The sequence below is a fragment of the Trachemys scripta genome, chromosome 18 (genome assembly GCF_013100865.1).
Source record: "Trachemys scripta elegans isolate TJP31775 chromosome 18, CAS_Tse_1.0, whole genome shotgun sequence".
In the NCBI taxonomy this organism is placed as follows: domain Eukaryota; kingdom Metazoa; phylum Chordata; order Testudines; family Emydidae; genus Trachemys; species Trachemys scripta.
In genome coordinates this window covers 17,218,095-17,345,810 of record NC_048315.1, presented here as the reverse complement: position 1 = coordinate 17,345,810, position 127,716 = coordinate 17,218,095, and the positions used below count along the sequence as shown (strand labels likewise).

The 127,716-nt window shown below is 43.7% G+C and overlaps 1 protein-coding gene across 3 annotated transcripts; it reads right to left on the bottom strand.

Moving 5' to 3' along the window:
• Positions 1-8,630: 8,630 nt before the first annotated feature.
• ATP2A3 (ATPase sarcoplasmic/endoplasmic reticulum Ca2+ transporting 3) lies at positions 8,631-98,400 on the bottom strand. Of its 3 annotated transcripts, none has more exons than XM_034752417.1 (21): positions 98,376-98,400; positions 96,554-96,636; positions 87,571-87,675; positions 85,481-85,619; positions 74,097-74,177; positions 71,332-71,417; positions 68,690-69,154; positions 47,775-47,863; positions 41,614-41,716; positions 40,562-40,693; positions 37,024-37,149; positions 34,795-35,013; positions 33,129-33,464; positions 31,728-31,948; positions 30,537-30,739; positions 29,152-29,237; positions 27,958-28,091; positions 27,035-27,152; positions 26,426-26,543; positions 23,214-23,301; positions 8,631-14,747 (listed from the first exon to the last, which is right to left on the bottom strand). In XM_034752417.1, exons 3-21 carry the CDS (start codon positions 87,610-87,612, stop codon positions 14,669-14,671), a joined length of 2,865 nt encoding a protein of 954 aa, XP_034608308.1. In that variant the 5' UTR covers positions 87,613-87,675; positions 96,554-96,636; positions 98,376-98,400; the 3' UTR covers positions 8,631-14,668. The 3 variants fall into 3 exon arrangements, with proteins under 3 accessions (XP_034608308.1, XP_034608309.1, XP_034608307.1); XM_034752418.1 differs by having other exon boundaries at positions 23,226-23,301; XM_034752416.1 differs by lacking the exons at positions 23,214-23,301; positions 98,376-98,400 and having other exon boundaries at positions 96,554-96,630.
• Between the last annotated feature and the right edge of the window lie 29,316 nt (positions 98,401-127,716).

Below are 127,716 nucleotides of genomic sequence, written 5' to 3'. Positions count from 1 at the left end.
GACACCTCTCTAGTATGAAAGCTGTAGGTACAATGTAGAAATCCCACTGCAAGAGACCCACCGAGGTTACCTTGCAACTTTTCAAATGGTGCGATTCTGCCATGACACGTGTATGTATGGGAGGGGGGGAAGACATAGCTTCAAGAGGCTCCATAATTATTGCCTCAAAGATTTCTGCACTACAAGTGCTTAGTTGACGAGGGTTTTCCCCCCAACCTCAACAGCCAGCCCTGCAAATTCAGCCTGGCCTCAGAGTCAAGCTGGGCTCTTCCTGATGTATGCAACATCACCAGTAACCAAGGAGTTTTTCACAATTGTGTTGAATGATATAGGAACCAGGCTAGACTCCAACTCCCCCTTCCTCTGGTTATTGTGGCTATACCAGGCTAAGGAGAGTAAAACATGCTTTTTAAAATATACGTGTACTGTGAGCAGTTAGGGCTCTGAATACAAGCAGGGAGCAGACCTGTTGAGACCTGGCAATATTTTCACCTAGTCACTTTTCACTTTCTACTGGCTTTAGCCTGGCAACCCTTTGACATACGGGCTCAATAATTTGAAGGCTTGACAAACAAGAAAAGAGCTGAACCAATTGATTATAACAAGATCCTTTCACAAGACTACAAGGAGCCACTTGGTGCATTTAAAATAGACTGCATGGAAACACAGATGAACTTTCATAGTAACCTTTTGGGCATACCATGCGGCTTAGAAATCTAAATCAGATGGCACTGCTTTGCTTACTTCTAAGTGACGTGATGTAATCCAGGCTCCTAAGCCCTAGAGGATGTGGAAAACCATCAGATGAGAAGCCAAGAGCAAACATAAATTGCTGATGATAACCATTTAAGAGCGAAGCCCGATATTGCCACTGAGAAGAGCAGACAGACCTTATAAGCTTAGACATCTGTTGGGGGGGGAGGGGCGGAGGGCGGGGGAGAAGAGAATAAATCATAACCTACTGTACGAAAGAAGGCCTTTTAGGGAAGGCTGCACACCCTTGCCAGAGAAATGGGAATAAGGAAAATAGGACATCTAAATTTAACAGCAAACTCTATTGTAAAAGAGGAACTTGTAACCCTCTCCAGGACTTGGATTCAATAGAATGGCTAATCTTTCAGCTAAAGTAGTTTCCTTGGGAGACCAGATTCATCTCCGATTTTAAAATTTCTTCAGGCAGCTGTTGGATTGGCTGCCCTGAGTGACTGAACTCCTCTAGTGACTCATGAGTTTTATTTTTGGGCGCCAAACTTGAGAGAACTTAACGGGGCCTGATCTTCAAAAAGGGTTGAGCAGCTGCGCTCTCAGAATTGGGCTTCATTAAGGTGGCGGCGCTGGAAACCCAAAAAGCTTATGAAAGCTTAGGCCTAAACTCTTCCCCCACATCCCGGGATGTATCTTCAGCCTTGCTATAGGCCTTACGCTCATTCACTTCCCAGAGAGGCTTTACCCACCTGCTTGTGCATCACTCGTACCTTTGCTACCCAGTCAAGTCCCAACCTACTCCAGACTGTCTTGAGAGAGTCCCAACCTCACCCCATCCTCGTTCAACACCATGCACCCATTAAAGCAGGTACCCTACTGTCTTAATTACTTTATTACCAGTAAGCAACTAGCCTTGAAAGTATATTGCTAAGTTACCTGGTGCCAAAACAGCAGAGCAAGTACAGCTGGATAATACACTGTGTTATTTATCTTGGGCAGGGAGAATAAACTCTGCCCCTAGATCTTTAGCACAGATGATTGTGGTAGTTTGTATCCCTTCCTAAACTGCAACATTTACAACACTTCCCTAATTAAAGCTTTGGTACCCTGTTCATAAAACACCTGAGCTTATGATAGAGATCATCTCATCTACCATCTGGTGGCGGTATAAAAATGCTTAGTTTGGGGGTTTAAAATTAAGTCATGTTTGCCAGTACTATGCTAAGCTGCTGCGTTGCAGGTAAAATACTTAATTTAGGGACCCCATAGGCCAGATCCTCAGCTGCTGTAAACCATCATAGATCCATCGCAGCTCATAATTGGGAGAAGGTGCCTTAGCTGAAGTCACTGGGGCTCTGCTGATCTACACCAGCCAGAGCTCTGATTCTGTGTGGCCTAAATGTAGGCTTTGCTTAATATATATTGACTTTATAAACTCTGATATTTTATGAAATATCTAAACTAATATTTCAGTGCAAACAGGATTTTAAAAACTAATTGATGCAGCATATGCAGCTGAAACAGTGTGTAAGGCCTGGTCTATACTCCGTTTCATCACGGGATAACTGTTGGTGGGGGAGGGCATGATTATTATTATTATTTTTTTTTAAGACTGATTGAGTTATGCAGGTATAAGTCCTAGCGTGGATGCAGTTATTCTGGTACAAAGGTGCCTTATACTAGTATAGTTTATTCCCCTTCCCGAAAGGGAATAAGCTATACCATTATCAGCACCTTTATGTCAATACTAAAGGGAGGTTTATACTTTAACTATACAGATATAAAATGGCAGAATTTTCCAGTGTAGCGTACTCCTAAGAACCAAAAACTGAAACCAACTACAAACAAAAGAGGCATGAAGTTGAAAACAGCAGCAACAGTGATCAGCATATTAGCATGTAAAGATTAAATACACTCAGGTGGTATTAGTAACATAGGTTACTAATGAGTAGGGAATGAGTCCTTTCGAAACACTATCTTTAACTGGCCTGGAGTGCCAGTACAAAATGCTCCTGCAGCATGCGGTTCCATCCATCATCTTTGCCCTACCTCCGCCTCGGGCTAGCCTTCAGTAGTGACTCTTTATAGCGTGTGAACTAGAGGTTTCAAATCTGAAGTCAGTGGGCCTATTTGCAGGCTTAAGTGCTTTTCTGGATCAGAGCCAGAGGGCTCGGCCCACAGGAGGATTGAGCCCCATGCTGCTGAACATTACTCGTCATTGTCTACCAGTCAGTCATGCTCAACATCACAACTTCTCGCACTCCAATTTAGTCACACTAAGATTTCAAAAGGACGGAGGATAGGGTGACCAGATGTCCCAATTTTTGGGTCTCTTTCTTATATAGGCTCCTATTACCTCCCACCCCATCCTGATTTTTCACATTTGCTGTCTGGTCACCCTGACGGAGGAGTCCTGTGGACTTTCACACTGCAGCGTGATGGTCTGGGAGTGGATATCAGAAATGCTGCACTACCACCACACTAAGAAAACAAAATAAAATCCAAACACCCTTAATAAACACTCCAAACTCACACAGCTTAATATTGTTATATTGTTGGCTTCTTCTAATGGTAACCTACAGATTTTTAAAGCAAACAACACTGATAACCAGAAGCCCTAAGTATATTTACATTTTAAAGACAGAAGAGACTGAATCCTCTCACGCAGGGGTTGGCTCCCTCTTATGGAAAATTAACTTGTGGTTAACGCAAAATAAGATATGTTTGCATTTAAACTTGTATTTGTTTGGTCACAAATAAAGGCAGGACCCTGCAAACACTGCGGGATGGGTCTTACTTCCACATGTCAGGCCATAAAAGTTATTACCATCTGTTAATGACTCATGATAATAAGTACTGAAAGCCTGATCCTATTTACACTGAAGTCAGTGGCAAAATTCACATTCCTTTCAATGCTGCAGAACTAGGCACATAATCAGTGTTTGCTGGATTGAGCCAATATTACTTAAAAGCTTGAGCTAGACAAAGGCAGGAGAGGAACTCTGAAGTCATCACAAAAGGGAGGAGCTGTGACCGGAAGCTGGCAGATGCTGCACTTAGGATGTGTGATATCAGGGTTGTTTGTTTTTGAAAGATTAGTCACCAATTGTTCTGGAGGAATGAAAGGGCCAAGTAGCAGTTTGACAATCCAAGGGCACATCTTCACTACTGAGTTAACTCACCTGAACGGCACCTGAACTAGCCTAGCCCCAGTGTGAGCAGCCCCACTGCAAAGCCCGGCGCCTTGGTTACTGTGTCCTTGCTGGTGCTGCGCTCACCTGTGCGTGTTGCTGGGACTTCTGGGGGCACATCCCATGGTTCTTAGTGCTGCAGCGGGCTGAGCTGCTCTGATGGTTTCCCAGTGAAATGTGGGAGAACTCATCTGTCCTGCAGAGCACATAGGGGGTTGTGGGAAGGCAATGGAGGACTATCAGCACTCATGGTTTAGCCTGTGTCCTTATTGCAAAGTGGACAGGTTACCCGAGGAAAAACTTCACTCAGGTTTTAGTCTGTAGCCCCAGCTGGGTCAAGTAGCCCAGGCTGAACACACCACTGAACTCAGGTGAAAGGGTTTTGTGTGGGAACATGAAAGGGATTAGGGCATCACACAGGCAAGCATCCAGGTTGTCACTTAGGGTCTGAATACATTGCAGTGAAAGTCCAGGGTTCAAACTCAGGTTCAAGCCTAGCCCCCCCTTCCACCTACACACAAGTTGCATCAACCCAGGGCTCAGATCCAGGGTCCCAGGCCCCTATGGGGGTGCAGGGTCCAGCCTGAGTCAAGCCAGGACCCAGAGTTCAAGCCCTATTGCTTTGCAGTGTCACTGGACTCATGCTTTGGGAGTCCACCAAAAGTATCCCAAAATCCCACAGGCCGACTTTCTTTGTCCTCTGGACAGTCAAGTTTGGTGGACACTCAGGTTTTCCCAAACAGCACCACGAACAAAGGGATAGAGCAGCCACATTTTGGGAGGACACTGTGAAGTCTGGGATATGGATGGTTGGACTCAGGTCCGCGTAAGGCAGCGTAGCTGCTGGAGCCCCAGGGTGAGACCCAGGTTCAACAGTTCCTAACCTGGGGTTACAAATGAGTGTAGACACTCAAGCCCTAGATTAACAAATCCAGGGTCTGCTAACTCAAGTTCTCTTTATCTTGGGCTTACATTGGACCGTAGACAAACCCATAGAGTATTGCATAGGGACTAGAGCAGGGAAGGAAGAGTTAATTCCTGGTTGCTATTCAACATCTTCCCTGCTGATTCATTAGGTGAATTGAACTGCTCTCTCTATTTTTCCATCTGTAAAATATAGCCAATGTATTTTTAAAAATAGAAGCTGTGGAGATGACCTTCAGAATAAACCGAATGGCAGTGGTGCTTAAGTCTGGAGGGTCTATTTATCTTGTCTAGGAAATATAGCCTAGATAAACCTACTGAAAGGTGGGTGCACAAGTAGTTGGAAAACCATATAGTTATCAATAGATCACAATCAAGCTGGAAAGGCATATAGAAGGGAAAGGGGTCCTTCAGGGATCTGTTCAATATCTTCATAAATGATTTGGATAATTGCACAGAAAGAACACTTACAAAGTTTGTGGACAATACCAAGCTGGGAGGGATTGCAAGTGCTTTGCAGGACAGGATTAGAATTCAAAATTATCTGGGTAAACTGGAGAAATGGTCTGAAATAAATAGGATGAAATTCAATAAGGAGAAACGCAAAGTGCTCCACTTAGGAAGGAATAATCAATTGCACATATGGGAAGTGATTGCTTAGGAAGGAGTAGGCTGTGGGGGGTACAGTGGATGACAAACTAAATATGAGTCAACAATGTAATATTGTTGCCAGAAAAAGTGAACATCATTCTGGCATATATTAGCAGGAGTGTTGTAAAGCAAGACATAAGTAGTAATTGTTCCACTAAACTCAGTGCTGATAAGGCCTCAACTGGAGTATTGTGTCCAGTTCTGAGCATCACACTTTGGGAAATAATTAGAGGTCTAGAAAACATGGCCTACAAGGAAAGATTGAAAAAACTGGGTTTGTTTACTCTGGAGAGGAGAAGACTGAGGTGGGACCTAAGTCTTCTAGTACATAAAAGGTTGTTATAAAAAGGAGGGTGATAAATTGTTCTCCTTAACCACTGAGGAGAGGACAAGAAATAATGGGCTTAAATTGTAGCAAGGGAAATCTTTAATTATTAGGAAAAGTTTCCTACTGTCAAGGTAGTTAAGCACTGGAACAAATTGCCTAGTGAGGTTGTGGAATCATTTTGACTGGAAGTTTTTAAGAACAGGTTAGACCAGGGATAGGCAACCTATGGCACATGTGCCAAAAGTGGCACGCGAGCTGATTTTCAGTGGCACTCACACTGCCTGGGTCCTGGCCAGTGGTCCAGGGGGCTCTGCATTTTAAATGTAATTTTAAATGAAGCTTCTTAAACATTTTAAAAACCTTATTTACTTTACATACAACAGTAGTTTAGTTATATAATATAAACTTAGAGAGACCATCTAAAAATGTTAAAATGTATGACTGGCACGCGAAACCTTAAATTAGAGTGAATAAATGAAGACTCAGCACACCACTTCTGAAAGGTTGTGGATCCTGACAGGTGTTTGTCTAACCCAGGGGACTGTCTAGATAATGCAGTGGAACTGGGTTAGATGCAGGATTGGCAGGAACCTCAAGATGGCCTTTCTGTGAGTCAGGCTGGGATTTTCAATAGAACCAAAGGAAGTCTGTCACCCAACTCCCTTTAAAGTTCAATCTCCCTTTGGTTCTGTTGAAAATCCCAGGCTCAGATTGTAAGGAACATCTCACTGTGTGTGTACAGCACCTAACACAATGGGACCCTGATCCCAGCTGGAGCTGGGGTCATGGATATGCAATGGTGAGAGCGATAGGGGGAAAATATTTGCAGATAAGTCTACATAATGTCTATGCAAAACAACATGTTCAGTTTTATTTCCAATTTTGACTTGTCCTTTACCTCCTAAGCTTCTTCCCTGTGGTTTCAGCTTTATTCGGTGTATATGCTTTCCTGCCCTACAGCGTGCACTCTGACAAATAGTTCTGACGGCATTAACTAAACTATGTGGGGAAAATAAATGGCATTGCATTCCTTAGCTGCCATGGCAACACATCCAATCTTACAAATAACTTGGCAACGACTTAGCCAACTCTAAAATAAACACTTAGGAATCCTGAAAATGTCACCCTAAGGGAGTCAGATGTACCATTCCCATTAAAACTAATAGGAAATCAGTTTGGGCAGCTATGAAAAAAAATAATAAAAAAATCTCAGTCTTAGTATCCAGCAGGGAGGGCCAGCTGTAAATACACCCTGATGTTTCTTTCCCCCAAAGAGATGTCTTATGAATTGTGCAGAGAGAGGAAACAGAATAAACCTTCATTGGAAAATTCAGCTGGAGGCTGGATAAAACACTAGGATGAGGATGTTGTACTTATCACCAGCACAACCAGCTACCCATGCAGCCTTAGGGCATTGTCCAAAGTGACAAGTCTCTTGTATAGCAGCATGGAACCAATCAGGCAGATACACCCCCAAGTTAAACTTTACTTCTGAATAAAAATGTTAGTGCCCTTATGATCAGCCATTGGAGAGTTAGGGGCAGGGCAGGGGGCTTCACTTTGCTCAAACATCAGGTAGAGGCAGGATTTGAGATTTTGGTCTAAATTTAGGAAGATCATGAAGAGGATGCCCAGGCAACTTCCCCCTCCTTCTCAGCCCTACCCCTTTCACTTTGCTATCCCCTCTTCTCCCCCAGCAAATCCCCCCTTGCTCCCCGGATTTAATCCCAGGCAGAAACATCTCCCAGTGGTTGGCCTGCAGCATGCATTGGTCAGGCTGCTCGTTGATTTTGGTGCAGTAGAGCTTATACAGATTCAGGATTATTCTGCAATGGATAATGAGGGAATGAAGTGTCCTTTTCTGCAGCAGTGTTGCAGGCCAGCTCTTCCGGCACTGGTCTGCACTTGTGCTCTATTTCCAAAAGAAAGCCTATATATTTTATTAGAGCAGGATTCTTATTAGAAAGATGCTGAGTGTGTTCCCCTGGCCAGTGCCCAACCATGTTATAAACAAGCTGTTTATAAAGCCTGCCTAGGCTCCAACTCTCAGGGTCAGCATGTTGCTAACAAGCATGAGCTCTCTAGAAAGGGAGGACAACACATGCTTGGGCCGGACCCTCAGCTGGTGTATAGGTCAGTGGAGTCTGATCGCAGTGGACCATTGATTTATAGTAAGCTGTGAACGTAGCTCTTTAAAGTACAACCCTCAATCATTTCACATTCCTAAATGGCAGTGAAAACACAAAGCATTTTTGGTGACCACCGCACATGCAGAACACTTTCAAAACACACATGCTGAGGGTCGGGGAACTACTTTGGATACATGAGGAAATAATTTTTGTATTGCCATACCCTCAAATTGAATTTGCACTCTCTAAAACTTCTCCACAACCATCCATAGCCACGTTTCTAATTCCCAGTTTCAACCAGAATTGGAAGCAGATGTACTACCTGCAGCCAGGGATTGCAGTCATGTTATATTTCTATCTTGGCTGCTACCAGAATCCACAGGAAATTGTGATCTAGTGACATTAAGACCCCTTATTTTCTTTTTTAATCCCTCAATTATATAAACAGTATGCAGTGAAATCAATGATTCAACAGACTTTGGATCAACCACCTCCTTTGGGACATGCTGTTAATATGCTCCACCGAAAATCTCAAGTTAAGAATCTGAACAAATTTTAAGGAACTGTTACTATTTAGAAATAAACCCTGGTTGGCCTAAAAAGTTGAGTCCACATGCCAAGATCTTTTATGCCCCAGATTAAGGGCTAAATAATGGCCACAAAATGAATAATGAATAGGAAAGAAAAGCAGAATCGGAGTCATCCAGTAAAATTGCTTTTATTTCCGTAATTTCGTAAGTATAAAACAAATCAGCTCAATATTGTGCGAACAGAGTGGATCATACATATGTGACTACAATGACCCTTCTTAAGTCTTCACGCTACACCTGGCTATTTACATCAGACAAAGTACACCATTTAGGAATCAGTAATTTAGTGGAAAAATATCTCTCATAATAAAATAGGAAACCTTGTTTGTTTCAATTCTACCCCCACACAACTCTTTTAAAAAGATGTAACAATTTATCTTTCACTAGGAAGTGCAAACTCAACAAGGTTTCTAGATTCGGCTGCTCAGGCATCGTAGCAAAATTGCTACGTTCAGAGATTCAAGCCATGACACTAATGACACCTGTAAACAAGTCAGTGTTTTCTCTCTTCATGGTCTCGAGTACAGACAAAACACAGCACAGACTCCACATAGCATGGGCATGAGTCTGCTATACAGATATCCCTAAGGTAGGGTACACCTACCTGTCTAGGCTCTTGTATATACAGAGCACAGAGATCTATTCTAGACTCATTTCGTTTTCCATTCTTGCATTACCAAAAGCTGAATGGCACCAAAAGGAGAGGATGCAAGGGACACTTGTATCTCCCCCCATATCTGTCTTTTCACTAATTTTGTTCCTGCATACCCTAAACCCAGGATCATCCCAATCTATGCCCAGCAGAAACCATTGTTACCAGCCTCATGGGGTCTAGAGGTCTTTATTTTGGCAGCATAAAACCACCTCCACTGCTCTTCTCTTGCTAAGCTGAATGAACAGGCTGACATGCAATTCAAGGTAGCAGTGGAGGGTTGGTAGGATAATCAAAAGCTGGTGGGAGAAAGTGGCAGTGAAAATCTGAGTATTAAAAATACTTTGGGAATCAGTGGGTAGGGGATTGCTGAGACAGGTAGATTGATGGTAGGAGGGGATAAGTGAAGATAAAACCTTTGAAAACATCTAGATTGTTATAAAAATACATATCACAGCATAGAGAAAATACAGGTTGCATGTATGCAACTCTTTAGAGAAGCATTATGCAGGTCTGAAGTGTTTTTCATCCATGCCAGGACCATGCTCAACCTAGAAAATGAAGTGGGGGTGGGAGAAAAAAGGGAGGAGATTCCTAAGGATGATGGATAAATTGCCAAATGGTCCATAAAGATATTAAATCCCGGTGCAGACCCTTTGTATGCATTGTAAGACCTTTCAATCAATGCTCGGCTTCTTTTCTTTAATCAGGACCATGGCCAGTGCCCAAGGCAACCCACTTGGAGACTACTTCTTAAAAGGTTTCCCCATTGGATATTTGTTTGGTGGGTCTTACGTAGTCTGTGTCTACAGTGGTTCAGAATGTGAAGTATTAATAGTGGGATGGGACGATCCTGTGATTTTCTGCAGCTCTTCCACCCATTAATTTTTCAGTCAGGAATCTCATGCAGTATTCTATTTAAGACCGTGGCTATTCCACGATACAAAAAACAAATCTAGGCCTTAATCTTGCAAACATTTGTCTGTTAAAATTTAAATGGGATGGACTCATCAGTCTGACCCAAAGCTCATTGAAGTCAGTGAAACAACACCCATTGACTACCATGGTGGTTAGATTGAGCTCCGTAACCGGAGTGTTGGCAGGACTAGGGCTTTAAGTTCTAATCAGCATAGTAAATGTGAAGTGTACAACAGGAACTGAAACTTGCCACCTCAGGATCCTTCTGTTGATCTGGCTTTTCACACCCCACCCATCTACTGTACTGTGCACCTAGATAGGATGGGGCTTCCCAAAAGCTCCATTTATAAACCCTTTTCTCCAGCCCCACGTTTGTTGCATGAATTAAGGGTCCCTTTAAAGTTACCCACCAATTCTTCCCATAAAGGCCAAACCTCCAATTTCTAACTATTAGGACACCTTATGGTACCACCCTGGTCTTGGATTGGCCAAGTATTAGAAACGTAAATAAGACAATATCATCATGACAGTGCCAGATTCTTGTGAAAGGCACCATGCCAATCAAACAGACAATGTATGGAATCAGAATCAAGAACTTTGGCCATATTTTGGCCAATAGAGGAATTAGGGGAGAAAATACATTTCAGATGTGATACTAGTAATCTCTCCCCGCCCCCTCCCCCTCCACACACCCTGCTGTTTCAAGCAACAGCTGTCTTTTCACATACATAATGCACCCTTCCCAGATGATGGATGTTCCATGGGAGAGTTCTTGGTAGGAGAGAATTTATCCAGTCATCGGCCACAAGGATATTCAAGTCCTCAAACAGCATAATGTGGACTTCATAGCCATTGCCCAATGCTCACACTTGGTGCTCTTCCAAGAGAGGAGAGCCTCTTCCTTGCCTTCCATGTTTATTTTACAGGTGTGATCCAACATGTTGAATGGCCCCTGAGAAATTAATTTAAAGTGCTCATGGACAACCACACAGGCTACTTTTCTGGTGCTCAGGCTGTGATGCATGATGAATGATTTGCTCCTGTTTAGGAGGATCTATTGTAATGGCCCAGGCTGGCTCGAAGTATTGTTGGAAAGAGACTAAACTATTATAAAGAATCTGAATACACCAGAAGGCAATGATTGTGATTCCTAGATCCTGGTTTCCAACGGAAGTGAGACTAGGCAGCTTTTCCTCACAGGCTTCCTTTTGCAACATGCAATCAGGGAAAAAAAAAAAAAGAAGCCACTCCAGTGCACATCTCCATTCTATTGCACACAATCAAATGTTTCAGTAAGATGCAATTCAGACCCGATCCAAACCATATTGAAATCAATGGGATTAGGTCTTTAACCACCTTCAAGTTCGCAGAAGAACCACTACAGCATGTTAAAGCAATCAGCACACTGCTGGTGACATACAAATAATAAACAACTTCTATGCGATTTATCCTGACCCTTCACCAAAGCGTAAAGGAAAAATAATTTTGATCTAAGGACATTTTTCTATTTCATTAAAATATTTGAACTATAACCCTCCACAACCCCAAAATGTCTATCGGGAAACCAGTCTTAAAGCAGGCAGCCACGTGACAAGCAACAAAAGAAAAAATGAGACACGGTTCTTCAATGAGGGATCATACTAGAAAATGGGGATACTTTAAAATAGGTCACCCTTAGTAGAGTGAATACCTGTTGAAGGTGTCCTTAGTGCAGGTTCCACTGATTTGACCCAGAAGCTTACAGTGAGAAAAGGGCAAACAGAATTTTAAGACAAAACCTGCTGCTACTGGGAAGAGTAAGCCTTTGGCATGGAACATGGCTGAGAGTTGTTGCACTCCATCTGCTGAATTTCATATCCTGTAATTTCACAATTTCAATCCAACATCAGGCACAGTGAACCACCATAGTGCATTTTAGCTGTGTTGAGCGTAAATTAAAACCAATCCAATAAAACCTAATATTTCCCCTGCCTCTTCCTCACAATGTACAATCACAATGCCTTAACATAATTGTCCCCACCTTCTTGGCATCAGATGAGGCAAAGCAAAATGACCAAAAGGAATTTAATAGAGGACTTAAAAGTTACTGACGTCATATCTTTGCCTGTCTCGTGCTTGCCCAAGACACACGTTTTGTAAATATTTTAAACCCTCTTTGTTACAGATTTTAAAATAATATCCAAAGCTTTAGAAAATACACACATTTGGGTACCAAAAAAGTCACAAGTCAGATCTTCAGCTGGTGTAAATCAATGTAATTCCAGTAGAGCAACAGAGATTCACAAGAGCTGCAGATCTGGCCGGGACTCCCCATAATCCAATATGGATCTCTGGTGGATATGAACATTTACCAACAGGGATAACTTACAGACCAAGTACTCTGCAGCTCTGGTTGCACTACATTCCATGGACACCCCCTCCACCACCACCAATAGGGTGGGCAGGATGTTGAGGATCAATCTCAACCCTGGAATAAGCAGAAACAGTTCTCCTAAAGGCAATGGAGTTGCTCTGGTTACATGAGGGCTGAATGTGGCCCTTAAATATTTGATTAAATTCCCACCAGTTATTTCCCAGGCTGTTCAGAAAGCCATGGAGTGGTGGGGATCTTTGTAATAAAACACGGTGGAATTCACCTCTGTACAGAAGCATGGATGGCCCACACACCACTTAAGTCCCACTTAAACCCTCTTTAGAGAGCTTAAGAGGTGTATGGATCATCTACTGACCCTCTGCTCAAGGGTAAGTTCCACCCACATTGAAAATGGTCTCTAAAAAGGAATCAGTCAGCCTGTGTAATCAGCTCAATTAAATCAGCTCTAAAAACTGAAACATACAAAACATGTTGGACAAAGAAAAATTCTCAAAGAAAGCAAATAGTGATTTTTCGGTGAACGATTTTCCTGTAATCACACAGTATCTATAAAGATGTTTGTTTTTTAAAAGCTCCATATTAAAATTCCTTGAGTACATTCTATATTAAATACAGTAACAACATTTCATGCAAGGTTTTCTGTACAATTAAATCAGCTCAGTAGTATAACAAGTCTGTACATTCCCATTGGTCTGGGGGCGCGACCCATCTTTTTCAATGCTGGTGATGGAGAGAAAGGAAAGGATGGTGTTTGGCACGTACTGTACCTACGGTAGCCAGCTTGTCAAAGTTCAGCCAGCTGGCCTGCACGGAAGAGAAAGAAAAAGCACTGGGGGTTTTAAGACACTTAAATAAAATAGAAACTGATCCAGATAGGAATGGAGCAAAATAATAGCAAAGCAAAGCAATAACCGACTCCGGTGCTCCGGCATACACCCGGGTGAAGTTTAGAAGGAAGAAAAACTGTAGGCATCTTTTTCCCTTCATCAAGAACTTTGGATCCTACCACATCTACTGCCCATTCCTGGTCAAATGGTCTACGTGAGTTTCAAAAATAAGATTATATAGGTGGTAGAATAAAAGTCTTAACCTCAATTTTTGGGAGACAACCTTTGCTCCCATGTGATCCCTCTCCCTTTTTCATCATCATATTGGGAGCATAGATTGTCTCCCAAAACTGACATTAACTAATGGACAACTGCCTTTTAAGTCTTTTATTCTACTTTCTATGTAGTCATATTTTAAAAACTAGGTAGTCTAGATTTACCTAGTCAGAAAATTTGACCAGGAATGAGCACTAGATGTGATGGGATCCAGAGTTCTCCATTAACATGTTTTGTTTTAAGCTGTTTAGGTGGAGATGCTTAGCACAGGAAGGGAGCTAACAAGGTGTTCTACAGAAGAGAAAGGACAAGAGGACTGGGTCATGCTTTGGTGTCAGATGAGCCTGAGAAGGTGCAAGATTTTCACAAGAGGAAAATAGAATAGAGAATAATATGATAAATAGAGGAAGTTTCAACTTCCACCACAAAAATCTTTGCAAGTAAATACATGTCCACAATTTCTACAACACTGGTAATTATACCAGGATACAGGTACACTGAAACCACCAAAGCTGGACATCTAGGCAATGTGGCTACCAGAGCACTAGCATTGCCACCTAGGTATTATACTTTAGTGGATATCACTCTACTAAATTGGAAGTCAATTGGAATACACCTGTTGCATCCCATGCACCTTTCTTTGCTTACCTCTCCTGCCCACACACACACAGATAAGCTTTTCCTTGGTACTGAGATGCTGTCTGTTGTGCCACATCGCAGCTCTGGAATGCACCTCTGTCATCATTGCTCATGCACAGATACTGTGCACCACTGTGAAAGCATGACCTCCCACCTACCACATTTTTACAAAACAAAAGATGCCTTACTGAGCTCACACATTGGGGCTATTTTTTTAAGGGGTCTCAAACTTTTCAGGAGCGGACCCCCAAGGAGCTGTGTTACAATGACTCAGTTACATATAGTTTCATCCCCAAAACTATAATTTAGCTGTCCAGTAATTGCACCATTACATACAGGGAAAAAAAGCTACGAAACAAAAACAAAATCAGTATTTTTCTTTTCGACGATTCACCCGCATTAGTCTGATAGTCGGACACATGCATGTCCTGCTGGCTTCTAGTGATGGTCAAACATGCAAGACTTCAGTCCGAGTTACAGCTTAGGGTTTCTTTATTTAGAAAGTGAGTTTCCTTTATGTCATTCATTTCTTGCCCTTGTCTCCTGCAAAACAAAGGAAATTGGCTATGGTTAAAAAACAAGCCAAGCACCTATTATGTTATCAAGACAGACATTTCACTGAGTCGTACAGCTGGGTAGGACCCTGTATAACCTGATGGCTTATGAAAAGGCCAATCTAGGGTTTGTCTATGCACATCTATCCAATCCAGTGAGTATGGAGTAGTAGAATCTGCTGCTTTTGCTCTTAATGCTTGACTTCACTTTTGAAATGGCTACCTCACAATACATCATGCGGGGATACACGAACCCCAGTACAACCAACATGGAACAGTACTACTACATGGGAATTCTACAGCACTTTTCAACTGAGCATTCCCAAGCACTTTATAAACACGAAAGAATTTAGCCTTATAACATCACTGTGAGGTATGTACTAACTTAATTTTACCAATTGGGAAACTGAGGCACAGAGCTTAAATGACTTGCCCTGGGTCTCTCAGTAAGTCATGGCCATGCAGGAAATAGAACACAGGTTTCCTGACTCAGTCCTGTGCTTGAGCCACAAGACCAGCCTTTTCCTCCAATTTCTTCACCCTGTCAATGGCAGAACCAGATGCTTGCTGGGATGCATTAGGTGATTTATGGCTTAAAGGAAAGCTAGAGTATTTAGAAACAGTGCCTTAGAGAGCTAAAATTATTTTTAAATGGGAACGGGTGTCCAAATCCCCATGGCAGCTTTGAAAAAAATCTCATCTTAACTATGTAGGTCCAGATTCTGCCACATTTTGAGCCCACAAGCAGTCATAGTGACTTCTAGAAGCAAGGTACTATAAAACACAAGGGAGGATGGCAGAATCTAGCCTATAGGCAATAAGAATGTGCACTGAAAAGAGTTAATTACAAATACTTGATGGTATTTCAGTTTCTTTCTTCATTGAGTGGGACTGCTGCATCTCTCTTAGGTGGCCGTTGTTTTAATGTTCCTGAGTCACAAGGACCCCATTTGATGACACAAAGCAGCAGGGCCGGCTCCAGGCACCAGTGAAGGAAGCAGGTGCTTGGGGCGGCTAATAGAAAGGAGCGCCATGTCCGGGTCTTTGGAGGCGATTCGGCGGCGGGTCCGTCAGTCCCTCTTGGAGGGAAGGACCCGCCGCTGAATTGCCACAGAAGAATGAAGCAGCATGGTAGAGCTGCCGCTGATTGCGGCTTTATCTCCCCCCCCCCCCCCGCTTCGGGCAGCAAAACAGCTGGAGCCGGCCCTGCAAAGCAGTATGGAATGATAGAGATCCAGCTTCACCTCTGGAAAATCAAGTTACTGTAAGGTAAGTTCTGTTTTGAAGAGAGAACTTTTATTTTGCAAAATGTTTATGTTTACTGCTTACTGATGAGAAAGCCATCTCTTTCAGGCCCACTTTAGACTTAATTGTTAAGATGGCAGTTTCTCATTAGGCTAATTATTCATATTATATTTTAGACATTTTTAACTCGTTCACTTTTCTTTGCATTAGCTGGATTTTCGAGAACCTATGGGAGGGAGGTGCCCAAATCCCACTGGGATGCAACCAGAGTTGGGCACTTAACTCCTTTGAAATTTCCAGCCATAATGTCTGGAATACCTAAATTACATTATCGTTTGCCATCATTTCCAGTTCCCCTGGAAATTAAATACAAGTACACCCACTTCCTCAGTTTACACAGCACATTTTCACCAGTGTGCAAAGGGAAGTTTCATCCACTGCACAGCCATACACATCAAAATCTCAGGCTAAATGAGCAATGCCTCCTAGAGTGATACGGAAAGTGCACAGTCAGCGGTCTGTGTATTTATATTGCATTCATAACTGTATCATCTGAGCACCCAAGTGGTGCTTAGCAGTACAAATGGGTAAAAAAAAAACAAAAACAAAAAAAAACCCAGAGTTTTAAGGATCTTTGTAAAGTTCAGAGCTGACACGTCAGAGTTTGGTAACAAGTGTCAGTTTAAAAAAAAAAAAAAGATAGTGTAACATTTTCAAAAGAACCCTAGTTACTTAGGAGTCCAAGTCCTAGGATTTAGGCTCTTAAACTCTTTAGATGCTTTTGAAAAGTTTATCTAGAAGCTTTTAATAGAATCACCGTAGATGTGAAGGGTTGTCATACCCTGCACTAAGCCTGGCATTTTCAAAGGAGCCCAAAGGAGTCAGGTGCCAAACTCCCCCGAATTTTAATGGGACTTGGGCATCTAACTGCATTATGCTGCTTTGAAAATCCCAGCCTAACATTTCTGATCATCAGTCAAAGAACGACAGCAGAAACAGCCAGTTGAGAGGCAGAGCCACTTCACCAGCTCCAATTTCATTCCTGCCTCACAATGCAGAAGCCTTTGATGTAGTCACTGCTTTGAACGCTTGTAAATTTTGGCCAAAGGATGTGTACTGGGCTCACGCAAGATCATGGACACCTGCCTTTTCGGTGTGTTTTATTACCACTCTCCTAGCGACCGAAGGCACTGGAGGAATTCAGATGTTTGGACACAGCACTCTCCCCCCCCAACCTATATGGCAGCAAACAAAAAGCAATATAATCTGTGCCTCTGGAAATAAATGCCAAATACTGCTGGCACCCTTGCTGGCAGTGTTAGCTGAGACCGAGAGCCTGAAAAGGGATGGAAACTGAAATAACCTCTTGTGCCTTGAGATGCTCCCTCTGGAACCGCTGAGGCACATTTTTGAGGAAGTTTGTGCTGCCCCTGTTCTTTGGCTAAATACAGGACTTCAGTTTCTAAGGGTCTCAGTCTACTGTGGCTCCTTTCATGAGCACCGACTCCCTGAAATGGAGCCACCCCAGACCTGTGTATCTGATTATATGAAGCAGGGGTAGTCAATAGGCCAACTGCGGGCCAAATCTGGACCACCAGACGCTACTGAACGGACCCCAGTATCTTTTTTATTGACTTACTATTATCATTATTGTTATTATTTTCCTCTGGAGTCTGGACCTTGACTATACCTTGACCAAGAAATTCGGACTTGACAAAAATATAATTGACCACCCCTGAAAAGTTCTTTTCTTCCTGCATTCCCCAAAGCATGACAAGAGGGCCTTCAAAAAGCCAGCAGGGCATTAAGGTGGATGTTGACATATTCCAAAGGAGCAGCAATACTCTCCTGAGTAACTCCTCTCAGCTCAAACAACCTGACTTATATCTGGAAACATTCTTTTCCTTTCCACATGACAGTTTGGCTAAGGTAACAAGAGAGAAATTAACGTACAATGACACTCAATAGACTTGGAAACATAACACCATCTTCCCTGCTGCTCTCAGACTCCATTAGAGACAATAACTGTTTAGTCCACATTGTTAATGCATCGCTATGGAGATTCACATGTGCTTTTGAATGCCTTTTATGGTCGGTTATTGTTTCAATGTGAAGGTATTTTTGTGAGATATGAGGGGGGGGGGGGGGGGAGAGAAGGTGTTTCCTAAACGTTGTGGCTTATTTACGATCAGTAGAATTTATATCCCCACTATTTAGCAAAACCTTCTCTTTATGTTGGGTTTAAGAACCTGTAGCCCCAATGCTGATCTGCCACAGATGTAATTTCATTGACAGAGTTATTCCTGATTTACAGCTGTGTAAGCAAGATCTGAATCAGGCCCTACATATGTCCACTATCTCCACACCCATTTGTCATAGCACTAGAACAGTCAGAGGGTTTTAAAGTGTGGAGGTGAAATAGAATTGACCTCATGTGCAGATAATGGGGCAAATTATTCTCAGGGGCTGAGCTGCTAACAAATATGCAACCTTTAGTTAAAATCAACTGTTGCAGCACAGGACTAGAGGATAGCAAGAGCACCTACACAAAGGCTCTAGAGCTGTTCTTGGGAATTGCACACCGGTTAGGGCTTACCCTTCACTCCAAAGTGAAATTGGTTGAAACTATAATTAAAGAGAATTATTAAAAAAAAAAAAAACTAAATAAAGGTGATATAAGGATAAACCAGCCCAGTTCTTGTAAAGGGAAATCATGCCTCTCCAATCTACTAGAACTATTTGTGTCAACAGATTAGGGGAATAAAGGAGAGATGATTGACAACATATTTGGCGTTTCCAAAAGCCTCATTGACATGGGGAATAAAATTCAGTCATGGGTTCTAAATTGACCCAAAAGACAGAACAAGAAGGTGGGGAACTGGCCAATTTTCAACAAGGCAAAAAGGTCATCAGTGCAGTGGCCCAAAGTTCCATTCTAGGAGTAGTGTCCAATATAGCGATTAATGATCTGGAAGAGGCATTGAACACAACAACGTGACAACATTTCAGATAAGAAAAGAATATTTAAAGATAGTCAAGAGAAAGATGTGAGAAACAAGACTGAGTTTGATACGTTTATGGAGGGAATGGTATGATGACACATCCTACAATGACATGTAGCCCATCTGCGACTGCTAGCAGCAAATATCTCCTATGGCCAGTGATGGGACACTAGATGGGGAGGGCTCTGAGTTACTACAGAGATTTCTTTCCCAGGTGTCTGGCTCGGGGGGTTATGTCCACATGCTCAGGGTCTAACGGACTGCCGTATTTGGGGTCGGGAGGGAATTTTCCCCCTGCTCAGAATGGCAGAGACCCTGAGGGTTTTTTGCCTTCCTCTGCAAGGGCCACGGATCACTTGCAGGTTTAAACTACTGTAAATGGTGGATTCTCTGTCACTTGAAATCTTTAAAGCATGATTTGAGGACTTCAGTAACTCAGCCAGAGGTTAGGGACCTATTTCAGGAGTGGCTGGGTGAGGTTCTGTGCCCTGCAATGTGCAGGAGGTCAGACTAGATCAGTGGCTCCAAACTACTGTACCCCTTTTAGGAGTCTGATTTGTCTTGTGTACCCCCAAGTTTCACCTCACTAAAAAACTATTTGCTTCCAAAATCAGACATAAAAATACAAATGTGTCACAGCATACTTGTGACGCATGGCTAGAAAGGGTTAAACTCCTGCAAAATAAATAACCCTCAAAAGCCATGTGGAGAGATAGTGTTTTTGTGTATTTACATATGTATGAATAGGGTCAATGATGTAACCAACAGTCCCTGTCTATGCTGTACTCTGATAATTCAGAGGTCAAAAGAACATTCTATCATTTAAATGAATTGTAAACACAGGATATCTCAGTATTCATCTCTCTTTGAAATGTACTGCGAATGGTGGAGGAACAAGCAAATAGTCTTATGTTAATTCATATAGCTAAGTACCGGTGATAGACCTCCTTCAAAGTCATCCTAATTATCTTTTATTCTCTGAGAAACTCCAACTTATCAAAAGACATGAAATTGTATAAAAGATTGTTGGGTCCTGATTGTATCATCTCAGATCTGCTTCGGCTTCATCAGGGGAAGTTTGAGTTGCAAGACTGAGGTCCCAGTTATGCTGGTATGCCCTGAATATGAGATTTGAACATTGGACTATAACCCAGGAACTATTTCTGAAAGAACTCTTTGCAGCTACAAAACTCACCATCTCTGCTATGAATCTGAACCTCAATGAATTGAACTCATGTCTGTATGTATATTGATCTTTTAACCATACTCTCTCTCTTTCTCTCTCTCGTTTTTTAATACATTTTAGTTTAATTAATAAGAATTGGCTGTAGCATGTATTTGGGTAAGATCTGAAACATTCACTAACCTGGGAGGTAATGTGTTCGATCCTTTGGGATTGGTAGAGCCTTTTCTTTTATATGATGAAATAAGATTTACAGAAATTTTCATTATATTTGATGTGGGTACCTGGATGGAGGCCTGAGGCTGGATCACTTTAAGGGAACTGTGCTGTTTGGACTTCTGAGTAACCAGTAAGATAATAAAGAAGCTGTTTTATGCTGACTTGGTAAATCTAAGTATTGGAATATCCACCAGTTTTATGAGGATTGTCTGCCCCATTCTTTGCAGTTCACCCTAATTGAGTGACCATAGTCTGCTCCCCACTAGGACTCCGGTCACAACACTATTACTGAAAAATTGCTTACTTTCTCATTTTACCATACAATTATAAAAAATCAATTGGAATATAAATATTATACTTTCATTTCAGCGTATAAGTATATAGAGCAGTATAAGCAAGTCATTGTCTGTATGAAATTTTAGTTTAGATTTCACTAGTGCTTTTTATGTAGCCAATTATAAAACTAGGCAAGTATCTAAATGAGTTGATGTACCCCCTGGAAGACCTCTGTGTGCCCCCAGGGGTATGCATACACCTGGTTGAGAACCACTGGATTAGATGATCATGATGGTCCAATCTGGCCTTAAAGTCTATGAGTCTAAACTAGGCAAGGAAATAGAGCTGGATGAAAGGGCAGCATGAAGGCAAATGGAATTTCGAGATGACAAATGAAAGGTAAAGAGCATTGGAAGGATTAATTTCAACTACTCCTCCAAACTTTAAATTAACTGAAATGACTCAGGAAAAAGATCTGGGCATTGTTTTGGGCAGCTCTGTGCAATATAAATCCAACAATGCACTCTTACTGGTCATACCAGGCTAAGTTCTGGTCACCCTACCTCAAATAAAATAGTTAGAACAGAAATATAGAAGGGGTCCAGAGATGGGTGATGAAAATTATTCTAGGCATGAAAAAACTGCCATGTGAAGAGAGACTGAAAAGATCAGGACTGCTTAGTTTAGAGGGGAGATGAGTAAGAGGAGACATAATAGAGATATATAAAATAATGAGGGTTAGAGAGACGACACGGTAAATTGGAATGTCCAAGCCGTCTCCCAGTCTGAGAATGAGGAGACATTCAATCAAACAGAAAGCCAACAAATGTAAAACTGATAAAAGAAAGCACTTTTTTCACACAAAGCATATATCAGTGGAACTCATTGCCACAAGATACAATTAATCCATGAGTTTAGCAGGATTGGACTGGACATTTATGTGGATAATGAGAGGAGCCTCACTTACATTATATAGAGTGAAAAATATGAGTGGCATTTTCAAAAATTCTCAACTCCCATTGATCTTCCATGGGAACTGGGGGCCCAACTCTTAAGTGTTTTTGAAAATCCCACCTTATAAAAGAGATAAAAACCCTTATGCTTGAAACCATACATTAACCACAACCTCACAGAAGTTAAAAAGCAGCTTCCCCTATCGGCCAATGATTCCATAATTGTCCACTCCTCCTGAAGCATCTGGTGCTGGTCACTATCAGAGAAAGGGTATTGGACTAGATCAGGGGTCGGCAACCTTTCAGAAGTGGGGTGCCGAGTCTTCATTTATTCAGGCTAATTTAAGGTTTCGCGTGCCAGTCATACATTTTAACGTTTTTAGAAGGTCTCTTTCTATAAGTCTATAATATATAACTACACTATTGTTATATGTAAAGTAAATAAGGTTTTTAAAACGTTTAAGAAGCTTCCTTTAAAATTAAATTAAAATGCAGAGCCCCCTGGACCGGTGGCCAGGACCCAGGCAGCGTGAATGCCACTGAAAGTCAGCTCGTGTGCCGCCTTCGGCACACGTACCATAGGTTGCCTACCCCTGGACTAGATGGACCATTGCACCGATCTGGTCTGTCAGTTCCTACATTCTCAGAAGTGATTTTCTAGCTGTAAAGCATGAGGTTGAGCCTTTGGGACGACACTTTTTCAGCCTCCAGAGTTTGCATCAATGTATTTGTTCCAACCTGACACCTGCACTTCTGCCTCTAATGTTTTTTAGCAGAGAAAGCCACTCAAGAGACTTATTGACACTTGAAAAAGGGAAAATATGGTCAAATATTAAACAAGTAGTGAGTGGAATCTCCCCTTTACGAGAGCATTATCAGAAGTAACAGCCTTATGGAGCAAAGTCCAGTAAAGTCCTTCCTTGTGCAGTTCTCTATGGCTGGAAGAGCCTCCTCCTTCCCATGCACTAAGCCTCCTTTGGCAAGCGAACACTTGCTAGCCACCACTCTACTCTGTAGAATTTCAGTTGTGTAGCACCCACAACTGAGGCCACTTGGACTAGAAAGCTCAGCTCTCATGGCACCAAAATAATGACCAGATTACGAGAAGAGCTCAACACCCAGTGCGTTGACGTCATCTGAAAATGTGGCCCTGGTTGCAGGTGCTGAGTCCTTCTGAAAATTCTGACCTTGAGGCCAGATCATGAGCGGATGTAAACTGATGTCAGTGGAGCTAAGCCATTGCATAACATCTGACCTTTCGGGGCTATGTAATATAATATTTTAGTTGTGAGAACATCTCTGATAACGTACCACCCCTCCTACGCAAACACACATGCTTTTCTTATTTAGAACACAGTGTAGGTCTGTGATTGACAAAGGAACTGGAGATGCTGTTTGATCTTGTTGTCCTACTACTATTGAATAATAATCACAGACTAAACAATTGCAGGACATTTTTCAGAGTGGGGCCTGTGCTGTTCAGCGTTTCCACCAAGATGCTGTACAACCAGGTCACCACAGCACATGAGAGAGTCTGGCACAGGTGCAGGAACATGATGGACAAGGACAATACACACAACAGAGCCAACCCTGTTTGATCTGGACTCCTGCAGGTTTTCAGCTGGTGCTCCCCACTCCACGTGTGTCTGACTGTCCTGAGAATTCCTGGTGAAAAATGACAATGCTAGATTTAAGGATTGGTTTTTAAAATGTTTTCAGAGGAATTAGGTGGAGTAAATACAGGAGTTTGGGGTTTTTCAATGTGACAATTGAAGCACAGGCTGGTATGATTTTGTTCTCTTGCTGCAATTAAATAGTGGCAAGAGATTGTGACGCAGTGTTCAGACAAAGGCCAGTCACAGAAATCAGCATTAGCATGATGCAGCTGCATGGCAAACAGTGCAGACAAACGGGTGGGTTGGAAGCATGGCAGATGGGACCCAGTAGCTAGAATCCTCAATAGCTGGTGCAATCACTTCTGGAAATTCTTGTTTGTATTACAGTGGCAGCCAAAGCCCCCTTGGGAGATGATGGTCATAGAAGGAGTCTGTGGGAGAGCCTGGGAAATGAACCCAGGTCTCCCAAGCCCTTAACCCACAAGACTATCATTACACTTGGTTATTGGGAGTTGAGGGTAAGGTAGAGAGAAGCAAGAGTCTGACTAACTTTCTGAAAGACCTTACAGTTAAATCAATAGAGAGGCAACACCTGAAGAAGCCTATTAGGAGGACTGGATAGAGGTGTGAGAGGCTGTTGTAGAAGGACACACAACTAGGGTACACCAATGAAATTGTAACCCCATGATCCTTTCTGGCCAATACAGCAGTGCCAGAGGAGAGTCTCATTCCAGTCATCAGACTGCGCATCTTTGTGAACAAGAGAGGAAGAGGACTGTCGCAGCATTCTGCCCACAAAGGATCGGAAGCATTTGCCTGGAACAAGGCCAAGTGCTGAACAGGAAACCATAGGGCCTGATCTTATCCAAAGCTGGTGCTGCATTATCTTTTGTAACAGCTCCAGATGGCTTCATAGTTACACCATATGTGATGACCTCCCAGAGACTACATGGTGATATCTAGAGAGAACTTTTGCTCTGAAAGCACAGGCCTTTAACACATTAGCTGAATCTCCTTAGCAGAGGCAGGTCTTACTAATGACGTATCCTTGAGCAAATCGGACATGCCGTTGGCATATACACCCTCTCCAGTGAATTACATCACCTTTCACCTTCTGACACAGTCCAGCTGGAGGAGGCAAGAAAGCAAGGGCACCTTTGAAAGTGCCAGCACATTTCAGGAAGCGAGGCAATGCAGGGATGCTCATGCTTTGGGTGGCAGAGCGCACCTAATCTTCATCTTCAGATTTGCCATTGCACCTACACAGGACTGGTGTCACTGTACAATGGCTGCACAACTGTCCAAGAGTCACAGAAAGATTGCTTGTTCAGTACTTGTGGCTCTTGGCAATCTTAAAGGGTGGTTCTGCCCTAAAAAGTAACTCTAAAAATAGCACAGTGCGGTTCCCTATTCAATATTTCCATATAAAAATATACACAGTTTGTAAGTCAAGAAGATTGTTTATGAAACAAAGCTCAGAGCTCAGGTGAGTTTGCAGGCTGAAGAGAAACAAGCTGGAGTCTGTCTGTCTTGTGGATCATCCCCAGTAATGGAAGAGTTCTGTGGGCCAAAGTAGGTCCTCAAGGACATCTGTGCAGCCCCACTGATCAGGTGTTAGTGTATAATATGAAAGCAATGGGGCTGCACAGGTGTTCTTGAAGAAGCCACGCAAACTATATGGTAGCAAAGCATTTGAAAAGATAGCTTTTCATAAGCACTATCTCAGAAGGCACATGCTTGTCCTCACCAGTGACCAAGCTGTCCCCTAATGATTACAATCCTAAGGAATCCCTCCTCAACATGGCAGAAGAGACCTGTCTTCAGAAGTGAAAAGGAAGAAGTACTAAGAAAGGCATCCTGGACACATGCTGCCTGTAATGGAATGATTATTAATATGGTCAAAGTATCTACCCAAGGTGAAGAAAAAACACAGTTAAAGTACTCTGCCAGGTCATCCACTACTCACCCGTGATAAGAGGAGCAACATTCCAGCAAGCTAAAAATGAGGAGGAGCAACAAAAGTAACCTGGGATTGGCCATCTAGGCTCCCTTCTTTTGCAAGGTGACAGCCAGAACCCCTTAAGCCTTCTTCCTGTCATGGGAATTCTGAAAAGAAGGATCGGCGGGACAGCTTCCCATCTTGATGTCTATGTTCTTTCTGGCAACATTGCTGGGTTGGGTAAACTCCCTTTAAAAAGCAGTCTCCATTCATCTACTACAATCCCAGTCACTTTAAATGTCAGACCCCAGATTCTGATTTAGTGCCAAGTTCTGGAGAATATGAGTTAACTAATGAAGGAACAAATACCAGAGGTCGGCTTAGGAGGATGGCAGGAAAGTAGTGGGGCAGAGTTTTGAAGGCCACTGGTTGAATTATTGAAAGACTACAGTGTTTGTCAAAAAAAAGAAAAGAAAGGGAAGATTTAACTTAGGATGTTGAGATTGCTCACTGCGATATTTCATTACAACAAGAAGAAAATATTAGCATATTAAATATCATTCACAGAGCTCTGTAAATATCCACTGTACTTTAGAGCACCGGGCTCAAACCCACTGCCATTGAAGACATTGGTAAACCTTCAATTGACATAAACGGTGCAGGCCTAGACCTATACAATATTTCCTGTATACAACATGAGGGCCATATTCGGAGAGGTGATGAGCATCTGCAACTCCCACTGAAGTCAATCAAAGTTCCAGGTGCTCAGCACCTTTTGGTCATACAGTAGAGAGAGCAAACAGGACAGAACCATCATTTGGAGGAGAAAGAGTCAAAAGAACAAGGCAAGAAGAATTCTTGGAAGAAATAGATTTTTAAAGAGGGCTGATCCAATTCCCACTGAAGTCAATGGAAACATTCAATGGGAGTTGAATCGGGGGGGGCGGTTTGGATAGACAATGGAGGAGGCTGTTCCAATTTATTGTGGTCAAGTCCATAATGCACTACAAGATTTTAGTGTCAACCATTGTAAGTGATTAAGAAAAAAAATAGGGAAGGACAGATCCTGTGTAATACACCACACTGGGGGAAAAGTAAGTATGACTGCGTGTGCATGGACCAATTTTTACTTCAGCAGAGACGCTAATGGCACGTGCCTGAAAGCACAAAGCAGCACAAAGCAAGCGCCATGGTACAGAAATCAGTCAGCAGTTACTTTGCAGAGTGTGCTCACCCTCTAGGTGGTTGCGGGAAAGGTACTTGAGTCCTTCATCGAGCAGGATAACAGGCAGGGAAATTTTCAACACGACCACCCATTGCGGCCAGCTCAGGGGAGTCACCTGGAAGATCAGCTGCAAGGCAGGAAGAATTCAATATATTTATTAACAGGGAAGGGGGAAGAGAGACAAAAATCAGACCCATTTTTGTTCATATGGATGTGGACTGAGGTAAGAGATGTGCAAGGGACCAGGCCTTCTGGATCGGATCATATATGTGCAAAGAGAGGGACTTCATTAAGGCTTGAACAGATAAGGAACTTGGCAAGGGACTGTAAGTATCATTTACATTCACTTTACAGATGGAGAAAGTGAGGCACAAACAGGGGAAGTAATTGCTGAAGGTCGCACCGCAATTCCGTTGCCAACCTGAGACTAGAACCCAAGACTCCTAACTCCCAGTCCTGTATCCTTCTGAATCCCAAGGCTCGATTGTGGAAACCCTTTGGGCAGGGAAGTCCCATTGAAAAATCAGCAAAAGACTTGGGAAGTAAAACGTACAACGGAGTTTTTTTGTCAAAAGAACAGCCCTACAAGCTGCGTGTTGTGCTAGCTGCATCACTTACAGGCATAGGCTTCACGTGGAGAATCACGAAGTGCAGCGCCATGGACATGACAATTGTCCCCAGCAGCCAGATGTTGAGCCATGGTGGCATCCTCAGCAGTGACTGGTTTTCAGACACACTGCAAGAGCGAGAGGGCAGAGGTTAGATCAAATGACCCATTAAATACCCCGTCCTCAAGTATAATTTGGATCAATCAATATATCCCTAAGCCCTCTTAATCAGTAGAAATATGTTGCTAGATCTCTGCATAAAAGCCTTCTTCAAGAAAAAGGATTACTTAACCATTACCATACATTATTCTCCTTCCAAACTTATTAGGCTCTGGAAATAAATATTCTGAAGTGAATTTCATTCAATATATCACTATTCAGATGGAGAGACAAGGTGGGTGAGGTAATATCTTTTATTGGACCAACTATTGTTGGTGAGAGGGACAAGCTTTCAAGCTTATGCAGAGCTCTTCTTCGGGTCAGCCTGAGGAATAGCTGATGTCATGCTATTCCTTCAGTACCAGATTCCCAGACTCATTGGACAGGTACACATACAGCAACAAAATATTACTCATTGTGACAGCCAATACCAGAACCTCCAGCGTGAAGCCCTGATCCATCCGTGGGTCAGAGCAAAAATTGCAAAGGGAACTACTTGCTGGTTCTGGCTCCAGATTTTACCAGAAGAGTTAGTGAGAATTCAGCATTGGGAGATCCAAGCCTGACCCTTAGCCCGGAGTGGTTTTGAATCTGAACACCAAACCCAAAATGGATCTGGATCCAGATATTACTGGCTTGCTAATATGGCCAAAGTGTCCGCTAAGAGATCCAAATGTATTTACATTAACATCTCCAATGACAGTAACATGTTTGCTTGGTTCAAATGTTATTCAGGGCAGAATGCTTTATCAGATATTCCCATACGTACTGTACCTGTTGAGAGCATTGCACATCTCAATCGTCACTAGCACCGACAGAGCCATAGTGGTTGGGTAACGAGACTCGAAGATTTCACAGTCAATGCCTTCAAAGATGGGGTTGTCCTCTGTGCATCTCATGAAGTTCCTCTGGCAGAAGAAAGAGTAACAGGCATGAAGCAGGCAGAAGTGGCAGATTACTGGTGGGATCTGAACCCCAGTTATCAGTGGTTCTACTAAATATTTCTTGGCTCGGGGGAATTGATAAGAGGATATGAAGCCATTCATCTTCAGGTTTGAATCCAGCCCATCTAGTAGGTCAACAGTAATCATAGGACAGCTTCTAGGTAGTCTATGTGAACTTGATTCATTAGTTGTTTCAGTTTATTTCCAAGTGAACAAGTGTCTCCGTTAAAAAAAACAAATCTACCTCTGCAACTGGCATTAATCATACCTGAAGTCAGGAAACATGGCTTCTATTCCTTGCTCTACACCAGTTATCACACACTTGGCAAGGCCATTTCCCTCCCAGTGCCTCTGCTTTCCCTCCCACTCTTTGCATGTCTTGTCTATACAGAAAGAAAGATCCTTAGGGCAAGGAATGACTCTTCCTGTTTGTACTGCACCTAGCACAATGAGGCCCTAACCTTGGTTGGAGCTCTTAGGAGTTATTGCAATGCAAACAACAATAATCAGTCTCCAGGGTAGCCAATCTGGCACTAGATGCACTAGAAACATACCAAATAATAAGAGATTTGCTTATTTAAGGGGCATAAAACTGATGCCTTAAAGCAGCGATGGGGAAGTTTTCCACCTGATCAGAGTGGCAGCGATCAAGTGGAATAACTGCAATTCCTGCTGCACTCCCTACGAATGTCTCTCTGACTCCTCACAGTGACATGGGTGGAGTGCACACCTACAGGCCATCAGGTCTGGGGATACACGAGGGATGTTTCTTTAGGTAAAGTCACCACTGTGCTGACCAGCTGATGGGAGATGGGATCTCACCCGGGAGGGAGCTTTTGCAGTTGTTTCAGCTGACACATTTTCTTTTAATGACTTGGGAACTTTTCGAAATTTAATTTTTAAAAGAGGGGGACAGGCAGGAAAACAAATCCTCTGGTGATCCTGCTGGGGAGCCTAGATATTAGGGTTTGCAGTGGTGTTCGAATGAAACAGTCTTCCCTTCCCCCTCCCTGCCACAACTTACCAACTGGTAGAAGGTAACTTGCGGCCCTTCAGCATCGTACAAGAACCACCAGGTAGCTGCCCCCACCGTTGCCAATCCAACGTACACTGCAACCAAAGAGAGAGCAGGTTGTGTAGCCCTGTAAGCACTGGATTCATTGCTTGGTTCTTGCTAGCTAGGTTATTCGTTAGCATAGGGACCTCCGGCCCTGAGGGTTACACTGCCTTGTGCTGGACAGTGAACCTGTAGATTCCACCCTGTGCTATGGCTCTCGCTGCTCATTCGGGTAGAGGAAGAACAGCAAATTGGGAAAAGAGACCTGAACTGTTCTGACCCACACAGGGGGACTCCTCATATTCCATCCCAGATCGTTAGGAGCCTGGAGCAATAATTCTGAAAACACTTGCACCTGAGCCTGTCTCCCTCCTCTCTTCCACCTTGCATTGCCACAGCTTCACTTCACACCCTGCTAAGGTCTCTCCCTCTGCCCTTTCTTAAACAAGATCCCTTCTACCCAGGCTGTGTAGGTACATCACTGTAGTACCAGAGCACCTCACGGTCATTAAGAGGCAGAGAAGCGATAGCCTCATTTTACAGATGGGGAACTGTGGCACAGGGTAGAATAAGTGACTTGTCCAAGGTCACACAGGAGTTCTGTAGCTGAGCCAGGAATTGAACCCAGGTATCTTGAATCCCAATCCTGCACCTTATCCACTAGATCAACATTCCTATTTGCTTCCTTTGTCCTGACATTCACTACAAAAATCCACCCCATCCCAGGAGGTGGGGACCCTCCTGCTCCCTGCCCATCCCCTTCTGCACTCTGGCCTTCTGTCTGATCCCAAAGCTGCTATGGGCTCTCTGTCACAATGCCTTCTCATGCTGCTACCTGTGCCGGAGAGAACCGTAGGTAATGGGTGGGTGGGGACTGGGGTAGCTCAAACTAGGAGCCTGGCCAGAAGAAAAAGATGGCTCCTAGCAAAGGTAGTCAAGTGCATACACTGCAAGAATCCCAAACTGGCCCTCTCACCGGATCAGAAAGTTCCCTTGCTCCCACCACAGCAACCCCAGGACTATTGAAGGTGAAATATCTCTCAGCTATTGCCTGATGTCTGACTGAGCTGATTAAACTCTTCCAATGCACTGGATCTTAGAGGAGATGGATTCCTGAGGGGTTGCCTTCTTTTGGTTGTATGAAAGTCCTGGTCTGTTATGAGGAATATATTTTCCCTGGATATTGCACATCTCTACATCTCTCTGCACTGTGAATAAGCCTCTCCTCATTACCAGAGATCACAATGGACCCACCCCTCCTGACACACGCTAGTCAGCAATTGTTTTAAGCCAGGGTAATACATGGCACTTTGTCCATTCATGGCACTACATCTCTAGCCAGGGCCTCTCACCTCCAATGGCAAGGTAGCGGAAGAAAAGCCAGCCACTGATGAGGGGCTCTCTTGGGTTGCGGGGAAGTTTGTCCATGATGTCTAGGTCAGGGGGGTTGAATCCAAGAGCAGTGGCAGGTAGCCCGTCTGTCACTAGGTTCACCCAGAGCAGCTGGACTGGGATCAGAGCTTCAGGCAAGCCCAGGATTGCAGTCAGGAAAATACTTCAGGTGAAAAAGACACAACCTCGCTAGGTTAGATACATGCCAGGGAGAGAGAGGATTGCACTTGTAAAACTGGAGTTTGATCCAAAACCCTGGGTCCAAATGCCCTCTAAACATTTGTGCTGTTCAAAATCCACACATGGATTTGGATTTTGCTTTTCACCCCCATAACCCCGGATTCAAACACCTCCAAACTTTAGGGAGTTTGAAACTCAGATCTGAATGTTGCAGTTTCAACCCATCTCACCACTGGGGGCCAGACTTGTAAATTTGCATAAGGAGCCCATCACATGGCATCTCAACTGTTCAATGTGCTTTTTGTCACCAGCACAGATGTCCCTGCTGAATTTCTGACATAAGGGGTTCCAAAGATAACTGCAAGCAATCAGTACATGGCCAGGATTGCGGCAGAACACACTGATTTGTTCTGAAAGCCTTTGTCAGGAAATTGGTCACAGTGAAAGAAGCTGTGAGCATTGTAATGGAGTCTCTCATTCACCCCGTCAGACACAAATACCCTCACAGGAATCTATCAGCACCACACTGGGGTTGTGTACTTATAGCAAGCTGCAGTACTTGTCACTTAAGGATCAGCATATTTGTCACACCATGGCATTTGATCATACTGCAGTGTTTCATGGTGCTTCCTTTATTGTGCTCAAAATTGGAAATGGTGTAAAATAGCCAGAGGTTCGCACACCACATCAAGGGAAAGGCTGGCTTTAGTAGCAGCCGCTGAATGTGTAGAAATAGGAATGAAAGTATCCATGCCACTTTTAACTGAGGCAGAGTGCACAGGACTTAAAGTGGTGCTGCTATCTAGGCCCACATCCTCAGTGGATGTAAATCAACATAGCTAATCCGATTTACACCAACTGGGATATAGCTCTGAGTATATGTTTAAGTATCAGAAAGGACAGTTCTGTACTGGTGATATTTCTCATCCCTCCTACTATCCTAGCATGAGGTGTGAACTGGAAGCCCTTACCAGACAACCTCTCCAACATTAGAAGAGATGAGGTAGCGGATGAACTGCTTCATGTTGTTGTAGATGGCTCTGCCCTCCTCAACAGCAGACACGATGGTGGAGAAGTTGTCATCAGATAGCACCATCTCAGCTGCCGATTTGGCTACGGCTGTGCCAGAGCCCATGGCAATGCCAATCTCAGCCTTTTTCAGGGCAGGGGCATCATTCACTCCATCTCCCGTCTGGACAAAGCATGGGTGTTTTATTAAAGGACATTTTATAGAAGGAAACAGCCTAGGCATGAAACTAAGGCTATGTCTACACTATGAGCTAGGGGTGCAAACCCCAGCTTGCGTAGATGTAGTCAACGAGAGCTAACATGCTGAAAATAGTAGTGTAGTCATGGGAGCACAGGCTAGCTGTGCCAAGTATGTACCCACAGGGCTCAAGCGGGTTTGTACTTGGCATGGCTAGTCTGTGCTGCCACTCGCCACAGCCCATGCTACCCCGGCTACACTACTGTTTTTAGCAGGCTAGCTCGATGACAGCTAGGGTGGGTATGCCTACAGGAGCTGGAAATCACACCCCTAGCTCAGAGTGTAGACATAGCCTGAGAACCAAGTCTGGGTCACATTAATTCATACATGTTTGTTGGCAGGACTTCTACCTATCAATTAGTTCTTTAAACACCACCACTTGGCACTGCTGTGGTGCATTTCTAAGTGCTCTGCTCACATTCAGCTTCACAACAGCTCTGTAATGTAGGCAAGTAGTATGATGGCCCGTTGTATAGATGGGAAAAGTTAAGTGTGCTCCTCAAGGCTACACAGAGTAAGCAGAAGAGCTGGGAACAGAATCCAGAAGTCCTGACTCCCAGACCTTTGGTCCAAACCAATGGACAACACTAGAGCCCTGCAAATCTGTGGATATCCGAGAATGGAGCTGGGCTGGTCTTAGTAGTGGTAGATGACAGAATAAGGAGCAATGGTCTCAAGTTGCAGTGGGGGAGGCCTACGTTGGATATTAGGAAAAACTTTTTCACTAGGAGCGTGGTGAAGCACTGGAATGGGTTACCTAGGGAGGTGGTGGAATCTCCATTCTTAGCGGTTTTTAAGGCCCGGCTTGACAAAGCCCTGGCTGGGATGATTTAGTTGGTGTTGGTCCTGCTTTGAGCAGGGGGTTGGACTAGATGACCTCCTGAGGTCTCTTCCAACCCTAATCTTCTATGATATCTGCAGACCACATTTGCAGATTGGATAAGGATAAAAATTTTGTATTTGCACAGCGCAACACTCCTACTCTACAGCTCAGACTGGGACCTTGAAGTACTGACTCCGATCCCCTGCTCTTGACAGCAGAGGCGACACTTACAAAATGATTAATATGAGTAAACCCACATGAGGGGCCCCGTGTACGACTCACCATAGCTGTAATCTCATGGAAAGACTGTAGGTATTCGACTATCTTGGACTTGTGAGCAGGTTCGACTCGGGCGAAGCAACGGGCCGAACGGCAGGCCTCCCGCTGTGTCTCCAGGGGGAGATCATCAAACTCCCTGCCAGTGTAGGCCTTGTCTGTCACATCCTCCTTCTCTGAGAAGATCCCAATCCTCCGGCAGATGGCCACGGCTGTGCCTTTGTTGTCCCCAGTGATCATGATGACCCGGATGCCGGCTTTCTTGCACATCTTAATGGACATCACCACCTCCTTCCGAGGAGGGTCCAGCATCCCCACACAGCCCACGAAGGTTAGGTTAGTCTGAGGGCAAGAAAAGAAGAAACACGTTAACACTTACTATCCCCCTCCCCTCCAGGGACAGAGCCATGTCGTTCTCCCTGCCTTTAATTCACCCCACGTAGGGAAAATCTAAAGACGCTGGCAAATTTTCCTCTCTAAAGGCCTGATCATGTTCCCATTGCAGCCAATGGCAAAACTCCCACTAACTCTAATGGGAACATATTATGGCCCGAAAGAGCATCACCCTCCATTTAAAATAATTCAGCTGTAATCCTGATTTGTTCTTCGGGGAGGTTCCAGTTGACAGACTGTAGTGGGTTGCTATTCACTGCATTCTGTTTAGGTTGTTATGCCAGGCCCATCACCTTGGTATCTGCACGCTTCCTGGGAGTGCATAAAGGCCCAGATTTAGCAAAGCACATAAGCACATGCTCAATAGGCTGCAGGTTTAAAACAAACATAAGGAAGTGCTTCTTCACACAACGCACAGTCAACTGGTGGAACTCGTTGCCATGTTGCGAAGGCCAAAAGTATAACTGGGTTCAAAAAAGAATTCGGTAAGTTCATGGAGGACAGATCCATCAGTGGCTATTAGCCACGATGATCAGGGATGCAACCCCATGCTCTGAGTGTCCCTAAACCTCTGCTTGCCAGAAGCTACGACTGGACAACGGGATGGATCACTCAATACATTGCACTGTCCTGTTCAATCCCTTTGAAGCATCTGGAAGTGGCCACTATCGGAGACAGGATACTGGGCTGGATGGTCCATTGGCCATACTGAGTAAGACCATTCTTATGTACTTGAGTCAATGGATTCAAGTCAACGGGACGTACACATGTTTAAGTGTTTTGCTGAACTGGGGCCTATGCATCATGACTAGCATCTGTCACATGGTTCTTAGCAGCTATGGTTTGCAACAGAACAGCAGGACTACTGGGCTACTTGGTTCTCTGGCAGACACCCTCAGAGACCAGTCGGAACCACTGAGTCGGTTAGAACGTCCAATGAGACGTCTGTAAGTTGGTGGGAAAACTCAGCAGAAGAAAATGCATTTGCAGCCAGCACTGCGTGTTCCTGGAGGGGCAGTGATCAGGATTAGGAAGCAAAATAAGTTACATGAGCAGAAAGGAAACAGAAGACTCCCCAGCTTGGAGTTTCACCACACCCCTGGCACATGGAGCCCGGCATTTCCAACGCATCCTCCCCACTCTGCTTCCCAAGCAGCTGCTCTCAGAGCCCTTCCCGTCAGCATCTGTGCCAGGGGAAGGAGAGCTGGAGCAAACCCTTTGTTTCCCAAGAAATGGCCCCCATCCTCTGTCCCAGGGGTCACTTTTAACACTTCCTCACCTCATAGTTAATGAACTTGGTCGCATCTTCCAGCTGCATGTCCTCTTTCTTGCAGGGGGTGTCCCGGGTGGCCAGAGCGAGGCAGCGCAGGGTGTCAATACCAGTCCCCCATTCCCGGATCTTAGACAAGATCGTCTCCTTAGTGGAGAGCGTGAGGGGGACCCGGTTAGTGCCAATACGGACGTAGTTGCAGCGTTCAATCACGCTTTCAGGGGCGCCCTTTGGAAACAAAAGGAACAAGAGCCACTCACACATGCCTCCTTGCAACCTAACTTCTGAGCAAAGCACAACTGAGTGAAAACTTCCCTAACCATCAACAAAAAACAATTTTAAACCCCTGGGGTATTCAGTGCGTACTGCAGTCACTGAGGACAGCATGTCATGGAGTGCAGAATGTCTCAGAAAAGGAGATAATATGTTCAAGAGACAAAACCACAAAACATAGCCATCCTGAAACTGAGGCTATATACACACTATAGCTTACGTCGGGATAAGTGATGCCGTTTAGGGGTGTGAATAAGCCACCCCCCTGAGCGACATAAGCTCTGGTGTGGACACTGCTATGTTGGTGGGAGAGCGTCTCCTGCCGACATAGTTACCGCTGCTCGTGGGGGCTGGAGTAATTCTCTCCTGTCAGCATAGAGCGGCTGCACTAGCAGCACTACAGTGGCATCGATGCCGCTGTAAGATCTGTAGTGTAGCCATAGTCTGATGATCCCACTGCACAGGTTCTTCCTCAATATCCTTAGCTTCCTCTAGGTGGCACTATCTCGTCAGCGTTTAAAGACCGTGATGTCCACAGAAAACTTCAGTCCTCCAGCACCAAAGGTTATGTGCCGGAAAAGGGGGTGGCTGGTAAGATGGACTTGGTTCAAGTCACTAGAAAGAAGAATCCAGACTGAGGGAGAAATCAGTCTAGTCTTTAAGGGACCATCTCCACAGCCTGCGGCAGCAAGTCTCAGAGCCTGGGTCAACAGCCTTGGACTTGTGGAGCTCAGGCTACCGTGCTAAAAATAGCCACGTACAGGCTCTGAAGCCTAAGGACAGGGTGGGCTTCGGATCCCGAGCTGCAGCGTCTACAGGACTATTTTGAGCGTGGCAGCTCGAGCCCTGCATGCCCGATTGTGTTGACCCAGGCTGAAGCAGGCTGTTGCTTGCTGTGCAGACTTCCCCTAGATGACCTGCATGTTTCCCTGAATTACCTGACCTGGTACCATAATACTGAACCCAGATTTGGATGGAGACAAGGTCAAGAAGGCTTGACTGAGAGTCCACCGTTGTTATACATAATGCCCCCCCCTACTGGACACATGGGGTAGGGGAGGATGTTCACAAGGACCTAACTGGCTTAGGTGCAGAAGCACCTCTTAAAATCCCACCTCAGATTCTCTCTCCTTTTAAGCATTGCAAAGAACATCACAAGGTGAACTATAATTCCTCAAACTTTTGATAGTGAAGACACTTGTAACAAGCTACCCCAAAACTTCAGCTGTGTTATTGCTTCAATGAAGCAACTATCCCTTCCTCCTAGATGAGGGGGTTGGACTAGATGACCTCTTGAAGTCCCTTCCAACCCTGATATTCTATGATACCATCTTGTCCACTAACTGAAATCCCTCCAGGCTATTAGGAAAATAGCTGAGGGGTGACAAGTGACATTTGCTTTTCCATAAGGTTGAGACTGGGAGGAAAACCAACTTGGATAACCCAAAACACTGGGTAACTGATCACAAGCCACCATGAGGGAAATGCAGCGGTTTTCCTGCATTGAAATAAAGCTTTCCAAGCCATGTCTTGCTCCTGAGCCCTCCAACTACCGTGCACTTTCTGGAACTCTGCTCCCTAGGACATCCTGAAGCCCACAATGATATCCAGAACTTTTACCCTTTGGAGACTGAACACACACAGCTTCCCTCAGAGCAGCCATCTAGGAAATGCCAGCATTCTAGGGACTGAAGTTCCACCCTCTTTATTAAAGAGGATTATGATGGCTTTCGGTATTAAAGCCTAATCCTGCTCTGAACTGCACAAGTGGACATGGGAAGATGATGATTATTGCTATTCATATTACAGTAGCACCTAGAGGCTCCCAAAGTGAGATGAGGAACAATTCCTGCAGCATTCGAGAGATACACTAGCTCCTTCCCACCCTCACTCCGCATGTGGAGCAATCACAAGCTCTCCCACACTGAACCCCCTGCACCAGGCAATGCAGCATGTGTCCATTACCTTGACAAACATCTTGCTGCCAGCAGAGTTGTGGCTGGAACTGACAGGAGTGCAGTAGACAGACATCGACTTGCGGTCACGGGAGAACTCCAGGGTGCATTCTTTCTTCATCAGCTGCTTGATTACCTGTGGCAGGACAGACGTGCCAAATTCACCAGGGTGCAATTATAGAGTTGCAAATTTTCTAATGGCACAAAACCAAACACCCCTTCCCCAAGGCCCCACCCCTTCTCTCTCCATTCCCGCCCCCCATCGCTCGCTCTCACTCACTTTCACCAGACCGGGGCAGGGGGTTGGGGTGCAGGGGAGAGGGCTCCAGCTGGGGATGCAGGCTCTAGGGTGCGGAAGAGGGCTCTGGGCTGGGGCAGGGGGTTGGGATGTGGAGGCATGGGTTGTGGGTGCGGGCTTGGGATGAAGGGTTTGGGGTGCAGGTGCGGGCTCAGAGCTGGGGCAGGGGGTTGGGTAGGATGCAGGATGTGAAATCCAGACGCCTGGCAACCCTATGCAACTAGCTCTCTCAAATGCAGGCGAAGAGTCTGGCAATGGCCAGGCCCTACTTGATTTTATCTAGTGGTCCTGATGAGTCAACACACTGCGCAAGTCAAAAATAAATGCACAAATTCGTCAGGGCGGCAAGGCGGCTTCCGTAATTTAAGCAACAATAGGGGAAGCATCAGAGGGGACTTTCAGCTCCACAGCTTTCCCAAGGTAATTTAGCCGCCTGCAAGTTCAACTGCATCCAGGTGCTTTAACCTCCTTTGCTCCTTCAATCTGAGCTCAAGTGGCACCATAAATTCATTCAATATTTGGAAGTGAAATGGTCAGACCATCAAACTCTCTTCCTTTGCTGCCACTTTGTACTGGGATAGACTCAGTCCCATGCTAGACAAGCATTGCACTCAACATTTTACTGCACTGGGTATTAATCAACAGGTAGAAAAATATTTTAACTTGAAACCAAATGCTCTTGTTATCAGAAAGGATCAGTTTTTCCTTTTCCATTACTATGGTGATAGAAGCTGTGTGTACGTGTGGCGGCGCCTGGAGGGGGGCGGCGCGGCAGGGTGCTCTGGCCCGAGAGCAGGGCCGCGACTAGGCTCTCCGCCCTCCCCCCGGCGCTCCGGGCGGTTGGAGAGAGCGGAGAGCCGCGGCGGGCTCGCCACCCTCCCCCCTGCGCTCTGGCCGGTCGGGGGATTGCGGGCCTGCGGCCGGGCTCGGCACACTCCCCTGCCGCGCTGGGGAGATGGGGGGGGGGGGGGGCGGAAGGAGGAGCGGGTGGCTTTTTTGCCTTGGGCGGCAAAAAAGCCAGAGCCGGCCCTGTCAACAGGAACCTTTCCATTGACTTGAAAAGTTCTGGATCAGGCCCTTGCCAAATTAACTTTTCTTCCCCTGCCTTCTCTGTGCAGGCTTTGAGCTATGCATTTTCCAATTAGGCTCCTTTGGGGACAGGTTTTGCACCAGACAGCCTTGACAGGCAGCATGTGGCAGCTTAGCATTAAAATTCATTTGCACAGAAAGCATCTTGCACATTTTTTTCTTCCAAGTTTAGAATGGAAAGACAAAGATCTGCGACATTAGTGTGTGTTCATGCCCTTTTATGCACTCAGGCTGTGTTTATAAGAAGGTTTTGCATGTAGTGTATTGTGGCTTTGTATTTTAGGGATGTTATTTTACATGTACACACACAAACACGCTTTTAAAGCAAAATTTTATTTATTTAAAGCAAATGTATTTACACACACACACACACACGCTCACTACCTGTTTAGGCCATAACTGATCTTACTGCATTTGCTATTTTAAATAATACATCTAAGATTCCAGCAAGATAGTTGCTGGGCCTCATTAGATACACTCCTGTCTGAGCTTCAAAGGTTTATGAACACTTCCTCTTGCATGACCACTTTAGTATTATGCCAGACAAATGTGGCAGGTGCTTGGCCTTCGGAGAACAAAGATTTTATCCCATAAACAGCCATTTATTTGACAGGACTTTGGGGGAATCCTGAAAGTGTTTCTGGGAGACTAGTGAGGGGATGTTAAATGACTGTCTTGCTGACTTGGTGTTTTTTTTTTTTTTTTTTTTTTTGGGGCTTGGCTGAATTCATTCATTATTTGTCTATGATTTGATTTTTCTATTGAATGGTCATCATTTGCAATTGTAAGTCTAATCATGAGGGCACCTATAATGGTGATTTATTGTTATTTAAATCTAAATAAATAAATAAATAAAGAGGGACAGTGTTCCTGTCAAAAACCCACTCTCCAATCTGTAAAAATTTGCAGGTTTATAGCAGAAATTGGTCCAACTCCATTAAATGGAAGCTAGATGCAAAAGAAGCTTCCCAGTTTCATCATGACTTTCACACCACCTCTTAAGACACAGAAACCCTGTCTACACTTGGTTTAGTCCTCCAAATCACCCATCGCTGTCACCACTGGTTCACCTCCATTGGCAATAGATAGCATCAGTGGGAGCGCTAGCATGGACAGTGCTCCAACAGGTGTATGATACAGACCTGCTCTGAGCAGGGTAAGATAACATGGTACTTAGAAAACCAGCAGATGGCGGGTGCTCTGCCTAGGCCAGTGCACCCACTATAGCTACCATGGTTCAGCTCCATCATGGGAGCAAAGGGAGGATTTTTTTTTTGTGTGTGTGTGCAAAAGCATAGGGTAGACATGGCCACCATTTTATGGTAGGTCTAAAGGAGCACAGTGCATCCTATTGGTCTAGACGGACACTCCCAGCTCCATACAGTGCACTCTGTTCAGGTGCCTTTGAACATTTAGGCTGATGACCGTCAAAGCCAACTAAGGGATTTGGATGCTCAGTTCCTATTATAATTCATGGGAAGTGGCCAGCTAAACACTCTAGCTTTGCAAATCTCAGCCCTGTAGTGTAGCCAAAGGGGATTTCTACACAGGAAATGCTGTGCCTGGGCTCGCCTACATGAGCTAGTTTGAATCAAGCTACTGCGGGTAACAGTAGTAGTGAAAACAGTGCAGGCTTTGGAGCTAGTGAGCTAAACGTGTACACAGGGTCCGAGCTGGGCTTGTACTGCTGGTGGCTAAAGCTGTCCCCGCTACCATTGTTATCCTAGAGTCTAGCTAGCTCAGGTAGGCTAGCCAGTGCACAGCTTTCGGTGTGTAGAGTTACTCTGTGATACGAAGGCCAAGATTTTCAGGTGGGGCTAGTGACTTTAGATGCCCAATTTGAACCACTTTAAAGGGGTCTGATTTTCAGAGGAAGGGTGGCTCAGCACTCGAGTCTTTACAGAGTCTCCAGTCACTAGTCACTTCTGGAAATCCTGGCCTATGTGGTAAGATGTTGTCTTAGGGTGCAGGTATCCCATTTCCTTTGAGAGCTCAAGCAGCTGAGAATCAGATATAGGTCAGTCCAGTCCAATCCCATCACATCTTCTCCTGGTAACTCGGGGAGAATTCTTGCACAAGCAACCATGCAATCTCCCTCCGCCCCTTCCCTCACTCCCCGACAAAAGGGACCACATGGGTTTTGTCCCTTCATCCTACTCACAGAGTTGCAGGCATTGGCTCTCTCCACCTTCGAGAGGTTGCTTGTATCAGTGTTGAAGACGTTCATCTTTTCTACCAGGCAGGTCAGGGCTGTTTCGGTTGCTTCTCCCACCTTCTCATAGGCTTTTTTTGACTGGCCGGCAGTAAGAAAGGAACACAAACATTCAGTGTAAAAGAAAAACATGAGCTGTATGACCTGTGTCTCCTAACCTGCATGACTAAGTCCAGGGTGATTTTATTTACTGCACTGTTCTTGAGATTCCAACAGCATCACTCTCACTCTAGGGCTGCCGTTGGAGTCAACTCAGACCGTGCATTAAATGCTGGAGATTGTAATACAAGATGACTTGCTGCTCAAGTCAGAATAATCCTGCTTTGTGTCTGTGTAACAATCTTCCGGTAAGGATGATGCACGTAGTTATGGGGAATACTTTCAAGCCCAGCAAGGCACAGCTTCCTTTGGTACAGGCTCAATTGATGCCTGAAAAGTTTGTTCCCACGAATACGCTGCAGGGGTTGGGGAGTGCAAACCTCTGAATCTGTGCCTCTGGCCATCTGTTTTGCACCCACACAGGTGCACGGATATGAGCCCAGGCATAAAATGAAGGCAGGTGCAATTTGTACTTGCAAAAGGCAGCCGCTCGTCTGAAAATCCACCCATGCGTAGTTCAGTTCCGCTCAACTGAAGGGACAGAGCAGCTACTGCCTCCGTTACACAAAGATAAAGGTTACAAGTCCATCTAGAAGCTAAAAGGACCCGCTGCAGAGCAAACAAAGCACAGAAATCTGTGAGCGTCCTCTGTGTCGAACACAACAGAGTGGGGCACTCCATAGGAACGTCTTGGCCAATGCTATCCCAACCTCTGCATGCAAAGTAGGCCATGCGAACCAATTTGATATGGACACAAAACTAACTACTTGACTCCATTACTTTATGATCTCTCCTCGTGTGCATGGGGGAGGAGGGTCTTTAGTTATTGTCAGCAGGAACATCTTTAAAAAAACCTCTGTGCAGCTGGTTTGGTGAATGTGGTAAGGATCCAGCACACTCACCTCGTTATAATCCAGAGAGGAGTCATTGCAGAGAGCACAGATAGTGGCTAGTTCCACCAGGCCATCATACTGTCCACACTGAATGGGCTTGTCATCCTTCAGGCTGCAATTAAATGGAATATGTGCCACATAAAAGGCCCAATGAGCCAATTGCATCCCTGGTATAGCCCATTATAAGAGAGAAGTGCATGTTTAAGTAATTTTTAACTTGTTCTTCCCCTATTTTAGCCTCTGATCCTACCTCATTTTCAAGGGCATTCACACTATTTTAGACGTCCAATCACTACTAACCTTTTTGGTGAAAACTGAAACAAAAGTGTCCTTTAGCACTTCTGCCATTTCTACATTTTCAGTTATTGTTTCTTCCTCCCACCCCACCCCACCTCACCCCAATTGAGTAACAGGCTTACCCTGTCCTTCCTCTTGCTTCTAATGTATTTGGAGAATGTTTTCTTGTTACCCTTTTTGTCTTTAGCTAGTTTTATCTCATTTTGTGCCTTGACCTTTCTAATTTTGTCCCTACATACTTGCTTATATTTATCCTTGGTAATTTGACCTAGTTTCTACTTTTCATAGGTCTCTTTTTTGAGTGGAAAGAAAAGATCACAATATGTCGTTGTCAACCAGGTTTGAACAGCGGAGTTAGTAAACATCTGAAGAGAAAGACTCTGCCATTCCAGTAGCATAGGAGATCTGGATTCAAAAGCAACCCTACTTTTTCTCCAGGGGCAGCTGGAATGTAGCTGTGTTTAAGAGACAGTTTGTTTGGTCTCAAAGAGTCCATAGCCAGTCAGGGCACAGATTAATAACCTCAAATGTGCAGGGGCAATGAAAGGGGCTGCAAACCTTGCCCTCATTGTTGAAGACAAAGTACAGCAACGATGATCCACACACAACCATGGTCTGACCCAGAGCTTCAGTGGGCGTTAGATCAGGCCCACAGAAAGGATGAGGGAAGATTAGAAAGGGGCAAAGAGGTGGAATAAAGAAGGGATAAAGGAGACAGATGGCAGGATATGGAACAGCGTGAAGGTTGAATATCCCAAGGAGTTCAAGATTTCTGCATGTATCCAACAGAGCTCAGGACTGGTGGGAAAAGCCTCCCGTCCATCCCAAGCAATTTCTTAGAGTTGCGCGGAACAGAACAGTGCAGGCAAGGATGTTTAAGGAGGATGAGTGCAGCAACTGCTCTCGATTAGCTGTTCCTAAGCAAGAGAGACAAACTGTACCCTTTGATGAGACATTCATAAACATCTCTGCCTAAGTACTGCTGCAATGCACTAGCACTTCGCTAATAAAAGGGGAGTCAATGTCTCCAAAACCACGGGGGAGGGGGAAGAAGTTTATGTAACTAGCAAGTCCAGAGAGTTAAAGACTTTTACATTCAGTCCATTCTAGTTATAACACATGTGGCTACATCTCTCCTCCCAAAGGAGCCTTGAGTGCTTTACAAACTCCACCTGTTGGAATCACCCTGCCCACACCAGAAGTTCAGCCATGGAAGGCCGCACATGGCAACCACAGCACTTTGTGACAGGAAGTGAAGGAGAATTGCTTAATCAGGGCAGGTTTAGGTGGGCAGAATGCAGTTATCCAAATTAGAACATAATCAGTACACACATGCTAAGGACTCTGGGGGGTTGTATTTTTTTTAAATGAGAATCAGAATGGTCTCGTGGATAGGGCACCTGGAGATCTCAATTCTATTTTCACCACTGCCGCTCACACACTGCATCACCAGGGACAATTCATTTCCCCTCCTGCCCTTTGTCTGCCACGTCTACCTAGGAGTAATTCAGGTCAGGACTGTCCCTTGCTATGTTTGTACTGCACCCAGCACAATGGGGCCGTGAGCTCAGCTGCAACCTCTCGGTATTACTGTAATACAAACAATAAATCCTAAACAGGCAGAGGTGCTATGAAACCGTAAGAAGTAGTGAATGATCACATTCTGATATGCTCAAAGACTGCAAGGACTAAAACAAGGAAAATAATTAAACAATTCTTCAGTTTCCTTCATCTGACCAATAATCATAGCAACGCCAGCCAGGCCAAAGTAAGGACGGATCCTGTGATGATCTTAACTCCATCAAAAAGACTGGAAAACTCCTTACTGGCTTCAGAGAACCTATGGTGAAGGGTCCATCTCTTTCCTAGTAGTACGTGGCTATAACATTCTTTATCCCATTTGCTTCTCTCCTAAGGTTTATCACCAGTGTGGAGTTACATAGCTCTTACACCCTCCTCTGGCTGTGAGAACTTGGACATGTCACTTGTTTGTGCCTCAGTTTTCCCACCTGTAGAATGGAGTTAACATTGCTGTGAGGCAATGGTCAAAGTATTCCACCATCCATGGTTGAAAGGCTCTGCATTAGAAAAGGCTGGTTCCATTAGACTCCATACTAATCCAGTTGCAAAATTCTCTGCTCAGACTGCCAGCAAGGATCCCAATTGCAGGGGACAATGCTACCGACCTCTTTTGTGAACTGCTTTTGAGATCTACTGATAAAAAGCACTAGATAAGAGCTAGGTATTATTAATTCTGGTGGTGAGCTGCTAGAAAAGCCCCCAGACTCATTTCACATAGGGCAGCAAACATGCATCCAATGGGAACAGCTTTCAAACACTCTCTAATGAAGAACAGAGTGATTGCTAGACCCCTGAACTTCTTGAATGGCCTGTGACCATGAACGAGAGTCAAAGCCAACAGAGGAAAGGCATCAGTCATGGCTCTGCACATTCACCATTTAAGGAACAAAATGCCATTTCTTGTTTGTGTGAGCAGGCTGCCGCATTATGGTTAAAAGACAGCGGCCGTCTTCAGGGGAAACAGGAAAATTATCCTAATTCGAGCAGAGGTAACTGCACTTTAGGGCTGCATAAACTCAGCTGGTCATTCTTTAGCTGGAAAAATAATTTGTCAGACATTCATTATTATCAGTTTATTCCACTGTAAGTTCCTAATGGAAAGAACATTCTGGAGCCCTTGTTACAGCTTGAGAGTGGAAAGCCGGCAGGGGCCAAGAAAGTTGGAAAAACCTGTTTTCATAGTGACAAAAAGCTGTCCACTTTAAATACAGGATGCAGCGAGGGCAGAGACAGCAATTCTCCTGGTCAGTGACAACGCAGGATTACCCTGAGTTCAAAGGCAGCGGGGAAGGAAATTTAAAAAAGAAAGGGAGTTTGTTGATATTTAGGATTTTTAAAAAGCTATTAAGAAATCCAATTTATATTTGAAGTTCTGGAAATGCTAGAATCTCTTTTGAGACCGCATGGCTGGGGGGTGGGGGTGGGAGAGCTCTGGACTGAGAGTTAGCATACCTGTGTTCTATTCTCACCTAGGACAAGTCACTTCCCCGTCTATAAAATGGGGATAAGGATCCAAGCTCTCCTTTGTAAAATGCTTTGAGATCTATTAGTGACAACAGCTAAAGGAATTAAATACATAAAATGATTTCCCCACCTCAACATGTCTACAAGTCCCATCGCACATTTGAAATTTATAAGAAAATCATCCTCAGACAGAAAATAAACCTCTCCCAAAATTACTGCACCTTTGTTTTCATTTTTCATTGAACTTACACACACCATGGAGGTCCACAGTATGTAACCACACTCTTAGCATGATTGTTTGCTAGTTTGTTTGACAGGGAGGGTGGATAAGGCACTACACTGGGACTCAGGAGATCCAGGTTCTGATCCTGGCTCTACCACAGATTCCTTGTGGGCTTTGGACAAGTCACTTACTCTGTGTCCTTACATTCCCCCATCTGTCAATGCGGGTATTAACACTTCCTTTCTCCCATCCCACAACAACTGCTTGAAAATTCATTCAACAAAACCTTCAGGTGGACTCATCTACATTTATCTTACCAGAAATAGGTAAAATACAAGGAATCCCACAGGACCAAATCTGTCTGTGGTCTTTCTAAGCCCCCCAGAGTCTGTATGCCAAATTGGATCTCTTCAGACTGATTTTCTTCACTCTCATTCTGGCGTAAACCACATATAAACTCTTTTGGGGTCCACAGAATTACATCAGTGCAAGACTCCTGTGATTGAAGTAAGAGTCAGACCCACAGATCTGATTGCTCAGAGAACGGAAGGACATTTATTATGGATATGGCCGTTAGAGTCATTTTTTGAATGGAAGCAAGAGTATTTTTAAGAGCTGCAGAAGGGAACTGAATGCTCCCTATGGACAAGACAGCCACAAAGACAACTAATCAGAACTGAACACAGGGCTCCAGGGAACCTCGCAGCACCAGTCCTGTGAATTCTTGGCTGGAAAGTTGTTCCTCAAAATATTTCATTCCAGACAGCCTGAGGACGACTGGGGGTGGATTTTGTGCATTTCATTACTAATATGTTATTAACTGAATAAGAGTGATTTTAGTCCCATTCAATACACAGAAGGAGCTGGGAGGAAGGTGCTAAAAAAGACAAGGCGACAAAAATCATCCAGTTCCAAATGCAGTTTCCCATTAGATGCTTTGGTGTAGATCAGTCCTTGAAAAGACAAACAGGTGTTGCAATTTTGGGATGTGTTATACTCAATTAACACATGGGGGAAGAGAGAGACACAGATAAGCTGAGTGACTTTTCAGTAGTCAAAAAGCAAATGATCTGGAACAGATCTACTGACTCCCAGACCTGTACTTCAGTCACCAGGCCATCCACCTGAGCTTTTCACCCTCTTCTAGTTTAAATTCAGAGTGGCTCCAGAGTACACCATCTCCTGCGGATTGCTTTTCCTAAGCAATGATTAATTTCCTAGTAACATTCCAGGGAGATCTGCTCCATATTCCTGATCAGGGCTGGTGAGCAGCAGCCCAAAGTGATTTGGCCCCAGAAAATCCTTCCCTGGTTTTACAATGAGCACAGTGTATAGCAGAAAGGGAGTACTGGGAGTCTAAGTGAATGCCTTGTGACTCTCACAAGATGGGGACAGAGTAGTAAAAGCTCAGAATTATGTACCTCACCACTGAGTCTTAATTAAAAGAGCTCCCAAGTGACATAGGGCATACCACTCTCCAGCTGAAACTAAGCTACCAGCATGATCATGTTTTTATATCACATTATCCCACAGGCAGCTTATTACACATACATCAGGATGAAAGCAAAGAGTTTGCTCAAATCTATTAACTTCTTAACATGAAGTTAGGTGCACCTTGGTAGGGAAGTCTGTATTATGCATATTTCTCAGCTCAGAGAGAGGGAGGACAGGACGGTCAGTCAAACTGCATTAGGTTGCCTGAGGTGATGACATGCTAGATGACTCACTCCCCACAGTGTGATGTGCTGTGTGCACAGGACGTTGATGTAAACAAGAACACTGATCGATCAGCTTTTGATGTCCACTTGCTTGCGTTTCCAGGCTGCACTCCCATGGCCCCTTAGTACAAACAGTATCCCATGTGGAACCTTAATAACATTCACCCATATGGGCGAATATTAGATCTTACAGGTGAAATTCACACCATCCAGAGGGCCTGCACAATGCCCTATGTAAAAGCTAAGCCCTTAATATGGAACTTAAGTGATTGTAGACGGTCTCATATGGCCTAGTGCAGGTTCACTGCCCTGGGGTGCATTTCGCCCTGTATACAGGATCTATTGGTATCAACACAGGAACGAGAAGAGTACAGCATTCTCATGTGCAGTCTGTGACAGAGCTGGGAACTGAACCGGAATTGGTCCCAAGTTCTGGGCCAGCAAGTTCGCCACAAGATCATCCTTCCCATTTAGTCTGCATCCAGGGCCACATTTACGGGCACAATCAGAGTGTCTCATTTCTCACTTTGCTATACTACATGGAAAGCGCTTTCCATTAATAAGAATAATAATGCCCAGCTCATATTTATGGCTTTTCCTCAATAGATCTCAAAGTGTTTTATGAAGGTCAGTATCATTATCCTTATTTTACAGATGGGGAAACTGAGGCACAGATAGGTGAAGTGACTTGCCCAAGGTCGCCTAGCAGGCCAGTGGCAAAGCTGGGAATAGAACCTAGTTCTCCTGAATCCAGTCCAGTCCTCTATCTACTAGGCCACACTGTAGAAAATGAGTTTTGCACAGAGACTACCAGATGCTCAGCACCAGGGAGTTGCTAAAAACTCTGCATAGCCCAACCCTGGTCTGCCCCAGGCGTCAGTACTCACATCTCTCCCTCCGGGGTATAGGTGGATCCTGTGATACTGAACTCATGTAGGCTGCAGTGGATCCCCTCAATCTTCTCAATAACAAACATCTGCAGGAATCAGAAAGAGAGACACACACACAATATTAGGGACTTTATGCACCAGAGCCATAGCCTTTAAGCAGCCATGTGATCACTTTTTATTCACTAGCCAGCTCTGCTAAGGGTAGAGAAAATCCTGTCCTCTCTAGCCAGCATCCCACCAATACCACGCGTACATCAGTGTTCTCCTCAGGGGGCTTAGAAATGCCCACTCAGTTTCTGGCAGCTTCTAAGTCCTTCCAGCCATACCCTGCCTTTTTCATGTTCATCTCCTCTAGCTTGCTCTCTCCCCTCCCTCCCCCGGATCCGAAGGCAGCTACAGAGCCAGCTTCTAAGGAGCTGTCCATATTTTTCTTGGAGTGGGGAAGGAGAGGGTTATGGCTTCTGGTCTGGCACGCAGCTTGTCCAAATTGCTCTGGAAAACACAGCCCCGAGGAAGCCGCTCAGAGCGGTCAGCTCAGATGGGGTAAGAGCCACAGCAGGAAACAGCTGTGGTAAAGAGCTCTCTGTGCTGCCCCTTTCCAAGGGGGGCCGTTGGCCATCAGCTCGTGCTGCTAATGAGCGGGGATTACACCCACCACTATGCTGTGTGAATGTAACAGCTCAGTTAATAAAACCCTGGGAAGTTGTGAGAGGCCCACACATTCTATTTTTACTAACTTTTGTCTTTCAAACTCCTTCCAACTTCTCCTTCCCTGATGTAGCAACAGCAAAAAAAACCCTAACCTCTCAAAATCTCCTCTGCTCTCCCTGCCCACTCCAGTGACTGCTTTTCAGTGGCAGCTGCTCACTTTAAAATCGGTGGCGCCCGTTTCTCCTTGCACTGAATTGCGAGAGGGTTTGTTGATGCTCGATTTGCCTTGATCGTTATTTATGATTTGCATTAGAGAAAAAAAAATCATGTAACTAAAAGGGTTCCGTTGATCTCCGCACTGGGGAGCAGCGCCACCTCCTGGTAACCATCACCAAGAGGTCAAACAGGAAAATGCTTCCTTAAAAAAAAAAAAAAAAAAAAGGGGGGGGGGGGGGGGGGGAGGAGGAGCCCGGAGAGAAGGTCTTAAGGAAATCACTGTTTATTTGGACTGTGTCTGAGACTCACTTGTAAGCCAGGGGAAGGCGGAAATCAGTAAGCCAGGGATAGCTCCTGCCACCAACACTGGCAGAGGCAGGAGCCTGAATTTCCAGACCACTTATAAAACTTTCTATTCTCAAAGCACTCCCTCGACATTAAACAAAACCATGGGTTGTTCCATTCATGCTTCTTGTATGACTCTACCTTTTAAATTATTAGTCTTAACAGTTATATTGCAGTAGCATCTAGAGGTCAATAAGGCCACAGCCCCATTGTGCTAGATACTGTATAAACATATGGCAAACGACATTCCCGGGCCCAGAGAGCTGACAATCTAACTGACAAGACAAAGCAGGTGGATAAGACCAACAAGTAGGTGAGGTAAGACCCACTCCCCTTGGTTACGATGAACCAGGCGAAGGCTTCTTGAATACCCAATACATGGAATGGTTTCAACTATAGTAGTGGTGCTCAAATGTGTGGAGCACAGCTTAATACGTAGCTAGGATGACCAGATGTTCCGATTTTATAGGGACAGTCTTGATATTTGGGGCTTTTTCTTGTATAGGCTCCTATTACCCCCCACCCCCGTCCCGATTTTTCACACTTGCTATCTGGTCACCCTAATACGTAGCTGGTCTTGTGGACCTACCTCTCCTCCTGTTGATAGACTGCATGGGCTCTGCACTCCTCTTGTTCACACTCTCATGACATCACCCTTAGCACTACAGCAATTGCTTGTTTGCACAAACAGCATTATCAGAAAGTGAGGAGAGGCAGAATGGTCTAGTGGACAGGGAGTTAGGAGACCTGGTTTCTATTCCTAGCTGGGTCACTGACTTCCTAGGGGACTGGGCAAGTCACTGTGCCTCTATTTACACACACACACACACACACACACACACACACACCCCGCTCATGCAACTAGCCTTTGTCTATTTAGATTAAAATCTCTGCAGGGCAGGGAGATGGCCTCTTAATACCTGTCTGTATAGCACTTAGCACAATGGGAGCCTCGATTGTTGGTGGGGCCTCTGCATGCTACTGTAATACCGCTAATAGTAGTGATGTCTTTTTATGCGATTTAGCACTGGAAACAAGGAGATGCTAAAGCTTTGTGACTAGCCTTGTTCAATAGGTAAGAGCTCTGTGAACCACAGTGGAAGAACTAATGAATCTATATTACTTCGTGTATAACAATGACTTTGCACTTACACTATGTTTTTCATCCAAGGTTCTCAAAGTGCATTAAAAAGGGGGCAAACACGTTTTTACAGATTAAGCAAACTAAGGCAAAGAGTGTAGATGACAATGCTCATGCAGTGCATCAATGGCAGAGTCGAGACCAGAACCCAGGGTCTTCTGACTCCCAGCCTGGGGCTTGGCTAGCCAGATCACAGGTGACCCTTGAAGACAAGCTGAATGGTCATGCAGGCTAAAGCTCTCTGCAGCCTCTGCTCACGCCCAAACACTTGCTTGCTTTGTAAGCCAGAGTAGAGTCAACAAGGCCACCATATCATAGAATATCAGGGTTGGAAGGAACCTCAGGAGGTCATCTAGTCCAACCCCCTGCTCAAGCAGGACCAACCCCCAACTAAATCAAATATGCAACATAAGAATGAGAACACACACATATGGCGAGTAGTGTTTTCACCTCCCAGCCAGCAAATCATTAAGAACTAGGGCCAGATCCATGAAAAAAAATAATCAGCTCTATAAGAGAATTCATGTGAAGAAGAGGTGCTGAGAATGAATGAGCAACTGTTTTCTTCCCCCATCCTACTAAACAAACCACTAGAACCCTACAGGCTGAATGACAGGGCTGCAAACTTAAACAGGCTATTCCCTATGGGCCTGACCAAAGCTACTGAAGTTAATGGAGAGACTCCAATTTCAGGCCCTGCAGAGACAGGCTGGGACGGCTAGATAGAATGATTATTATACCAGGACGGTGGAAGTTAGCAGTTGAGGCAGTGAGGTACTTCTGTCATGGCAGAAAAGGGGTAGAGGGGAATAGCGCAATGTTGTGTAGGAAGCCCAGAGAAACCTTGTGGTCAAATTACTAAGAGCTGCTTTAGCAAAGTTACACAACAACATTTCATCAGAGGATACAGAGGCATTTACAAGCTAGATTAGAACTAGATTATCTGTTCAGGCCACTTATCAAGCTTGCAGTCCATGTTGCCAGGCAGCCAAAATAACTTCACAACTGTCACTATCCTACACACCATCCTGGCCCCACTGAACTTCAGTCAGAAAGGGCAGAACTCAGGTCCTCCACTCAGCAGCAAAATAATTAACAATATTTGCACTATCATTAGGTTTCAGCATTAGCATCACGTTTAAATAAAATGCTCGTTGTTTCAGGCTTTCTGCAGACTCTGAAGACAGCACTTCATCATAAGGTCTCCTTTGTAAACTTTTCTTCAGGGCTGGAAACTATTTTAAATGAAAGCTTAAATACACCATAAATTGATGGAGACACCTGAGAAATTCTGGTCCAGCCATACCGTCTAACATCAGGTCAATCCATCCCTCCAGCACTATAATACAGCCTGCACTATCGCTATGGGGCACACCTCTTATGTAATAGAGGACATCAGTCTTCAGGGCACTCTATCCAGTACCATTCACCACGTGCTATATTCATGCCAACGTAAGCAACAAGTGAGTTTCTAATGGTCGAAGCCCATTGTAAACATGGGCAGAAGATTCTGCCTCCAGAGTGAAATCGCTCTGATGAGAGTGATAGCTTCCCGTCTCTCTCACCACCCCATCAGCAGCAATTTGCCCATTAGAGGCACTGTCAATTTACATTAGCTTTACAAGTCTGTTTACTGAGGTATCCACACAAACACACAACTGAAGTTACCTTGACAACTGTCCTATCACATGTTTCTCTAGTTGTCTTTGCCAGTGGGTGTCTACCAGCATTAGAGACATAACTATGCATTGTGATCACACATGCTTCCAAAATTAGGGTGCTCCCCACCCACCCCTATGCACTGCAGATTATTTTCCCTGTTTCTAGTGATTTTCTGTGTTAATTTTAACAAATTATTAAGTAGGGAAACTTGGCAAAGTAAAGGAACATTTGACAAAGGAATATGGTTCCTGAATGGCAAGCGGTGGAGGTTACTGGAGCCATCATACAGCGCTCAAGGACGCTGGCTGCTACAGGTACAACCTGTTTCTCCCAATCTAAGCTGTCGGCCACACACAGAGGTTAATTTATTTTAAGGCTGCGTTTTAAAATGACATTTCTGTTTAGAAACGGGCCAGAGCCAGGAAGTGCTGATCCGGATCTGAACTTCCACAGAGTCGAAAGTAGAGGTGGTTCAGGGTCCACTGCCGCAAAATCAGCTCTGTCAGGATCCAAACCTACAGCCCTATTGATTTCACTGGGATTTCTGCACACCCAGAGCTTGCAGGAGCAGTCCTTAAAGCGCAGTTCTGCTCTCAAAAGTTAGTGGCCAATAGCACAGAGGAGCTTCCATGATTATAGCGACGTTGTTTCCTTATTAACCATGAATGAGTGCATTTAGACCATTGCTGCCAGCCCTGCACACTCATCCTGGGATTCAAGAGTCAAGCTGGGCTCTCTTTCAGGTGAAAGGTCCACAGGAGTGGCTGCTGCCTGAGAGACTGGGATGGGGATAGCTTTGAGCAGGTGGAGCACCAATCCCAGGGCGACAGGAATGATCTGAAGCCCAGTCTGGGGAGTTTTCGTTAATTTTCTGCTCATTTAAAGGATTTGATTTTGCTAGAAACACTGTCCTTCGAGGAATAGACCTTGTTAGCTACAACTGATTTTTCCCTAGGGCAATTCCACCAGCTTACATGAGGCTCAGGACTCGAGTGGGAAGACCTACATTTTATTTCCTGCACAGGCCCAGTTTAGCTGGATTTCACAATGCCTGTTACGTATGGGTACATTAGAGAGAGGTTGGAATAGGAACCTTACGATTAAAACATCCGTTGCTTCCACTATTGACTTTTTTGTCTGAGTATACTAATGGGCCAAAGGATGGTAACAAGTGACTGACTTCCTAAACAGGGACCTGAATTTACAGTTCGTCTTTGGTTCCTCTCCATCAATCAGGCTATTTGCTTTCTGTGACACATTATTCCGAGGCGTAAAGTTGAACAAATGAGTAACCTGAGAGCTCCAGGCTCAAAATAGCAAATTTATGGCTCAGCGGCCTTAACACATTATCAGCAAAAGAGAACAGGGAAAGTCCAGCCCTGGGCAAGGTGGAAACACTTTAACAGCACATTTTCCCACCCACGCACTAACTGGTTAGGGGGAATGGAGGGCATTGTCACTGGTGGTATAGCCTAGGTATAGCACAACGGGATAAAAGTTGCATACAAACTTCCCCAGTGCACCTTATCCTGCATAACCATCCATTCAGGGACATCCCCAGTCAAGTCCAATAATCTGGTACTGTTGTTTTGACATGTGGACTAGCGTCCAGTAAGGATTAACCCTACATAACACCCAGCTCGTTTTCACTTCTGCCCCAGCTGGTTGTTCACCTTGCTAAGGCATAACCCGGACGTCTGGCAGCTGTTAGATGAACTTTAAAAGCTCATCAACATTACAGTACAATTTTTCCTTCCCCACGTTTTTAAGCCACTTGCTCATGAACTGATGAGGGGAAGATAGCGACCCCAGGCGTTCATAGCTTAGCGATTAGTGCAACATCTGCCCATAGGGACGGAATTCTGCATCATAACAAGGGGCTGGTCTCCGTTTGCTCCCCCAGAAGAAAGGAATTCAGACTAGCAATTGGCCTCTGGGCTCCTACAGGTGACAGATATTCGCTTATTACATAAGCGCAACCCCCTTCCAACTCCACCATGGTAGTTTTGCTCATCAGAAGAAACCATCTGCAGCTTTCTACCTCTTTACAATGGCATTAATCCTAGTGCAAACCTTCCTGCCTCCTGCAACCAGCTGTGATGCTCTCATGAGTTTCCCCAACCCCCCTTGCCCCAAAATAGTCCAGGCCTGCTCAGAGAGGCAGCAGCTAACATCGTTCCTAAGCTGTCCTATTTCAGTGCCCTGTTCTACAAGACTCTTAGCTTTGTCACTGAAGTGTTTCTAGCCCCTGTAGAAACCAAAGAGTTCTTCAAACATCAGGAAGCAAATTCAAACATCAACAGGCCAGTGTTTATAAACTTGGCATATGTGCCCGTCATTCTCTCCCACAAATCCCAGGCTACTTCCTCTTGGATTTCATTCTGTATAGACTGCCTGTCAGCACTGGTTAAGCCTGGTTTATGTTCCAGATCTCCCCGAGCACGTGGGGGAGGGTGTTGATAAATGGAGAAAGCCATCAAATGATCATTTGCACATGGGTTGAAAAAACAGCTTGTGAAACCTTTCAGCAGCTAATGATGGAAAGGAATAATGATGCTGTGGGCTTAATGTTCTGGTGTAGGGAAGGTGGAGCCATGACCATAGCTCAGTGCCGCACTGAACACACACACACAGGCTTTTTATCCAGGACGTGCTTCCCCCAGGAACATATGCAAACAGCACTGAATGAGTAGGGCTGTATTCTGCTTGCCTTAGTACGTGGCTAATTTGATTGGCTTCCATGGACCATTTGGGTGGGCAAGAAAGGCAGGATTCAACACCACAGTCTCCCAGGCCAGAATTCTACTTACTCATTTAAGCAATGACCTCCCCACCGCAACGGGCCAGCTCCCACTCTCCCCTTTTATACCCCTCCTGAAAAATCCACTTCTCTCAGGAGGGTTCATCAACCCACAATGAGACAGTGCCATCAATGATCCCATTGCTTTAGTTAAAAAAACCTAAGTTATCACCATCAGCCTGGTTTCCCATTGAGTTCCTGGCTGTTCAGATTGTAAACTCCTTGAGGCAAGGACCATGTAGTCATTGACAAGAAAGTATGGTCTTGTGGCAAAGATACTTGGCTGGTACTCGGGTGATATGGGTTCAGTTTCTGGCTGCTAGACAGGAAGAATGGCTCTGTTAGGTTGCTAGCCTATGACTCAGGAAACCCAGTTTGAATTCTTTGCTCTGCCACAGATTTGTTCTGTGACCTTAGGCAAGTCATTTAATCTACCCGTGCCTTCATTTTCCCATGCATGAAACAGTCAATAAGAATACTTCCCTACCTCACAGGGATGCTGTAAGGATAGGTTTGTTACGCTTTCTGAGGTGCTTGGATAATGCAGTGATGGGAGACATACAAGCATCTGAGTAGTTAGATGGACAGCCCAGTGTACAGCGTCAGCACTCCCATACTAAATAACAAGAGCCACCTCTGCAGCATGGGAGGAGTATTTTCAGTTTCTGTGAATTATGTATTGGTTTCAAACAGAGTATGACGCCCAGGCACGGGGGTCGATTTTAAACCTTTAAACTAGTAAATAAATACAACGGACATTCTGAAGGCTCCTACAATGCAAAGAGGAGAAATACTTTCAGTGCCCCCATCCTACTAAATAGCCACAAGCTACAAAATGTTTAATACTGCTCATCAGATCTTCCTCCCTCTCTCTTTTTGGGTTGCTCTTGAAGATAACCTGACCAAGATGGTGATAGTGACTGTGAAATGCTCAGGGAGATTAGAGAGGCTATAAAAATAAAAAACTCAATAATGGAAGATTTCAACTATTCCCATATTGACTGGGTACATGTCACCTCAGGATGCGATGCAAAGATACAGTTTCTTGATACCTTCAATTATTGCTTCTTGGAGCAGCTAGTCCTGGAACCCACAAAAGGAGAGGCAATTTCTTGATTTAGTGTTAAGTAGAGCACAGGATCTGGTCCAAGAGGTGAATATAGCTGAACTCCTTGGTAATAGTGACCATAACATAATAAAATTTAACATTTCTGTGGGGTGGAAAACACCAAAGCAGCTCACAATGGTAGCATTTAATTTCAGAAAGGGAAACTACGCAAAAATGAGAAAGTTAGCGAAGCAGAAATTAAAAGGCACAATGCCAAAAGTGAAATCCCTGCAAGCTGCACAGAAACTTTTTAAAGACACCACAATAGATGCTCAATTTAAAACGTATACCCCAAATTAAAGCATAGTAAGAGACCAAAAAAGTGCCACTGTGGCTAAACAACAAAGTCAAAGCAGCAGTTAGAGGCAAAAAGGCATCCTTTAGAAAGTGGAGGTTAAACCCTATTGAGGAAAATAGAAAGGAGCAAAAACTCTGGAAAGTGAAATGTAAAAATATAACTAGGAAGCCCAAAAAAGAATTTGAAGAACAACTAGCCAAAGACATACAAAGTAACAGCATTTTTTTTTTTAAGTACATCAGAAGCATGTTAAACAACCAGTGGGCCACTGGACGATCGAGATGCTAAAGGAGCACTCAAGGACAATAAGGCCATTGCAGAGAAACTAAATGAATTCTTTGCATCAGTCTTCATGGCTGAGGATGTGAGGGAGATTCCCAAACCTGAGCCATTCTTTTTAGGTGGCAAATCTGAGGAACTATCCCAGACTGAGGTGTCAGAGGAGGTTTTGAAACAAATTGATTAATTGAACAGTAACAAGTCACCAGGACCAGATGGTATTCTCCCAAGAGTTCTGAAGGAACTCAAATGTGAAATTGCAGAACTACTAACTGTGGTATGTAACCTATTATTTAAATCAGCTTCTGTACCAGATGACTTGAGGATAGCTAATGTGACACCAATTTTTAAAAAAGGCTTCAGAGGCAATCCCAGCAATTACAGGTCGGTAAACCTAAATTCGGTACTGGGCAAATTGGTTGAAATTATAGTAAAGAAAAGAATTATCAAACACATAGATGAACACGATTTGTTGGGGGAAGAGTCAATATGGGTTTTGTAAAGGGAAATCTTAGATTCATAGATTCTAGGACTGGAAGGGACCTCGAGAGGTCATCGAGTCCAGTCCCCTGCCTGCATGGCAGGACCAAATACTGTCTAGACCATCCCTGATAGACATTTATATAACCTACTCTTAAATATCTCCAGAGATGAGATTCCACAACCTCCCTAGGCAATTTATTCCAGTGTTTAACCACCCTGACAGTTAGGAACTTTTTCCTAATGTTCAACCTAGACCTCCCTTGCTGCAGTTTAAACCCACTGCTTCTTGTTCTATCCTTAGAGGCTAAGGTGAACAAGTTCTCTCCCTCCTCCTTATGACACCCTTTTAAATACCTGAAAACTGCTATCATGTCCCCTCTCAGTCTTCTCTTTTCCAAACTGAACAAACCCAATTCTTTCAGCCTTCCTTCATAGGTCATGTTCTCAAGACCTTTAATCATTCTTGTTGCTCTTCTCTGGACCCTTTCCAATTTCTCCACATCTTTTTTAAAATGCGGTGCCCAGAACTGGACACAATACTCCAGCTGAGGCCTAACCAGAGCAGAGCAGAGCGGAAGAATGACTTCTCGTGTCTTGCTCACAACACACCTGTTAATACATCCCAGAATCATGTTTGCTTTTTTTGCAACAGCATCACACTATTGACTCATATTTAGCTTGTGGTCCACTATAACCCCTAGATCCCTTTCTGCCGTACTCCTTCCTAGACAGTCTCTTCCCATTCTGTATGTGTGAAACTGATTTTTCCTTCCTAAGTGGAGCACTTTGCATTTGTCTTTGTTAAACTTCATCCTGTTTAACTCAGACCATTTCTCCAATTTGTCCAGATCATTTTGAATTATGAGGACCCTGTCCTCCAAAGCAGTTGCAATCCCTCCCAATCATGCCTCAATCTACTAGAATTCTTTGAGGGGGTCAACAAGCACGTGAAAAAGGCAGATCCAGTGGATATAGTGTACTTAGATTTTCAGAAAGCCTTTGACAAGGTCCCTCACCAAAGGCTCCTAAGCAAAGTAAGGTGTCCTGGGATAAAAGGGAAGGTCCTCTCATGGATCAGTAACTGATTAAAAGATAGGAAACAAAGGGTAAAAATAAACGCTCAGTTTTCAGAATGGAGAGGGGTAAATAGTGTGTCCCCCTGGGGTCTCTACTGGGACCAATATTGCTCAACCTATTAATAAATGATCTGAAACGGTGAGGTGGAAAAATGTGCAGATGATACAAAACTACTGAAGATAGTAAAGTCCAAAGCAGACCGCAAAGAGTTACAAAGGGATCTCACAAAACTGGGTGACTGAGCAACAAAACAGCAGATGAAATTCCATGTTGATAAATGCAAAGGAATGCATAATTCCAACTATACGTATAAAATGATGGGGTCTAAATTAGCTGTTACCACTCAAGAAAGATCTTGAGTCATTGTGGATAGTTCTCTGAAAACATCCACTCAATGTGCGGCGGGAATGTTGGGAATCATTAGGAAAGGAATAGATAATATAATATTGTGTGTGTGTCTGTCTCTCTCTCTATTTCATATACACACACACACACACATATATATACATACACACACACACACACACACACACACACACTATATATATATATATATATATATATGAAAGAGAGAGAGAGAGAGTACACCCACATCTTGAATACTGCGTGCAGATGTGGTCACCCCATCTCAAAAAAAAAAAAATATATTGGAATTGGAAAAGGTACAGAAAAGGGCAACAAAAATGATATGGGGTATGGAACGGCTTCCATATGAGGAGAGATTAATAAAACTGGGACTTTTCAGCTTGGAAAAGAGATGACTAAGGGAGGATATGATAGAGGTCTATAAAATAATGACTGATGTGGAGAAAGTAAATAAGGAAGTGTTATTTACTCCTTCTCATAACACAAGAACTAGAAGTCACCAAATGAAATTAATAAGCAACAGGTTTAAAACAAACAAAAGGAAGTATTTCTTCACACAATACAGTCAACCTGTGGAACTCTTTGCCAGTGGATGTTGTGAAGGCCAAGACTAAAACAGGGTTCAAAAAAGAATAGATACATTCATGGAGGATAGGTCCATCAATGGCTATTAGCCAGGATGGGCTGGGATGGTGTCCCTAGCCTCAGTTTGCCAGAAGCTGGGAATGGGCAACAGGGGATGGATCACTTGATTATTACCTGTTCTGTTCATTCCCTCTGGGGCACCTGGCATTGGCCACTGTCAGAAGACAGGATACTGGGTTAAATGGACCTTTGGTCTAACCCAGTGTGGCCATTCTTATGTTCTTATGAATCTGTTCTGGTTCTTCTTCTCAGACCATCATCATGGTAACTCAGCACCACTGAAGGATATCTGAGAGAACCATTGACCAGGAGATTGTGAAAGAGCCAAGTCTGCTCCTCTGCAGAATTTTTTTTTTAGTCCTTCCTCGAGTCAGAAGGTAGCCCACCTCTCCTAGCATGGTATTCAAGAACCAGTGCAATAAGGACTTTGCAAAGAGGGCTGATTGACTTGTGTGTCCTACGACTGGCCAAACTCAAACAGATCCGTATATAGAATAACACAAGAACACTGCTTGGTCAGTTATATCTAAGGTGGTAAGTGCTCAAACACGACTGTGAGGAGAGCTATATAAATGCCTAGGAAGATAAATAGAGTAGCTATAGGAACTTAGGGCAAGACGTATGCATGTATGTCTGAAATTTTCAAACGTGACGATTGATTCTGGATGCCTCAAGCTTTTGGTGCCCATCTTAAACTCTGATTGTTGGAGGGGAGATGCTCAGCTTCTCCTGAAACTCAGGCCCCTTTTTAAGGTGCTTCAAGTTGAGTACCCTCCCCCAAAACAGGCACCAAAAATTACTGGTCTCTTCTGAAAGAAGAGTGCCATGTACTGAACCCATATTAGGGGCTGTATACGTTCACATCAGATGCACTTGCTATTGGTCTGCAAACTGGAGCATGCAACTACCCCCAACCTCCTACCCAGTTCTCTCTCCCTGCTTGGTATGGGGTCTTCTTTCTCAAACATGCTAGGTTGTGGAACAATTAACACTTTCACAACACGAAGTCGGTCAATTTTTTTTTAATTGGTCACAACCTCTTTATTTTTCTAATCTAAACCTATTTAAAAATGGTGTTCTGTAACCCATGGCAACCAAGCGCTACATTAAATTTCCTACCCTAGAATGGGCTCAGTGACTAATACAATGGCATTAAGTCAAGATGGGTTGGTGGAGGGGGGGGGGGAATTTTGATTGTGGGATCTGAAAGGTATTAGCAGGTTTTCGCTATTACATTATGGCGTATTTCCTGAAGGAATAGAGGGGTATGTTTGCAGTAACTGTAAATAGTGAAGAGGAAATAGCTGTAGGTTAATCCATAAACAGGATAGGTAACATTTCATTGAAAAAAAAAAAAAAAAAAAAAAAAGTATAAAACCCAAACTTCTCTGCACCAGCATTTAAATGGCACTTTCTGTGAAAAGCTGCTGGAGCCGAGCCAGCCAAACAAATCTTCTATATAAACCGCTGCACTGTTTACCTTATAAGGCTGGAGGAGGGTGCATACTAACTCCTGTGTCACACAAAGGAGGAAACTCAGTTGGCCCCAGATCAAGTTCTCGCTCCAAAGCGCACCTCTGCGTTTAACCCTTCTAAAGCCATATTTGTGTCAAAAATGTAATATTAGAGATTAAAAAAAAAAAAAAAAAACCCCAACCTAGGAACTTGCCACCCACACATGTAAGCATACTGGTCCTTCTGCAGCTCAAATCTCATTTCTTCCCTCGGGGTAACAGCACTAATCTAGACACTTTTAGGAAAGCAACTGGATCATAAAAATACTTACCTTTAAGTAATGCTGGGCACTTTTGCTGCAGGCTCATTTGAGAGAAGAGAGGCAAGATGAGGAAAGTTAGTTTTGGGGTTTTTTAATTTAAACATGAGTCTTTTCTACCCTACATGAAAAGAAATCCATAAAAATGCTGGCGAACTGGGACAGTGGTATGGGATGTCAGGGGCTCATCAATAACGGTGACAAGGTTCCCAATGATAAATGTTTACTTTGCAAGAAAAAAAAAACCCAATTGGGATCAATACAAAAACTATTCACACCTTCCTGGGATCCCAAACTGTGGACAAGTGTCTGTGATGCCATAGGAGTAAGGATGAACTTAGGGTCATAGGACTAAGAGTCAGGAGACCTGGGTTTGCATCCCAGTTCTATTATTGAGATTTATTTATTGAGATAACTCTCTCTACCCCAGTTTGCCCATCTACAAAATACAGATAAGAACTTTTACACTGCTTTTAGATCTTCAGATGGATACATGCAGTAAAAAAGTGTAAAGTACCATAATGTAATAAACTGCTATGATTTAAAACACTCCCATCAGCTACTAGTCATCTATTTATACTTTCATTTTCACATTTATTGGGAAGCTGATCAAGATCTCCAAGTGTCTGTCCAGTCCCTTTGTCACTACCAACTTGGCCTGGATTCAAACTGGCAACCTGGAAAAATGGTCATAGGTCCTATAGATCCAAAAGGGGAGGAGATGGAACCCCTGAGCATGAGAATCTAACGAAAAGCAGCTTGTGTTTGTTTTAGATAGAAGCTGCTGAATCAAACTGCAGTGTCCTGTAGATTGGCCCTAAGGGGCATTCAAGCAAAAGCCACATGACTCTAGGGAAGCTCTTCTGCCTACAGTATTTTCCAGGATTCTCATGTAAGTGTTTGCATGTTAGCCAGAATCCATTAGAACTGCTGAAACAACTCATTCAAAAGACCCCAAAACCAGGATATTTAAAGGAGAGACAACCTGGGAGTGACCTGAAGTCAGCTTGCAGAACAGATTGCCACAGAAACACAAATTCACCTGTCTCTTCTATCCAGTGGGTGATTCACATCCACTGCACCATCTCTTACTCAGCTGTTTAAGAGTCACCCTTCTCCCCTTCCTGCATTCACAGTGCACAATCTATGTAAAAGTCCACATGGAGCTCTCCACAATGTCTCCCCATCACTAGGGAAGCTGACAACTGGCCATCAGCACAGCAATGGCAGAGTTACGGGATTGGTCCTGCCAAGCGCAGAGCCTCTACAACAAGCTGTTGAGCTCTCTCGGCGCCCACCAATATTAAAAGCTGGGAGGACACTCAGCATCTCAACAGGATCAATCCTGTAACAGCATTCTGCTTGCCTAGCCCAGTGCCAATTGCCCTTATTTAGAAGGGACGAGCCAGGCAGTCGGTTTTAAAATAAGAACACATTCTTTGTCCCCTCAGGAAGTTCAGCTCATCCAATGTTGTTTCAACGGGTTACGAGGCATGTACTTATCTTTCCAAATGCGCCCATCAGATCATAACTTCCAAATGTCATCCTCTGTGTCTGGGCCTGCTGGTGTATTAAGTAATGGAGCATAAAAGGGTGCCATATGCCAAGTTTTGAGAGACTATAATTTGAGCTGAATGTCAATTTCAATAACTGTTGTTCAAAGGCTCCATGATGAGCTTAATTCAGAGTTATTAACTTATTACACAGATCCTGCAATCTTCTTCTATAAAAAGGAAGCAATCTGCAAGGACAGAGGTAAAACATTTCTCTCCCTCTCCCTCTATGCTAAATAATGCTTGCAGTTAACATAATTACATAATGGCTTCCTCCCATATCATCTCCCCTGTCAAAGCAGCCATACAGAGAGACAATAACCCAGACAGACAGTGGGAATCTTCTAAAATTATTCCTTTCAAGGTCTGGTTTCAATGCAAACTTGGACTAGAGCTAGTATTCAGACTGCTTTGACCATCGTGGGCTAGGGAGCATCGATAAGCACTTACTGTGCATAACCCCCACCAATTGATTTATTATACAACAGGGAAAGTCGGGAATGCCAGCCATTCTGTTGATCAGCTCATGGGGGAGAAAGAGGGGAGGTTTAGCTGTATTCCATATAAGGAACCTACTCATCCTGGCAGAATTTTTTTGTCTCATTCCTTTCATTTAGCGAGTGTCATGCTTATAAAAAGTTCCAGGGCTGACTGATTGGAAGGCTGAGTCCTCTGTGCATAGAACAGTGCAGGCTTCCCTCATGCAGGCCTAGGGGGATTGAACACTGGACTCGGAGTCACAAGACCTTGGGTGCTATTCTCAGCCCTACCAGTGACCCGATGTGTGACTCTGGAAAAGTCACTCCCCCCCTCTGTGCCTATTAACCCTCCCACCCATTGTCTGACTTGTCTATTTAGATTGTAAACTTTTGAGGGTGGGGGGCAGGGTCTGCTTTTTTATATGCATTTGCACAGTGCCTATCACAATGGGACTCTGCTCTTGAATACAGCCTCTAGGCGCTACTGTACTACAAATAGGCCTCAGTGAAGTGAAGTCAATGGTATTTCAGCATCTACTAAGTGCTTTGCTGATTAGAGAGGGATTTACACACACCCTGAAATGCGGTGCTGAATGAGGGCTCTAAGGTTATGCAACAGTTCCTAAATAGACTGATTTTCAAAAGGTGGATTAGGGATTATAAGAGGTTGAGAAAAATCAACTATCAAGACTTGAACTGAAAGCAAGAAATTCAGGCCAGCAAAGCTAGCTGGGGTTGCTACATGTCATTCATTAATGGAAAAGTAAGGTTATCTAGAGGAAGTTATGGGACAGAAATAAATCACAATAATCTCAAGGATTGGATCTGAACACAAAAAAAACAGAGGGACGTTAATTAACTACTATCTGTGTTTTGCTGATCACAAGAAAGCTTTTAGCTCAGTCTCTGGGTGGAGAGCAGGGATTAATATGAATTATCTAGCTCCAATTACATTGCTTCAGAACAAGGAACAGTGAGATTGAACGGGTCTATTTGGAGATTACATAACTTCTGTTGAAGCTGCTCAATTCACTTAGGGAACTTCTGTGGCCTTTATTATGCAGGTCGCATGGATTATATTTGTCCCTTATGACCTTAAAACCTCTGAATCTAACATGGTGTTGTACCCTAACTCTCTACAGCAGGGGTTCTCAACCTTTTCTTTCTGAACCGCCCTTCCCCCCAACATGCTATAAAAACTCCATAGCCCACCTGTGCCACCACAACTGGTTTTCTGCATGTAAAAGCCAGCGCCAGCATTAGGGGGTAGCAAGCAGGGCAATTGCCCTGGAGCTCCACGCCACAGTGGCCCCCACAAAGCTACGTTTGGCTTCAGCCTTGGGTGATGGGACTCAGGGCCCCAGACTTCAGCCCCATGCAGTGGGGCTTCGGCTTTCTGCCCTGGGCCCCAGCAAGTCTAACCCGGGCCCTGTTTGGCGGATCCCCTGCAACCTGCTCGCAGCCCCCCACGGGGGCCCCGGGCCCCTGGGTGAGAACCACTCCTCTACAGCAAAAGAACATATGAAGACAAAACTTAGAGGTGAGGCAGCTCCATATGCTACTCAGTGCTGAGCACAACCTATGGGATTCTGTAAACATTTAAACAAACACCCACAGCAGCACGCATCAAGCTGAGAAAAGAGACACTCTCAGCAATTATCTAGACCGGGGTAGGCAACCTATGGCACGCGTGCCAAAGGCGGCACGTGAGCTGATTTTCAGTGGCACTCACACTGCCCGGGTCCTAGCCACCAGTCCAGGGGCCTCTGCATTTTAATTTAATTTTAAATGAAGCTTCTTAAACATTTTAAAAACCTTATTTACTTTACATACAACAATAGTTTAGTTATATATTCTAGACTTATAGAAAGAGACCTTCTAAAAACATTGAAATGTATTACTGGCACATGAAACCTTAAATTAGAGTGAATAAATGAAGACTTGGCACACCACTTCTGAAAGGTTGCCGACCCCTGATCTAGACTCTCAAGAATGAAACTGAAAGTAGGCAACGGATCTGTGAACTCACCAAGAAAGCCAGTTGCCAGGCTACCATGACCACCTGGTTCTGGAATTATCATACCAAACAATGGCAGAGAAAGCTTGGTGGTGAAAGAATAAGAGTAATAAAGATCGGAAGCTGGTATAATGCATATAATTCATGTCATGAAGGAGGACCACTGTCATGCTGGTTGCAAAGCTCTACTGAGCATTCGGCTCTCATTAAAGTGCATACCATTAAACATGTGATTTAAATTATGCACATGCTTCAAGCCATTTCACACCCTTTTAGTTAGGCACATGCTTAAGTGTTTTGATGGATCAAGGTCCTTAATTATGCACTGGCATTAGTAAGACGTTTGGTTTCCTCAGAGAAAGGGCTGAGTAAAAATGGAATAAGAATTTCAGGACTTGGCCTCAGGTAGACATGTAGTATCATGAATGGTGGGATTCAACTGGAGAAAAATTTGCAAAGTTTGGTCAGCTGTATTTCATGGAGAATCCAGGAAAGGTTTCTACCAGGAAGGTGTTCAGAAAGTGGGCAAATAAATCACTTTTATTTATTTATTCATTTTATCATTGGGAAGAAAAGTCAGGGAGTTACATGACAGAAGCGTTGAATGTTATCATTGGTTTGTTAGTTTGTTTTAAGGTTTTGCCAAAATCTGAATTTTTAAACAAAACAGTTAAGACAAATTTTTTCTCCATTTTTGCCCAGAGAGTGCTGGTTGGATTTCAGACTTTTTGAATTTGAAAGCTATAAAAGGGGCGGGGGGGGGGGAATCCAAACAACAAATCATAAAAGTTTTTCCCCATCCAGCCCCAAGTGAAGGAGTTAAGCAAAACTGAGGGAGATGAGAAAAAGCAGAGAGCCTTCAGACTTGGAAGGAGTTGCAAACAGGGATGCAGTTTCTTGCCATAGGTCTCTCTTAGCAAAGGAGCTCTCTTATGTGTAAAACCTCTTGAAACAGGTCTGAAAGAGTCCTTTGGACAACAGCTTTCTTTGGACCATTACAGAAGACACCAGGTCCCCAAATCTTCCTAATAAAAGGCTGCATGCCCCAGCTAACCTCAAATGAATGCCTAACCTTGGTCCAGGATATTGACAGGCTTTATACAGTCCCCCTCTCAAGACAGAGCAGGTCTGTTTAATGAAGTGAACACCTACAAGATAAGTAAGTGCTCAATAGCAGTCATGACCACCCAGCGTAAATATTTGCCTTTTTAAACAGTCTGCAAATCTGTGAACAATATCCATATTCCTTCCATTAAGCAGTCACCTTATTTAACCAGGGAACTCCCGAAGGTTAAACATTAACACAAAATTTCTGTCTCTCCTCAAGCTGACTGGGCCTGGAATAACGTTATCCAAGAGATCCCCGCTTCTGCTGACTGATTAAATGGATACTGAAAAAGGAGTGAATTAATATGGCAACTGATTTTACATTATAAACGCAAGCTAGGTTTGCTGAGAGTTTGGGCTGAGTTTTGAGAGAACTGTGATTATTGCAGATATTAAATATTGTTGTTATTGCTGCTCTGTGTCATCGTTGTCCCCCCAGTGCACACACACGCACACACGCTTTGTCTTGTTTGTTTCACACCCCTGTTCTGTCTTGCCTTTTATGGTTTGATCCTGTAAAATTAAAATCAATGGGACTCTTGCATTGACTTCAGTAGGAGCAGATGACTGACATTTACTATATATGTTTGTACAGTACCTAGCACACTGGGGACCAAACCTGGATGAAGTTTTTAGATGCTACCACTATACCAGGGGTGGCCAAACCACGGCTCATGAGCCACGTGGGCTCTTTTATAGTTAAAGTGCAGCTACCAGACTGGAGGTGTGGGGAGCTCGGGCTTCTGCCCTGCGGTGGAATGGTGGAGCTAGGGGCTTCTGGGCAGAAGCCCCACGCCTGGGTAGGCACCACCCTGCGGCGCCGGGTATGCATGTCTTGCAGCTCTTGAACTTCTGAAGATTATCTTATGTGGCTCGGAGGGTCAGTGAGCTTGGCCACCCCTGCACTATATCAATCATCATCATCTGAACCAAATTATGATTTTAGGTGGAAGCCAAGAGAAGTCCCCATGGCGCGGATTCAGAGATGGGCTTGAATCGATATCCCGGATCTGAACACACTTGAATGTAGTGAATCAGGTGCCTTCTTACCCAGAGCCAGAAACACACCTGAGTGGCGTTAGTGGAGAGTGGCTTTGAATTTGTGGTTTGTCCGAACACAGGATGTTTGCGTGCACATGGACCAAAACCAGATGAAGGAGTCTGCTTGCAACCCTGCAGCCTTAATGAACTGCAATTTGCGCAGCTCATCTTGGGAGTCCGAAAATAAAAAAGGGAAAGACTTAAAGAAATCAGTGGTCTGCCTGGTAAAGAAACCAGCTGGGAAGGCAACCTTAATGCTGTCCTTGTGTGAACAGGTTCTTGGAAAGATAAAAGTCTCGCCTGCTCTATATGTTAGCTAGTTGATCAGCAAGAGATGCTTCCATATCTGTCCGCAGAACCATCAACTTGGCATTTAATGCCTTTAGACTCCCACGCATTCATTATGCAGATGAACATGGGCCACTTACTCTGCCATATCACTAAGGAAACTAGAAGAACCGCTACAGAACAGGAACAGCCTGCCAGACGTACTCCTGAGGCAGAATGTCACACAAATGTTACTTTAGCTGGCTGCCTGTAGAAGGGGATGGGAAGAATCACTGGTCTTCTAACATATCTGCTTTGCAGAAGGGAGAATAGGAAGATATTGTGTGTGTGTGTGTGTCCGTCCATCCTTTCTAAGCAAGACATGGAAATGACACTTTTTTTAAAATGGCTCCAGTGCTGTCTCATTTTAAATAATATATAGCGCAGAAATCTCAGGCTTTCCCAATATTAATAATGTCTCGTTAACCAGTCAGGGCTCATAGCGTACATGGCGATGCTACAACATGTTGTCTACTTTGGACTGTTCTAACAAAGTATAAAAGCTGGGAGGTTCGGGGGAGAGATGCTGGGCAAGTTTATTTTTCCCCTCTGGTGAAATGTTGTTTTCCAAGGTTTTCCTATACAATCTGAGTGCCAGTACCAAGAAAAATCTTTTCTTAGTCATGAGGATTAATAGGGAAACTGAGGAGTGCTTGGATTATCCCATCTCTCCCGTCCTATTCTATTATAGCAGATAAAATTGATGCATTCCTCAGCCGTGGTGGCCCTGGCATTTACCCAATAATATGTGTTTATAGTATATTTAGATTCCAAACTCAGCTGTATGGGATTGCTGACCAAAACTTTCCAACAACAAAACATGGATTTAAAAAAAGCACAGATTAACCAGGTTGCATTAATCTTATCTTGACCCTTGGATTTCTCAGGGTGATCCCTTCTTATGTATTAAAACCAGGGAGTTAAACTGATCCCAGTTTTGACTTCTGATAGAAGTTCAGCTTTTAAGTTTCTCATCTCTTACCAGCTTGGTTAAACAAGCCTGGGAGAGAACAGACTAAATACAGACGCTTCCAGGAGCTCTCATTTCAAGCAGATCCCCACCACAGAGGAAAGAACCAAGATAGAAGAGTCCTTAAAATAACCTCTGAAAAGCCGCACCTTTAAACAAGTGTCTCATTTGTTCGCAAGGAGCAAGAGCGCGCTATATAACTGCAGCCTAGAGCCATGCAAAAATAATAAACTGATTTTCACCACCAATAGGGAGGAAAGGAAGGTCATGTTTATACAGGTTTGGAATAATGCAAAGCTTTTTCATGCTCTCCTTCAAATTAGCAAAGTTTCTGCCAGAAGAGACAATGTTTTAGCCTTGCAATAGGTCTGTGGGGAAGGTAAATGTTGTTATCCCTACTACACTGATGGGTAAACTGAGGCACAGCAGGAAAGGGACTTATTCCTAGCTCTGCAGCCTTGGGATAAAACTCAGATCTCCCAACTCTCAACCCCGTGCATTAGCCTCAAGACTCTGCACACCTTATGGGAAAGCAACATGGTATTTACACATTTGCATAGCTCAAGAACTCACCCTGCAGACAGACATCTGGTTGGTGGTGAGGGTGCCGGTCTTGTCAGAGCAGATGACAGAGGTGCAGCCCAGCGTTTCCACTGAAGGAAGGCTCCTCACAATAGCATTCTTCTTGGCCATACGGCGCGTGCCCAACGCCAGACAAGTGGTGATGACAGCAGGGAGACCCTCAGGGATGGCAGCTACTGCCAAGGCCACTGCAATCTTGAAATAGTAGATAGCCCCACGAAACCAAGAGCCACCGTGAACCGGGTCGCTGAAGTGGCTGATATTGATGACCCAGACAGCTATGCAGACCACAGAAATGACCTTGGAGAGTTGCTGGCTGAACTCATCCAGCTTTTGTTGCAATGGGGTCTTCTCTGGCTCAGTTGCAACCATCTGATTCCTGATCTTCCCAATTTCTGTGTATACCCCGGTAGCAATGACGACGCCAACAGCCTTACCAGCCGCAATATTGGTACCCTGGAAAAGAAGTCATTCGTATGTACAGAATATACAAATATTAGATCTTTGAGCTTAAAGCAGCAAATGGGTAGCTCACTGCGTAGGGAGAGCAGATGGCTTGCCAATTAGAGTACAGGATTTGGAGTCAGGACTCCTGGGTTCTTTCCTGGGACCTGTCACTGAGTTACTGTTCAATTTCTCTCCAGCCTGGACCCAATAATTCCTGTTTCCTGTGACCCCTTGACAGGCCTTTCTACTTTTGGTGATATCCCACCAAACCTAAACAGGAGTTTCTCCAGACCTATGAGTAGCTACTGAGTCTTCTGTGGTCTTCAAGATTTGTGTGGTTTGGGGCTTTTTTTGAGTTAGAAGCATCTCCAGATGCAATGCATACCCATTATTCCTAAGGAGCATAGAAAAGTTGAAGATGCTTGGTCCAGTAGAAACTGCTAAATGAAAAAACTGCCCCCTTTCCCTCCCCACACTCCTCTCTAATGGATTTTAAGGTATAACAGTCTTGCTTCACAAATTACTTTGACCAGTTTTGTTCAGAAAGGGTAAGAGAAATTGGACCTTGAGTCAGTGACAGATTTCAGGAAAGAACCCAGGAGTCCTGACGCCTAATCCTGTACTCTAATTGGCAGGCTACATTCTCTCCCTACACAACGAGCTACTTGCTTTCTGCTTCAGGTTCAAAAGTCGGTAACAAAGCCTCATATATAAACTCCTCCAAAACTGGCAAAATGTTAAATTGTTTTAAATAACCCCTAATCTTTAGAAGATGAAGCAAAACTCCATGTTGCAAATGCCTTTGAATTTTGGAGCATTCAAATTCCAGATACAATTTTGCAACCTGAGTCCATCTCTAGTTTTGCTGTTTGAGAGTTGTTTGCACCTCACAAGTTTCAAGTTCTGCACGTTTAATCATGAATGCCTGCTACACCTCTAGTCCATGATTTCAGAAGAAAACCATAAACACAAAGGCTGAGATTTTAAAGGAGTATAAGTAGGGCCCTATCAAATTCACAGCCCAGTTAGGTCAATTTCACAGTCATAGAATTTTAAAAATCATAAATTTCATGATGTCATCTATTTAAATCTGAAATTTCACAGTGTTGTAATTGTACGAGTCCTAACTCAAAAAGGAGTTGTCGGGGGGTTATCAGGTTATCGTGTGTGTCGGGGGGGAAGATACAGTACTGCTACCCTTACTTCTGCGCTGCTGCTGGCAATGCCTTCAGAGCAGGGTGGCTGGAGAATGGTGACTGCTGGCCAGGAGCCCAGCTCTGAAGGCAGAGTCGCTGTCAGCAGCATGCAGAAGTAAGGTTGACATAGTATGGTATTACCACCCTTACTTCCGTTCTGCTGTCTTCAGAGCTTGAACCTTGGTCAGCAGCTGCCACTCTCCGGCCACCCACCTCTAGCTAGGCGCCCAGCCAACAGCCGCCGCTCTCTGGCTGCCCAGCTCTGAAAGCAGCGCAGAAGTGAGGGTGGCAATACTCCCTAAATAACCTTGCAACCCCCTTTTGGGTCAGGACCCCCAGTTTGAGAAATACTGGTCTCCCCCGTGAAATCTGTATAGCATAGGGTAAAAGTACACAAAAGACCAGATTTCATGGAGATCAGACTTCACAGTCCGTGACGCATTTTTCATGGCTGTGAATTTGGTAGAGCCCTAAGTATAAGGGAGTTAGATGCCAAAACTCAATGGGCACCAAACTCCCTTAGGCTGCCCTCTTTGAAAATCTCCACCACAAACAGTAAAGTAAGAACTGCCTCAGTGAATAAGCTTTTGTGGAATATCCTTTCACTAGTCGCATGGGTTGTAATGCTGTTATGTCATCCAGTTATTCCTTTGTAAGGACTTTACATTGCAGCACAACCAAGACTCAGATGTTCCTGTCCAGTGAGTAGATGACTGGCCAACTTTTGACAACATGTAAACTGTTAAGGGTGGGATTTTTTCAAAGCATTCAGCATTGGCCTAACTCTGTTCCCATTGACTTTAACAATAGCACTGAGCACTTAGGAAAAATACCACCTTAAATTGTGTCCTTCAGTGAACAGTAATTATCCTTTATTACAATGTACTGCTCAAAAACTTACACACTTTGATACCTGCCTATGAGGCTCTTTACCCTGTGGCTGTTTCTACAAGAGCCAAGAGAGTTGGCGACGGATATGAAAAAACTTACAGAGAAAAGCATGTTCTTCTTGTCCTGATTGACAGCCCTGGGGTCAGGGATCGGGTCAGTGTGTTTAATCACAGACACAGATTCACCTGTAGAGACAAAAGGAGGGAGCAAAACCATTTACAAGGTTTCCTACTGAGATTCTCAACACAGATCCAGTTCCAGCAAAGGTCTCTATTAGGGTGGATTGGAAGCTTCTGTTGGTGACAATACATAGCCTTGAAAATAGATCTTTGGCACTAGGTCATTTTGTTTGGACATTCGTCAATGAGATGTTACAGCTGGTCCATTCATCTGTTCACTATGCAGAGAAGAGTTATAGGAAAATAACTAGCTTAAACTCAAGTGAAAATTACCAGAGCCCAAAAGCCACTTGGCTAACAGCATACCCTAACAGGGTTAGGCCAACATTTTGAGCCAGAAAATGTAAAGTTTGGCACCTAACTCCATATTTAGGCATCTGGAGGGCCTGATACAAGTTGGCAAATTCAAGTCCCTGGTCTCACCCACCAATTGCTGCCCTCCTCATACTCCAGCGATGATAACACTGCTGTCTGAATTACTGTGGTTTGTATTGTAGTTGGATCTGGAGGCCCCGGCCCCACTGGGCTAGGCAAGGTACAAACACAGAGAAAAGTTTTTCCGGGTTCCAGACAGGTTTTAACTGCCACCAACTAACCAGTGAAGACTTCTACAGAGAAACTGTCATCAGAGACCAAGCGTTGTTCTGGTGAATCTCAGCCAAGTTGCTTCTTGGCATTAATTGTGTGCGGAGATAGTCAAATGGAACAAGGATTAGTATTTTGTGCACGGGCTTAGTTGGGATGGGTCTAAAGGGCTCAAAAACTAATCCTAAATTGTGGGGTGCTTCGCGACAGCAGGAAAACATTACTCATAAGGGTGACAGTGAAGGTTATACTAGCTACTTTTCTATTTTGACGATATCCTGAAAAAAAACAAAGGCTTCTAAAATTAAATCCTCTTTAGTCCAAAAACCTTCTTTTGCATCTTGTAAGGAACAGTCCTGCATTGGCATAGAGACTGGCTACATTACTATGACTAATTATTTGCATTGCAGTAGTGCTTAGAAACCCTAGTCATGAACCAGGACCCCATTGTGCTAGGCACTGTACAAACTTAGACAAAAGATGGTTCCCTGCTCCGGGAAGCTTACAACAGCCAGTTCCAAGATTTGAAGAAAAGCCCCTCTCCTCAGGACACAAGAATTAAAATCAGAGGCAACAGTTCCACTTATTCAAGGACAACGCAAAGCCACAAAAGCTAATCAACGGCCTCAAGAGGAGATGGAATACGTTGTGGAACATAATGAAAGTATCAAGAGTGCTTCTCCTGAAGGTCTTTATTTCGCGCTCTGAGCACAAAAATAATTTTGTTCCTCCGCTGCATCTCCTGTCACCTTGCAGGAGAGAGTTCAATTAGCACAAAACCACGTCTCGGGGAGACTGTGCTGGTGTCCCTGTAGATTTAATTTCTGCAATTGTTTTTCCTTCCCTTTTGCTGTATCCCAAGCTCATGAATTTTTAAAATCATGTCAAAAGGAGATTTGGAGTTTAGACTAATGGTTCATCTAAATCAGGGGTTCTCAGACTTTTGTACTGGTGACCCCTTTCACACAGCAAGCCTCTGAGTGCGACCCCCCTTATACACTAAAAACATTTTAAAAATATATTTAACACCATTATAACTGCTGGAGGCAAAGTGGGGTTTGTAGTGGAGGGTGACAGCCCGTGACCCCCCATGTAATAACCTCGCCACCCCCTGAGGGGTTCTGACCCCCAGTTTGAGAACCCCTGATCTACATAGAAAAGAAAGGATACTTACCATTTCCTCGTGATAGTCATGATATAATGTTTAAAGCTAATATGTAATATTTCAAACACTTCTTTAATTCATATTTTAAAAAAAATTCTCCTCCCCTCAATGACAACATTCTATTCTAGCAAATATCACACATCTGAAATTATTAACTCTTTAATTGCTACACAACAAGATAGACAAGGATCAAGCAACATTTGCTTTCAAACCACAGTTCAGTACCTGTGTAAGACAGCCACATACCCTGTTCTGTAGTAAAATGTGTAGCCATCATTAATAGGAGGCTTGATTCTTAACAAAACCTCACACACATTCAAGATTTTGGGCACTTCCTGCCGAGACTTAGCTGTGGTCCAGTGGTCTGAGCATGAGACATGGAGCCAGAATCTCCTGAATTCTAATCCCAACTCTGCCACTGATTCCCTTTCTGGGCAAGTCACATAGTCCTAAACCAAGCAATTTTGAAAATCTCACCCCAACTCTGCTCCCACTGAAAACGCTCACTCACTTCAGTGGAGCAGTCAGGCCAACGCTGAACGCATTTGAAAACCCCAATCCCTGGTCTTAAATTGTTCGATCTGTAAAAAGAGCTGATAATAGTGCTAACCAATCAGCCTCACAGGGACATGGTACAGATTGGTTTGCCAAGTATCTGGATTAGTTGGGTGACCCCTTTGGAAAGTCTTACAGAGGGGCTGGCCACCATAGATTCACCAGACAGGTGTGAAAATGAAAACGTTAAGAGGAGAACCTAGATTTTTTATAACACAGAACATTTGATACAGATTTCACTGTGGGAGTGAAGGTTCTTAGAGCACCAAGCCCAACACAACCCACCTCGACCCCCACCCAGGACTCGATCCAGTAGCAGTCGTTCGGTGCAAGACCGCCATGCTCAGAGTAACAGCCCAACCCCCCACCACTGCCCGTACCTGTGAGAATCGACTGATCAACCCGTAACGTCGTGGATCTGATCTCGATGATCCGGATATCGGCTGGCACCTTGTCACCAACTAAGAGAGGGAAAGTAGAAGAGAAATGCCACAGGTTAAAAGGGTTTGGTCTGATATGTGACTGAACTCAACCACAGTAAGTGAGATACATGAACTAACCATGGGAACTAGCAAAAGGAAGGACAGTTTATGCACAGACCTTGAACTCAGAAGAGCTGTCTCTATTCCGAGTTCTGCCACAAACTTCAACAAGCCAGTTAATCTCCCTGTGCCTCAGTTTCCAATCTTTAAAATGAGGATAACATTACTTCCTGTTCCTCTATTTGGATCATAAGCTTTTCAGGGCAGGGACCATCTCTTACTACGTGTATATGCAGCACCTGGCACACTGGGGCCACAATCTTAGGGCTTGCAGATAAATTTCCCCAACTGTAACACAAACAACAGCTGCCTGTTAATTCCTTCTTTCCAAAGCTTGGGCTCTGAAGTCTACAACTTCTTGTTTCATAAAAGATAAAGAGATAAAGAGATGCAATTAGTTGCAAACCACCTTTGGTAAAATAATGAGACCTCCACTGAAGCTGGCATTTAGTTTTTTTTTAAATGTATATTTTATTTATGTATCTATATACACACACCCCAGGCACCAGCTGAGGCTGACAAGAGGCAGCTGATAGTGTAGCAAGTTCTTTCTCCATCTTCTCCCTGTCTCCTTTCAGATCTATGGGATATTGCAGCTGTCTTCGCCATGTGCAAAGTTCAGCTTGAATATGGAGAGACACAGGGGGTGGGATACAGGACAAGACCTGGAGAACTCACCAGGTACTGTGTGGATGAGTGAGTCCCACAGCATTTTTTGGGGGAAAGGAAGAGAGAATCCCACCCAAGTGTAAATAACCCCTTTTGTCCCAAATAAGTTTCCTTAGTACACTATTGGGTAAGACAGAATTCTGACACTAGCTCTTCTATCCAGTGTGCTTGTGGGGAAGAGCAGAAGCTGGAGTACCTGAAATTGGAGTGAGTTAGTACAGTTATGAAGCCTCTTCCAGGAGCCAACAGATTGGGCTGGAGAAAGACAACCAAGAAGTTGTGGTTTGAGTGACAGTCTCTGCAGAAAAACACAACATCCTAGTATCTCTCACCACACAGCACTACCATGGCTGTGACTGGAGCGCTTGAGCTTTCAAAGAAGCTGCTGGAGGGCATTTTCCATAAAGGGTCCTTGTCTCTGTAGCAGGCTTCCTGGCCTAGCTCTGCCAGAGACAGGATTTATGAACCTTCAGGTCATGCTCCAACACCAGTCATTTCTCCTTGGGCTGTTGATAAGGGGGTAGGTGGATGGTTATCAATTATTATTGGCTTCTCTTTTATTATTTGTATTCTTGCACCATCCAAGAGCATTAGTCATGGACCAGGACCCCCTTGCGCTGTACAAACTCCTTGTGGCTGATTGGTTTTTGAGATACCTGGGTTGGGCTATCAGTATTACAGTTGGGGGATTATCTTCATTTTTGTACTTGTAATGCATAAAATAGCATTTAATGCAACAGGCAGGTGCTCTGCGTACACAGTTTAAATCATTGAAGTTGAAACATCTGTATGATCTAACCCTCTCCATGACAGTTACCAAGTTAGATTAAATGCAACATGTTCTCTTCCCTTGCAACGACTAAAAATATCCTCATACTTAAACAAGCCATCGAAATGCTAAGCTACCCTGGACTGCCATTAGAAACCAAGTAAAGAATGGTCTTCACCCTGTGTTTTATTATATCAGAATAGGACTGAAAGTCATTAAGTGAACACTGGAAGGCTTTTGGTGACCAATGGAAAAAAGGGGTTCAGAGGAACCAGGAGAAGGAGTGCTCTCTGTCTCTAATGGATGAATGTCCACATCAAAGATAAACCACCTCCAACAGTCCTCTGTTAAATCTCTCAGCAAAGGCGCCAACGACTGCATGGACCATAGTATCAGAGGAGTAGCCGTGTTAGTCTGAATCTGTAAAAAGCAACAGAGGGTACTGTGGCACCTTTAAGACTAACAGAAGTATTGGGAGCATAAGCTTTCGTGGGTAAGAACCTCACTTCTTCAGATGCAAGTCATCTGAAGAAGTGAGGTTCTTACCCACGAAAGCTTATGCTCCCAATACTTCTGTTAGTCTTAAAGGTGCCACAGTACCCTCTGTTGCTTTTTGCATGGACCATAGAGACTGAAATCCCCCTCTTACCTCTTGAGATCCCATACATAGTGATATAAATAATCCAGATACTCATATGGCCTTCATTGACACAGTACGTGAGCCCCACACAAACATTTATCCTCAGGACCCTTGGGAGGGAAAGCAATACCACCCATTTTACAAATGGTGAGATTAAATGACTTCCCAAAGGTCACAAAGCAGGTCTGTGGCAGAGTCAAGAATCTCAGTCCAGTTCCTTAGCCATACAACCACATTCTTGGCTATAGATACCTGAGTTGATGAACATGAATGTTCTTTTGGCACAGCTCCTAACAAAAGTCTTGGAAATAAGAGTGGCCCGGTCACCAGTTGTTTTAAACAGAAAATGACTAATCTGGTGTAACACACACTTATAATAAACTCCCATACAGGAGTGTAGGCCAGGATGGTTCAGGAGTCAACAAAAGTAACGGTCTGCAGGAGGGAGAGCAGAAAGAGGTAATCAATATCCCAAATGGAGATGCACCAAACCTGATACCACTGGCCTCCTGTCACCTTCCCAGCTGTTTCAGAGCTAAGGGCCTGATCTCATGCAGATTGAAATCAATGGGAGTCTTTTCCACTGACCTGAATGGGCATTGAATCAAGACCTATTAGGTGAACGCAAGATGACATACTATACACTATTTAGTCAAGGCCTTTGGGGGTGAATCTCTTAACGCTGAAGATTTATTTGGGGTAAGTCTCCCATGTGTAGCTTCTTATCAGCCCTCTTCTGTCCGCCACCCTGGCTGGGATACCTTAGGAGAACAGGTTCTGTCACAAGGTTTTGAGCTATTTCTGCTGCAAACACCATGTGCACAACATCTCTGAGAGTATGTTGGATTTTCTACTTTTGGTCCTTGGTGGAATCCAGAGGTACAAAAGACTGAGAAAGCCGATAGTCCGGCTCTCTGTGGGTCCTGAACAGTAGGGCGAAGAGGTGGCAAAGGCAGCATCCTCTATGTGCGTGCAGTTACTATAAGATAGAGAAGAACGTAAGACAGTTGCATGAGGAAGCCAACAAATTTCTGTTTTCTGAATGTCTAGTTCTGATCCCCTAATGCCAGTTAGTCCCCGTGAAGATGTTCAAAGAAAGAATGAGCATTAGTAGCAAAAAAAATAATTCCAAACTAAGAGGAACGCCCGCTAGCCGTGGTGCTAGTCATGTGAAGGTGGCACAAGAGGACTTCTGATTGTCAATTCATTCATAGTCAGCTGCTAGGAGTTCTGCAGCCTTTCTGGACGCATACACAAAAATTACCCATTTGTATACTCATATACCTGATTCATCTCGAGATAACCACCCTCCAAAACTCTTGTAGCTTGTCTACCTACCGTTTTTGTGCTGCTAGGTCTATACTGGTTTAGAAACTGATGCCATTAAAACAGTGCTACCATCTACTGTGGACATGGTTATATCTGTATAAAGTTGTTGTACACCTTATTCCCCTAAACGTATAGGAATAAGCTATCTCAGGAGAAGCACCTTTATACAGGTATAACTGCCCCCCACACTAGAGGCATTTGTACTGCTTTAATTATAATTCATATTAAAATCTCCCCCTACATGAAAAGCATTACATTGGTATAAAAACTATGTATAGATCAGGCCTTTGATGTCAGTTACACTTACAGACTTTTAAAACAGTTAAAAAAAAAAAAAAAAAAAATCCACTCAAGTTTGTTGCAAAGTGCCAGCCCAAAGGAAGGATGTAGTACATGATAAAACACGCACTGCAAGGGGACAGAAGATAAAGTGTGTGGTCCTACTTTAAAAACGGTCCTTCCTACACCCTCTTAAATTGCTTTTCCTGCTGTATCCCTCTCTTCCAGCCCTTCAGTGTGTAAGTTACTCCATTTGACTCCTTTATCATCTGGACAACACAGTAATTAGTTTCTTCAGGAAATACCGAGGTAGATAAAGTCTTTGGTCACAAGTAAGTAACCCCACATTACACAACAACTGACCCTTGGCCTCCTACATTTATTTAACCACTAGACATTCAAGTGGAGCAGGAGCAGTGATCAAAGTCTCTCCAGACTTTCAGCTGGGGTAGATTGCTGTGAACCTGGTCCTCTCATTCTAGAGCCCTGTACACAGAGTACACCTCCAGCGAGGGGACCTTCATGCTCCTTGCCTCTAGGTATGAATATGCATTTCCTAATGACCGGGCAGCACCACAGCTATTTCTATATCCCGGAATCAAAGAATGCAAGATAATGAGAGCTGAAACCCCCCTTGGCAAGAGATTTTATTCACACCCGTACAGCATCCATATAGATGGACCATCTTTAAGATATACCAAAGTGCTCTACTCCCCTTACACAAACGGGTCATCTATTTGTGAGATGTAATCTACTGCCAGCTGTGGGGACTAAAATCTATTAGCCGGATCTGAAGAGAACAGGTACATCTATACTATGGTGATTGGAGCTTGATAGATCCCAGAGAACTGGGGGCACAGCTCACGCCATGAGCATCAGGGCTGACCTTGCTGGACCTGCCTTGAGTGCTGAGAAAGAACTGAAATCTTTAAAGCCTCTGAGGTTGCCAATGGTGCCAATCGCCGGGTGGGAACTGAACTGGCTTCACGAAGACAGGGTTAGTGCAACCTGCCTAGCAAGTTTTTTTCACTGGGTTGGTAACAGTTAAGGCTCATTCAGATGAGAGATTTATAACTAGCTTATTTATTTAAACACACAAACTTTCTTTCCCTGTGCTAGCAAGGGGCTGTTTTGCTTCCAGGCATCAACTGTCCTAAGACAGCTACTAAATAGAAGCTGATCATTACCAAATCAAAGGCTGCAGGTTTCCACTGCGGTGAAGGCCAAAGGAAAAAAGTTTGCCTGAAGCCAATGAACGGACGTGGCTCGGGCACAAGAAAAATGGGAACAACATTGGCATCAAGTGGTCAGAATTGGTTAGTAAATCTCACAAGGGACATTGCCTCTCTCTGCAGTGCTCAGCAAAAAGTCTTGTGGCCAGAGCTGGCTCAAGCCAATCTTTGATTTTGTACTTCAGCAGCTCCTAGAAACTCCAGCTGAGAGACCGGGGTCGCACTGTGGTAGGTACTTACGTAAACGTAGTAGACAGTAGGTACTGATTTTAGTGGGACTTGCAGAATAAGGTATTACTCAGCATGAACAACAGTAGCAGGATGAGGGTCATTGTCAACAGCATGGGCAACGAATCGCCTTATCTAACATGTTGCCAGTTATCACTTTGCTGTTGTTATAAGGTACTTATATGGCCCTGATCACCACAGCACCTGAAGACCTCACAATCTTTAATGTATTTATTCCCCGTAATGCCATAATCCTCACTTTACAGATGGGGAACTGAGCCACAGAGAGAATAAGTGACTTGCCCAAGGTCACACAGGAAGTCTGTGGTGGAGCAGGGATTTGAACTCTGACCTCCTAGGCTAGTGCCCTAACCACAGGGACATCCTGGCTCTCTGCTCCAGTATTCATGTTAATTTCTAACATGAACTTTAACACCCCTCTCCTCCCCCACCCCCAAAAGAGACAGGCGATTACCATATTTAGACAGCCTGGACGAGAAGAGCTGAGGCCAGCTTTAAGAAATCTGCTACGAAGGCAAACCAAAATGCCATATTTAATGTTATTTTAACAAATTATTTAACTTGCTCTTCATTTTACCCACCAGGCAATGATTTTAATGGTTCCAAACCCTTCACTAAGCTACTTTACCTCTTCTCCGGGAGCAATTTGCTCTCTTGTATGCTCCTGATCAGCTCCCTCTGGCCAGCGAGTGGTGGAGGCAGAGCCCGGGCTCCTCCCATTTCCCCACCCACAGGGCTGCAGAACAGGGAGTTTCTGGCGCATAGCCCCTGCTGTCACTGGAGTCACAATCCAAAAAGGGAAATCAGGGGGTGGTTACCTCCTCCCCACTCCCCCCTGGGCCAAGGAAGGGCTGCGACAATGGCTCACCATGATGAGCTGATAGTTACAGTTTAATGTTCCACGGTCATAGCAAAAATGAGAGAGAGAGAGAGAGAGAGAGAATCATTCTAAGCTATCAAAGCGTTATTTTCCATTTTAAAATTGACAGTCATTCCATTATCGATTTGGGGTTTTTCCTCCTTGGTAGATCCCAAGCTTTAAAAAAAAAAAAAACAACAAATCTTAAAAAAAAAAAAAAAAAAAAAAGTCAATTAATTACACACTGTTTGCATTAATCTCAGTCTTCCAACCTCCCACCCATCTGTCCTCCATACATTACACCCAACCTCTCTTTCTGACACACACACATATACACGGTTACTCAGACAGAATCACCACACACACACACACACACACACACACACACACACACACAGAGTCAGTTACTCACTCAGGGATAGAATCACCTCATTAACAGGGCATGCAGATGCCTGGAAAACTTAGCCAAAGCCAATGGAATTCACTACTGCAGGAGGTCAGAGCATTAAATATGGTGGCATGGATTAGGATCAAAAGCAGAATGCACCGTTTTACTTGCTAAATTGGGGTAATCAAATATCACCTTTCACGGCATCAGCTAATTGCAACAGGGGTCAAGAGGGAATTTCTCTCTCACACATACCCTTCCCCCATATCCTAGCACAGCACTGAAAAACTGGTCGGGTAACTAGGTTTTTCACTTTTCCCTCCTCACATAGATGCCAATGCCAATGGAAAAAATACTGGAGTTTGGTCCTAGGGAGCATATACAGATGTTCCTCTTTAGATGTGCAAATGTGTCAGCGACCAGAGTCTAAGGGTGTGTGTCATTTTACACAGCAGTGTCAATCATGCCCCCGCAGGCCCTAAAGTTATAGAAGCTGGCGCTCATGCTGGATTCACACACTCCTGTATTTGCAATCCGACAGCGTACTTGCTAGGTATTAGAATTTGCTAAGTCTGCCTCAGTTAAATCATGAATCCCCAGACAACGGCTCAGCTGTTTCTCCACTCCTTTTGATGTTGATGGTGTAATTAAAACAAACAAAAAAAATTAAAAAATCAGCAGCTCATATGCATGCAATAAGCGTTTGATTTGGGGGGCAGGGAGGCTGGAGGAAGCATCATGAAGATGTTTAACTAACTGCCCTATATAGTTAGAGGCGAAGGGAGTTGCTAGCAGGCTGGAAGGCAGGCAGGCAGGCACAGGGAGTTTAGGGCAGTGATAAAACAATAATTTGTATTGCAGTAGCAGCTACAAGGTCCCAATTAGGGATCAGGGCGCCATTGTGCCAGGCACGTAAACAAGCATAATACAAAAGATCTCCTTGTCCAGAGAATGGACAGTCAAATGGACCCTGATTTCATTTCTCTTTGTTGTTTATTTCAAGTTCTCTTTCTGAAATTCTTGTTCAAGAAAAAAGCAGCTTAATTCTTTTTATTCCAGCGAAGGGATGGGTCAGTGCTCCTCCTGGGAGCAAAGGAGGAGACAGACAGAGACAGGGCCCAAGCTGAGCAGCTGCCCACTTTCAGCACCAAGTACTTTAATGACTTCTGCTCGAGTCAGCATTCTCCTAAAATCCCACAGAGACGGCCAGACCACACGGCTCGAGAGCCTAACCGGGCAGGCCTGGCCGAGACATTTTCCCCTGGTGGAAAAATCCTTGAGCTGTTTGGCCTGCGAGAGCTGCATTTTACAATTTGTTCTTTTCGAGGAAGACGCGAGAGCATCTTGGCCAGCCAATCCCCACGGGTTCACATTGCCCACACAGAAAGGGAGCTTTGTAGAGCTGAAAAACTGCCCTGACCTGTTTTCCCCAAAGGACCACCCCAGAAAACCAGATTGGATGAGCGGAGCCTACAAAGAGGAACCCTTTACCCATTGCACGTTTCCCTGATACTCTGTTCTCTCCCACCCACACAGAGAATACAGAGGAGACCCCCGAACACCATCTAGACAACAATCTATGTCTTCAGACCTAGCAGAATCAGACCTCACCTTACATGTGACCAAATCTGAGTTCTTTATTCATACACAGTTCAAAGACAGTTTGTGCTAACCTCAGGCCAGAGCCCCAGCTGGCATTCATCGACATAGCTGCACTCTGGAGTTATGCCAATTTACACCAGCTGAGAAGCTGGCCCCTGATCATCTCCTTTATCCTCTGTGCATTATTTTTAGATATATCTATCTTCCAGATCAAGTACAACAGGAAGACTTAACAAAGAACTGGATTAGTGCACAAGGAACCGCAGCATTTTTCCACGAGCAGGTCCACAAAGTCGAGAAGTCCAGAGGAGTCTGAGGGATTTGGAGGCTTAAAGTGGGTTTTAAAAAAAAATACATGTGCTGGCTAATTGAAATGTGACATTTTGGGGAGGGTTGTGGTTTAGCAAACCCTGAACTTTAATCAATATAAAGAATACCATAGTGAGCCTGAAGAATAAATGCTTTTTATTTAATCCTCCAACAGAGCCTTCAATATTGAAAGGTAAAGAACACAATCCTACAATGAATCCTAATAAATGTAGGGCTAGATTCTGGCTGGCTCTGCTCAGAGGAGTAGGGGACAGGAAGGATTAAAGGACTGGACTGAGACCCAGAAAATCTGGGTTGTATTCCTGCCTCTGCCACATACTGGCTGTGTGACCTTTGGGGTCTCTCTGTGCCTCCGTTTCTGCATCCATAGAATGGGGATAGTACAAGGGACGCAGTGAGGATGAACTCACTGATCTTTGTGATGCCCCTGAAAGCCGATAAATATATAGGTAGCTCAATGCAGTTGGAATATAGCTACAAATAAGAGGAGGGACAGGAGGACAAGCCATAGGATGAAGTACACGAATGCAGATGGAGGCTACCCAAACCCAGATCCAAAAGCACAAGTCTCTCCAGTGCTCGCAAGCCAATGCTTTCCCCTCAGCCTCTCTCACCCCTGCACTACTTGTCTTCCATGAATAACAAACCAAAATTACCAACGATTCCAGCCCACACAGACGGAACAAATATTTCCCAAGACATTAAAAGCCCAGCTCGTGTAAATGTTACACTTGCATTGTCTGCACATTTGTAAGAAGGTACTGAGGGGTGCTGTGGGCTGGTCTTTCGTCTCAGTGTTGTTGGGTGGCAGGTGTGAACATAAGAACGACCATACTGGGTCAGACCAAAGGTCCATCTAGACCAGTATCCTGTATTCTGACAGCAGCCAATGCCAGGTGCCCCAGAGGGAATGAACAGAACAGGTAATCATCAAGTGATCCATCCCGTCGCCCATTCCCAGCTTCTGGCAAACAGAGGTTAAGGACAGCACCCCTGCCCATCCTGGCTAATAGCCATTGATGGACCTATCCTCCATGAACTTTTCTAGTTCTTTTTTGAACCCTGTTATAGTCTTGGCCTTCACAACATCATCTGGCAAGTAGTTCCACAGTAACTGTGCATTATGTGGAAAAAATACTTCCTTTTATTTGTTTTAAATCTGTTGCCTATTAATTTTATTCGGCGACCCCTAGTTCTTGCATTATGAGGAGTAAATAACACTTCATTTACTTTCTCCACACCAGCCTGGATTTTATAGACCTCTATCATATCCCCCCTTAATCGTCTCTTTTCCAAGCTGAAAAGTCCCAGTCTTATTAATCTCTTCTCATATGGAAGCCGTTTCATACCCCTAATAATTTTTTGTTGCCCTTCTCTGTACCTTTTTCAATTCCAATGCATCTTTTTTGAGATGGGGCGACCACATCTGCACGCAGCATTCAAGGTGTGGGTGTTCCATGGATTTATATAGAGGCAATATGATATTTTCTGTCTTATTATCTATCCTCTTCTTAATGGTTCCCAACATTCTGTCCGCTTTTTGAACTGCTGCTGCACGTTGAGTGGATGTTTTCAGAGAACTATCCACAATGACTCCAAGATCTCTTTCTTGAGTGATAACTGCTAAATTAGACCCCATCATTTTATACGTATAGTTGGGATTACGTTTTCCAATGTGCATTACTTTGCATTTATCAACACTGAAAGTCATCTGCCATTTTGTTGCCCAGTCACCCAGTTTCGTGAGAGCCCTTTGTAACTCTTCGCAGTCTTCCTGGAACTTAACTATCTTGAGTAGTTTTGTATTATTTGCAAATTTTGCCACCTCACTGTTTACCCCTTTTTCCAGATCATTTATGAATATGTTGAATAGGACTGGGCCCAGTACAGACCCCTGGGCCCAGTCCTATTCAACATATTCATACTATTCACCTCTCTCCATTCTGAAAACTATATTTACCTTTATACACTACTATTTACCTCTCTCCATTCTGAAAATTAACCATTTATTCCTACCCTTTGTTTCCTATCTTTTAAACAGTTACCAATCCATGAGAGGACCTTCCTTGTTATCCCATGACAGCTTATGTTCTTATGGATACGGGTCTGGACTGGGAGTCAAGATACTTGGGTTCTACATTCCCTGACTTTGGACAAGTCACTTCACCTCTCTGTGTCCAGTGCCCCAATTGTAAAACAAGGATAATGATACTCATCTTCCCTTGAACAGAGCTCAGGGATCTATTATTACTCCAGGTGCGGCCTCCCCAGAGCCACATGGAGAACTCTCACACCTTTGCTTCCTGGTGCAATGCCTCTGTGTCTGCAGCCTAAAGTCCTACTACCACCTTTTGGTACCACATACCATTGCAAACTCATGTCTAACTGGAGGTCCACTATCACTCAGAGGTCTCTTCTTCATCTCTCCTCCCCAATCTTAGCATGCTTTGAATTTAGACATGCAAAAATAAAAGCACCCGAGGGCTTCATTTTCCACCCCAAGATGGCTACTGTTATCCCACAACCCTTAAGAGAGACCATTTTCTTTCATGGAAAGCCATGCAGACCAAAGCCTAACTTACTTCAGCCGAGCAGAGTGAGCACAGTGCTGGATATTCAGTTTAAGCCAGCACACAATGCTGGAGCGGTGCCCGTTTCAGCTCACTATTCCGTGACAAGGCTGCTTCAAACAAAAGTTGCTCAGAACTAAAGAACCAGGGTGATGGTTGAGTTTCGCCGCATTTTCAGTTCAGTTCTAAACGAACTCGGGGTGGGGGTTAGTTTAGAACTAACCCATGGCCCAGCAGGGTGTTTTCATACCTATGCATACAGCCAAGGAGAGGGGGTGGGGTGGGGGAAAGAGATCATTGGCCTACCTGCCACTTCCACAATATCCCCAGGAACAATATCTCGAGCCCGGATCCTCTGGACTCCGTTCCTGTCGGCACGGATCACTTTTCCCATTTCTGGCTCGTATTCCTTTAAGGCTTCGATAGCACTCTCCGCATTTCTCTCCTGTAAACACAGCGTCGAGCAGAGCTTCAGGCAGTTGTACCGTTTAGATGGTGGTGATGCAGGTGGTGGTGGTAGTAGTGGGGGAGGGAGTAGCTGTTGATAATCAGCCCTTCCCCTACTCAACTGCCTAGACTGAGGTATGAACTAGTTGTGTGAACAAGGGACTGGGAGCCAGGAACTCCTGAATTCTAATCTTGGCTTTGAAGTCAGCTTGTCTTGTGGTATTGGGCAGGTCATTTAGCCTTGCTATGCCTCATTGTCCCCATGGCTAAAGGGAAACATGTTTACCTACGTCAGACGGGGAGGGGTAGCGAATGGCTTCAAAGCAGTATATGAAGTACTACATTTTGTGATGAGTCTTGGATGTGCCAGAGGCAAAGGGGCATGGAACCATCTGAGAGGAACTGGTAGAGTTGTTAATGGTTAGAACAACGGAGTCTCAGAATTTCTGATTTCTAGACTGAACTCTGCTGTGGACTCACTCTGAGGCCATAGGAAAAAGTCATTGAACCCAGTCTTGCCTCAGTTTCCCTATCTGTGACATAAGGGTTAATGCCTAGAGCACTACAGTCATGGACCTTAGTGAGCGAGTGTTTGGAAAATGCTTTGAGGTTCTTGCATGGGAAGTGTTCTGAATTTACAAAGGAACATTAGTATTTTGGAACAACGTCAAAATGGAACAACAGGATCTTGGGGGGAAAAACACCTAGAACAAATGATCCGTCAGCCTACTCGTGTCTTGCTCCTAAGAATAGGGATTTTCTACCCAGACACATTTAGGCTTAACTTGCAGCACCACTGAGCACTGGATGCAGCAATTAGAATATCTCAAATAAGCTTGAAGCTAAGTTAAACAGCAGCTTTAAAATATTAAGTAAAAAAAGACCTTAGTGTCCTCCACTTAATCAGAATGGATGCTATCTTGCAAGATGTTCCAGGAAACAACAAGCAAATGAAAGCATCTGATAATGAATGCTACTTCAGTTGGGGGCGCATTAAGTAGTCTGCTTAATGAAAATGCATTTGGCCACTTCCAAGAGATAAGTGGTGTTTAACCTAGTGGTAAATAAGTGTGACATCCCAAACTTCAAACTATACAAATTGCCAAATAAAGATTAAGGGATGACATAATAAAGATTACATATCGTAAATGTCACTCTTATTCTATTTTTATTCAGGATGGCATTTTATATCCTTGTAAAGTTCTCACGGATGATTTTTTTTTTTTTTAAAGTGAGCTTAACAGGGAGAATTCACCAGCACAGGGTCTATGCCCTACTCATTAGTTACCAACTTTGCCAATACCTGGCAACTGAACACACTGTTCTCAAAACTGGGGCGTTGTGTTTGTTTTTTGGGGGACTTTGTCCCTTGTGCAGACCAGGCTCCAGCTGTGTCTGGCTCCTCATTTTCATTACTGTTTGGCAATTAAAAGCCTGCTTTCATCAACCTCAACTCGGGTTCACGTTTTCCTTACCAGAATTTCTCCTTTGATTCCCCCAATGCTCCAGTCTTATTTTTGACAGCCCCACAATACTTCCCTCACCACAGGCTTGTCTTCACTGCAGAATTAACTCGAGTTATAACTCAAGTATTATCCCTCACCTGAGTCCCCTTCATGGGAGTATGCTGGTGCTTTTGCCTCGAGTTGGCTGGCTCGAGAGGGGGTAAAGGCCACAGCTTGAGTGAAGAACACTGTGCAGCTTGAGTGTTATTTAACAGTGTAACCATTCTCACTTGGGCTTGGCTAGCTCGAAAGAGAGTAAATTGGATTGTAGGGAACTCGAGTTAGCTCTGCAATGCAAACCTAGCACCTGGTTCCAACTCATGAGCTTCCGTTTCTGTCATGCAGGTTGTACAGTTCCAGGCGCCTGGCCAATAGTTCCACTGCTCCCAAACAAACCTCAGTGCTTGTAGGAATTGAAGAAGGGAGACAAAAGCGGTTACGTACCTGCCACACCCCCACAACAGCATTGGCTAGGAGAATCAGCATGATGACAACTGGCTCTACAAATGCAGTCGTGATCTCTTCACCTTCTTCAAACCAGGCCAGGATCTGCAGGGTGGCAAGATACAGTGTAACTAGGAACCGCTAGTTGTTTAGGGCATCACTCAAACCACTGAAGGCAGAGGCAGTCCTTCCTTTATCTTCCCTGGGCTTTGGATTAGGCCCTTCATCATGGGTGTGAATGCCATTAGTGGTTAAACGCCTTGGTTCAGCAAGGTATCTGAGCATGTGCTTAAACTGAAAACACACAATTGCTTGCACGGCAGTCAATGTAACGGGACCACTCAGGTGCTTAAAGTTAAGCTCCTGACGTCTTGCTGAATTGGGTTAGTGTTTTACAGCCCTGAGGCACCCAGAGCTATGAATCAGATGACCAGGTGAGAAAAGCACAAGTGCTGCTGTGAAAAAAATCCCTCATGCCCATATTTTCACTCCCTTGAGCTGCTTGTCAAAGCATTTGTATGCCAAGATCACAGCACCACCACAACAACACTATAAAGCATTCAAATATCAGCTCGTTTAAAGGCATGTATGTATCAACAGTTCCCACTCCCATGTTGATCTTTCGGGAGGGAGTCCATCTGCAATTCCTCCTATTAGAAACCAGCTCCACCTAGAACTGCTGAAGGACAATTACAAGGCAAACTGGTTTTCTTGCCAGCAGTCCTGAGGTGCAAAGTCAGGCTTAAAACACAGCTGCCCAGGATTTGCTCGCCTGTTGTGTGGCACGATAACATGTCATTTTCACAAGACAATTACCGGCTGATATGGAATGCCGTTATTAAAAAATGACAAAACAGAGAAGGTGGGAGACGGTAGGAGATTTGTCAGATGGTTGCTTATTCAAGTGGACTGGAAACCAGTTTGTTAGCTCACCAGCTCATGAATGGCTCATGTTATGCTTCACTGACCTATGTTTGGACTTGGAAGGAATCAATATTGTTTGGGTTATTTTCAATGAATTCCAGCAGATCTGTTTACTTCCCCCCTAGATTCTCTCTTTATCCACTTAAGGTTTTGCACTAGCGGAAAATAAGATAAAGGCACTAAAAGCTTCTTATTCAAAATGTTATGATGATGCAAGTCAGGATTCAGCAATAATAGCATCTCAAAGTTCTATTGTACATGAGATTTCTCACATGAGAAAGATAGAACTGACAACAACATGGGCTTGATCCAGAGCCCACTGAAGTTGATGGAAAGACTCCTTTTAACTTCAGCCTGAGCCAGGGTTGGGTAAGTCACCAAGTATTTACCAAGTACAACATAATCAATGTTTCTACATTTCCCTCTCTGTACTCTGTACACCTATGGAACTTTCCCCCCCTTGGGTTTTGAAAAGAGAGAAATCAAGGAACCTTGAGATATACTAATTAAAATCTGTTCCTTCCACATCGATGCATAACCCGCCCTCCCTCCCCATCTCAGCCAGTCAATAACTCTGGTGCATGACTCTGGGCTCTGCTATTATGTTCAAACCAGCAAACCAATTCACGAGGCAGCTGGGGACGTAAGGCAACTGTCCACTAAGGAAAGTGGAGCTGTATATGTAGCATGGTCCCCATACTCATCGGAGCTAAGGATCTAGTAAAGGGAGTCAGGTGATTTCCATCAGAGACTGGGAGAGAAGGATCCCTAATAGGCATGGCATTGAAATCAGTCAGAGGCAGTTTAGGAGTCAGAACACGAGTTCACAGCTCGTGGTCCTTTCCTGCTTTGATGACCAAGATAGTACATCCAGATGTGTAATCGTGTGTTTAACTAAACAAATGCCTGAGAATCAAGCACCTTTGAGAGCAGAGGGACACTGAATTAGTGATTATACCTCAAGGAAGTAGCTGTGACATTCGTGTTATGTTTACAGAGTTCCCCTTCCAGTTACATCAGTCTCTCTCTCACCTCACACACACCCTCATTGCCTTGATTTTACAAAAGCCTGGAGTTTAGCTGACTGAAGCAAGGAAGATGAGGGCCAAAGCTGAAAGTCCAACTAAAATCCCCAGCACTGTGTGCAGGTTTCACAGAAACTCTGTCATTCAGAATCCCAAACGTCAGGATTGGTTTTCAAGTACTGCACATGTAGATTACCAGCTGGATGGGGTCACTGGCACATACAATTGCTGCCATCACATAGGCAGTCACAGGTACAAATTAAGCATGCAAATGGACACGCACTTTTGTGCGTGCAATCTCTCTCAAAGTCAGGTCCTGAGACCCTATGACTGCTTTAGCTTTTCAGACATGCCACCTGGAGTCTTTACAGGAAAGTCCCTTATTCAGCAGCAAAACCAAATAAGTGCAACAGAGCATGATATAGTTGCCTAACCTGCACATCATTCTCTTAACACAGGCCCTAAATTGTTGTTTTCTGCATTCAAAGAAAGAACCACCATAAAAGAAAAAAACAAACACACACCAAAGTTAATCACAAGAGCAGGTTTTCTAAAGCTCAGTTGTACAGAATCTAAATGTGGAGGCAAATCTGGCCTGACAACATGCCTTAAATAGATAGCCACGTGTATTTTTCCACAGGCAAGAACATACTATCCAGAAAGCATCTAAAAGGTCTGTGATATTAGACATTTCTAGCGCAGCCAACACTGTAGTTTCTAGGCACCACTGAAAGTATGTGAAATCAGTGGCACAGTACAGTACCAGGCACCACTAATATGTTGAGAATCAGTGATATAGTTTCTAAGGCCATGTCTAACTGGCAATTGAACGACAAAACTTTTGTCTTTCAGAGGTGTTAGAACTCCCCCCCACTCCCTAAAAGACAAAAGTTTTGCCAGGACAAGTGTCAGTGTGAACAGCACTTTTGCCGACAACGCAAACGCCACTCATTGGGGTAGAAGTTTTTTGTCGGCAGGAGAGCCGACAAACAGCGGCTACATTGCGTGACTTTTAGCGCCACCGACACATCCAGGTTGCTAAAAGCTGTGTAGTGTAGACATAGCCTAAGTGTCACTGATAGCAAGTGAGTCAGCAAGAGTGCCAGCATTCAGATTACTGTGTTGTATAGACCAATTGCTATACTAATGTATGGACTTTGTGCTGATTCGCTATATATTTGTTCAGAACAACAGATGTGGGAGAGGTCACTGGGAGGACGGTTACACATTAGTAAAGCTTCAGGATGTGCAAACTGCCAGGGCGAGTTTGCATACATGCCTCAGTTACAGCGTACACTTTGCATCTGGCAAGAGGAGTTGCAAATGAATCAACATTGCACCCCGGCAAATAAACACAGGCTTTTAAGCTTTCCATTGAGAGAGAAGAGACTCTTATTAAAGATGTACCAGTCTTGCTGAGAAGAAAGGTGATAGGTAGAGCTAACAACCAACCAACTCTAAATCCTTCTCCCAAAACTCCAACCCAAACCAAAGGCACCCAGCGCTCCCATTCTTCATTTCTGTGCCAAAATTGCCCACACAAGCTGTTATGGGGGTGTTTCCAAGCTGTCCAGGAAGTACTAGAAATCTCACCGAAAAACCTGTTGTCATAAGGCTGCCATCTCAATTTTGAACAAACAATATTTTGCACATTGACAGTGCCCTGCAGCACTTTACAATACCCTCACAGGAGGAGGAGGGAAATTGCAGCAAAGAAGTGCTGTAACTTTCACTCTATGCATCCGAAGAAGTGAGGTTTTTACTCACGAAAGCTTATGCCCAAATAAATCTGTTAGTCTTTAAGGTGCCACCAGACTCCTTGTTGTTTTTGTAGATACAGACTAGCACGGCTACCCCCTGATACAAAGAAGTGAAGCGACTTTCCAAGATCTCTCAGCAAGTCAGAGCAGAACCAGGAACAAAACCGAGGAGTTCTGACTTCTTGTGCCCTGATCGAACTGCTAAGCCATGGGATCTCCTTGCATGCCCAAACAAGCTTGGGTGAGGTCAGATAAGCCTGCCAAGCTTTCAGAGGATCACTTGTAGTGACAGCTGAAACCTCAACTTGAAAGGCACATGGCCCCACCATAGCTGTCATTAAAGAAAATCTGTCATGATTCACAGACATCGAGCTACATTGTGGGTGCCCAGAATCAGTCTAAAATTTCTTTTCTCTAGCAGCAAGACGCTTCCTCATCTCTAAGGTGGAGATGATCTACATACCCATCTTTCTAAAGTGATTTGGGACCTATGGATGAAGAGGTACTCCATAATAGCTAAGAATAACGAAAGCCATTCATACATCCACTAGAATCTACACTTCCACACTGAAATCCTCAAAAAGATGCACCATATTAAGGTATAGAGCAATTAAATACATTTTGGTATTGGTGTCAAGTAAATTACACCCTACATTTTGGGGAGGCACATAGTTTAGTGGAAAAGACAGAAGAGAGAGAGACGACCTAGGTTTTAGTCCCAGCTCTGCGACAGGTCACTTCCCTCATCTGTGCCACAGTTTCTCCTCCCACCCTTTGATGTCTTGTCTATACAAGCTCTTCAGAACAGGGACTGTCTTACTATGCATTTGTGCCACAATGGGACCCCAATTGCAGTCAGGGCTTCTTGGCTGATATCACAACATTTTCTGCAGTAGCGGTTTAAAGAGAAGATAAATTTATACATTCCAAATAACATTAGACTCAACCATGCCATTAAATCCCTTTCCTAACAGGACAAAATTCACAACAGTGAGAAGGTGGAGTTTGCTTCAATATCTCAAACTCTCATTCACTCATGACTTTGGCATCAATAGGCTCTTTAAACAGAACAGGCTCGACTAAGCTAACAGCAGGTGTAAGAGCAACTCCTACACACGATGGCATAATGCTGAAATTCCAACTCAAGAATCTAGCTGGAGAAAAATAATGTAAAATGCTGGATTTTTTAATTAAAAATGTAATGTCTCTGACTAGCAATAAAGTGGCTTAGAGACACCCAGACATTAAACTGTCAAGAGAGAGGCTTTATTTCAAAGTAAGAGGGTCCAAACTAACAGATTTTGTAAACAATTTCAGGACTCCTCCTTCCTTGATATAGACAGATGCATGGATTCAGTCCCTGCTGTTTAGATCGGAATGTTGATTAATATGTGGAATTTTAAAATAAGCTTCACTTATATAAGAAGTTCCCTGTCTCACCTCCAATAACCCACACAACCTTTGAACAGGCAGAGTTCCCACATCATCACACCAGCGGGTATTGTTTAAAAATAAGCCTCACCCTCTTTCTTGCACTCTGCCTGTGTTCTTAACTACAGCCCTGCCGCAGGTTTGTACTTGCCAACATAAAAAAGGGCATTTTCTCAGCCAGGCTTCACATCCCTCCCTCTAGATCCCTCTTCTTCAGAAAGCCACTCAAGCTTTTAATGTACCAGAGCTGGAGCTCCATAGGCCCTTCTGATCCAGCTAGTTGGGAGAAACAGCAGAATAGCTCTGCATCTCCCCCAGGGACCCAAAGTCCAGCATCCAATCACTCTGTTCATCTCTTTCCACTATGCCCAAGGTGCATCCCTAACAGTCTTTTCTGTCTCTCTCCCCTACAGAGCTCCATAATACCTGGAATCCCTGTCCATTCCCCCCAGTCCTAAATCCTTTCACCCTCTCTTCCAATAGACAGCTCTTCAAGGAGAAACAGCCCACTTCCACCCCTTCATTCAACTTAAAAAGAGGTTCACACACATCATCATGAAAATGTCTGTTCACCAAAAATAATAATAATTAAAAAAATGTTCTTTTAGGTATACAAGTAAAGCTTCAAAAATTTCCCATACTACTACTTTCCTACCCTTCCAAAAATGCAGTCCACTCATCCTTCTAGATTCCTGACACTCTGGAATAGAAGAACAGAACAAGTCATTGAATCTTCTGCTATGCAGAAGATCAGATCAACCCTCCATTCTTTTTGTCCCATGTGCACTTTTCCTGGTACTAAGGATGTCTTCACTGCAGAGTTAACTCTTGGCACGTGGATCAGGGCACCCAGGCCAGCTTAGCCCAGAGGTGAGCAGCCACACTATAATGCCACATTTAAGTTAGTGAGGCCACAGAGGATCTCTACTTCCCCTATGTGTCACAAGGCCTTCTAGGGGTACATCCCTTGGTTCTTAGGGCTTCAGTAAGCTGAGCCGCAATACGATTCTTTCCTAACGAATTGTGGGAGAACTTGTCTGTTGTTCTGGGCATACAGGGGGAATTGTGAGAAGGCACTGAAGGACCATCATCACTCGACTGGTTTAGCCTGTCTCCCCACTGGTTAGCAGCTAGAGTGAAAAGCAGCATTCAGGCTTTGCCTATAGCCCAGAATAGCCAGCTAACCCAGGTTGAAAGCATCACCAAACTGAAGTCAGAAGTTTTTGTGTGGGGACAGAAGCTTGGTTAGGGACAACCACCAAGTAAGAGCCCAGGTTAACTCTGCAGTGAAGACAGACTCTCCGTGGCTAATTGTAGCCATTCTAGAAAAAACGGTTTTCACGCAACTCACAAGGGAAGCTGAATTTAGTTTCTTACACAAGCCTTGCAGCAGAACATCACCTACTAAGCAACACCTGGGCTCAATGGGAGATGCTGAATACAATCTTATAATCTTTTCATGCAGTAACTTAGAACTTTTAGCAAGAAATAAGGGGAAAACCTGTGTACGCGACAGGATTATAGGCGCTTTTTCTGTCTTAGCCTTGGAGTCTGCACACAAGGCTAATGGCCTGCAAAAGGAAGTTTTAATGGACAAGAGACCATTAAAAGAGAACAATGAAGAGAAAAAAGTTGAGTCTCGGTGGTTCAAAACTGAGATTGCCCAAATGACTTCAGTGGCAGGCTGCTCAGGCCCCAAATCAGCAAAGCACTTAAGCACATACTTACAGTGGCAATATACTTAAATGCATTGCTAAATTGGAACTTTAGAGAACGCAGAACCTCTGCAGCTGTCACAAAAACTGCCACATCTATTCATGTCATTTGTGTCTCTTTGCATATTAACCGACCTTTGGTTGCAGCTTTGCCTACTACTTTAAACACACATCCTATCCTCCTTTACTCTTGTTCAACACCTATTCAAAAACATGCTTGTACATTAATTCTACATTCACGTGGTTAAATAAATGTACTGATTTGCCTGCCATGCTCACTCATCGGAGCAGCTCATATTCTTGGATCTGTCAATACAAAGGGCTTGAACTTCCAGCGGGCGGGGAGAGGCGAAGGCAGAGGGAGGACGGGATAAGCTCAACTTAAGTGCTGAGCAACTCAAAATAACTTTCTGCTGTGGCTCCTCCAGCACATGGATTTTAACACTCCTGTTAAAATTCCTACTGATTATTAGCTCTTTTGTGCTGTATTCACGCTTTATAATGATATTTCCTGAACTGCATGCAGTTGAGATTGTCCACTCTTTGGGTAGGCACGGTATTTTATTTTGCTTGTACAGCATCTAGCACAATGCGATCTCAAATTCAACTGGGGCTGACTTGATCACAGTGTAAAATTAGCCACATGGGGAACAGAAATTTGGTAACAGAGGGCTCTTCAATCTAGCAGACAAAAGTAGAATGAGATCCAATGGGTGCAAGTTGAAGCTGGATACATTCAAACTAAAAATAAGGCACAATTTTTTAACAGTGAGGATAAATTTCCACTGGAACAACTTAGCAAAGGTTGTGGTGGATTCTCCATCACTGGACATTTTAAAATCAAGAACGTGGGTTTTTCTAAAAGATATTCTTGAGTCCAACCACAGCTAACAGGACTTGAAGCAGGAATTATTTCAGGGAAGTTTATGCAGGAGGCCAGACCAGATGATCACAGTAGTCTGTTCTGACCTTACAATGAATGACTATCAAGATGAAGTGCTTTATCCAAGATTAGACAGCAGGTCAGTGGTTGAGCTGGATATATAGCCCGTGTCTCCTGACTCCCAGTGCAGTGCCTTGTCCTCTAGACTGTACTGTCTCCCACTACACCACAGTACTTTGCTATTCTGCAGGAACTAGCTAGAGAGCCGCAAGTACAGTAGAAAATGATACCACGTTAAATGAACGTGCTCGCAGTCTAACTGGGCAGTTATTGAACTAGTTTGGAAGGAACTTATTACAGCACACTGTGAAACATATGCAACTAAACAGCTGTGGCTTTTTAGAAGTCTGACATGAATTTGCAGCATGAATTATCTGGATCAAAAGGTTTAAATTTGCCAAATCATCATTAAACTCAATGGGACATCCTGGTAATGGCCAAGTTTCAAGGTACATAGCTGCTGTAGAGTTTCTAATTTCATGGATATTATTGGGATTGGCTCTGAACATATAACATGTGGCTCAGTTAGTGGCACTTATACCCCTGAGGTCCTTTTGCCCATCTCGAATAGAATTTAGTGCGAAATTTACAGAACCCAGGAAATTTTGGGATAACATGAATGGCTTGATCAATATTCCCTAATATCAAAGCTAGGTGCAAGCTATTGTCAGTTATCTGCACAGTCTCTGCACTGCTGGTATAACTGCTTTGTAAAGCACCTAGAGTCACTTAGCATCCCATATACCTGTTCTGATTAAAGTGCTATACTCTCTAGACATACCTTCTTTTGGGCTAAATGTTATCCCCTACGCTCCGGTGGGTTTGGCACAGCAGACTTATATTGGGGGTAGGAATCCTCTGCCCCCAGCTATCTGAGTCACATGTCTGCTGCTGCAGCTCCGAGGTTGCAGCAGATCTTGCTGCTGCTGGTCCTTGGGTTCCAAAGAGAGTGCCTGACAGTCCTACCCCATACCTCCTTTCTGTGTACTTTTCACTCACCTGCACAGACTTCCCCCAAGTCCCGTTTCCTGACGCAGCATCACTTCCATTACAGTCAGGACCTTTGCAAGTGCATAGAGGGGGCCATCAACCACTATCTTTGCTTTTAGAGCACAGACAGTGCTGACTGGTATTTGTTTATTTGGGAGCATCACACACACAGAGAGAGGAGACAAGGATACTTACAAATGACACAACAGCAGCCAAGAGAAGAATGCGCACAAGGAGATCTTCAAACTGCTCCAGCACCAGCTCCCAGAGGGACTTTCCTAGCAAAACAAAACATGGAAGCACCATAAGCGCTATGCAGATGCTGAAAATGAACTTGGGAGAGCTCAAGCTACTAAGCCTGCTTGGGTGCAAGGGGGCTGTGCTCTGCTTTGAGGTTGGACACGCTTGAGTTAGAATTACTGGCATTACTAACAGTGGGCTTGACTGAAGAAAGCATCCCTATTCAGGGCCACACTTAACTATGCACCTACGCCCCAGTGAAGTCAATGGGACTGAAACACATGCCTAATGTAAGGCATATGCTAAGTGCTGTCCTGAATCAGGACTTGGATCATTGCCAGCTCAGCTCCAAAGGTGAGCATGTGGCAGCCATACTGATGCCTGACCGGATCACGCTACGCTCCACCAGCATGAATTACAGCCCTTGCCAGGGGCTGAGCGGAAGACAAACGGGGATGGAAGGAGGCAGCCAAGAAACAAGGCAGTGTTTCCTGGTGGTGATCACAGATGGCTAGTAGCCAGAATGGCCCTGTGCACAGGGAGATCACTAAAAACTGATGCACCTGAAGTTTCCTTGGTAAAAAAAAAAAAAAAAAAAAAAAGACCCACACTTTGAAAAGCCCAAGGTCTTTCTTTCAGTGGAACTGAGATCCGTGCCTGCCATTGCAGAGCGATGCATTGCTCTAACTTCTGGAGTAATATAACTCACCTTTCAAGGGACAGTATGAAGGATTTTCACAGCCAAAATTTGACCAATCAGCAGCAGACATGGATCCTCCTCCAAACTAAGTTGGTTTGCATGTTTTTTGTTTTGTTTTTAACTAAAGAGACTAACATTCAGCCCCCTTCCCTTCATTCATGTATTGTTAGAAATTGCACATGCTCGACTTACAGGATGTATAAGTGCTGAAGACAACTATTCTTTTTACACTTAAAAGGATCGCACCACCCTTGCTTCATAATCCCCAACAAATCAGTGTACAAGAGATGCCTTTTTATCTGAGAGCCAATAGGCTAGCGGTCCGAGCAGGGAGATACAATCGAGGTCCTCAAAGGTATTTTAGAGTCTAATTCCCATTGAAACCAATGAGAGTTAGGCACCTTAATACTTTTGAGGATCTGTACCTAAGTCAGCACTCCTGCATTCTATTTTTGAATGTCTTTGACTCACAATGTGACACATGGGGAGTCCTTAAACCTCTTGGGGGCTCAATTTACTCACCTGCACAATGGGTATAAGCTTATAATCTTTATGCAGTACTTAGGGAACCACAGGTGACAGGTGCTACATAAGTGTAAAGTATTATTATTATAGTAGATATGCACTGGTCTAGTGTAGGATGCCTTGTAGGTAAGGATGCTCTATATGTGTAGGAGCTACTTTTTAACATTTCCATAGAATGATCTTTTACCATAATTTGCTGTACCAGAATCAAGAAGTTTAAAAACTTCCTTTATGAGAGAATTTTCAAGGTCAATTTTTCAGCTCAAGATTCTAGACAGCGTCACTCAAGAGTGTGAAGTCAGCTTGCTTTCCCCTCCTAAACCTCATACAGGTAAGTTTTGCCTTTATGTAACTGGGAATGCTCTTAGGTCTCCAACTCTCTCCGCTGCAAAATATTCCCATGAGCATTGAATCAGGTCTCTTGTGAGCTTCCCAGCAGTCTCCATGGGACTAGCAGACACTAAGCTCCCTCCCAGAATACCTAGAGACGTGCTCCAAGAGCGAAGGGGAAGTCGGAAAAAGAAAAAGCAGAGTCAATATAATTCCACCTACCTTCTTCAGCAGGGAGTTCTGCAGATTTCCACCAACATGCCAAGGAACAGACGCGGTAGGAGAGAAAAGAAAAAGAAGAGATATTATTGATCTGGAAACAGACAAGAATTTAGCATTGGAAAGAAACTGGTTGAGTGGTTAGACTAGAAAGCTTTGTGAAAACCACATGTTCTCATGTATACACACATTTCAGACCCCAAGAACTTTGGAAGGGGTGCAAAAAAGGCATCTATGTACCAAACACAACAAGAGACAGCCTAACAAATCTTAAGGAAGAGAGGTGAGATGTATGATGCCTCCAGGACGCTGGTTGCATGGAGAACACTATGCACTTTAGAGACCAAACTGGAATTCATTTCCTTTTCTACCCCATGATAATTCTTCCCAATAGTGTCCGCGTTTCTCCTTTGCTCTTCCTAACATTCGTTTTAAAGAACAGAACACCAGTCTCCATTTCCCCATTACAGTGCAGCCAGGCGAAGGCAAAGAGGTCAGAGCAGAGGGTTGGAATTACTCAGAGGTTACTGAATTTCAATAAAACACACATCTTCTTTCAAACTTGACAACCCTGACAAGAGACTAAACTGCCTAGCCCTCACTTTGCTCATACAGTTCAACCTAAATTATCCCAAACTCCCTGTTATCCAAGAAAGAGTCACATTCCCTGACAGACTAGTAATTACACTGAATAGACCCTCATTCGCCTGAAACCTTGATGGCCGGAAAGACATTTGGAAATCCAGCTTGTACTGAAAACAGTCCCACATCAGAAGAGTTGTCAGTTACAGTACCTCTCACAAGCATTATATTTTAACATACTATATGGGTTAAACATTTCAGAGATTAACAAAGTACGTAGCTTGTCTGCCTTTGTCTGGAGGGGGAGGAAGGTCAACCGATCAGAAGGGAATTAATTTTATTTATTTATTTCTGTCACTTATACTTTCCTTCCCAGACTAGCTCTGTGTTTTTCCCTCCTTTGAGTACAAGGGAGAAGATAAAGGTGACATTTTTAAAAGAACTCAAGGTTGGCCTAACACTGCTCCAGTGGGAGTTTTACCATTGACTTCAATGGGAGCAGAATTAGACCAACACTTTTCAAAATCCCATCTGTCAGAAAGGAGTCCCATTGCCAGCATCAAGGCCCTTTGCCAGCTTCTGGTCATATATAAAACTCTGTCTGTCTGGGTTTTAGCATATCATTGGTGTATCTCACACATGCACACGGATTTTATTCTCAACACACCTGTGAGACAGAGAAGTATTATCATCACTTTACAGGAGGGGAACTGAGACACTTTTTGTACCCAAGGTCACATAGTAAGTCTGTGGCAGATCCAGGAATTGAACCACATCTCTTGAGGCCTGGGCCAGTGCCTTGACTTCAAGACCATCCTTCCTCAACTTATTTTAGAACACTTGCAACCTCCTGAGAAATAAATACAAATGAGAATTCCATTCTCCCCACATGCACCTGGCAGGTTGACTGGCATCTGATTAAATCCCTGTAAATCTCTCCAGTACACATGTCCACATGCCATGAATGAATCAGAACTAACCCATAAAGTAATTCCTTTTTAAAAACAGCTCTGAACACTTGCCACAGACTTCACCAGAATTTACTCCCCCTGAGGGACGGCTGCTGGCTATTTTTCCTTATATTTTTACAGCATATGCTTGGAAGATTCAGAGTAGATTGCTCCTCCCATGAGACAACCTGCTGGAAGGAGGATCCCTGGAAGGTTCCCTTTGCAGAGGTTCTTCCTAATTCTTCTCCTAGGGAAAGATATTAGGCAGAAAGCCCATTGTTTGGAAGAGTTCTGATGCATCTGCTGGGGCTCGGGGGGAAGAGTTGTACCTACATGGGTGGAGCTGGCTCTTGAATTCTGGATATTGGTCCTATATATATTTAATGTACCCAGAGGATTGGATGATGCTCGAAATAAATACGATTCCTCTGGGTCTGAAATGCTGAGACTATTGGAAAAATAGTTTAAGTGTCCCTGCTATCTTTTTTAGATCGGCACCTATCTCTCCACCGATCTCACTAGTATTTTGATATGCCTGGAATATACAAACGCCAGCTGGTGCTAACAACCTCCACTTTTATTATTGATCATTTCTACTGCAGAGGTCTCAAATCAGGGCCTCATCATGCTAGCCATTGTACAAACAAGTAGTACAAAGAGAGTTCCAGAGAGCTCACAGCCTAGCATTTTGACTATATACAATAGTGGATGAACAGACAAACAGGGCATGGAAGGGTAAGGTAACCTTAAACACCAGTGAGTTTGCATAAGTCACTAATTATACTGGTCTCAGTATTCGCTATAGACTGCTCTCCAGTATCTTCCAACCATATATTTTGACTATTTTATTTGGTCATCAGCCCTTTCTCCCACCCCTCTTTTTACACTTAAACCCCACCTTGCAATACCTACAACTGGCTAGGTCACTGACGTTACTATCAGTCGCTTCTGGGCGCCTGCAGAAGAGAATTCCCACAGCCAGCCCCTACAAATACTCATTCAACAGATGCCCTGAGCTCCCTTAGCAATCCAGGGTTTTTCTCCGGCTTTAACCAGTCACCTGCTGTTCCACCATTCCAAGGTAAATCTGTCAGTTCTAAGGAGCACAGCCCCTGACTGATCTCTCAACCAAAGCAAAGCTTTGCATCTTAATCATGGCAAGCAAAGCTGATACCTGTCCCAAGGTGAAAATAAAAGCCTGAAAGGAAAAAAGCTCCTAATCTTTATCAGGTGATTTCAGAAGATTTACAGGATAGACTACAAGCTTCAGAGACTTCTCACATATTCCTAAGGATGAAAATATTTAACTGTAATAATGCAACAGGAAAGGAAGTTCCCTCAGGACTCAGACATAATTAATAGTCTAATGTTTCCACACTCAGATGGAATAATGGGGTAGGTATAGGGCTATGCAATATTATGTGTTGCAATTATATACTCCCACCCACAAGAAAATTATTTTGTTTATAATCTATATATTTATATGCATGCACACGCATTGGAGAATGAATCTTGGCATATATAGATATACACACATATACGTTTACATATACACACACACATGCCGAGGTTTTCACAAGTGGCCTGTGATTTTGCGTGCCTTACTTGAGTCTCATGAAAAGGGCCCAGTTTTCAGAAATTTATGAGCACCCACACTCTGGAAGTCAGTCACCTTCAAAACACCTCAAGTCCAGAACCCAAAAACCCTCGTTACTTTTGGAAATCAGTGTCATAGAGATGATTTTCAATTCATACATGCACAGGCACGCACAGGCTTATAAATGCTGAGGTGACATCCAAGTGATAAATTGCAGAGCTGAGTTATAAATGTATTTATCACTCACTTTTGCCCACTTCATGTGCCAGTTCCCTCAGGGATTTAGTCTAACAGAAAACCAGCTTTCCAATGGCACACAGAGCACTGACTTCTAGCTCTGGGAAGTCTAAAGACAATGAATTTTAAAGCCTTAATGTTTTTTTCTCTCTCTGGCCATCAAGGGGTTACAATAACTTTCCCTGTTGCATTTCACACCTGGGGCCCGGGAGGAGCAAACACAACCTAAGGTTGACCCATTTTTAGATTTTTCTCTATATGCAGCAGACAGCCCTATAATGAGAAGGGGGATCTGGAAGAACAGTGGCTTCTGCTAGACTGTACCAGACTTCCCCGTAGTGCACGGTCAAGGTTTCTATGGGATTTTGCATCGTTTGACAGAGCTACGTAGAAGCCTGGTGGAGCCTACACAGCCTGCACTTGCCATAGTTTGCCAACCTACAGCCAGCAGCACAAAGTACTTCTAACTAATAATGATGAAGGCAGGGGAATACGGTCCAGATGGCAGATGGGCTCCCAAGGGAGGACAGAGGAAAACTGTGTGAGCTGGGGGAAGGGCAAGAGGCACATCCCAATTCTTCCACTTTCCCTAGATCCTGCCACTTGCTGTCAAAAGGCCGTAAGACTGGGCGCTCTAATTTAATTGCATGCACACATTTCAGCCTGGGTTGGGAGCTGGGAAACCATCCTACACCAGGGTCCACATTATTAATGTTTCAGGCAGCTCCTGAAAGCAGAAAGGGATGCACCAAGGTGTAGAGGTCTAGAGGGTCACCACAGTACATATTTGGTCCACTAAAGCATAGTTAGTTTCAGCCCAGACAAGTATCAGTGCTTCCACTGTGGAGGAGGACGAAGATGCATTGAATTTTTCATGCAAATGGCTGGATCACTCTCTCTCAGCGGTAGCCAGGGCGTTCATTCTCTCACGCTCTGTCTCTTTTTAAAAAAAAAGTATCATTAGCATTCAGTGAATGAATTCTCATTTCATAGCAAAGCACTGGTGACTCACAACTGCATACACATTTCAGAGAGAAGAATCTTTTTTGAAAGGAATGAACAAAAACATCTCACACGAGCTTCGATTTCTCCTTCTGTGGAGGAAGCAAGTAGAACTGAGCAAGATAGGTAATATGACAAAGCCAGACACGCTCACGCACTGTCTAGCTAGGTATTTATACTACACTCGCTGTGGTATACAAGTATTCAGTGCACTTGAGTTCTGAGTTCTCCCCATAAAACTTAAGGGCAGAGTGGGCGTGGGGATAAACACTGCAAGATGAGAATTGAGAGGACAGAGGTAATGTCCAGATCAGAGAGGAGTCTGAAACACAAACACAAATCCAAACACCCTTGAACTTGAGAAAGCTCAGCTATAAACCTGAGGGTCAGACGCTTTTCTAACATAGGATGAACAAAAACAGCCAGCATTGAAAACGTTCACTAAAAAAACCCCAAACTGCAGTAACAGGTATTTTTGTATGGAGGAAGACTAGAATGTGCATACTGGAGTGGCAAGCTGATGGCTGTTTGAGAGCAGGGATGGGACTTTTCAGGGCTTGTCAAACTCTTCCAGCAAAGTCTTTCAGCGCAAACAAACCTTTCTGCATTTTCAAAAGTTGGTTTCTCAGTAGATTCATATCATAGGTTAAGCTGGGGGAGTGATGGCGGGGATTTGGCTCACTGACTTCCTCGGTTTGCATCAGTGTCACAAAGTAGAATTCAGCCTGTGGAATCCAGATTTCATAAGCCAGCAAAGAATGAATGTTATCTATCTATAGTATGGTAGTGCTTGGGCACTGCCATCAAGATTGGGACCCCATTGTGCTAGGCCCTGTACATACACATAGTAAACACAATCCCAGCCTTGAAGACCTTATAATCTAAATAGATAAGACAGACCAATAGCGAGAAGCGAAACAGACACACAGATAGAAGTGCCTTGCTGGCGGCTACAGCAGCTAAATGGCAATTGGGAATAGAAGCCAGATCTCTGGATTCCCATTCCAATGCCCTATCAACTCCCTGAGCAATAGGCTGTTCCTTCCACTTTTAGTACTAAACTGTTCGCTCACCAAAATAAAAATCAAAGGTCCATGTAATTAAATACCAATTACTTTGATTGAAATTTTCAAAGCAGACTAAGGGATTGAGTCACATCTCTGTTCAATGGCCCTGAGAGACATGGCCCTAGCCTTCAGCCTGATGTTTTTGTTAATAGTGAAGCACTGAAATAGGTAACCGACAGCAAACACAAGCTTTCCTTCCAAGCCCTGGCGCTCACTGATACCAATTAATGGACCAAATTTGTCTCTGGTGTAAGTTCAATGGAGTGATTTCAGCCAAATGTGCTTGAATTACTCTAACAGCAAATTAAGGCTGGGTTCGGATAAAGTAAAAGGTGACTCAAACCTAGATTATGAACTCTATATCATCATACAGCAGCAACAGCACAGAGCTGGTGAATGAGAACCAGGAAGTGAAACCAACTCATCTATTTTCCATTGTCTATTTTCATTCAAAGAAATGCAAAAAGTAAACGACAAAAAAAAAAAATTAAACTTGTTCAACTTTTCAGGTCTTACTAGTAACAGAGGCAGAGACTTTTTTATTGTGATGAGTTTCCTAACCTAACTTCATCCCCTTCAAATAGTTACACTTAGGCTTGGAGGGATCCGATTTTTATCAGTAAATGTCCGCAAATATTCATTTCACCATACACACGCAAACCAACGAAAAAAATATTTTCATCGCTAACCATCAAAATGAACAGATACGCAAAGCAAGAAAAATGTTGCTTGAGAAATTAAGAGTTTGATTTAGGGATATTTACTTTGTATCTTTTGACATGTGGTGTTGACAATGTGTGTTTTAACAGTTATGAATCTTTAACTTCTTGACTCTCAACACCTTACTATCATTAAATAATTACTACCTGACCCCTCTCCCAACCTTCAGCTGCCACTCAGGTCAAAGAGTGGAGGGCACCTGGCTCTCACTGAAATCAACAGCAAGAATAAGAGAAGTTGCTGAGGCACATCCGCACCTCTGACCACTACCCCATGGCTGCACGGCCACATGCGCATTCAATGGACGGAACAAGTGATCAGCACAGTTCTTCTTTAGCACAGGAAAATGGAGGGACTGAAGGAAGCCAGAGGCTACGTTCCAAAGGACAACACGAGAATTTCACAGCTACGAATTTAAGGCAGTGTAGGTGCTGCTGAGTCACCGAAGCCACCAGAGCTTCCGTACTTAGTGCCCAAAAGAAACCTAATTTGGGGGAAAGAGCGGGAGAGAAACTTGAGAGAATCAGCCCGCACATTTTTCAATTATTGCTTTCAAAATCGGTCCTAGCAAACAAAAGGAGCCCAATTTTCTAGCTGCCCAGATAGTGCTAACCATCTGAGTGAAATTTTGACCTCCCACACCCCCACCATCCTGAACCATGATGAAAGGTCAAAATATTGAAGTTTTCTGTAGAACAAGAAGTTCTCAAAAATTTCAATATGGGAACGTCAAAATGTTTTGTTTTGGACATTTCTGATCAAAACAAAAAAAGTTTCAGTATTTGCAAAACAAAACGTTTCACTCGGAGGCAGGTCAACATTAAACTGCATTTGTGTATAGTGCCGCACTGCCTCATGGGAGCTCTAGTTCTGAATGCTTCATGCCCCATGGTCCCCTAAGGGTCAGGCTTCAATGCACATTCCATGATGCACTGTAGTTATTGACTCCCCTGACCCACCGTACATAGCTATCAGAGAGGAGAGTGCATGGAGATACAATCCAGCCACAGAGCCTGCCCTACAGGGAACAGGACATGAAACATCCAAAACGCAACTTCCATGAGGCAATGTTACACTTTGGGAAATGCTGCTCCCTATTGAACAGACTCTAAACAAAACCTTTTTTGTCAGTTCAACAAACCAAATTATTTAATTTCAGGTCAAACTGATCCAAAATGAAATATTTCATGTTGATTTTCCATTGGAAAATTTTAAAAATTAGGGATTTTGCAGAAACTACATTTTCTGTTGAAAAATCATTCTGCTGGAAAATTTTGTTCTGTTTGTACAGCAGCTAGTGCAAAGGGATTCTGATCTGCGACTGGGTCTCCTAGGCCCATAATCATACTGAGGGAAGAAATTCTGAGAAGCAGTCTGATTTTATACCTTATAATCTAAAAACTTAAATCACCATTAGTCACCCAGACTGTGCCCTTTCAATTTTCCAAATTGCCCTATGGAATAAGAATAGACTTCTCTTTGCCTTTGCTTAGTCATAGTGCTGACCATGCAGGTTTTTCCTTTATAAGTAACAGAGTCCTGTGGCACCTTTAAGACTAACAGATATATTGGAGCATAAGCTTTCGTGGGTGAATGCCCACTTCGTCGGATGCATCCGACAAAGTGCGCATTCACCCACAAAAGCTTATGCTCCAATATATCTGTTAGTCTTAAAGGTGCCACAGGACTCTGTTGCTTTTTACAGATCCAGACTAACACGGCCACCCCTCTGATCCTTTAGAAGTGTTTCTCAGGGCAGGACAAACTGTTTTGCCACCTTCTCTTCTCTCACACACACAGAAGGGACATTCTGCCATCTGGTTTAAAAAGATAATAAAATGCTTTGGTTAGCAGAGCCAACAAATTACAGACCAATTTCAAACACAAGAACGAAAAGTTGGGCAATTTTTTACAACGCCCGGCACAATTTCTTTCCTAATGGGAGTGGTTGTAATTATCTCCTGCAAGTCATTTCATTCAGCTGTATAGGGGCTACTGTCCTGGAGTCTTCATATTCCACCTGCCCTAGAGAGAGAATCCCATAAAATAACATTGACAGCAGGAAATGTGGAATTTTAATATTGTACAAGTTTATTACATAAACCATGCCAGTAAAGGTGACCAGAGCTGATATGCTGAGCTCCCCCACTTTCCCTGGCAAAACAATCACAACAGCTTTTAAAAGTCAAGCCAATTTAAAAAGACAAACAGAGCAAATAGGTGACGCCTTAAGGGTTCTCTTACATGTCCGTGTTTTGCAATTCTGTGAGGCCCTGCAGGATTCCATGTCCGGTTACACTAGGTTAAAATGGCATTTTGAGTATTGAGCAGCCATATGAGTACCAACAGAGTTTCCTCGTGTTTAATATCATTACTGTGGATACCCAGAAGGATTTGCCACTTACCTGTCACTTTGGATTTCTCCACTTCCCACCCTCCCACCACACACGCAATAACAGGTGCACTAGCCGAGCTGCAAAATATTGACATGACCTCCTCTAAGGGCATCTAAAGAGACTGGTTATCCTGGGCAGATTTGGAGCTGGCACTCGGAATACTGCTACTATTGACTAATATTAATAGTTCAGTCCTTTGCCAATCCAAATAAACTGCCTTTGCGGGATGGACACCCTCAGGCTGGCAACAGAAAGGAGTACGAGCACAACACTCAGGTGACGAGAAGGAGACTGAATAGGGGTTGCACCCAACAGACTGCTTTGGCAAAGCCACACGTGGACAACATGGCCTGGAATTCCAGCTGGTGATACACACCGAGGAAAGGGTTCTGATGAGATGTTCTGTGGCAGGGGGAGAAAGAACAGCACGGGCACAAGAAACAAATGTACAGCAGCAGGTTGAAAAAGCTCCAATCTAGGGGGTCCTGCTTTGCTTTACCTCCCTAAACAAACTATTTTGGGGGGGTTTCTTAAATCACATGTACTTCAGTAGCACCTAGGGGCCCCAGTCCCGTGTCAGGCCCCGTGGCGCTATACTACTCCTTAGCTCTCATACAGCACTTTTCATCCATAGACCTCAAAGCACTGGATAAAGTATCATTAGTCCCATTTTACAGAATGGGGAAGCACAGAGAGGGGAAGTGACTTGCCCAAGGTCTCCCAGCAGGTCAGTAACAGAGCCAGGAATAGGACCCAGGTCTTCAAGTCTTGGTTCAGTGCTTTGTCCACTAAACCACATTGTCTCTCTTAGACAAGATTATTTAAAGAAGTCTCTCTCTCCCGCCCCTTCTTAGGAATGTCCTTAAAAATCAATTATCTTTCCCTTTTGGGAGGTATTTCTGCTGTCACAAGGTGAAACAAGGAACATATCAAGATTGTCCCCACAAAGCCCTATAGCGTGGTAATGCCACAATGTCTTTCTTCTCTATCCCAATGCATTCGCTTCAGAGACCTACTCTCAGATTCTCACCATCACCACCCCCAACTTTGTCAAAATCAAATGCCACTGTATAGCTCACACGTGGACCATAAAGACATACTGTCCTGCTAACGTACCTGCTCTGTGGACTACGGAGAGGGTGGCTGTTGGTTTGGTACCTTTCACCACATTAAATTCATATCAAAAAGACAACCACCACCACAGGAAGGAAGATGATGAAGGCCATCATCCTCCAGTCACTCACCCAAGCTTAAAGAAAACAGTAGTGGGGCAATAAGAAGGGACCTGACCTTGGCTTGGAGTACCTGTAGCATTCAAATCAAATAACTGTGTTGTAGGAATAGTGTACAGTGAAAGACAAGTACTTTACTGGCTCGACATTGTCCCCTCTCGCCAAGGTATGTGAGCATAGAGGTTCATCAGCTGCCACAAAGGTGCTTATCTATCTGCTAGGACTAGCTTTCTTTAGGTCATATCGCTCATTTGTAAGGTTTTCAGTTTTTGAAAGGGAAAGGGAGTGGTTGAATCAGTTCCTTTTATATTGCACTAAATGATAGAGGTCTCATTTTCTAGATTCTGCCAACATCAAGGTGGAAGAAAACAACAACAACAGGAGGTCAATTAAAAGAACAATCCCCAAACTATCATCAGCCAGGATATGGAACTCTATCCATGACACAGAACAGAAAACCAGACAGCACCATTTTGGGACATGGTTGTTCGTCAAGACGCCATGAAACATAAATTGTTATTTTAACCAACTAAATTTCAACCCACACTTAGGCTCAAAAACTCATCACAAAAGATCATCTGCTGTGTTTCAAGCTGTAGTGACAGCTTACACAATTTCAGATTGGCAGCTTTTTACTCTGTGCTTTTGAGAAAGCTTTTGATGGATTTCATTGGCTTTAAAACCCTTTGCTGGTTTGTTTTAAAAGCAAGTTCATCTGATCACCTGTTTGGAGAATATCCAACTTGAAGACAGAGGAGTTCCGCTATTCATCACCTCCTGTAGTTTCACCTGAGTTACACAGAATAGCACCCTACAGTGATGCTATTAAAAAAAAAAAAAAAATCTAGTGTATCTTTAAAAATTGGTTTAAATTAATCTGGGATCAAACACACTACAATCACATTTGTATTGTTACTCCAGGGCAGAGTTAAGGTCATCTGAGTGCCTTAACTGTATATCTCTTACCACGTTTGGGTTTCTTTTAAGTGAAACCTTAATTCTGAATTTCCTTGGTTTATAATGTTCAGATTGGGGACAACTGTAATACCCTTATAAAATGCTCCCCCCAGCCCTAAATTACTCTCACCTTTAACTCCATTCTAATGTAGTTTTTTGTCTGGGAATAGTCATTCTTGTGTCACACCCACACATTTTACACTGGTGAAGCTCTGATGTCTTCAGTGGAGTTACTCTTGATTTACATTGATGTGAAAAGAGAATTCGGCTCAGTGGCACCAGATGGGAAAGAACACTAGATCAGCAGTCCTCCCCCAGGGCCAGTGCAGGATTGTTCCCTGTAACATTTTCTCCAGTGGAACTTTTACACTCTCAGGTCTCTTGAATGTCGCAGTGTCACCAAGAACAATGCAGAAAGCTGCAAGGTTGGCTCCAGAGTGGAAAAATCTTTGATTCTTCTCCTAGGGAGAACCACCCTGCATACTTCAGAACTGCGCCACTTGCTGGGAATGTTTGATAAATAGGCACTCCCAGCCATGCAACTCCACCTGCTATTGGCTCACTCTGTGAGCTGCACCCAGGTTGAGAACTCCAGGGGCGACCCACACAAATGCTTTTCTCTGCACTTTCCTTTTAACCAAGTAGGCTGGCAGGGCAGACAAGAGTACATTCTGCACCTTACAGCTGAGTCACTTCTGTAGGGTCACACATGGAAAGCACCTGTTCCTTAGCTGCAATTTGAGTAGGGAGGGGAGAAAGGCTTACAGGGCCTCTCAGAAGCAGCAGCAAGAATCACGTTTGTTATTGCACACCAGAGACAGAAAGAGATAAGGGATACCACAGCATCAAGTTAGCCATTTAACGAGAAAGCCCTTGTACAGTAAACACCGGTAGTCACAAAGCAGAAGTTTAACAGAATGGGATGGAGATTCGATTCACACAGGAAATGCTGACACCCTATCAGATGCCTTCATCTCTGCGTGTAGGGTTCTCTCCCATGCATTTCTGCAGGGCAGGGCTGGGGGAGGGAGGGGAAACAGTCCAAGATGAAGTTGGTTGCATAAAAGGAAGCTTGTTTTGTTTGCTACTCACTAGTAAGCAGACCCCAAGACTAGGGCTTGTAGCTTGGAAACCCAAGCTACCTACATTTGGCAAAGAAATTACAAACCGCAAGAGCAAACTTGCTTGCATTAAAGAAAAAGTTAACTGAATACTGTACAATGAACATATGCAAAGCACATGAATATTTCACATGAGAAAAGATAAGCATCTGGGGATGTGACCGTTCAAGAGCAACTACAACCTCCAGCAGTGCTAAATAAGACAAAAACACAAAGATGATATCATTTAAGGTTATTTAAAATTTGTCCATCCATTGCTCTAGGGGCATATTCAACACTGATGCACAACACACATCCTCAGTCCACACTATAAACCCACAATCACCAGTTAAGTCCCCCTCCCAAGACATGCACCATCATCTGATGACCCAAGAATATACACTACATAGTAAAACGCCAATGTACAGCGTAAACTATGGTCCAATTACTAAACCATGAGTGTTAGTAGCTCTCTCGCTTTAGGGGGAGGTTGGGGTTTATTGATTTGTATTTGTTCTACCTGAATGTATACTTCAACTTCTGCATAGTGCACCAAAACATACAGTATTAGGAATAGTATGAGACCAGAATTAGAGTAATGGTTCTCAAACCATGGTCCCTGGACCACCAGTGATCTGCAGAGGACTTGCCGAGGGCCTGGGGAAAGCTGGTTGGTCCACAAGCAGCTGGCTCCTCCTTTTTTCATCTGCCTAATTTCATTAAGAGACAGCTAAAAACAACATAAATACTTTCCTAATATTACTTTTCTACTTAAGCAATTTCTGTAGTTGCCATAGAGGTGTTACATGATGGTGAATGGAAGGGAGGTGTCCATTAGACAATCTCAAGATTGAAACACAACAGGTGGTCTGCTATAGTTAAGGTTAAAACTTGCTTACAATTTAACAGATGATTTTTCTAAGTGCTATATAATGCACAAGCTTACTCAAATTGTCTTCACAATTGCTGTGCCTCATCAGCATCAGGTAGTCCAAATTTGGGGTGTTTGAGGAAGAAGTTCCCAATATACCCCCCCCCGCCCCAAAAATCACAGCATCAAAATTTTACTGTTGTATAATGACAGGTTTCAGAGTAACAGCCGTGTTAGTCTGTATCCGCAAAAAGAAGAACAGGAGTACTTGTGGCACCTTAGAGACTAACAAATTTTATTAGAGCATAAGCTTTCGTGGACTACAGCCCATTTCTTCGGATGCATAAGTGGGCTGTAGTCCACGAAAGCTTATGCTCTAATAAATTTGTTAGTCTCTAAGGTGCCACAAGTACTCCTGTTCTTCTTTTTACTGTTGTATAACTTCTTTTTTGTGCACACCTGGGGCTTGAACTCTGATCCTCCCCAAACTGACATCACCAGCTTGAGATCAATCACAGCTGGTGTCCAGGACCCATTGCGCCTTTGAAGAACCGTTTACTCAAGGTAATATTTAGAACAGCAATAGGGATAGAGCCAAACTGATATGCCACAGAGAGTGAAGTGCACACATGCAGCAGGACAGGGTTTATTCCAAGATGGATTAAGATGCGAGCCATGCTATGAAAGAAATTGAGAACGCCTGGACTAAGGGGACTACTCTTATTCTTTTTCAGGAAGTATTTTACAGTTAAACGTCCCTACAGCTCTCCCATCCCACACCCAATTATAGCATATATAGTCTTTGGCCTACTGTGCTGTATTTGAATTTTCTGTTTTGGCTAAAGGGGCCACTCCCAGATATCTAAGCTATTCAAATAACAAACAGCAGAGCAAATTTCATCCATAGAGCTCAGAGAAATTTACAAAAGGTGAGAATGATCATCCCTATTTTACGGATGGGGGAAACCGAGGCAGAGAGGGTAAAGTGAACACTGTATGCTTTGTGTTCTGTGCTGTGATTTAAATCAATATATGATATCTATTGAAAATGTAGAAAACATCAAAAAATATTTAAATAAATGGTATTCTATTATTAACAGTGCAATTAATCATGTGATTAATCGCAATTAACGTTTTTAATCACTTGACAGCCCTAGTTTTTATTATACCCTCTCCCCACCCCCCAGAGATAAGAATGGATGCAAGATATCCCAAACTGGACTCAGACCAAATGGCCTTTGACTCCTGCTACAAATCCAAGGAAGGATGGCCTTGCGATTAAAGCATTTGACCAGGACTCAGGAGAACTCGGTTCAATTTCGGACTCTGCCTAGCTTATGGTTTATTGTCATGATAGATTGCGATTCCTACAGAGGACAGGTTGCTTACTTACCAGATCAGCGGTTGGGGTTACCAGTGTGGTTAGATGTTACTAGATGTTTGGCTGCATATATGTGTTCCCTCTGTGTGCCACCCCAGCCCAGCGCAAACAGCTGGCCTGGCAAACCTCGAGCAAACCCACCCAATGACCACAAGATGTGTTAAGGGAGGTGTGACGTTATTGACATAAACTGTGACCGTATAGATCATTGTTGCAACCGAGGTCCTATAGCCGCACCAAATCTTGTACAAAGGAGGTCAAGTAAGGGGTCTATGAAAAAGTTGTAATTTGCTGGTTACGATTATGCTGTCTGTATGAGTATCATTTTTGTATTTGAAGTTATGAATATTGACTATGTACTTGTATCTCAAGGTGTTTGATTCTAAGTAGCACCAGTGAAGCATTTGGCCAGCTTATTGAGAAGGGAAGATTCAGATTAAGTGCCCAATCAAGAAACACTTCACTGACAATGGACCTTGGGAGACTCCAATCCACATAAGAGGAGCCTTCCTGGGAACGTCCAAGGCAGCATGCGAGCAATGGCTGCTCTACCTGGCAAGAACGGAGTTGTGCATGGACATGTGACTTGCATGTGACTACAAAACTCCATCTTGCTGCTCCGATTTTCCACAGTAAGAACAAAGGAAGCACAAACTACATGGCAAAAGGACTGTAAAAGGCAGCTCCATCATCTCCATTTTGTCTTCAATCCTGCTTCTTACCTCTGGAGGAACCTTGCTACAAACTGAAGCTCTGAACAAAGGACTGAATGACTCATCCAAGCTATGGATGTACTCCAGAGACTTGATTTGAACCTGCCGTTTATTCCATCACTGCTACAAGCCTGAACCAAGAACTTTGCCATTGCTGTATGTAATTGATTACTTTAACAAATTCTAGCTCTCATCTGTATTTCTTTTTATGAATACGCCTTTAGATTTTAGATTCTAAAGGATTGGCAACAGCGTGATTTGTGGGCAAGATCTGACTTGTATATTGACTTGGGTCTGGGGCTTGATCTTTTGGGATTGGGAGAACTTTTTTTTCTTACTTGGGTATTGGTTTTCATAACCATTCATCCCCATAAAGAGTGGTGCTGATGGTGATACTGAAAAATTGGAGTGTCTGAGGGAACTGCTTCTATGACTTCTGGTTAGTCAGTGGGGTGAGACTGAAGTCCTCCCTGTTTGGCTGTTTTGGTGCCTTAATAGTAAAGGAAACCCAGCCTTGGGCTGTAACTGCCTTGCTCTAAGCAATTTGTCCTGAATTGATACTCTAAGCCTAGGTCTACACTACCCGCCTGAATCGGCGGGTAGAAATTGATCTCTCGGGGATCGAATTATCGCGTCTCGTCGGGACGCGACAATTGATCCCCGAATCGACGCGCTTACTCCACCAGCGGAGGTAGGATAAGCGCTGTCAACGGGGAGTCGCGGAGGTCGATTTTGCTGCCATCCTCACAGCAGGGTAAGTCGGCTCCGATACGTCGAATTCAACTACGCTATTCACGTAGCTGAATTTGCGTATCTTAAATCGACCCCTCTCATAGTGAAGATCTGCCCTCAGTAGTGTTCCGCCAGAGGCAGCTTCGTTACAGGAGGAAGGCACTCAGCCAGGTTTATTGTCGACAAAGCATGGGACTATTCCGCAGACTCTACCGGACCACTAATGAAGGTATGTCTGTAACAATGGACCGGCAGGACTTCCTGTTCCTCCCTAGGCCAGACAAAAATACTCCCTCTGAGATACATCTTTATACCCCAATACAAACAAGTTAGTACTGCCCCTCTGACATAGTTACTTACTGCCCCCTGACATGGCTAGTTATCACCCATCACCTTATACATGTTGGTTCAATCAAAACAACTCTATTACGTACTGTCATCCTGACCTTATCTTTTAGGAGGGGTCCGTGTGTTCCTGTTATCCTTGGGGAATATTTTTGTACCATCCACGATATCAGGATGTTCCGGTACCACTTGTCATTGGGATGTGTTTCTGTAAGTACTCTGTAACTAGCACTTCTTAGGAATGTGTATTTCTGCAGTATCATCCCCGTTCTTGCCAGAATGTGTAAGCATGTCGTCCCTCATACCAGGCCTCTAATACAAGGGCTTATGTCTCAGGCTCTCTTCCTACTACAATTTCCGGTGTGACCTTGGGAAAGTCACTGAATATGTACCTCTATTGCCTGTCAGTAAAATGGGGATAATGATAGTACCTTCCTCCCACCATTTGTCTTGTCTTTATAGAATGTAAGCTATCCAAGGCAGGGACCATCTTTTACTCTTGTGTGTGCAATACCCCCGTACAATGAGACCTTAATCTCAGTTACTGCCTCTAAGGGCTATGTTTATACAACAACTACTAATAGCCCAATGACCAGAAATTCATGGTTGTGCTCTGTGGTAGCCAAGGAAGACATATATATTTACTTGACGTTCCATGGATAGCTGCTTTCCTTTCTGTCCTGAGTTCCTTCCAAATATGAACCAAATATAAGCCCTGTATGAATTAAAAGAAAACCCTCAGAACTTTCTTACCTCAATGTTACAAACAAAATCAAAACCAATTACTCACCCCAAACTGATTAAGTGACATGCCCAGGGAGTTTGCAGCACAGTTGGGAATTTAATCCAGGTTTTCTAAACCCAGTCCAGTGCCTTAACAACAAGACCATCCTTCCAATATTTTAGCTACATGATCCATTACAAACATACGATACAGGTTGGCTACTCCCTTCCTCCCCTATAGTCCCCTGACAATGCATGGTTTTTCCCTATAGTGCTGCAGAACTGGAAATCTTTGCTGCAAATCTTTGCCAGATTTGTAAAAAGGCAGCAAAAAATTAACTCCAGTTATTTTTTAGAAAGATGCAGGCAGTTTCATTCCTCAGCAGAGGACAGTCTGCAGTTGGAAAATAAGTTTCCCTTCTGCACTAAAACAGGTGATAGCGTGAGACAACTCTGCAATTTATTCTCCACTGCTGTGCCTAGTCCAGCTATAAATGCCTTAAAAAAAAAAAAAATGGTGGGGCTGCCATGATTTCCCTTTGGAGACTTCCACCACGCTCCAGCCCAGCACTGGTAAGGTCCAGGGGAGGAAAAGCAGAGTTGCAGGTCATAACTGAGGTACAATAACAGCTGTACAAGTAAAAAGCCTCTGCACTATACCTGACTGTAGCCAGCACTATTTAGTCCAGTATTTTCCACACAAACAAATTTCCGAGGGAAAATAAAGGTCAGATTTCATGTTTGATCTGCCCACGAGCCAACACGAGTTACTGCCAAATAATTAGCCATGTTGCACGCAGAAACCTGAATATCTAGAAATACGACATTTGATCTTTTCATAGCATCTTGATCCCACAGGTTCTGTGATGTGTGGAGAAAAGGGAAATAAAACATGGGCTAGACTGGTTAGAAAATGACCCTGTAATATAATCACTCATCACTGAAAACATGATAAAGCTAAGAACTCAAGCATAGATTCCAGAAATCTCACTAAAGCTATCCAGACTGCTTTCTTCCACTAATTTGTGCTCCATAGTCACCCTGGATGCCATTTTACTTCTAGGTCCAAGCCAAATTATTGGTCTTGACCTCTAAGGCCCAATGTGGTTTAGTTCACGGGGTACCTTTGAAACAATCTCTCCCCTCATGTCCCATCCCAGCTGAGGCACCCAAGCCAGCAGCCACCAGAGTTAAACATCTGAACTAGGAGCACAGAGATCTCAGGGAGGGACCCTCAAGTCTGGGACTCACCTTCCAAGTGGTCTGATGGGCCGTTAGAATCTGTATTAGTACGGCGGGAACAACCCAGCGCTTTGCAAATAACTCCTAGCTAATTTTACTTTGCCCTCTTCTCGTCTTTCCCAGGGAGCCAGATCAACGCAGCTGCAGCAACAGGCCCTTGCCAACCTGGCATCACGTGTGCTCACCAGGATGTAAATGTCATTGCCCTGGAAGATGCCGAGAGGTCCCCAATGGCTTGAGTAATCTGGAGAGCTCAGGCACAGCTCCTCCAAGGAGAAAATAAGCCCTGACTGGTTCACCCGTATCACGTAAAATCTAGTATCTTTCTCTAGGTGGGATGGGGAGCGATTAGGAAGGAATTGGGAAATAATGAGCCAGCAACCTGAAATCCACAACCCTATCCCAAACCCACAACGGCGAGGGGCTAGGTGCCCCCACCACCACCCAAGCTCCAGCTTATTTAAAATGTGCCTCCCACGCACCACTTCTCAGAAGTTGGCAAGTAACATAACTCAGGCCAGCCATATAGTGCAAGGCTTATCTATTCAGCCAGCCTCTTTCCGTGGGCTGGCTGGTTCTAGGTTTGGTCTGTATCTAGTGAGGGCGTTTTCTTCAATTGTACCCATGTCTACAGGGCATGGGACCTTTATAGACAAATAAAATCTAGAAAACAAGTCACATAAACATGGTTATTTTGGAGAATGCAGCAATAGTAACTGCAGTGACTCCATGGTCACAATCATGGCCAGACCCAAAGCTATGTGGAAGTGACAACTATGGGCACTGGATTAGGCCCCTCCTGTGTATCTGTCTAGAGGTACTGTACTCATCACTGACACCCACCAGAATCTATTTAACTCCAACTCTTGCTAAAGACATGAGGAGAAAACCCTTAAAATAGTCAAAACATCCTAGTGCCCCCTTTATTTGAGGGCTGAGAAAGGACAGTCTAGGTCTCTGATCCTCTAAGCAGCCCTCCAGAAAAACAAGCGATAACAAGGGCAAACAAGTAAAACAAAAGCACTCAGGCAGGGGGGGAAAACAAATTGCCAACCCTGTTTGAGGAGAAGGAACCTCACACATCTTTTTTATACATCATAAAAAGCCTTCCTCTCCTCCCTCCCGCCCCCACAAAAAGTATAAGGTTTGGGTTTGTTGGGTTTTTTATTTTAAACAAAACAAAACAAGAGTCCATAAGGCAATGAATGGGTTAAGTCGGGGTGAGCAGAGAACGGAAATGAACTACCTCAGCAGGCAACAATTCTTACAAGCTCAATTTTCTTATCAAGCCAAGAAGTTTAAGGTCAATAAAAAGCTCCAGGCTCCAAGCTTTGAGCCTAGCCCTTAAGCGAATTTGGCTTTCTGGCAGGGGAGGCTAGAATAGGAAGATAGGTTGGCTGATATGCCCTTTCTGCCAGGTGGAGACTCTCCACTGTTTGCTTTGCTTTTCCTCCCCCTTTTTTTCCATTCCTCCCTTGTGTTTGCACAGTTGCAGCTCTCCAGCAGCGGCAGAAGCAACTGCCTGACATAAAACCAGCCCTTGGTTTCCTAGCACTGCAGTAACAGACCCACAAGCCTGGGGTTTCCTTTCATACCAGATCAAGGGAATCCCCTTTCCAGTCAGACCTTGCAGTCAGCCAGGCCTGCCCAAGCGCATTCCAAGAGCCCAGTCTATCCCCACCCCCCCCACACACAATACACACAGGGAAGCAAACAGAGCCAGTCCTGGAATCATGAGCAGCCAGCTGCAGAAACTTGTATGGCCTGAGTTTTTATTTTTCCTTCTCTGGAAAGCCATAATCCTGACCAGCGGGGTAATTTATTCCCTTTTCCAACAACTGCTCTGGCATAAGTGTGTGTGTGTGTGTCGGGGGGGAATGGTTTTCAAAACCCACTGCAACATCCTAGATCATATTCATTGAGAAAACTAAAAGGGGAGTTTTGTTCTCTGCTGAGCCAACACTGTGGAAAGAATTTCCCACTAAATCCCCTGAGTGGGGGGGGGGAAAAAGCTAAAAATCTGCATTGAAATAGTAACTGGTTTTGGAAAAAATAAAACCCACATGAGCATGAATAAAATAAAGCTTACACAGTTTTTTGACAAACAAACAAACAAACGAACATTCCCTCACTGCCAGCAGACAGAAACTGAGCTGCCATAAACTCTGCGACAGATGTGGAAATGCCACGTAATAATAATAGAATAATGAGGTGTACATTTTGATGAACACTTTTTGGGATCTGGTCAACGAGGGGAAGTGACTGTATATTCCTGTGGGAATGCACTGATCTGGGGCTTGGAAAGAACACACAAGAAACCAGCACAATGGCTTCTCAGAGAAGCAACTTCTGAGCTGACGCTGGGGGGGGGTCGGGGGGGGGGGGGGGGGTGAGGGGGCAGCAATCACAAAACAATGGCGGACTTCCAGTCGGAAGTGACACAGCTGTTTTTCCAGGCTGGGAACTAGAGACCAAAAGAACAGTGTACCAGCCCGCCTCAAGAGAAGAGGGGAGCAGGGTCAGTTGTCTTGGGTTCTCTCAGAAGACAAGCTGACACAAACTCTTCAGAGAAGTCTATAGGAAGGTTAGACTTACCAGGTCTCCCCATGTGGAAGATAGTTTCGCACCTGGTAAGCTAGACGGGCGTATGGTCTGTTTTCTCTGAAAAATCTAACTAAATAATGCTTTGCTTTTTGATGACTATCTGGTCACCAGTCCATCATTGCTCCTGGAAGGAACAGAAAACTGCAGGTACTGAATGTAAATTGGACCTGCTGAGGTAATCTAGTCAGTACAGAGTGGACTGCAACCCGGGCCCTGGAATGAAAGTGGGAAAGCCATGGGATTCCATCCCAAGAGAAGTTACAGCCCAAGGCCCAAGACCTAAGTGAAGGTGCATTGAGAGCGATTGAGGGGGTCAAGACACAATGTAGCTCAGTAACTGTGGCAAGCTCCTACAAGCAGAAGAAAAAAAGAAATCTAAAGGCACAATCCTACACAGTTAGTTACTCCTCTGCAAGAGTTAGCTTTATCCATAGGTACAAATGTTTACAGGATTAAATATGTAAAACAACTTTGTCTTCTTTGGAAGAGGGCTTGATGGGGCGAGTTGCATTTGGGAGTGGACAAGGCAGCAAAACAAAAACAGAAAACCTCTACTTCATGGGAATCACAAACAAAACCTACAGATCATCTAACCTGTCTCCACCTCTTGCCACCCCACTTCCAACCAAAGTTCCCCTACAGTGCATTCAGATATTTTGTCCAGTTTAATTTTACATGGTTCCATGTACTTCTACCTCTTCCCTTGAAGCACTTTCGCAATTTAACTAAATCTCTCTGTTGAAAATCCCTCCTCCCCCCAATCCTTAGCCTTGAATTTGCCTCTGCTAAATTTCATCTCGTTTCTATTTCCAAATTGTTTAAGAAGAATCTAGCAGGACTACAGGTTTCGAAAGCTTGAAAGATCACAAAAATTATATAAAGAGATGCCTGTTTGTTTCCACAGATGATTTTTTTTTTTAACATTTTAACTTTCGGGCAGTGCTGAAATAAATGCCCCAAGCAAAGGCAGTATATTAAAGCCAATTTTAGTGAGTTCTGTAAGAGACACAAATGCTAAGCTCTAGGAAATACCAAGCAGAAGGGGGCGTGATTCCCTAATGGCACTGAAAGATATGCAAGGAGCTGCAAAAATGCTACATCACTGAAGGAGATTCACTCAGGCATATGGCAGAATCAGAGGGCGAGCTTCTTGGAGGTGACCTGCAAGGGAAAATGAAAGTCATGCTTGGGATCGGTTTGCTCCTTTATGATGTGTGAAGGTGGCCTATAGGATTATTTTTCCCGTATTTTTAACATTAGAAATTCCTGTCTCAGCTACCTTGTTTTTCCTGAAAGGCTCTTTGGGCAACTGGAGAATTAAGTAGGTTTACGGATTTCAGAAACATCAAGGAAATGAAACCTGTCAGGGAACACAGTTTTTATTCAATTGTTTAAGACTGAGTGAAACAAGTGTCAATAGAACCCAAAACATCTGAACAAACTCTTGAAAGAGTTTTTATTAAAGATCCAATTAAAGATCTCCAGTATAACAAGGAATTCCTGATATTCCTATGCTTTCAAGTAAAGAGAAGAGGCAAAAAAAAAAAAAAAAAAAAAAAAAAAGTTTCAGGGTAAAGACGTACCAAAAAAAGGGTATAAAAGCCGTTTTCCCCACTTTATAGGTCACCCTTAAAAACTATTTCCCTTCCTTAGTTTGCCATCACCCCCTCAAATCCACCTCCTCCTTCCTAAAAAAAAAAATCACAGGGAATTTTTCACTTTTGTTTCCCTTACAAAGGATATGAAGTTGGACCTTTCCCCAACCACCATTTATTAATACTTAGCACATACACAGCATTTTTCAGCAGTCAATCTCAAAGCACTTTAAACAAAAGGTGGAGAAGCTTTTCACAGATCTGAAAGGTTTCTGCTCTTTTTCTTGCTAGAACAGCATTTCACCAGTCTTTTATATATAGAAGCCGAATAATATTCACAGTAATTTAACAGTGTGGACTTCTCTGTTAATTTGTATTCAGTTCTATTTTATTGTTTCCTTTCTTATTTCCTCCGTGGCTCTTTAATTTTAGATTTACTGAAGACTTTATACTGATAAAATATACTTATTTTTATCTGAATTGTTTCTTTTTGATGTCAAGTATCAGAGGGGTAGCCGTGTTAGTCTGAATCTGTAAAAAGCAACAGAGGGTCCTGTGGCACCTTTAAGACTAACAGAAGTATTGGGAGCATAAGCTTTCGTGGGTAAGAACCTCACGAAAGTCTTGCACCTTAAGAAGTGAGGTTCTTACCCATGAAAGCTTATGCTCCAATACTTCTCTGTTTCTTTTCGATGATAATTTCATATTCATTTTGGGATCAATGGACTACTTAAAAAAAAAAAAGTTACCTGATTTTGTGTGGCCAACTTGAGACACTTTGAGTGGGCCAAATGTCAAAGTTCTGAGCATCCCTCTTTGTGAAAATTGGGTTTGGCAAAGGGCTCTCAAGTTGAGTAGCCAAAACAGAGGCACCCAAAACTAGCCACATTTGAGTATTTAGGCTAAGTTGGTGAAAACTTAAGTACCTTTAATAGCAACCTGTTGATTTTGTGACACATCACAACAGACTGCCATGCTACACCCCCAAGGAGGTCACTTACAGTAAGCCAAATACTCAACTCAATAAAATTTTCCTGGCAACATCACAGAACAGTTTAGGAAACAAAACAAAACAAAGCCAAACGTAGTTAGGACGCCAAAAACGAAGCCCTTCCAGAAAGGGTCGTCGTCAAGGTAGGTCAAGCCTCACCAGCGTCACTTTAAAAAAAAAAAAAAATCTAGACCTGCCAGATTTTGAAAGCTACAAGTAGGGACATTTGGGGAGAAAAATGTGAAAAATCGTTTAACGCAGATGTGCTGGATTTGGGACAACTGTGTTGAATGGTAGGGGTGGAACAGTAATAAATATTTTACTTAAAAAATAAACCAGGATTGTTCCTGCTAACCAGGTATGGCCAGCATGTATGCTTTAAAAAATTAAAAGCAGACTAGTACGGGGACTCTCTTCTTTTATAATGAATCACAGAATATTACTCGTTTTTTAAGCTACAAACAACCTCCAGCTCCAAATAAATAAATAAGCAAGCCCACACCAGAAAACACTGATCAGCTTCAAGACTGATTTAAGGTCTCCTCCTTGCTGGCCTTAGAACAGAATTAAGGATGGAATTGCCAAAAGCGCTAAGCCTTGGCCTAACTCTGCTCCCACCGACTTCGAGCCCTTTAGAAAATCCCACCCTACTGAGCCGATGAAAGCGAGTTTCCATTTACTTGAATGGCTTTTGGATCAGGTCCTACGGAACCAGTGAGGACATACTGCTTGTTTAGCATACAAAAAAAAGTTTACTAAAATATTCCATTAGCCATTTCATGTGGAAATTGTGTGGAGACTTTTTGGTACCAGAGTGCAGCTTTCACGCAGACTGAGGAAAATACAATATGTCCTATTGGCTACCCTCCCCACAACGTATACTCAAATTGTTTAGGCATCAACCACTCTCGGCCAGTAATAGAAATTGGAAACCGTGTTGAAACATGGCTCCACTTTAAGAAGTTAGTGTTGATCTGGTCCTATGAATTGTTAGGTATACAGCCCAAAATGAGTTTGGGTCCTAGCCAATAAAAGGAGGTACCATTTTGTACCTTCCACAGCCTCTATTATCCTTTAACATCTAATCTCCAAACAATGTTTTCACAAATGACATCTAGTGGGATAGAGTTTTCACTTCAAGTGTCTTATTTGTCTAGGCAGCCCTATCGTTAACTCCAGGAGCCAGCCCTTCAGGCAGATACCTGGCCATCTGCATGTTCTAGCAGAAGTTTACAGCATATAGCAGCATTAAATGACACTCAAACACTATAGTCATATCGTGAAGTTTTACTTAATTTTAAAAACCATGAGCTGCCTACTTTCTTCCTCTAGGAAAACACAGCATGTTTTCAAAAGCTTATCATAAAAAAATATTTTCAGACAAGCGAACCAGTAAACATTTCCCTTTACACCCTATAATGAATAAAAGACACACAACAGCAGGTTAAAGAGTTAAGCAAAATAGTTTGAGTGAGTGTGTGTGTGTGTGGGGAGGGTTTAAAAAATGGAATGTAACGTGCTTAGTTTTGGAAGACCTCACATTTGATGCAATTTTTTTTAATCTTTAATTTTTTCTATTTTAAAATGCTTAATAAAAGGCAACTTTTTCCAGAAAATTTTCTGTACAATTTGAATTTAAAAGACAAATCAACCTCTATGTTCAATCTTCTCTCATCTCCCCTCCCCCCATTCAATATCTGATTTGGTATCTGAAGTAAAAAAAATACAGGGATATGGACAAAGCAAGTGAAGAGTGGCTTTGACTGGGCAGTAGATATACAAGCATGGTGGTGAAGAAAAGAGCCATCATGGTACATTTTCACCAGAGAGAGAGTGTTGAGAGTTGTGCGTACTCCAGGGCACTGGGTAGAGCATCAGGCCCAGTGTATGGTGCCATCTGAGCATGGCAATACACTGTTTGTTCAGGAGACAGCTCCTGTTGTAGTCTATCTAGAGTGATAGTTCTCCTCTCCAGTCAGGAACTTAAATGAGAACATGACCTTCTGAACAGCATGCCAGTGTAATCCCTGTCAGAATGATCATAAGAGACCCAGAACTTTTGTGTCTCCTCAGGGTTGATTTCTTTGGCGTTGTGGATCAAAAACCTGGTTCTCTGTAGCAATGCAGATAAATAGCTCCTCCCAGCCCACTAGGACGTGTGCCGCGCTGTAGTCTGTGTGTTTGTCGTTAAAGATAAAAGTGTCTTCTGGATCTGCTGGTCATGCTCTGACTAGTCAATTGTTGGTTTATAAAGGACTGTCCTCCATTCTGACTGCTGCAGATGGTAGAACTGGTCTCCCAGGAAAACACAGTCAATCTGGTTTTGGATCCTTGAGCCAATGATGTTGGCCTGTTTGCCAGAGTGTTTAAGGCGCTGCTACTCCTTTTACTGCTGCCATTTGTGTTGTTCCCTTCCATCACCTCTTGATCCCTCTTCTTTGCTAGCTGCTGTCACTGAACTCCTGATGGGTGATGAAGATGATATGTAAGACAACCTCTTTGGGGTAGATCTCTGCTCCTCCTCTTCGAACATGCTGTCTAGAGCTATATCAATCACATCTATTTTAATTTTATTCCCGATTTCTTGGTCCGCACACTTTCCACCTTCTTCTATGATGTAGTAACTTCCAACTCCTTTTTCAATATTACAGGCATCCAGAATCCATCCTCTTCAAAGCGCACTTCATTACAATCCGTGTTGCTCTGCTTAAGGATTTCCATAAACAACCTATCAATAAGGCTACGATTTAGCCACGGAGGTCACGGCAATCACGGATTTCATGACTTTACTGGACCTCAGTGACTTCTTCGGCTTTAGCTGTCAGGGGCTGAAGCCGAGCCTGGAGGTGAAACTGTGTGCTGCTGCCCTGCAATGATGGCTGGAACCAAGGACCGTGCAGCCCCCCCCCCCCCCATGCCTTCCCAGGGATGTACAATGTACAGATCTTAAATAAATCTAGTAGGACAGGGTAACTTGGAAAAGGCTTGGGCCACAGCAGAACATCTGGAAAATTAAATACCTTAACAGGTTTCTATTTAAAAAAAAAAAAAAGTCAACTCCAAGAAAAGTTACTCAGTCATCAGTGATCACAGAATATCGGTCCTGTTTACACCTTTGAACATCCTGTGCTTGTCTCTGTGGAGCTCCATTCCATAGACAATTACCTGGAGCACCTCCAGAGGCAGTGGCAAATGACTGACATGAATGCATCTGTGCACTAGCAGTGCTTTCCAGCAAAATGGAGCCGAAACCTCATTTGTTGTCGGTGGCTACCCCGCTGAATTTATCACTGGATTTTCTAAGCACAAAGTCAGTATCTCATTGTAATTCTCTAACGTGTAAAGATCACACTTTACAGGAGGCAGTGCCTAGTGATAAAGTGGGGGATTGGGAGCCAGGACTCCTAGGTGGCATTTCTAATTATGCCACTAACTTGCTGTGTGACCTTGTGTTAATCACCCAACCCTTTGCCTCTGTTTACCCTGTGTAAAATGGGGGTAATATAGAACTTCACAGAGAGATGGTAAAACCTGGCAATAAAGGGACTGTAGTGTAGAAATGCTAAGTACTATCATAGAGAAACAAAGCTGCAGTATGCAGATGTGAAGTTTTCCTCCTCAATGATCCCAGTCTTCACAACTTGAGCTGCTCGCTAGTCTTCCAGAAAGAAAGGGTTAATTTTCCAACATGCTCATATAATGCACTTTTGTGTTAAACCTGGCAAGGAAAATGCAAAACACAGCTCATGCCACAAGAAGGTAATCCTGCAGGGGTGAGCAGGACACAGTTTCAGCACCTGTTCTGAACACTGCCAGATCTTATCAGAGTAAGCTACTTGTGCTGGCAGACAGTTACAAAGACCAACCATCACACTTAGCTTTAGTGAGGTCTGCAAAAAATGTTTTAAAGAATCCCATTAAAATGGCTATTAAGATAAAAATCCTACACACGTAATCTTTACCTGTGTTACTAACACCCACTCATGGCATTAGAACTACTTTAAAACACCTAATTTGCTTTTCCATGTTTGTTTGTTGACTTTTTGCATTTTACAGAGCTTGGACACAAAATTAATCTGGTCAATTTCACTGGCTCACATGGACTCAGTACAATGCAATTGTGTAGGGGTTCACAGCACTGCCCAGGAAGTGTTTAATTAAAAAAATATATTTTAAGAAAACAATTCAAATTGATCTTGCAACCACCTACTCACACGAGTAGCAACACTGACTTGCTTTCTATGACGTCCTGTTGACTTTACTGGGACTCTCAACTGCTGACAGTTAAATGTGCGTAAATGTTGAAGCCCCAACAGCTTGAATGCGTTTCTCTCTCCTTCACCTGCCAAGATCAGGACTCAGCATTTTTCCTCTTACAGATTAGGATTGTTGTTAAATCATGTGAAACAGTGAAAGGAATGGTTTTAGGAGCCAGGAAGGTCATTAAATGGTGCAAAGGAAACAGAGCCCAGAACTGGTCTGATAATGGAAAAGATGATCTTTAAATATTGTCATTTTAAAATTTCATAATTTTCATTTAAGACCAAGTAGATTCCACTCAGACACTGGCTTTTCAAACAGGGTTGCGTGTGTCCTGGGTTTATTTGTTTCATGAGAATCTCTATCTATTTGAAGGGGAGAAGGAAACTTTTGTTCCCCCGTCAGTTTAAGATTGTGAAATTTGAAACTTGACTGTTCTCAACTCTAGCTGATCCCCATCTGCTGATAAACAAAATTAGTTTTATAAAACATGTCCGCCCTAACCCTCAACACTAGGCACAGTCCAATCCTGACCTCCATGGGAGTTGATGTGCTTGTTTTAAGTTCACTAAAAATTTCAGTTCAATTATAAAGAAGAACTCTCCCCTCAATTGACCTCCCTCCCCGCACACATATGCTTGCTTTTTCTGGTATCTGTTCTCAGAACATAGTCTATTTTCAGCAACCTTCTTGGATGGATTTTCATGGAAAATGAAATATACAGTGCACTTGGTTTAGATTATATCAGATGAAAAAAATGTCTGTGGCGTACAAAAGATCTGTTCTGCTGGAGTGCCTGGGAAGGAAAGGGGGGCAGGGGGAGGGAAATACTTTTAATGGATTAATTCTCTGGGAATCATCTATCTATACTTAATAAACTTTTCGCTCTTGTGGCAAGAGATTTTTATATTGGTGAAACACTAGTTTATTGTGTCTATATTTGCCTCTCCCCCACCCCCAAACTTCTCACCACTGTTCCCATCATCTGGTGGTAGCGATAGTGTTATCTAAATGCTCAGGAGAGATCTAGACCACAGTGTAGTTAAATGTTGGGGACCTTATCTGCGCTAGCAATCACACCAGTGGAGTTGCACTGATGGCCAGAGTAATGTTGCAAGGTGCACCCAACTACCAGTAGGCACATAGGATTTGAATAATAAATTATACTTTAGCACCATCTATTCCAGTGTCACTCTCAATGGCTGCCAATGTCCAATGCTTCAGAGAAAGGCAAACACAAATGATAATGCACCTAGGTCACTTTGCAACATTAGGGGGTAGGGATTCCTTCTTGACACCAGGTGGCTACTGGATCACATACTGGGGCAGGAGATTTAACAAGAGTAACTGTAAATATTATTGGTGCTAAGATTATCCAGTCCTGACCGTGCACAGTACTTTCAAAGTGATGCCCACGGTACTTTAAATCCTACCTACAAAAGGCTAAAATTGCTCACATTCACCTTAGACGCTAATAAAAGGACAGAGCTCGGCAGGGGGGAGCCTATATTGACCTTTAGATAAAATCGAAAGCCAGTGGCCTCCAAAACTTCTAGTGGAAAACCTTGAACTTGAGAAAAATATAACCCCTCTGATCTCCTGTCCAAACCAAGCGGATTCTAAACAGGATACCCCCACTATCCCTAGACAGGCAGGTGCACAAAACAAAGGACACATGAACACCTGGAAGGGGGGAAAATTCTATGATCCAAGGGGGAAAAGAGAGGGATCTGGAGAGAAAAGCCAGTTGCCAATTCTACAGAAAAACTAATTAGGCAGTTTTCAGCCAAAGCCCCATGGTTCTAGTGTAACAGAGGTCGTCATGAGTTCAACACTACCCTATGCCTGACCCAGTCCATAGGTTAGGTCTTTTAGATACTAGATACTCTTTTAGATACTTAAAGCCCAAAGAACAAGACAGGGATTCCTTCCCTCTCCCCCCTTCATTCTTCATGGAAAAGTTAATGGTGCTCACTCAACTTTACACCGATACCATCAGTAGCTACAAAACCTCACCCTTGGGAATGTTAACGCAAGAGAAAAATAC

Bases quoted from the DNA above. Each gene is read 5' to 3' on its own strand.
- ATP2A3 (XM_034752417.1), bottom strand. From the start codon at position 87,612: ATGCTGATTCTCCTAGCCAATGCTGTTGTGGGGGTGTGGCAG. The intron at 85,620-87,570 runs GTACGTAACCGC...CTGTGTTTACAG, and splicing joins CTGTTGTGGGGGTGTGGCAG to GAGAGAAATGCGGAGAGTGC. The intron at 26,544-27,034 runs GTAAGTGATGCA...CCTGCCTTGCAG, and splicing joins TCCACGTGAAGCCTATGCCT to CTGATCTTCCAGGTGACTCC.